We start from the raw sequence: 144,179 nt of genomic DNA, 5'->3' as shown, positions 1-144,179 counted from the left end.
TATATATTACTAGGCCCACTTTTCAAAATTAAAACAAAAAGATTCCAGTAGAGAGGAACTCTTAGGATACTTTACTGAACCTAATTTCTACTCACCATGTCCAATTCATTAACTTGCATTTCCTACCATCAGTCCTGTCTACCTGCCACATGCAATTTTCCATACATTGGCTAGAATGGTCCATTTTTAAAGCATATTTTTTAATTTGTCCTTTGTGACTATCTTGCTTAAAATATTTTGGTGACTTATCATTGCTCTCAGAATAAAACAACAGTTTATCAGAAGCCCTAAGATGCATTGATGGTCTGGTAACTGCCCACTTTTGTGATCTCACCTCCTTCTACTTCTTAGCTCATTCACTATATTACAGCCACACTGGTGCCCTATACAACTTTCAAACATGCTATGCTGATTCTCACTTTTTCCCTCAGCTTTCCCCAGAATGTATTCTCCAGATGGCCCCTAGGTTGCTCCTTCTTATTATTTGGGCCTCAGTTCAAATATACTGGATCTTGAGAGCAATGATTTCCTCTGTCCTCCTAGTTAACTAACCATCCTCAACAGTTAGAATATTTTTGCATTTTGATTGAATGGATGAATATACAATTAATAGATGGTTAAATCACAAAGGACATAAAGAAGCTGTAAATCACACTCAATTATGTTTGGTACCTGAGTCTGTTTTATTTCTAATGCATTACATTTATCTGTGTGGCTTTTTCAAAAGTCAGGTTTATTGAGTCATAATTTACACAAGTAAAATTTGCCTTTTTAAAGTATACAGTTCATTGAGTTTTGACAAATGTATATAGTTGTGCACTCACAATCACACTCAAGATACAGAATAGTCCCATCACTCTAAAAACTTCCCCCATGCCCCTTTGAAATCAACTTACTCCCTCCACTCCAACTCTTGAAATGATTGAATCTCTGTCCTTATAGTTTTGCCTTTTCCAGAAGATGTCATAAATAGAACCACATAGAATATGGCCTTTGTATCTATTTTCTTTCATCTAGCAAAACATTTTAAGATTTAGCCATCTTGTTTGCATCAGTAATTTTCCCCTTTTCATTGCTAAGTAGTATATAATTATATGAATATACCACAATTTGTACCTTGGCAATTGATGAATATTAGCATTATTTTCAAGTTTTAGCTATTATGATTAAAACTACTTTGAACATTCAAGTCCTTGTGTGGACTGAGTTTTCTCTTGGATAAATATCTAGGATTGAGATTGACTGTAAGATATATGTATGTTTGACTTTCTGAGAAACTGTCAAATTTTTTTTCAGAGTGACTGCTATTTCACATCCCACCAGCAATATTTAAGGATTCTTGTTTTTCTTCTTCACCAGTATTGATAATTTGAACCTTTCTAATAGGTATATTTCATCATCTTTTAAATTTTCATTTCCTTATTGTCTAATAATGTTGAGCATTTTTTACGTGCTGGAGACTCCATATGTATTTTTTGGTGAACAGTCAATGTATTTTGTCTACTTTTATTTCTGTTGGTTTCTTGTTGCTGAGTTTTAAGAGATCTGTATCAGATATGTTTTGCAAATATTTTCACCCAGTCTTTGTCTTTTCATTTTCTTAATGGTGCTATTCAAAGATCAGAATTCTTAAATTATGGTGAAGCCTAATTTCTCATAATTGTTCATCTACCAGGTTTCAGTGATTTATAATCCAAAATATTTATTGACCACCTAGTAATACTAAGTCATATAATTCTATTGATGTTCACTGAACACATATCCTGCATTCAGTTCTGCCAGGAAGTTGAATTATGGTAGTCAGTCATTATGCTTGCAGAGAAAACAGGGAAGGCTTCAGAACATTTTTATTTCTCCCTGAATCCAAGAGGCAGTTGAAATTTGTAAACTCTCCAATAATTACTCTTACCTATATTTTTAAACTACTTTTTAGATGTTAATACATTTAAATTAACAGTAAATACATTAAATGAAGGCAATTTAGTAGAAAATTACCATTTGTTCAGGCTTCTTCCAATCTTCTTTTGAGAATTTTTTTGAAAGGATCTTAGGATTTTGCTCAACTTGAGATTGGATTAGACTAGTTTAGGACTTTGGATCATGGAAACTATGTCCTGGATTAGAGAAGACTCAAGACTTATAAAACAAAAAATAAAGCAAGCAAGCAAATGACAACAACAAAATAAGTTATTGGGAGTGTGAAAGAAGATAAAGAGCATAACTGCTTTTGGAAATAAGAGATAAAGTTTATTATATAAAACAAAATGAACAATTCAAGGGAAGAGATGTAGAACGAATTCTTAAGACAGCAAACCTCAGGAGATTTCTTATTTATAATTGATTTAAAAGTTAATTACTTTTTGAAGTAATAATAATGACATATTTGGTGGATATAGCACATTATAAGTGAAAAGAATTATAGCAGTGTCATAGGAGACAGTAAAGAAGAATCAAGAATACTTTTTAAATAAAATACCTATACTGTATGTTAAGTAATATAGTGTTATTTGAAAGTGAAATTAGATTAGTATAAAATGTATAGTGTAACTACTAGGGTAACCAATATTTTTTAAGTGTAATAGATATGGAAAAGGAGAGATAAAATGGAATTATATAAAATGCTCAAGTAAAATCAGAAGGCAGTAAATCAGGGTAAAAACAAAGAACAAATGGAATAATCACTAAAAGTGACAAACATGGTAGATATTAATGCAAATATATCAATAATCACTTAAAATGTGAATCATCTAAAAGCACCAATGAGACTCAGATTTTCGGAGTGAATAAAAAAAATAAGATTCAGTTACATGTTGTCTACAAAAAAACCACTTTAACTATAAAGACACTGATGATATGTTCAAAGTAAAGGGGTGAATGGCAGTTGCAGTCTGTGGCACTCACAAAGAGGAATGACAGCAGTAAGTGAAAAGTGAATTTGGCACCTTCAACTGAAATACTCAGGTTTTTTCTTTTTTTTCTTTTTTGATACAGAGTTTTGTTCTTGTTGCCCAGGCTGGAGTGCAATGCCATGATCTGTGCTCACTGCAACCTCTGCTCCCATTGGGACTGACTAGGAGGTGCTCCCCCCAGGGAGAGCAAGCAAAGAAAATCAGGGTGGGGTGATGGCCTGCCCTGGAGCAGCACGGAGCCAAAAGAACTCCTAGCCCCAGCCAAGGGAGGCAGTGAGTGACTGTGATTCTCCCTGGGAAACCATGCTTCTCCCATGGATCTTTGCAATCTATGGATCTGGAGACCCTCCCCTGAGTGCACGCTACCTGCACCTTGGGTCCTATGCACAGAGCTGTGAGCAGCCACTCAGGCACACACACAGAGACCCAGGAGTTTTATATACCCTGGCACCAGGATCCCCAGCGAGGCGGCAGATCCATCTGTACATTTCCCTAGGAAGGGGGCTGAATCCAGGGAGCCAAGCAATGTCATTCCACAGGCTCCACTTTCATGGTACCTAATAAGTTAGGACCCACTGGCTTAGAGTTCCAGCCAGCCGGTGGCAGCAGGTTGAGTCTGCCTGAGTTGGTGGGGGAGCTTCTGGAGGGAGGGGCAGCTGAAATGTCTGTGGTTTCATTGACTCAGCATACTAGCCTGCTGCTTCTGGAGAGTTCAGGCAGTCCAGAAAAGGAGGGCCCTCCCCAATTGCAGAACGCCTGCTTTGCCAGATTTGACCCAGACTTCCTTTTAAAGCGGGTCCCCAGTCAGTTCCTCTTTACTGGGTGGGGCCTCCCTGCAGGGGGTCTTCAATCACTCCAGTCAGGCTTATATGGACAGAACTCTGATCTTGCCTTGGGAAGCAGCAACTGGGGCAGGGATGGCTGCCATCTCTGTCGTTCAGTTTACTCGACTGTTCCAGCCTTCTGGCTCTGGAGAATCTGGGCTGTCCAGACAAGGCAGGGTTCCCCCAAATACAGCATACATGTTACACTAAAAAACAGTCAGACAGCTTTTGTTAGGGTCCCTGATCCCATTCCTTCAGACTGGGTGACATCTCCCAACAGGGGTGTTTCCAGACACCACCCAAAGTAGTGTTCAGGCCAGCAACAGGTCGTATCCACTGGAACAGAGCTTCCAGAGGAAGGAGTAGGCTGTCATCTTTGTTGTTTCACAGCCTTCACTGGTGATACCTCCAGGTACAAGAAAAGCTGAGGCCACTAGGGTTTGGAGCGGACCCCCAGAAAACTACAGTCACCACATGGTTGCTAATAGTCAGTGACCTATTAGAAAACAAACATCAACAAAGAAGACCCCACAAAGACCATATTCAATTGTTAGCAACCTCAAAGATTGAAGGTAGATAAGCCCACAAAGATTAGAAAAAATTAGTGCAAAAATGCTGAAAACTCAAAATGCCAGAGTGCCTAATCTCCTCTAAATGACTGTAACACCTCTCCAGCAAGGGCACAGAACTGGGCTGAGACTGAGATGGCTGAATTGACAGAAATAGGTTTCAGAAGGTGGGTAATAACAAACTTTGCTGAACCAAAGGAACATGTTGTAATCCAATACAAAGAAGCTAAGAATCATGATAAAACATTAGAGGAACTGATATTCAGAACAGCAAGTTTGGAGAGGAACATAACTGACCTAATGGAGCTGAAAAACACAACAAGAGAACTTCACAATGCAATCACAAGTATGAATAGCAGAATAGACTAAATGAAGGAAAGAATCTCAGAGCTTGAAGACTATCGTTCTTAAATAAGACAGGCAGACAAGAATAGAGGAAAAAGAATAAATAATGATGAACAAAACCTCTGAGAAATATGGTATTATGTGAAAAGACCAAACCTATGACTGTTTGGGGTACCTGAAAGTGATGGGGAACCAAGCTGGAAAACGTACTTCAGGATATCATCCAGGAGAACTTTCTTAACCTGGAAAGTCAAGCCAACATTCAAATTCAGGAAATTCAAAGAACCCCAGTAAGATACTCCATGAGAAGATCAGCACCAGGGCACAGAATCATCAGATTCTCCAAGGCCATAATGAAAGAAAAAATGTTAAGGGAAGCCAGAGAGAAATGCCAGGTCACCTACAAAGGGAAACCCATCAGACTAATAGTGGATTTCTCAATGGAAACCCTACAGGCCAGAAGAGATTAAGAATGTGAAATATTGACCCCCAAAGAAAAGAATTTTCAAGCCAGAATTTTATATCTGGCCAAACTAAGCTTCATAAGCAAAGGAGAAATAAATCCTTTCCAGACAAGCAAGTGCTGAGGGAATTCAGGCATAACTTGTAAGAGCTTCTAAAGGAAGTACTAAATATGGAAAGGAAAAACCATTACCAGCCACTACAAAAACACACTGAATTACACAGACCAGTGACAGTATGAAGCAACTACAAAAACGAGTCTGCAAAATAACCAGCTAGCATCATGATGACAGCATCAAATTCACACATAACAATATTAACCTTAAATGTAAATAGGATAAATGCCTCAATTAAAAGACACAGAATGGCAAGCTGGATAAAGCGTAAAGACCCATCAGTGTGCTGTATTCAAGAGACCTCTCTCACATGTGAAGACACACATAGGCTGAAAATAAAGGGATGGAGGAAAATTTAACCAAGCAAATGAAAAACAAGGAAAGCAGGGATTGCAGTTCTGGTTCCTGATAAAACAAAGTTTAAGCCAACAAAGATTTAAAAAGACAAATAAGGGCATTACACAATGGTAAAAGGTTCAATTCAACAAGAACAGCTAACTATCTGAACTGTATATGCACTCAGTACAGGAGCAGCCAGATTCATAAAGTTCTTAGAGACCTACAAAGAACTTAGACTCCCACACAGCAATAGTGGGAAACTTTGATCACCCAACTGACCATATTAGACAAATCATTGAGATAGAAAATTAACAAAGACATTCAGGACCTGAACTCAGCTCTGGATCAAGTGGATCTGACAGATATCTATAGAACTCTTCACTCAGAAACAACATAATGTACATTATTCTCATTGCCACATGGCACTTACTCTAAAATTGATCATATAATCAGAAGTAAAACACTCTCAGCAAATGTAGAAGAACTAAAATCATAACAATCTGTAAGACCACAGTGCAATCAAATTAGAACTCAAGATAAAGAAATTCATTCAAAACCACACAACTACATGCACATCGAACAACCTTCTACTGAATGAGTCCTGGGAAAATAATGAAATTAAGATAAAAATCAAGAAGTTATTTGAAACTAATAGGAACCAAAAGACAATGTAACAGAATCTCTTTGATGCAGATAAAGTGGTTTTGAGAAGGAAATTTATAGCACTAAATGCCCACATCAAAAATCTAAAAAGATCTCAAGTTAACAACCTAACATCACAACTAAAAGAACTAGAGAACCGAGAGCAAACAAAAACCAAAGCTAACAGAAGAGAAGAAATAACCAAGATTAGAACTGAAGGAGATAGAGACACAAAAAACCCTTCAAAAAATCAAAGAATCCAGGAGTTGGTTTATTAAAAAAATAAATAAATTAGATAGACTGCTAGCTTAGACTAACAAAGAAAGCATGAGAGAAGACTGAAATAAACACAATCAGAAATAAGGGAGATATCACCACAGACCCCACAGAAATACAAACAATGATTGGAGAATACTACAAACACATCTATGAACATAAACTAAAAAATGTAGAAGAAATGGATAAATTCCTAGACACATACACTGTCCCAAGACTGAACCAGGAAGAAATCAAATAGACCAATAATGAGTTCTAAAACTGAGGCAGTAACAAATAGCCTACCAACCAAAAAAAAAAAAAAAAAAAAAAAAAGCCCAGGACCAAATAGATGCACAGCTGAATTCTACCAGAGGCACAAAGAATAGCTGGTACCATTTCTACTGAAACTATTCCAAATAACTGAGAAGGAAAGACTCCCCCACTAACTCATTCTATGAGGCCAGCAGAGATACCTGACAGAGATACAACAACAAAAAAGAAAACTTCAAGCCAATATCCCTGATGAAAATTGAACCAAAAATTATCAGTGAAATACTGGCAAACTGAATGCAGCAGCACATCAAAAAATTTATCCATCATGATCAAGTTGACTTCATTTTCAGGATACAAGGTTGATTCAACATATGCAAATCCATAAATTTGATTCATCTCATAAACAGAACTAAAGACAAAAACCACCTGATTATCTCAATAGATGCAGAAAAGGCCTTCAATAAAATTCAACATCACTTCATGTTAAAAACTCTCAATAAACTAGGTATTGAGGAGACATACCTCAAAATAATAAGAGCCATGTATGGCAAACCCATAGCCAGTATCATACAGAATGGGCCAAAGCTGGAAGCATTCCCCTTGAAAACTGGCACAAGACAAGGATGCCCTCTCTCACCACTCCTATTAAACACAGTATTGGAAGTTCTGTCCAAGACAGCCAGGCAAGAGAAAGAAATAAAAGGCATCCAAACAGGAAGAAAGTCAAATTATCCCTGTTTGCAGATGGCATGATATCATATCTAGAAAACCCCATCATATCTGCCCAAAAGCTTCTTAAGCTGATAAGCAACCTCAGCAAAGTGTCAGGACAAAAAATCAATATGCAAAAATTGCTAGCATTTCTATACACCTACAATAGGCAAGTAGAAATCCAAATCATGAATGAAGTCCAATTCACAATTGCTACAAAGAGAATAAAATACTTAGGAATACAGCTAACAAGGGAAGTGAAGGACATCTTTCAGGAAAACTACAAAACACTGCTCAAAGAAATCAGTGATGACACAAACAAATGAAAATATATTACATGCTTATGGTTAGGAAGAATCGATATTGTGATAATAGCCATATTGCCCAAAGCAATTTATAGATTCAGTACTATTACCATTAAACTACTACTGATGTACTTTCTAATACTTCACAGAATTAGAAAAAAATATTTTAAAATTCATATGAAACTTAAAAAGAGCCCTAATAGCCAAGGGAATCCTAAATAAAAAGGAAAAAACTGGAGATGTTATGCTCCCTGACTTTAAACTATACTACAAAGCTACAGTAACCAAAACAGCACATACTGGTACAAGAACAGACACACAGACCAGTGAAACAGAATAGAGAACTCAGAAATAACCACTCACACCTGTAACCATCTGGTCTTTGACAAACCTGACCAAAAAAAGCAATGGCAAAAGGATTCCCTATTTAATAAATGGTTTTGAGATATCTGGCTAGCCATATGCAGAAGATTAAAACTAGACCCCTTCTTTACACCATATACAAAAATTAACTCAAGATGGATTAAAGACAAATGTGAAACCCCAAACTATAAAATCCCTGGAAGAAAATCTAGGCAATATGACTCAGAATATAGGTGCAGGCAAAGATTTCATGACAAAAATGACAAAAGCAATTGCAACAAAAGGAAAAATCGACAAATGGGATCTAATTAAACTAAAGAGGTTCTGCACAGCAACAGAAACTATCAGAAGAATGAGCAGATAACCTACAGAATAAGAGACCTTTTTTTGCAATCTATCCATCTGACACAGGTCTGATATTGAGAGTCTACAAGGAACTTAAATTGACAGGAACAAAACAACCCCATTAAAAAGCGGGCAAAGGATGTGAACAGACACTTCTCAAAAGAAGACATACTTGTGGACAACAAACATGAAAAAAACATCACTGATCATTTAAAAAATGCAAATCAAAATCACAATGAGATGCCATCTTATGCCAGTCAGAATGGCAGTTATTAAAAAGTCAAAAAAAAACAGCAGATGCTGGTGAGGTTGCAGAGAAAAAGGAAGGCTTTTACGCCATTGGTGGGAGTTCAACCCATTGTGGAAGACAGTGTGGCAATTCCTCAAAGATCTAGTGGCAGAAATACAATTTGACCCAGCAATCCCATTACTGGGTATATACCCAAAGGAATATAAATCATTTTATTATAAAGATGCATGCATATGTTCATTACAGCACTATTCACAATAACAAAGACTTGGAATCAACCCAAATGTCCATCAGTGATAGACTGGATAAAGAAAATGTGGTACATGTACCCCATGGAATACTATGCAGCCATAAAATAGAATGAGATCATGTCCTTTGCAGGGACATGGATGGAGCTTTCGGATGCCACTATCCTCAGCAAATTAATGTGGAACAGAAAACCAAAAACTGCACGTTCTCACTTATAAGTAGGAGCTCAATGACGAGAACACCTGGACAAATGAGGAGGAAGCGGGGGATGCGGGGAACAACACATACTGGGGCCTGTCATGGGGCCAGGGAGGCAGAGCATTAGGAAGAATAGTTTATAGATGCTGGGCTTAATACATAGGTGATGGGATAATCTGAGCAGCAAACCACCATGGCACACATTTACCTTTGTAACAAACCTGCACATCCTGCTCATGTACTCTTGAACTTAAAAGTTGAAGATCTAAAAAAACATAAAGGGGTGTAGAAAGATATATCATGTGAAAGATATACCATGCTGGCCAGGCACAGTGGCTCACTCCTGTAATCCCAGCACTTTGGGCAGCGATGGCAGGCAGATCACGAGATCAGGAGATCGAGACCATCCTGGCTAACGTGGTGAAACCCTGTCTCTACTGAAAATACAAAAAAATTAGCCAGACGTGGTGGCGGGCACCTCTAGTCCCAGCTACTCTAGAGGCTGAGGCAGGAGAATGGAGTGAACCCAGGAGGCAGGGCTTGCAGTGAGCAGAGATCATGCCACCACACTCCAGCCTGGGCGACAGAGTGAGACTCTGTCTCAAAAAAAAAAAAAAAAAAAAAAAAAAAAAAAAAAGTGTGTGTGTGTGTGTGTGTGTGTGTGTGTGTGTGTATGTGTGTATATATATATATATAGATATCATGCTAAGGCTAAGTTTAAAGAAAAAGCCAGAGTAGCTACATTAATTTCAGACAAAGCAAACTTCTGAACCAGAAAAATTAGCAGAAATAAAGAGGGGCGTTGCATAATGATAAAGGGACCAACTTTCCAAGAACTATGGGAAATAGTTCTAAACATGTATGCATCTAACAGAGAATCTAAATATGTAAAGCAAAAGCTGACAGATTGGTGAGGAGTAACAGAAAAATTTGTTATTATAGCTGGAGATTTCATAACTCCTTTTTCAGTAACTGATAGCTTAAGCAGTCAGAAAAACAGTAAGGATATAGTTAACCTGAACAGTGCTATCATACAACTTTATCAAATTGACATGTATAGACTGTTCCATCTAACAACAAAATACACATTTTTCTCAAGCTTTCAGGGAACCTTCACCCAGTAGACCCAATCTAGGCATAAAGCACACAATTAAAGTATTTTAAAAGTAGAAATGATACCAAATTCTCAGAAAATGAAATTAATCTATAAATTAATACCACAAATTATCATTATCAGGGAATTGCAAGTTAAAACAATAGTAACTTATTACTATATATCTATTATTAATAGAATGGCAAACATCCAAATAACTGATAAAGCCAAATATGGTAGAGGACACAAAGCAAAAGGAAGTACTCATTGCTGCTAGGAATGCGAAATGGCACAGCCATTTTGAAAGACAGTTTGGCATTTTCTCATAAAGCGAATCATTATTATAATATACAATCTAGTGTCTCACTCCTTGGTATTTACCTGACTAGAAAACATATGTTCACAAAGAAACTTGTATATAAATGTGTATAGAAACAGTCATGTGCCCCAAACTGGAAACAACCAAAATATCTTTAATATAATAGATGAATGAACAAACTGAAATACCCATAGAATGTAATAGCATTCAGTAATTTTAAAAATAAGCTATCCTTCCCCAAAACGCCACATGGAGGAAACTTAAATGCACATTGCTAAGTAAAAGAAGCCAATTTGAAAAGACTGCATGTTCCGTGATTTCAATTATTTGGCAATCTGGAAAAGGCAAAATTTCAGTTTGCTGAGGATAGTATCTTCCAGCTCCATCCAAGTCCCTGCAGTTACAAGATCAGTGGTTTTCTCAGTTCAGCAGTGCACGGTCTAGTGTTGAATAGGTGAAGCACAAGAGATTTTATAGAGTGATAAAACCACCAATACTGTTGTCAAAATCCACAGAAATTTATAGTACAAGAAGTGAAACTTTATATGTGCAGCATAAAATAAATCATTTAGAAGGCTCAGGATCCTAGGATTAAATGCAGAAAGTGACAAAAGAATCTAACGGTATTACAAGTGTAATCAACAACCTCACTGGGATAAACATTAGTGAGGTTGGAGAAACAATATCCCTGGAGGTAGTGGGAGAATAGGTGCTGACCTAAATAAATTTGAAAATGAGTGAAACCTGTAAGAGTAAAGGCAAATGAAACTGTGCATAAGCACTGTACTCTAGTTGATAAATTGTTTTCCATAGGGATAGATGTTAACAATTTTGATACCAGTATATAAATGTATCCTAGAATTGATTTCAGTAAATGAGTTCTAGGTGGTAGGAGCTAAACCTAGCTCCTACAGTTTACCAATAAGCAAAAGAAGCAGGCTAGAATGAACTGTGTTAGAATAAGAATTGGAGCATTCAGTATGAACTCATGTTTAGCTTAATAGAGATACAGTGGTTATAGAAATATGTATATGTATATATGTATATGCATATATGTGCCACTTATACACCAAATGCTCAGATCCTGGTTTATAATACTATTCTCCAATGAAAGGACCAGTAATTCTTCCGGAAATAGCAAATTCATGTACTATTCATGTACAGGAAATATATTAATGAGTCTGGAACATCTAGTAGGGACAGAAAGAAAGAAGAAAGAGGGAGGAGGAGGAAGGAGGAGGAGGAAGAAAGAGGAGAAGGAAGAAGGAAGGAGAAGAAAGAAGCAAGAACAAGGAGAAGGACCAGGAGGAGGAGGAGGAGGAGGAGGAGGAGAAGAAACATAATTTTGGGGGTACGTAAAAAAGACATTTAAGTCAACTGAATGAGCTCTCCATGGCAAAATCTGGAATGGTTTGAGCAACAAAATAAAGTGGTATTGAAATATAGCCCAGAATATAAGAACATTCATAACTTATACTAATATAAATAAATGATAGTATAAATAAATAAATAACAGGTAAAAGTAGGTACATCTACGTAGAGTAATTGTACACAGGGCTTTATATCTGTGTTCACAGAATTTTCTCTTCTATAAGTCTGTGAATGTCTGTAGAACAGGAACAGTGTTTTATTGATCAGAGATCAATTGTGTGACTTGGGCTGAACAAATACCTGGCAATTAGTAGGTGCCCAGAAAATATTGGTTCAGCCCAAGTCACACAATTTATACTTGAGATTTTTTTTTGTTACTTTTTACCTAATGTCCTTTCTAATGTTCACATTGAAATTAAGGAAAATAACTATTTATCTTCTTAAAATAGCCTGAAATGCTTTAGCTTTTCTCATAGTTAATATTTTTTCTAATCATAAATACCATCATCTCCACAGCCTCCATGGAAAGGTATCAAAAGTAGAGAGCATCCTGCTAGATTGTAACATGTGACTTAAGCTCCTGTGCATTTGTTTTTAATCTTTATCTTTTCTCCAGCTGTGTATTTATCAAGTTTCCCAAACATGCGATCTGAGGGCTATGTTTGATTACATTTGGGTTTTCTAGGCACATGAACATGGTGGCTATTTGGAAAGACTGACTTTGCAGGGGAAAAAGAGCACTGGTCTATGAGTCTGGAATTAAAATTCTCTTCCTGACTTTGTTCCTAAGCTAGCCTTGGGACCTCGGTGAGTTGCTGCACCTGTCACAGTCTGGGTTTCCTCATTTGCAGGGACAATAAGGACTAAAAGATCTCTGAGTTTCCTTCTTCCTTTACAGTTGATGGTACAATGTGGGCTCATTTCTGCAATCCAGTTGAGTTCTCAAACTCGTAAGTTTGTGAATAAGACTGCAGTTTGGAATTTGGGCTTCTCAATCCAGGGAAAGAAGTCTCTCTTGGTTTGGGTAGGATGATAGGCATGACATTTTCTCTAGAGAGAGTTTTCCCTTTGGTTTTAGAACGTTGGGTGGTATGTCTTGCCCATGAAAAAGGAGAAAATAGGATGAATGATAATTTGTTAGTTGGAACAGCTTCCCACAAGAAATGAAAAAGAAGTAAAAGGCAGAATAAATGACTAACCTTTGCCTTGCCCAGCAGAAAAGCTGGTGAAATTTAGAAATATAGTCATGTTTCTATTCACTCAGGCTCTCTACCTGAACCAACAACCATTCGTGAAACTTTCCACATTAAACTTTCAGTTCCAGTAAAGTTCATAGCAGTCTTTAAAACTGCACCCGGAGGTGACAACATAACATTCCTTTGGATCTGATGCATAGAGGCTTAGAGTGTGAGGGCTGAAAAGGGTTTTTGAGGGCAAAGGGACATATAAGTGTGTTTTACCATGTGCATAACACTTAACTTACATGAATGGTCCTGGCTGGATGCTTTTTATGCATTATTTCTAATCCTTCTCAGAATCCAGCAAAACAGGTGGTTCACAAAGGAGAAAACTGAGGCTCAAGCAAGGTAAATAACTTACCCAGTTTTACTCAACTCCAAGAGGCTGGTTTGAGTTTTTAACCCAAGTCTGTCTGACTCCCCTTCCTCAACTGTGTTCTCACATTATTAACTCCTAGTCTTGCTTCAATCCTGCCTCTGGGAAGCCTTCCTTGACCCTCCTAGAGAATATAAATTACAGGAATTCACCTTTCTGTAATTGCTTTGTGGTGTGGTTCACACAGGGTTTTATATCTGTGTTCACTTAATTTTCTCTTCTGTAAGTCTGTGAATGTCTGTTGAACATGGACAGTGTTTTATTGGTCTCTGAATCCTAGTACCTGGCAATTGGTAGGTGCCCAGAAAACATTTGTTCAGCCCAAGTCACACAATTCATTGGACACAGAGCCAGAACTAAATCCAGACCTCTTGACTCCTGGTCCAGAATTCTTTCACCACCACATTATTACTTTTAGATTTTTAATCGCATCCAACTTCCAGCTTATTCTCCCCATAAAACCTCCTTGTTCCCTCACCCCAAACCCTGCACATGATTCCTGTGAGCAGTGGAAATGTTTTCATCACAATTATGAAGGCTTGAACTTACTGTGGACTTACTGTGGACCCAGCGCAGGCTCACTATGTGAATCTTCTTTTCTCCTGACAGTGCTCCCAGGTGAATGCTGCTATCCATCCCCTTTTACAATGTGGAAACTGAGGAATTGAGATAGTAACTGCATCAAGATCTCACAACTGGGGTAAAAATCCATGCAATATGGCCCTAGATGAACATAATCTGAAAGACTGGGCTCCACGTCTAAAGGTTGGGACAGAGAGCGAGTCTCCTTGCTCAGGTTTTATCTCTTGTTAGATGCCAAATATAATTTTCTTTTATGAAATAGCTGAGATGTCTTGATCCTTAAGGAACATAAGTAACACCAGGTTCCAAGGGTGATTTAATTGCAGTCACCCACTCCTTTTAATCCCTGCAAACTTGTACCCAGAGCTTTGAAACAGGTTGCCGAGCACTTCCCATATTGAATCTGTGCATACTCTGGTTTCTTACAAGGTCATGTGAAGGATAAGATTCAGAGCATTCCAGGGAGATTATGCTCCAACTGCAAAAACCTGAAAAAGCAATTGATAAAGGCTTAGCTGCATTACTCTGAAGACTTTGGTATTGTGGGGTAATCATACATAGCAACCCTCACAAGGTTCTGAGGCTTATCTCATTTTATGTGCCCTTTTTTCCTTGGAGAGTCTAAATCTCTCCTGGAGATTAAAATATAATGACACAATGACTTGAGACAGAAAAGCATCGAAAATCATACTTTGAGGTATTATAGGATATATGTAACATTATGCACAAATATGAAAGGGGATTTGAATTCAGCAAACAACTCCAGGTGCATCATATGTTTCTATTTGTGTAAAATTTTAAATTTTTAAACAATAAGACCGCAGTGGGGCAGGGTGAGGAAGGATCCATGGAGCCTCTCCAGGCTCTTCTTCCTTCATGGGAGAAGCTTCCCTCAAAGGAGGAGCTGCAAGAGATGAAAGGGAAGAGGCCTGGAGAGCTCACACCAGCTCTCCAAGCAATTGAGCCTCCCTGGAGCTGTAAAGCAGGAAACTCAGCTTCTGGGTGAGGCCCTGATCCTTTAAAAGCCCACACACCAACTCCATGGGGCAGATCCATCTCTCAGCTGATTGAGGAATGTCATCCAGTGCTAGGTCATATTTACATGTTTATTTTCTCTCTCACCTCTAATCTCCATAAAGCAAGTTTCATGAAGCAAGGAACAGATATCTCTAGTTCAATGCTGTATTCCTAGTTTTGGAACAATGCCAGACTGGAAAGGAAGAACAGGAGAGTGGTGGAGAGGTAGGTTGGTTTATAGTCAATACCATAATGCATATGTGTGTACACATGCACATGTATGCACACAGAGATACATATATACTTATGTAGGAAGCTATATGTTTTGATGAGAAAAGTGTAAATTTAAAACATTTAATTGAGCAGTTTTCAATAAATATTTCAGAGTTTTTATTATGGCCTAACCTAATGTATTTGGAGTGGAGTTTGTAGCACATCACATGTTTTTAACCCAACAGATTTGATATTAGAAGAACCCACATAACTCAGAGACGATGTACACCAGGCAATGGAAGAAAGCAGCCTAAATGGAATGAGGCTGAGTGAGCAACAGGCCATCTGCTGTTGCAGCCGCTTTTCCTCCCACACATGGGAACAGCACCACTTTTCTTTGGAAAAAGCACCTTTCTTCTGGCTTCAGGCTGTGATTTGGGGATAGTTGTCCTCAAATGACAGGCTTATGGGTAGTTTCAGGTCTAAGGTTTGGCGCATGGTTACTCAGGCTCGATCAAGGGAGAATGTGATCCAGCCTTCCCAATGACCATCAGCCCCTAATCTCTGGCTCCCTGATGGCTGGATTATAGACTAGGGGCTTTTGATGTCCTTCTCTCCCAATTGGGGAAGAAGTCTCTTGAGAATAAAGCCAACATAGGGAAAATAGAACTGTGGGCTGGTGGGAAATAGCCATCCAATGACACAGAGAGAATACCCAGACCCAGACTAGGAAGCCCTACTTCTGCCCCCTGGGTCAGGGGTTTAAGGAGTTGTGGATGCATTGTAGTTTCTTGCAACCAAAAGAGTGCTAAGGACAACCCTGTTCACACACATACTTTGGAAGAAAAAGGGAAGATGTTTTCCATGCATAATAACTGCAATGGCTATGCATTCTTACCCTGAACTTAATCTTTTTGTCCTACAGTTCCCAGAAGTGCACTTGTCTACCCATGTGTTCTCAATTTCATTTCATTTCATAACATGCAATCACAGGACACACATTTATAGCCACACATTTCTTTTTGCTCTGCAACAGAAATATAACTGGGGATGATGACAATCGTCTTCAGAGGTTCTGTTCTGATTAGGTAAGAACAGAGCATTCTAAAGTTGGCCCAACCCAGACCACAACTTTGCACAGCCATTTACCCCATTGCGCCTAAATTTTTAAATTTATTTTTGGGTAACAGTATTAGCTACATTTGATTAGAAGTGATAATTATAACTGTCTTAGTCTGTTTGGACTGCCATAATAAAATAGCATAGAATGAGAGGCTTAAACAACAGAGATTTATTTCTCGGTTCTAGAGGCTGCGAAGTCCGAGATCAAGGTGCCAGCCAGTTCATTTCTTGGTGAGGGCCCTCTTACTGGCTTGCAGGTTTCTTTCTAGATCTTCACATGACTTTTCTTAGGTGTTTGCACATGGAGAGAGATCTCTCTCTTCTTCTCCTTATAAGGGCACTAATTCCATCGTGAAGATCCCACCCCGATGACTTAATCTTACCATAATTACCTGCCAAAGCCTCATCTCTAACTATCATTATATTGGAAGTTACAGCTTCAACATACAAATTTTGAGGAGGGACACAGACATTCAGTACATAGCAATGACATGTAATGACATGTAATGATATGAGTTTTCTTTGCAAAAGTGACCATGTGATAATTTGCAATTCTGCTAGAGACAGATCCTGGGACTAGTTGCAGGTATAATGCACAAAATTTCTGACTGTTTTAATAAGCCAGTTGCTAATAGGTAAACATATATGCTACTTAATTGACTGAGGCAATCATGAGTATATTCCCATAATCAGGAGATTCTCATTTAGATGTCATACAGTTTTATTTGCATCACAAAATTTTAAGTCAATATTCTGCTGTGCTTTCTACTTTGAAAAATGTCATATTACAGCCTGTTGGTTGAGAAATATTTTCAAGGGTCTGTGAAAAGCTAGGTGGGAAAATGGTTTATAAACTTGTGGGCCTCTCCACCATGCCCTCTCTGGTCTTGTAGCACTTTAAGGGTAGTGAGTGTCATCTTGGGGTGACATGTTATTTCCAGTGTGTCCATTCAGTGTTGTTCAACCATCCTGAGGCCTCAGGCTGGGAGACACCATCCCACAGTGAAAACGCTCGCCTTTGTTGTAACCCTTTGGGAATTTGTATTGATTGAACAGCATATTTGGGAGAGAGAAAAGCAGATTACATACCAGTTTGTCATGCTTGATATACTTGAAAAGTGAGAAAAATGCTGACCTGGGAGACTGGTGACCCTTGAAACTAAATACATGTGTGTGTCAGATACACTGTGAACTGCACATTGCACTGGGGATTCAACACATCTGGCGATGAGAATGGTACTCAGCAGGATGACCCAGCTGTGAAGAGGCGGTAAAAAGCATAATTGAGCTTGTTTATAAACATTGCTTGCTAACGCAGCTTTTGGCAACACTGGAGATGACATTCTCCCCTAAAGTCTGCCTCCTCTTCATATTTCTTCTTTCTTGTTTTGGCAACTATTGAAATTGAGGTACATGTTCTGAGATTAATGTCAGCTAGCAGTATTCAATATCATTTCTCTTCTCTGAGACGATACTGTTTTAGGAAACCTGTGGCTTCCGAGCTCATAGCCTAATCTGAATTTCCCTATGTTGAGGAAAAAGACTTAAGGCAATACCAGTGAAACAAAGAATTACAGATTTGAATGGCAGATTAAGCCTCTTGTAATTTTCATTCTCCAAAATAGAAACATTGCTTATACCATCTATTTGCTATATGCGTTTCTGCTTTTAAAATCTATTTCTGTGGTAGATATCCTGCAATGCCACTGGGGAAAACAAACCACCAACTATTTGGGGGAATTTTTGTTGACATGAAGCCAATTACAATAATTCTGTGAGAGGTGACATGATGGAGAAGACAGACCAAGGAGTCTCTAGTTGAACATGCCTCTGTACCCCAGTTCTGCCACTTCTGGTATGACATTGACAAGTTGTATGGCAGTGATAAACTTCAGCTTTTTCAGCTGTAAAATGGTGCAGCAATACTTATCTCAAACAGCTGTTGCAAGGATGAAATGAAGTGACATATAGAAAATGCCAAGCACAGTTGCTGCGCAATTAATGCTGTGACCACTCCCGCCTTTCAAAGTAGAGGGATTGACCACCACTGGGCAATGTGTTGTGACTTCCTTATTTGTTTTCCTTAATTCCAAAAAAACAAATTAAAGTCAATTGATAAAGAAAAAACTTGAGTTTCAGTGTGCACTTTGTGACTTAGATATTGAAGGGAACATATGCTTCTTGTCTCTCTCAAGTGAAAGTGAACAAGTGTCATAGAGGCAAGCACAAAACAGGTCAAGGCATGAGGTTGTGACGTTTCATGTGAGCATAGCATGTCCATGGTAGTTTAATACAATACTATCAAAATAACACATCTCTCCCCTTAGTCAATTATTTTAAAGATACCGTTTCATGACAACATGGCTGAATCTTAATAGCTACCATGGAAAAAGACCCTACTAACTCATGACTCAACAAAAGTTGAACTCCATTTTTTACCAAATGATCTCTCCTGTGCGATTACCACTGAATACCTATATAAGATGCTTTAATCTTCAGTCCAACTCCTCCCTACCCCCTTCTTTGATACATCACATTTGTTAAGCTATAATAGTTTGGCCAAAGGTAACCTCGTTTTAAGAGGGTAAATAACAGTAATGACCTGATGAGAACACTGGGATGCATTTATATTGGAGAGCAATTTTCAAACAGACTGGAGAAAATGCTATATAACAGAAACCTCCCTGAATATTTTCCTCCAGTCTAAGCAGTGAAAATCTCATTATCAGGAGGGGACTCTCTGTGTATATGCTCTCTGCCTCAGTCTCAGATAACTTTGATTTTCCTCTTAAATGTTGTATAAATATTGATGGCACTTATAAATTTCTATGTGGCGGCGAATTATATTTAATACATTTTTCATTACATTTGTTATCTTGCTACCATGGTGAAACAATTTTCTTGAAATTAAGTACCATAAAATATTTGAGAATATGTTGCAGCTGAGCAATTGAGAAAGACAGATGTGATAAAATTAAGGAGGGTGAATAAGCACACATGCGCACTGATTTAGAAAACACTCGTTTCTTCAATGAATAAACGCACTTAATGCAAGGCTTTATTTAGCTACCTCTTCACTTTCTATTTCTACCAAATGTGGGAGTCACTAATTATTGCTCTTAATGCAATAACCACAACCAGGCAACACTTAAATGACTGTATTCTGAATAAGCTGTATTAAGCCCCAGCCATGACTTTTCCTTTTGTTACTGATTGGTAGTAAATTATTGGAGTGTTGACAAACTAAAGTAGCAAGTTCCTTTGGCATTATATGAAGACCATCTAATTCACTGTTGGAGAAGAAAAGACAAATTAAGTACCACTTACTCAACACCTAGCATGTGCCAGGCATGGCACAAAGCCCTTTGAAACCATTGTTTCCTTTAGTCATCATCAACAGAATCCCAGGAACCAGGTATTATTTCCCCAGTAAGAGAAAACAGAGGCTCAGAAACATCAAGAAACTCCCCCAAATATCTATGATTTGGACCCTGGTTCATTGGAGCCCAAACTTCATGGCCTTTGCCAAAATTATTATTGAGCCATCAGCAAAGGTGGATGTGGGATAGAGATTTCACTGTCACAGACTTGCATACCTGGTAAGATGTGGGGACAATTTGTAATTTGAGAGAAAACAATTTTCATTTAGAAATAGTACCATGATTACATAGCTTTGATGAGTTGTAAATACAGATCTTGATATTAAATTTGATTGCCCCATCTTAAGGTAGCAAGCTCTTTGGATGTCACCCTAAGAAAGCTGTCATGGCCAGGCTGTTGCAAGCAGCCTTCTGGAAAGGAAAGTAAATGTGCATGTGAGAACTAGAGATTGGCCCTTCAATTGAGAAGCTTGAATGAATAAATAAGGACAGGCTGCCCTTGACCGCACCTGGACACCCAGGGAAATTTATACTGTGGAAGTTGAAGGCACAGTTGCAGATGTGTGGTACTGCTATGCTGAGAGCCACCACCCAGGAGGGTCTACTTCCCAGCTCTAAGGCATGAGCCCCTGGAGAGGCCAGATGGTAAGATATTGGGAAAACACACTTAATAAAGATGGATTTGGGGATTTGTATAGGAAGCACCAAGTACGTGGTCACCTTGGTGGAGAAAGTGATTAGAATGCAATGGTGGGGAGAAAGACTATTGCTAACCAAGCAACAGCAGCTTCAGAGCCCCAGCTGCCATGAAGGCCATGCTGCCTCAAGTGGAAGTGGTGGCAGACCTCATGAGGACAAAGAGCATGAGTGGACCTAGGCCAGTAGTGCAGGAGAAGCAAGGATACAGAGGGACAATCACTGATTATTGCAGCAAGAAGGTCTCAAGAGCACGAGAGAGAGAGAGAGAGAGAGAGAGAGAGAGAGAGAGAGAGAGAGAGAGAGAGAGAGAGAGAGAGGAGAGAATACCATATTGGACTTCACAGGGAACATGCCAGCTTTGGGAAAAAGCAGAGAGAGGATTAACAGGGTTTGGTTACCTTCTTGGGGTTAGGTTTTTCCAATTTTATTTTAAAACTCTTCACAATGGATTATTATTATTCCAGGGGAAATTAAGACCAGGAGAATTAGTCTAGTCTACTAGGTCTAACAAAGGTCCCATACCTGACCCTCCAGTGTGTCACCCACAAGAATCCCAAGATTTCATGCAGATTCACTTTTTTCTCGCCTTTATAATTTTGATGTATAAAAATATGAAAAGATTAATTGGTGATTATAGAGATTTGAGTAATAATACATTAATATTTATTGAGTGCGTCCTGTATGTCAGGCATTGTTCTAAGTAGCTTATGTCTATGACATTATTTAATACCTACAATAATGTTGCAAGATGAGGATGGCCATTATTCCCATCTTTCAGATGGATGGGGGAGTCACTAATTATTGAAGTTCAGAGTGGATCAGAGTAGTGAATTTACTTGCCCAAGTTCATGCAGCTGGTACATGGGAGGTGCCAGCCTAAGTATTGAGGCAGTATAAATCTTAAAAGTAGCACTGTACTGCTTTTATCATCTCCCCATGTCCATGCATGTGGATCTTTGGAAAGGAGCCATGTACACAGGAACCAGTGTTGGAAATGGCTCTAACTATATCTTCCTGTTCTTGGGAGAGGTTATGTTAAGTGAGTAAGTCCTAGTAGCTCTCCAGGAGGATCTCTTACTAAAAGCTTTTTATTTCAAGTTTCACCTTTGCTATGTCATAGCCTGGAGGTTTGCCTCTCTCTCCTCTCTCCCATTTAAGCTCAAAGAGTTTCTTGGGGTTGACATCCCACTGACAGGCTCAGTTACCACAGGATCATCTGTTTGCAAAATCATAGCCCATGGAAGATGCCCCTGTGTGAACCAGGAGAAGGAGAATAAGGCAATAGGCAGATGGTGTCAGTCCATTTTGTGTTCCTAGAATACCCGAGGCCAGGCATGGTGGCTCATGCCTATAATCCCAGCACTTTGGTAGGCCAAGGCAGGTGGATCACCTGAGGTCAAGAGTTTGAGACCAGCCTGGCCAACATGGTGAAACCTTGTCTCTACTAAAAAAAATACAAAAATTAGCTGGACGTGTTGGCAGGTGCCTGTAGTCCCAGCTACTTGGGAGGCTGAGGCAGGAGAATTGCTTGAACCCAGGAGGCAGAGGTTGCAGTGACCCCAGATCGCACCATTGCACTCCAGCCTGGGAGACAGAGCAAGACTTCATCTCACAAAAAAAAAAAAAAAAAAAAAAAAAAAGGAATACGTGAAGCTGGGTAATATATAAAGAAGAGAGGTTTATTTGGCTCACGATTCTGCAGGCTATACAAGCATGGTGCCAGTATCTGCTTGCCCTCTGGTGAGGCCTCAGGAAGCTTTTACTCATGCAGAAGGTGAAGAGGGAGCAGCTGTTACATGGCAAGAAAGGGAGAAAAAGGAGGAAATACTAGGACCTTTTAAACAGCCAGCTCTCGTGGGAACTCATAGAATGAGGACTCACTCATTACAGCAAGGACACCACCAAGACATTGATAAGGATCAGCCCCCCTGACCCAAACACCTCCCACCAGGCCCACTTCCAACACTGGAGGTCAGATTTCAACATGAGATTGGGAAACATCCAATGGTACAAACATCCAAGCCATATCACAGACTTAGCAAGCAAGGCCAGTGAATCCAAATAGGGGGCCCTCCATCACCCAAGATTGTGGTACAGGAAGCCAGAGAGGAAAATACAAAAGCCATGCCCTTGGATGGATTCCAAGATTAAAACAGAAAAGCACGCAAAACAGAATCTTAACCTATCAGCAGAAAGAGAGTTTGAGGGTAGAAGTGGGGGCACATGAACAGTGGGAGCTAAAGGACAGAGTTAAAATGGGGCAGTTACTGAGAGGCAGCCCAGGGGAAAAGTGGGCAGGGAATAACAGGGGGAGTAGACCTGGATGGGTGCAGTAGATACAACTCTGGGGTAGGAAGGCACTTACTGTGGGCTCCCAGCAAGGGTCTGTGAGTCATCTTGGGTCAGTCACAGGGACTCATTTAGAATGAGCAGCCCAGATGCCAAGGCCCCTTCTGGAGCTACTCGTGGACATCCACTGTGTGTTAGGCCCTGAGCCTATAGTCCGTATCCTGTATCCTCACTGTCCTTGGAGGTAGGTTCTCTGGTCCCAATTCTGCAGGAAGTGAACTGAGGCTCAGAGAGTCCACATGAGGTACCCAGATTCACTCAACCAGTCATCACGCTGGCATTCACCATGTCCTGGCAGCATTCAACCACTCTTGGGAAAGATGTTGGCCCTTCTTATACTTTGGTAATAAAATATTGACCTAAACATTGTATTCCTTAGAAATCCAGCTGTATTAATCATAAAAAGTAACTCTTACATATGTTCTAATTTGATGTTTCTCAAACTATCTTATTAATGAAAATCCATTTCTGGGCCTCAAACCAGATCCACTATCTCAAAGTCTCTAGGGAGGGAGAGTCCTAGAAAGATAAAAATGGAACTCTTCAATTGTATAATCTCAACCATATGAAATTGCCAGTACATAGCTGTTTATGATCTATGAAAACAACAATTTTACATGGTCTAATCTAATTTATACTTCAAATCCTAAATGATTCTTATCATCAGAGAAATTTGAGAAAACCTTTTAAATGCTTTGCCATGTTCCTCAAAGCTAATATCCACCATGCTTCAGTATTACAAAAGAGCAAGTATTACAAATAACCTGAAGTCTCACTCCTAATTATCTCCTAATTCAGTTATAAAAATCAATCTGTGGATGGGCATGGTGGCTCACACCTGTAATCCCAGCACTTTGGGAGGCCGAGGCGGGTGGACCACCTGAGGTCAGGAGATTGAGACCACTCTGGCCAACATGGTGAAACCCCATCTCTACTGAAAATACACAAATTAGCTGGGCATGGTGGCGGGCACCTGTAATCCTAGCTACTTGGGAGGCTGAGGCAGGAGAATCGCTTGAACCTGGGAGGTGGAGGTTGCAGTGAGCCAAGATAATGCCACTGCACTCCAGCCTGGGAGACAGAACGAGACTTTGTCTCAAAAAAACAAAAAAATCAATGCATTAGTGCATTTAAAAAATAGGCATTGGAGACCTACTGTGTATCAAACACTAGACTAAACCAAGGGTACAGTGGGTTTAACCATGCTTTTAGCTATAATTCCTGAGCTCAGGATGTGAACTCAGAGCGATTAAGCCATGATTACACAATACACCAAGTGGTATAGGGCACAGAGAAAAGAACAATGTATATGTTTGAAAATGCACTCCCAGAAGTGTCATGTTCTTCTTCAACTGAGAGATGACCAGCTTTGAAGGTTTTATGTGCAGGGTTTTTTGTTGTTGTTGTTGTTGTTTTTTAGATTAGGATCACATTGCAAGGATGAACCACTGCCAAGGTAAAGCAGGCTATAAGAGAGAGGCTTCCAGTGTACGGTTTAGAAGACCATAGTGTCATGGACCCCTGGATGTTCAGCTGTCTTCTTCTCTCTGCTGTCTTCTTCTCACTGCTAGAGAAATGTGGGCAATAGCATGACTGATTTACTAGCATTAGCACTTTATATGCATCTGGAAATCTTGGACTTAAGAACAACTGATACTAGTGTGAGACTCTGAAACACAAGGTTATTGTCTGGGAGGAATTGTGCAGGTGTCTAAAGAGTTAAAAGAGGCTGAGATTGAAATTCCATTCTCTTTCATAATTCCTGGATTTATTTTTAAAATAGTTAAGAAGCAGAAGTTTTGCCCTAGTATCAGTCTTCAGGGAAGAGATTAGTTTGCAAAGTTAGTGGAACTTCCCATTCACCTTTCTCCCCTTGCAAGGATCCTAAGGTCTCACCCAGCTTAAGATTTTCAGCATGATGAAAATCCATTCCACTGGATGGGCAGGTAATGCAACCTCTTTTTTACAACAACAGCCTTCTTTCTTTGAGGCATTTCAGTCTGGCCATTCAGGTGCATAAAGTATGCAGAAGCAGGTGGGTAGGATTTCAAGCTTCAGTGGCTGCTTGGCTCTAATCCCTCGAGGTAGATATTTAATTAAGCTGAGAAAGTCAGTGTACCATCCATCAGGCAGCATATTCTAGCACAGACCACTTACGATCTGGGACATCGCATATCAAAGTATAAAATGAGTTTTAATATGAAGTGAAATGACATAAATGGAAAGTGGACCAACTGCTGACTCAGCAACTTCTTCAGATGACAAAAAGGCTACTTTAAAAAATTTGCTCAAAAACAACAAGTGGCTCCCATTATAGATATCAAGCACTGTAATGGAATTGGAGTCCCTGACTGACCCTGCTGTTGCAACGCCATACACCAGCAAAGTTTGCTAGTCAGAGGAGGTGTGTGCCCTGGAGACATGGCCAGCTCAGAAGACTCACAAAAGCTTGGCTTGCTGTATGAGTTGACTTGCATTGTGGTGCTTGTTGAATAATGATCAGAATCTGACTCATGCAAGAAAGAAAGGGTGCATTTTGAACGACTCTGATTTGTAAGTTCTGGGAGGTGATAATAGAATAACAGTTTTATTCAGCCTTCTGCAGAACACACTGGAAATGCAAAGATCATGTGGACCAGGGGCCTGTTCCTCACGAGTGTTTACAGTCTAATGACAGAGAAAAGCCTGAGTCCCATAGAGGATGCTTTAAGGGAAAAGACAACTGATGAAAGATGTGTGAGTGTTTTAGACCTCAGTGGCAACAGAGTTCAGGAAGGGGAGTAATGACTTAAGGCTACGGAAATCTATAAAGACTTGGGAATGAGGTACAAATTGAATTAGGAAGAAAAGAGGAGAGGACACAGTGAATGAAGGCAAGAAAGCAGAGGTAAGGGCCAGGCACAGTGGCTCACGCCTGTAATCCCAGCACTTTAGAAGGCTGAGGTGGGAGGATCACCTGAGGTTGGGAGTTCAAGACCAGCCTGGCCAACATGCTGAAACCCCGCCTCTACTAAAAATACAAAAATTAGCTGGGCGTGGTGATGTGTGCTTGTAGTCCCAGCTACTCAGGAGACTGAGGCAGGAGAATGGCTTGAACTCAGGAGGCGGAGGTTGTAGTGAGCCGAGATCAAGCCACTGCATTCCTGTCTGGGTGACAGAACAGGACTCCGTCTCAAAGAAAAAGAAAAGAAAAGAAAAAAAGAGAAAAGTAGAGGTATGATGGGGCAGGGGTGGGATAGAATTTGCTGGTATAAAAAATTACTTTTGGAAAGTTGTAGAAGATAGGACTGGAAGGGTTCACCAGGAATAGTTTGTGAGTGTCTACAAATGGAAGGCTACGGAATTTAAGCTCTAAACTCTCTGTAATGGGTAGCCATCGGATTTTCTAGCAGGGTGTTAAAAAAAGAATTTGCAGCTGTGTGCAGGATAGGCTGAGGGCACAGGACAAATTATTCATCTCACAGGCATCATTGAGAGCTTATAGTGTTAGATGCTTGGATTGCAAATATGACCCACACCAGGTCTCTCTCTAGAAGACCTCACAGAACAATAAGGGAAATACGCAATGCATATGGACAGTTTCAACGCCCTTGCATGGACTTGAAGAATGAACCAGAAGGAGAAGCTAGTAAGAGATCACTGTAGTCCAGGTAATATGAAATTTGGATTTGAACTAAGCTGTGGAAACAGGACGAGGACTCACAGCAGTGACTCAGAGTCAGAGATGACATTTCAGAAGGTCGGGAGGGAGAGGTCAGGACTGAAGAGAGTTTGGAAGGTCACCTGGGGAGAGGTGAACAAAGTGTGAGGGGCAGAGGGGCAAAGGGCAGCTGCAGGGGCCCAAGGTAGGAGGTGGAGAGATGGGCAGGGAGGAGTGGGGAGGTACAAGCACAGGGATCATGGAGAGAGCTCAGGAGCTGGGAGTGGTCAGAGCTGACAGCCATGCCCTTCTGTCCTGGGGCCCCTGTCACCCCTGTGCTCCTCCCAGGAGCTGGGCTGGCTCAGGGGGAGGGAGAGAAGTACTCACTTTCATTAGTTTCTTTGCCACATTAAAAGAACACTGGCGGCCGGTCGCAGTGGCTCACACCTGTAATCCCAGCACTTTGGGAGGCCGAGGCAGGTGGATCACGAGGTCAGGAGTTCGAGACCAGCCTGGCCAACATGTTGAAACCCCGTCTCTACTAAAAATACAAAAATTAGCCGGGCGTGGTGGTGGATGCCTGTAATCCCAGCTACTCAGGAGACTGAGTCAGGAGAATCACTTGAACCCGAGAGGCGGAGGTTGCAGTGAGCCAACATCGTGCCATTGCATTCCAGCCTGGGTGACAGAGTGAGACTGCAACTCAAAAAAAAAAAAAAAAAAAAAAGAACACTGGCTGGGTGCAGAGAGGGTCACTGCTGTTCACTGCTGTCCAACAGAGCAGCCCTACACTTTCCTTATCCTCAGAACCTACCTGTTTGCCTTTATATCCTGTGACTTTTTAGCACTCAACGGCTGCATCCTCTAAACTCTCTCCGAGCATGCCCAGCCCCAGGCCTGCCTCCTACCCCATGCCTATCCCACTTCCCACCACATCCCTTCCACTCCCCACTGTGTACATCCACCCCTCCTCCGCCATCCACACCTACCTCCTAACCCCACCTCCCCCTAACTCACTGGCAGCCTCCTGTCTGTAGAAATGCTATGCCTAGTTTTTTCACTTGACTTTTGAATGCAGCATGGGGCACAAAAAAGTACCCTTGAATTTGAAATATGACGATCTAGGTTTAGATCCTGATATAGCCTCTTATGGCCAAAATCTCTTTGAGTCTTGTTTTTCTTACCTGAAGAAATGAATATTCATAAAGATAAAATGAAAAAATCTTGTGCAGATGCCTGTTACTGTATATTATTTGGGCCATCCTAGGTGCTCGCTCAGAATTAAGGACCTTTCTTGCTGCTTTTCCTGCTAGAGTCTTGAAGTGAGCATACAAAAGACATTCCACACTTATTGAATTAATCCTCCCTCCTGCCTCTATTAGAAATTAAACATTTTAAGGGCAGGGTCCTCTCTGGGTCTGGCATGTAGAATCTTGTGCATGCCATCTACTAGTTAAATATTTCTTAAATAAATGAGCCATGTGGTCAGGAAAGCGAGGAAACTCCTACATGACAGCTAACTGTGATTTTACACTGTGGGTGTCTGGAGAAGAATGGAGTTTGACAACTCTCTGTCTCTTCCCTAGAATGGGTGATAGACCCCAATTCTCTCCATTGTTTCCCAACAAGTCCTTGCTTAAAATTTAAGGAACTGTTGACATGGCCTCAGCAGTGCAGGACCAAGCCATCATTCACAGGCACATATGCCACTTCTTTGGAACCTGTGAAGTGTGTGCCCAAAAAATTATCTGTATATTTTGCATAGTGACAAAAGCAGCACATTCTAATCTCCTACAGTGAATTAAATTCCACCAGCAAAACAAATGCCTTATGACAGGAGATTGATAGGTATTTTCTCTGACAGCCTCTGGCACAGAAATCTGCCCTCAATCGAGTCTGGAAAGATAGCTGGAAGAAGAGTTGAATTAGACAGCCAGCTCTCTCCCCACGCTGCACTGTGCAACGTCTAAGCACGCAGCAATATAAACGACATAACATTCAGTTGACCTTTTGCTTATCTATAAATGCAGAATGAGCTGTGTGGACCCTGATCCACCAAGGAACAATTTTAGGAAAATGTATTTCCTTTCACTACCCATAAAAATAAATTGCTCCTCACAAAGGAGAGACCAAAAATATACTTTCTTCCCCTAATAAGATTATTATGAAAGGGATGTTTTCTCTGAACAATCATTACTGAGTTGCGTGCTGTCAATTTTTCATCACTGTGTTACCACTCTCAGCTTGGCTGGAGCTCGAGAGAGATGGCAGGCAAGGGCCTGGCCTTTCCTGTTGTTTTATTTGGGTGATACTGTGACAGGGTCAAATGTTTTTAATGTGGGTGGACTAAACTTATCATTGGCCCCCAGTGTTCTCCTCTATTCCAGGCAAAAGATGACGGGAATTGTAGCTCAATGCTTGGGCATAATGTACTTATACACACAGGCATATATATACACACACACACAGTTGATGGCAATCCATGCATTGCTGGCTTTCAAAGGGGTGAAGTTCCACCATTGTGCTAAGGAAAGCTGTGTCCCCTCCAGCTTCGATAGTTTTCAGTGACTTTTACTTTAGTCTCTGTGACACTTAGCTCCATGGGAGACTGGTCAGAGGAGCTGTGCTAAATGCTCTTCCAAGCCCCTTTGCAGCCAACAATGAAATTAACTACAATGTATTCTGTATCTGCTTTGGGCCAGGAAGGCAGCTAGTTGCTTTATAGAAAACTCCATCTTTAAGCTTCACCCCAGGTTGCTGTCCCTTTTGAAGAAATTGAGGTTTGGACAAGTGAGCCAACTGGGCTAGGATCCCATTGTTAAGGAAGAGCAGAGGTGGAAGAGTGTGTCTTCTCTAGCTTAGGGGGAACAGAACGCATTGGTGAGGAGTCACAGGAGGAGGGAGACCTGCAAGAGGGCGGGCAGGCTGTGTGAGGTGTTCTAGGTACCGAAGCCAAGAGGCAACCGGATTTTCTGGGTGAAGTGGGGCAATCTTGTCGAATAGTACTTTAAATGCACTTGAGTCTTCAGGAGAAGTTAAACTGAGTCATTCTCAGGAATAGGCTGTCGTGAGCGGAACCGTAGAATTACCATTAATATAAGCCAAGAAAGTTAAGGAACAAAATGTATCCTAAAAATTGGTTTTTAAAAATAACTTGTATTATTTTGTTTTACTATTTTTCAATTTTTATTTTTAATTACCTGATGACCAGTTAATGTATTGTATATTTCAAAATTTGTAAAAGTCAATTTTTAATGGTTTACTCATTTTTGACTGCATATATATGTGTATACTTAAGAATTAAAAAGTTTCTAAGCAAGAAGCATATAAAAATTACCCACAATTTTAACCATGTGGAGGTTAACAATCTATATTTTAAGTTACATCTTTATAGTTTTGAATTAAATAGCTGTGTTTTGACTATACAAAATGTATTTTTTTGAAAATCTAGTAAAGTTTTTTTAATAACCTGAGTCAATTTTGGTAAATTATAATTTCTTCAACTATTATTGGCATATGCATATAATTGGTAAGAATATTATCTCCTGGTATTTTACAAATATCTCTTATAGTTATATCCCTGTTTTTGTCTTCATATTGTGTGTAAGTGTGTATATGCGCATTTATGTACCTCTCTTAGATCTTGTTATTCTTAGTTGTGTACTCAAGGAACTCTGGTTTCCTATTTAAAGACCTCATTTGAAAACAGAAGGATAATTTTTGCTACTTAGTTGGTCTTGATTTTCTATCGCTTATCAGTTAGCTGAGCTAGGAAATATTTCTAAGATAAAATACTTCATAAGTTCGTACTAATGCTTCAATTCAAATTCAGAACCACAGATGTTTTTCTTAACTTTGTCAACAGACCAAGGTTCACCCACACTGAACATCCCCTCTATCGAAGAAACCAGTATCGTTTCTCATTTCTTTTATCCAAAGAAGTGCACTCAACAGTCTCAAAATTATAATATTAATACCACCACTGGCAGTGTTTTCTGAAAACAGGTTAAATTTTTTTTTTCCTGGTTCCTAGGGAATATCCCACTAAGAATGAATAGTCAAACAATCAAATTTCCTTCTGGGCCGGGCGCAATGGCTCACGCCTGTAATGCTAGCACTTTAGGAGGCCGAGGCGGGAGGATCACCTGAGCTCAGGAGTTCAAGACCAGCCTGGCCAACATGGTGAAACCCCATCACTACTAAAAATGCAAAAAAAAAAAAAACAAAAAAAAAAACCATAAGTGGGTGTGGTGGTGGGCACCTGTAATCCCATCTACTTGGGAGGCTGAGGCAGGAAAATCACTGAAACCTGGAGGTGGAGGTTGCAGTGAGCTGAGATTGTGCCACTGTACTCCAGCCTGGGCAACAGAGCAAGACTCCATCTCAAAGAAAAAAAAATTCTTTCTGAGCAATTGTACTACCAAACTGATACCCAATTTTGCTGTCCATTTTCATAACTATACAAAATATTAAATGATTCTAAAGTCAAATTTACAAAACAAGGTACATTCAGAGACATCTAGCTTTTTTCCCTGTGTCCTTCACTTGTTTCTCTACCTTTCAAGGTAGTAATTTTTTTATCCTTTCATTATTTTATGTTGGATATAAAAATGTTTTCGTTAATGTAAGAAAATATGTATTTATATTTTAGGTTTACTATAGAAAAATAATTTTTGAACTATGTTAATATAAGAAAATATGTCTATGTGTATATTTTTATTATTTCCTTTCTTAGATGGATAGTTTTATACTATAATGTTTTCCTTTACCTTGTTTTTCCATTTAACAATATGTTTCAGAGGTTATTTCCTCCAAGGGCCTACAGGCAGTCCTTATTCCTTTTCCTGATGGCATAGTAGTCCATTTGCAATTGTGGCATGGTTTTATTGCCTAAGATGTGATTGGAAAGCATCTCCACTGGACTGTCATGGAGGGCTTTCCACATTCCTCAGCTGAGCATACAGGGTCCCCATAATCTGCACTCTGCAACCCCTCCAATCTGAAGTTCTCTATAAACTTTATCACCTTATACTCCAGTGTCATCTATGTAGTTGCTGTTAAAAATACAGGTGCTAGAAAAATTCTATGTGAGTGAGCAGTGGCTACACATACTAATATTTTCCGAAACGCATTGAATACACTTAAAATGTGTACATTATATTGCATGTAAATTATACTTACTCTCTCATTTTATATATATATATATACATACACACACACACACACACACACACATATATATATATATATATATGTATTTTTTTTTTTTTTTTTTTTTTTTTTTTTTTTTTTTTTGAGACGGAGTCTCGCTCTGTCGCCCAGGCTGGAGTGCAGTGGCCGGATCTCAGCTCACTGCAAGCTCCGCCTCCCGGGTTCACGCCATTCTCCTGCCTCAGCCTCCCGAGTAGCTGGGACTACAGGCGCCCGCCAGGTCGCCCGGCTAGTTTTTTGTATTTTTAGTAGAGACGGGGTTTCACCGTGTGAGCCAGGATGGTCTTGATCTCCTGACCTCGTGATCCGCCCGTCTCGGCCTCCCAAAGTGCTGGGATTACAGGCTTGAGCCACCGCGCCCGGCCATATATATATGTATTTTTAATTGAGATGGAATCTCACACTATCACCAAGCTGGAGTGCAGTTGCATGATCTCAGCTCACTGCAACTTCTGCCTCCTGGGTTCAAGTGATATATATATATATATATATGTATTTTTAATTGAGATGGAATCTCACACTGTCACCAAGCTGGAGTGCAGTGGCATGATCTCAGCTCACTGCAACTTCTGCCTCCTGGGTTCAAGTGATTCTCCTGCCTCAGCCTCCCAAGTAGCTGGGATTACAGGTGCCCGCCACCATGGCCAGCTAATGTTTTGTATTTTTAGTAGAGACAGGATTTCACCATGTTGGCCAGGCTGGTCTCAAACTCCTGATCTCGTGATTTGCCTGCCTCAGCCTCCCAAAGTGCTGGGATTACAGGCGTGAACCACCGCGCCCGGCCATAACTATGTATATTTATACAGTCATGACCATAAACCAGTCAAGTCAGAGCCCTATCCGAGGTCTACTGTGTGAGAATTTCTACTGAAAATCTACATTACTAAGCAAGACCCACAGGAGACACATTTTCATTTTAAAATTTGAGACCACAAACTACTTGTATTTCTTCAAACTCTCAAGCTGGGTGTGTTTCTATGCCTGCTGATTCTGCTATTTGCTAGAATGTCTTTGAATACCTGAAGAATGCTATGCATCTTCAAGATGTTGTTCAGGTATCACATCCTCTGCTTTTTCCTTCTTCTGGTTTAATTTAACATGAACTCTACCCTCCTTTGATTTTTACTGTGAGTATAAAATTATGATACTTCCATTTACAAATATATATATAAATATATACATACACACACATATACTATATGTATATTTAGAAAGTATATATAATGCTTGCTCTAACACATTTATTTCTGTATTTCCCTTTATCAAACTAAAAACCACTTTCAGAACAGAGACTGTGCCTGATTTGACATTTCTTCAAGGTTTTGTTGGGACCAAAACACACAGTAGGTGTTTGATAAGTTGTTCCTAAATGAATGGCCTTGGTGAAGGAATAGTGGGGGAGGAAGGTAGATATATAGATTAGGAATATATTTTGGAAGGTCATAAATATTAAACTAAAAAGCTGATTTTTAATTTATTGGTTATCATGTAAAGAATGCTTATTGTGTACTATGAACTGTGCTAAACACAGTGTGACTTTTATTGCATTAAATCCTATGTGGTGGGTGGTTTTTATTTCAAAGATGACAATATGACACTTAAAGAGGTCAAGCCACTTGTCCAAAGTCATTGTGCTTCCAGTCAAACCCTGGTCTGACTGACCTCATAGAACGCAGCTCACTGCAAGCTCCGCCTCCTGGGTTCACACCATTCTCCTGCCGCAGCCTCTGGAATAGCTGGGACTACGGGCGCCCGCCAGCACGCCTGGCTAGTTTTTTGTATTTTTTCTAGTAGAGACAGGGTTTCAGCATGTTAGCCAGGATGGTCTCGATCTCCTGACCTTGTAATCCACCAGCCTCGGCCTCCCAAAGTGCTGGGATTACAGGCGTGAGCCACCGTGCCCGGCCAAGAATGCATTCTTTAATAATGTTAGTGCCTCTCAGATTGTTAAAGTTTAAGGATATTGAATATTTTTCTTGCAGAAGTAGAGATGTTTGGGGTTTCTAAGGTGGTACCCAATAAATAACAGAATACCCATCTTCACGTCTAAGTTCAACACAAATTGAAAAAAAAACTAAACCAAGAAGGCATATTGGAAATTTAGACAAATCACCTTTCTTCCTAATAACAATTGCATCAGAGAATACAGTTTTGTGTGAGAGACAGGTGGGTGGGCTGGTAAGGACCAGCATCAGTTGGACTTAGCCTGGTCTCCACAGTGCTGGACCAGCACAGGCATCCCCTGCAGAGGCAGAACACACCTCAAAGGTTCCCTGGAGAGTAGCTTGCTTCCACGGGAGAGGAAATTGGGACTGAGCCATGTAAACCTGGTGAGTCTTCCCAAAGGTACCAATCAAGAAAGTCACTCTGTGTACCCGCAAAAGTGTAGTAAAGGGGTGAAGACAGCTTGAGTGTTTAGAGGGTCCCTTCTTTCCGGAGATCCAGAGAAACAGGAAAAATGATCAAGCTCTCCCCTAGAGATGCAAGCAATGATGACGGTGCCGCCTGAGCCAGGGGGCAGCTGGCGGGTATTGGAGTACTGCAAAGTTATATCTGCCAGATTTGGCAGCCAAGTGGGCACTGGGGGAAGGAAGAAAATAGGAACCACTCATGACTTGCAAGCAAGGGTCTGTGTGACAGCAAATGTGGTCTACCATGTTTAGCCCAATTGTGGGGAGAAACATATTCTGTGGAAGAAATGATGGGTTTCATTTTTTCAATTAGCCTTGGAAAGGCCTGGAAAGAAGCATTGTCTAGTCATTTTAAAAGATGCTCTTTTATGACTTAGAGTTTATAAATGGACAAATGAAACATTAGCAAGCTTGAATAAAGTGTTCATCACCTTCAGATTATGCAAAAATAAGCATAGATCTATGACCAAAGCAACAGGCTAAATTTTAAGATTAATATTTATAGAAGGCATATATCACTTACTCTTTGCTTAGAGTGTGTGAAATCTTACTGGAAAGTGAAAGGAAGTCTTCCTTGTCAACATTTGCCTCCTGTCCCTAGACTTATCATTACCCGTGTTAATATCCTTCCCTTCTGTTTCACAGCTTGAATCCTCTTTGCTTTCTGGATTAACACAGCTAAATTTTTCAAACTTTAATTGCATCTAGGTAGTATGTATTCCTAGTTTGAGTTTTTTATTGCAAACATTTGAGATTAAGACTATGTAAATCGAGTTAACCAATTATAAATTTTAAGTCTTAAAATTTTTAGGCCTCGTTTTAATGTTCTATTTAAATATTAAATATATAAACATCTAGACCTTTTTTGCTAGCACTATTGATTCTTGAGTGTGCATTTAATGAGAGAGGGCAAATCACAATTCCCATTAACTAGAAGGAGATAGTATAGTATGCAAACTGAAGGCATTGGCTTTGGGATTGGAAAAGCCTACATCTTAGAAAAGAGTATTTTTGAAACGGTAAAATGGAGCTGTAATATTCAGGTGAAATAATGCATGCAAAAATATTTATTATGGTGTTTATCCCCTAATGATTTAAATGTTAATGCTATTTTATTGAAGATGGCATTTCTTAAATATGATTTTTTTCCTTTAGTTTCTTCAAAGTATAAAGGTAATTGTGCTACAAAAACTCACCCCAAAAAAATCTGAAGTCAAGCAGGCTCATACATGAGGAGTTAATTTGTTGTCGCTTGTTTGCTCTGATTAGACTTACTTTAAGGGCTGTAAAGTCACCCAGAAGCATATGTAAGTTGGCCCAGTCACCTTGGAGATTAGGACTTCTCCAAAGTTGGCTTTTTTTCCCCAAGAGTAAGATATTTTCCTGTTATAGTTCAAGGATTTAATACCACTTCTACTTGGACGATGCCTGCAGTGACCACCCAAGCCTAGGTTCTGCTTTTTTCTGCTTTCATTAATCAGTCTGCAGGCTCTTTTAATGTCCTGGTTTTCTAATCAGTCTCCCTGGACCTAGGAGAAGGTCTGAGTCTAAATTATTTACTGCTGTTTCCCAGTGTCTGGCAGAGATCCTGGCACTTACCAGAAACCTAAAACTTGGATGAATGAATGATGATAGGTAGCTTCAAGTTTTCTATTTGAAAATAAATAGTATTTTCCAAATAAATTCTGGGAGCACTGTAATAATATCCTATCATAAAGAGAATTCATAAAGCATTTTAGTACAAATTAATAGTTTAATCATTGAGTTATTAAATATTTAATTAATCACTAATCAATGTTTATAATACATTTACAAGATGCAGTTTTTCAATTTTTATTCTCTTTAATATGCAAAACCATGGTTTGATGCAGTGCTTGCTATTTAGTCCACTATTTTGCAGGTGAGTGCTTCCTAGATGCAACATATTATGCTAAGCTTTACAAGAGTTTGACATTCTCTTAGCCAACATGCATGCAGTAAAGCCTAATATAAGGCAGTTGTGCAGAGAATATTAAGGATCTCAGACTCACATCTTTGAGCCTAAAGGAAAGATTAATTTAGATTACAGGGTGAAAGAAAGACTGTATGTATCCTGTTGGATTCTCTTCTCTTCTAAGTAAGTGACAGCATTGGGTTTGATGCTGAAGTACAAAGATGAATAAGACATAGTCTGCTCCTGCAGAGATCACTTTCCAGAGGGTAATGGAAATATGCAAACAAAGGCATGCTGTGTCCCAGGTGAGATACGAAGTAGAGTTGGAAGCTCAATCCACTCATCAAGAACAGGCTAAGTCCCGGAGGACAGTGGGATAGATAGCCACGCATTTCCCATCGGACTTTGAGGAGGGGCAAATTCCCTGGTAGAGCAGAAACAAAGACATCTCTAGCAAGGCATCTATTCTAAGAACATCCAGAATGTCAGCAGGCCTGGAGGGTAGAATGGCTGGACAAGTGGCAGGGAGGGCCCCTGTAGGGAGAGGCAGGACCAGATCATGGGGACCAATGTAAGGAACCAGAGAATGGATGAGTGCACTCAGATTTCGGGGGAGGGTTAAATTTTCATCAAGGGTGAGGGCTTTGGCACATGAGGTGTGCAGTTGGGGGTATTAGTCTGGAGCTCCTGAGAAGTGCAAGCTTCATAGAAGTCTTGTGGCAGAAGGAATCAAGGCTTTCCAGACCGACTGTACTAAAACAGGGGAAGGAGTGGCGGAGGAGCTATGGTGTAGATGACCCAGGTACACAATCTGCCAGGTGACGAGAGTCAACTCTGGAAACACCTAAGGGCTTCATCCCGAGCATCTTGGATGTCCGACTTAGCAGCTTACCTTTGAGAGTGGAGGCCTTCATGTTAGTCAATACAATTTAAGAAATCTCACTTGGTTTATTTTATAGAACACATAAGAGCAAACAATATGTCTAGTGCTTTCCAAATCAATGTCAGGTAAAGATAAGAGAGCAAATGGTGTGTGTGTGTGTGTGTGTGTGTGTGTGCTATTCAAGAGACTTTCTAACCCCTGTGAATAGGAAGCAGGGATGAACCCTATCTCTAAACCCATGAAGCATCTAACACATCATTATTCACTATAGTAACCATGCTGCACGTTAGCTCTTTAGAATTTATTCATGGTTTAACTGAAAGCCTGTGCCCAACAACATCCCTTTTCCCCTGCCCCTCAGTACCTGCCAATTATCATTCTATGCTCTTTCTCTAAGTTAAACGTTTTTAGGTTCTACATATTCATGAGATCATGCAATATTTGTCTTTCTGTGCCTGGCTTATTTCACTTAGCATAATGCCCTCTAAGTTCATCTATGTTGTTGCAAATACTTGAAATTTGCTAAAAGGAATCAACTTCTAGTGTTCTTCACACACACACACAAACACATACACACACATGGTATGTCAGATGATATGCTAATTCATTTGACTGTGGGAGTTATTACACAATGTATACTTATATTAAAATACCACGTTGCTGGGAAAAATTAAAAGACACATAAAAAAGTAAGGAAGGATATTCTGCAAAACCTAGAAGGGAAGAATTTATTCCTTACTGAAAACTTGCCACACAGGAAAGATAAAATGGAGACAAAATAAAAGAAGCTTTTTTTCAAAAAGAATACTAGTAAAAATTGTTTCAAAAGTTCTATCGCTTAAGAGCATAAATCTCTGTTTTGTTTTTTCAAAACAGGAATGCCCTCTGTTTCACTCAAGTTGCAACCTATTTGTTCCTCAATCATCAGGTTTTATTTGTTTTTCTGCTCATTAATCAACACAAGGCACCTAGAAGTCAAGTGTGACTACTTTACCCTCTTGGTGTGTCTCTGGAATTCTCACATTTCAATTTGTGACTTTATTTGCATTTTTAGGAAAACACTTACAGGGCTTTGAAAAGATTACAAGTACCAGTGGGTAAACAAAGACATTGCAAACTCTTCGTCCTGCCATGCTTCTCCTAGTGCTCACTAACACACATCATTCCATGACATGGGCCATATTAATTCCTAACGTGGATTCGGAGTGACCCCAGCACGATGTGGATAACCTTACTGACCTCCGCTGTTACGTTGTCATTTTTTTTTTTTTTTTTATTAAAGCCGTGTTTCATAAAACGTGTGAACATAGTATTACAGGGAGAGAAAACCAACCGATTTCCTGGTATTTCATAGTATTTTGCACAGTGCTGTAAGGAAATTAATTGGCCACTTGTAATACCGTAAGGCACTCCCTGAAGCAAACCTCCACTATGTGCAGTCTCTGCACAAGCCCCTCGCCAAGCACTCCACATCTGGTTCATTTTAAAGTGTATTGTGCGTGTTAGCATAGGATGAGCGAGCAGGGACCATGGCTTACTGAAATATTAGAGCTCTAAGGTGCCGCTGTATTGCCCAGTTATCAACAGCTCTGTAGTACAAGAGAAACAACCAGGAAATTGAGTTAATATTTATTACTCAATCCCGTAACTCGCATGACCTTTAGCACAAATATGGACCCCACAGCTTAATCCCCAGAAAATCAAAATTCAAGATTGACTTGGTGTTACTACGACTATGATTTGTATATTTATACATGCAGTATACATAGGCCTAATATATATCAGAGCTAAAACTCAAGTGGCAATCAGTGGACACAGTAGGAAAGAATAGCTAGCAAATTTGCACATGTGGTTTTGATTAAAACTTCTATTTCCAAATATAATTGTTTCCTTAAATGATAGTCACAGTGACTTAATGTGCTTATCAGTAGCTATAACTTTTTTTTAGTAAAAATGTTGGAATTTCTGTAAGTATATTCAGAAGTATAAAATCTTGAATACTAAGGTATTTTTGAGTGCTAACGCTGCCATGTATGAGAACTTATTTATAATAAATGTTGATAATATACTTGTAAATAAAACAAGACATACATATATTTTAATTTTTTTCCAATGTGGCCAAATACCAGCATTAAAAATTCATATCATAATTTATTTAGACAGATTTCATATAACTGGGTAAAAGAAATTTCTAATACCATGAAGGCAAAGATAGGGAAGCATAGTATTTCATAATTATATACATTAGTACAACCTTTATGCAGGACAGTTCGAGACTATGTTTCAAATGCTTTAACTCTGGAAATACTTTCTCAGCAATTCTCTTTTTTTGAACTATAGCTTAAAAATAAGGAGTGGGAATGAAGTTTCAGATGTGTAAGAATTAATAATAGCCATTTGTTGGATATTTTTAAAAATATTTTTCTCATGTGAATTTTTAGGCTATCACAAACATCCTTGAAGGAGCCTGAACATATCCTGGATTTAGAATTGATAGCTCTTCCCATGTTTAAGGCTTTTAAAAATATGCTATCAAATTACCCTTCATAACTTGTTGTGTCCAGTTACAACCCTGCCAGCAGTTATTATAAAAGTGATTTTCCTAAACATCTAATGGTCACTTTCATTTTAGAACTTTTACAACTGTATCTATCCATTCCTCTGGGATTTGCATTTAAGGGTTATCTTCTGGTGTATAATCTACAAAATTATTCCGCCTGGTTGAGTTTTTAAAAGGTAAGGTACCATACCTCCTAATTAGGTTTTAATAAAACAGGATTAATCCCAGCACTGTGGGAGGCCATGGCTGGCAGATCACGAGGTCAGGAGATCAAGACCTGGCTAACAAGGTGAAACCCAGTCTCTAATAAAAATACAAAAACCATTAGCCAGGTGTGGGGGCGGGCACCTGTAGTCCCAGCTACTCGGGAGGCTGAAGCAGGAGAATGACATGAACCCGGGAGGCAGAGCTTGCAGCGAGCCGAGATTGCGCCACTGCGCTCCAGCCTGGGCAGCAGAGCAAGACTCCGTCTCAAAAAACAAACAAACAAACAAAAAAAGACAAAACAGGATCATGGTAGAGAACAAAAGAATAACCTATTTGGTAAAAATGTAAACACAACATAAATGTACACCAGTATGGATTTGCTAAATACACATACACACACACACACACACACACACACACACACACACACACACACACACACTGATTATATATTAGTAAAGTTTTTTTCTGGTTGGTTTACAGTCGTTTTATACTTTTTTTGTTCTCTAATTAAAAATGTACTTGCATGATGTTTTTAATCAGAAAAATAAAGGTCTTCCATTATAAAAAATAGTATAATCTGAAATTACTTTAGGTAACTATTTTAGACTGTGGATAAGTGGTGGGTTTTCATTTAGTCATTTAAGAAATACTTGAGCTTGTAATTGTGGATTGTCAAAGGAAGACTCAGAGACAGAAACATTTGTAAAGGAAATGAGTATAAGGGAGTCAGTCTCCAGAAGGACTGGATTACCAAATTTTAAAAAATGCAATCAGAAATTAAAGGAGAAAAAAGCAAAAATACCAAGGTTGCCAAGTAACATTTGTCTGTTTAAGGCAAAAACAACAGCTGTCTAACTCTATTATATTTACAAATGTCAAGACATACTTTCAGACATCAGCACAGCAAAGATCAAGAATATAAATTATTTTGTAAAGGAGTTCAGATGTGCGGGAATGAGTGAAGCTTTCATTATTTGAGGTTCATACCAAGTTAGGATGAACCTGCTGTACTTGTCTTATCTCAGGTACAAAGCTTATGGTCTAGGGTTTGTGAGGGTCTTAGTCATATTAGAAGTGGTATAAGTACCATTTTTCACTTCTATAATTCCCTCTCCTAGTCAATATCCTGCCATCAAATGTGGATTTGGCTACATAAGCTGCTAATAAATTTTCTGATTTTTGTGTCATTAATTTTTGTTTTAAAAAGTTTATCTTTGTAGGTGTCATAAGAAATATTAATACTTAAATACATTATTTGTATAATTAACAAAAGTAGGGACACGTGATGTTAAACTGAAACATTAATTTCTGACTGGAAATTTTTAAAGACCCTGGGTTTGTAATTTACTTTTATGTGTTGGAAGTATCTTACTGTCCTTATTAGCTCTATTGAGATTAAGAACCAAGAACCATCTTAGAAACCTCTGTAGGGTGCACCTGCCATACACATGTAAACTCATAGGATGTCCTTTCTGATTGTTTATTTTCTGGGCTTGCAAGTAATGACATTCTTTCTCTTCTTAAGTAAATTTCATAAGCCTAGAGCTAGTATCAGACCACTTTTACTGGGAGGACTTGGTAGATATCATTTTTACTTGTGAAGCATATTCCTTATTTTTTAATAGCAAGTGTGTACAGCCTAATTAAATGAGCTTTTGGGCTTGTTTATATTTTATAAATCACAAGTACCCAATTGTATATTCTGATAGGAAAGAGAATAAATTGTTACAGGTTACACTCAGTTGGGTTGTCTCAATGGAACCTCCAGGAATAACTAAAAAAGGAAGACTCAGAGAAAGAAACATTAAGACATCAGTATGAGTAAGAGAGAAAGACTGCTGAAGGACTGAAAGCCTCCATCCCCAACTAAAAAAAACAAGTAGTTAAAAAAAACAAAAATTCCCAAGGTCATTAAATTTATATTAGTCTGTTCATAGTGGAAAAACAGCAACTATCTTACATGATGATTGTAACTGACTTAATGGGAAATATTCAAAAGTGTATTATTTATGGGAACAGAGCCAGTCAGTGTGACCCTTTTATTTTTGGTTTATCTCAGAGTCCTCAGAGTGCAACTTGTTTTTTAAATTTTTTTCCCTAACTGTGACATGTGAAGTGTTTAGTAATATTAGAAACAGGATGAAGTATCAGTATTTTCTTCTAAAGTAAAAAATGATTGCCCTGAGTTCCTTAGAGTAAATACATGATATGCATCTTAGACATGGCGTGTAGACTTTAAGCACAAATCACACATACTTTTCTTCATTTGCACTGCTGGGAACATTTTTCTATCTCAGTACTAACTGTGTAATCTCTTGAAATGTACCTTACTGCTAGACATGAAAAATGCCTTTCAAACCTCCCAGGATTTATGCCAAACTTAAATTGTTAGTTGAGGTAAGTTTAGAGTTGGAGCAAAAGGTTTATTCCTTGCCTTTTTAGAGAAAATCTGCCTAAAGAACAGTCCTTCCTTTTTATTTTTGTTGCCTTAGCTGATGTGACCCAATAAACAACATAGTACGGTGGTGAAGAGAACCAAGTGCATGAGGGGATGGCTGGGTTTTCCCTTGAGGGAAGACCCTGGCAGGGTCCGGCTCTGCATTCAGGGGGTCTTGCCTTCCTTTGACTAGTGCCACAGAGGCTGAAGAACCCTCTCACACTATGGTGTAACCTGCCCTTCGTATCCTATTCTCCACAAATGAACTTCCATCAGTATATAGGTTAAGGTCAGGATTAGCTAAGGGGACTTCTAAGAGATCCTCTTGGGCAGCATAATTCTGGACTATAATTTGGTGGCAGTCATGCTTGATTGGTTCCCCATCCTCTGGGAGAAAAGTAGCAGGGTTGAGGGTCACGCCTGTGTATATTTGAAGCACCAGTCCCTCAAGGAGTAGTGCCTGGTATCTAAGTAGGCGGTTGTCTGATAGCCATAAACTTCCTTTGGCACCTAGTATGCCATTTACATCATTAGTAGTCCACACAGTGAGATCCTTTCCTTGTATTATCTTGATAGCCTCTGACACTAAGATAGCCACCGCCACAACTACCCGTAAACAGTGAGGCCAGCCTTTTGCTACTACATCAATTTCCTTACTTAGATATGCCACTGGTTGTGGGGTTCTCCCACGAATCTGAGTAAGGACTCCAAGAGCTATACCTGCTCTCTCTGTGACATATAGAGAGAAGTTTTGTCCTGTGGGAAGGTTTAAAGCTGGAGCTTGTACTAGGGCCTGCTTTAAAGTTTTTACTGCTGTTTCTGCCTCTGGTTCCCATTCTACTAGATGAGTATTTGTCCTCTGGGTTTCCTTGATTAGAGTATAGAGGGGCCTGGCTATCTTGCTGTATCCGGGGATCCATAGTCAGCAAAAGCTGGTAATTCCAAAGAACCCCGCAACTGTTTTAATGTCTCAGGGTGAGGATAAGCCAGTATAGGCTATATTGATTCCTTGCTGAGGGCCCTGGTCCCTCTGGGCTAAGATTAGGCTTAGATATTTGACCTGCTATAGGCAAAGCTGGGCCTTGGACCTAGACATCTTGTACCCTTGATTAGCTAGAAAGTTCAAGAGATCTAGAGTAGCCTGCTGGCATGAGGCTTCTAAACTGGTAGCCAAAAGTAAATTATCCACGTACTGAAGGACCAGAGTGCCTGGACTTGAGAAGTGGCCTAGATCTTGGGCCAGTGCCTGACCAAACAGATGAGGGCTATCCCTAAACCCTTGGGGCAAGACTGTTCATGTAAGTTGGGATGTGTGGCCTGTGGGATCCTCAAAGACAAAGAGAAACTGGGAATCAGAGTGCAGGAGGATACCGAAAAAGGCATCCTTGAGGTCCAGAACAGTGAACCATCCTGCTTCCTCTGGTATTTGAGAAAGATATAGGGTTTGGGTACAACTGGATATAGAGGAACTACTGACTCATTGATGAGTCTAAGATCTTGCACTAGTCTCCACTGACCATTTGGTCTTTCTACTCCTAGAATTGGGGCGTTGCAGGGACTGCCGCATTTCCTTACTAAGCCTTGAGCTTTTAAATGTTTAACAATATCCTATAATCCTTTATGAGCTTCAGGCCTTAAGGGATATTGCCTTTGACAAGGAAAAGTATTGGGATCTTTTAACCTGATTTGGACTGGGTGGGCATTTTGTGCCCTTCCAAATTGTCCTTCCAATGCCCAGACTTCAGGGTTGATTCCCTCCTCAAGTAGGGACAACAAGTGGGTAACTTATTCCCCATTTTCATGTAGATAATAGCTCCAACTTTGGCTAATACGTCCCTCACTAATAAGGGTGTGGGACTTTCAGGCATAACAAGAAAGGCATGTGAAAAGAGCAAAGTCTCCCAATTACAACTGAGGAGGTGGTAGAAATACTGGTTACAGGCTGTCCCAGGATTCCTCAGATGGTAACAGATGAGGACAGTTGTCCAGGACAGAGATTAACACTGGGAAGGCTGCACCAGTGTCCACAAGGAAGTCAATGTCCTGGCCCTCGATGGTTAAATGTACCCGGGGCTCAGTGAGGGTGATGACATGAGCTGGCGCTTGCCCTGGGCACCCTCTGCCCTGTTGTTGGATCATCTGGTTGGGGTCTTTTGACCCAGAGAACCTTCATCCTCTGGGGCAGTGCGCCTTCCAGTGATTGTCTCAGCATAGTGGACATGGACAAGGGGGCAGCTTGTTTCTCATTGGACAATCTTTTTAAAAGTGTCCTAGTAAATCACACTGATAACAAGCCCTACTGGGTGATTGGCCTGCTCCATTTTCTGTCCTCGCTGAACCACCAAGGTTGGTTTGTCTGAGGGCCATGACTAAGGCTGTGGCCTTTCTCTGATCTCTCTTTTCCTTTTGGGCCTGTTCCTCTTGGTCCCTATTATAGAACACCAAGGTTGCCAGGTTTAATAATGCCTCTAAATTTTGTTCAGAGCCCAGGGCTTGCTTTTGGAGCTTTCTCCTGATATCTGCAGCTGATTGGGTAATAAACATATCTTTTAGAATCAATTGACCCTCGATTTGGGTGATTTGGGTGACAGGGGAGTATTTTTTTTAAGGCCTCCCGTAGCCACTCGAGGAAGGCAGAAGGATTTTCTTCCTTTCCCTGAGTTATGGTGGACATCATTGAATAATTCATGGGCTTTCTTCTAATTCTCCTTAGTCCTTCTAGAACACAGGTCAACAGATGTTTATGACTCTAGTCCCCATGATCTGAGTCAAGGTCCCAGTGGGGATCCATACTGGGGACGGCTTGGTGACTGGTAGGGAATTTGTCCATTTTTCCGGCTGTCATTCTATCATTTACTTGACTAAGATACCAGGTATCTCCAAACTCTCAGGCTGCAGCCAAAGCCACATTCTTTTCATTAAAGGCCAGAGTTTGATCTAACAATAGCATGACATCTCTCCAAGTGAGGTCGAAGGTTTGCCCTAGACCTTGTAGGACATCTATGTACCTATCAGGATCATCTGAAAACTTCCCCAGGTCTGCCTTGATCTGCTTTAAATCAGAGAGGGAGAAGGGGACATGTACCTGGGTTGGGCCCAATTTCCCTCCCCCTACAGCTTGAAGGGGACATAACCGAAAGCCTGGGAGGTTTTGTGGTCCTTCGGAGATTTCTTTGCTTATTTCCTTCTGGGCAGGGGAGATTAGAGGAGGATTATCATTAATAGGAAAGGGAGTTATAGGGAGGCTAGGATATGGGGGTAAGCTGAGAGGTCCTCCTGTGGGATGTAAATTGCAAACTTTGCACAGTTGTGTATTCTTCTTCAATGAAAAGAAAGCTTGGACATCAGGTGTTTCACTCCATTTGCCTTCCCTCTTACGGAAAAGGTCAAGCTGCAGGATAGTATTATAATTTGTACTTCCCTCAGGTAGCCATTTTTCCTCATGAGGGAGAGAATATTGTGGCCAAGACATAGTGCGAAAAAAGAGAGCCACTTCTTTTTCAGGGTTTGTGGGTCAAATTGGTCCCAATGGCTTAGGATGCATTTCAAGGGTGAGCCTGTTGATGCCTGTTTCCCATCTGAAAGATAAAACTGCTCACGGTTTTGGTTTGTTTTGTTTCTCCCCGCCCAGGAACCTGCAATGGTCCCTGGACCCTGCTGATCAGAATAGTTGTGCTCACCAATGCAGTAGCAGAAACACTAGCTTTCTTTCCAGAATGCATGGAGGATCGAGGAAGGTCAGATTTAGTGGCCCTTACTGACGCATTCTTGAAAACCTGCACCCTTGCCTGTCCTCCTAGACCACAAGGAGGACCAAGAAAAATCGGATTTAATAGCCCTTACCGACGCATTCTCAAAAACCTGTTAGAGTCCTAAGCATTCTCCTGTTAGTATTGGGTCTTTACCCCTGTCCTATAAAGATGTTATGCCCCAAAAATGAAGTGGAGGGCCATACCCTGAGGGAGGGAAGGGATCTCCAGGGTTGGAATAGTGACACCTTTTGTCCTCACTTATATGAATAGGAAAGATAAAATTTCTGAGGCTCCCCGTATCCTAGCTTCAGGAATAGCTTTTGTCTGAGGAGGGATCCTAAAATTCCAGGTAGTCCCCGCTACGAAGGGGCTTTGGGCAAAAATTATGTCTTTCCGATTGGTGAGCCAGGGTGTCTAAAGAAGGTAACAGAGTCCTGGAGTTTATACCAGAAGTCATTCTTATAGGAGAAACTAGAAAAGTGTCAGAGGCAGGGAGTGGTTTATACAAGCGGGGCTAGCCTCACAGAACAGAGGCCAGAGGAACTTTGTTTGGCAGGCATTAGGACCCAGGGGTAGGGGTCAGGATAAATAGGATAGATGGGTTAGTCTCACTTGGGTGACATGCCTTTGAGAGTTCTGCTCATGGCCGCAGGGTCAACCAACTTGTCAGGACCCCAGAGCTGCATGGCTTTCTTCTCTGTCGACCCTCAGCTCAGCCCAGGAGTAAAGGAAAAGCGGAAACTGATTTCAGGCAAACCAACGCTCCCAACTCCAAAGAGTCGGGGGTTGTTAAAGAGCCCTTTCCCAGAAAGCCTGACACCCGTGTCTTTAGTCTGGCAGCTGTGCTAGATACTGGCCAACAGGTGTCCAGTATTTAGCCCTCGAATTCTAAGGAAAAACGGGACAGAATAGCAAGCAAAAGGGGTCCACTGGTGCTCACCACTTGGCAATAGTCGATGTCCCACTGCTTGGCGATAGGCAAAAGTCTCACTGAATGGTGATAGGAGAAAGTCCCATCTGGGTCACCAAAATGTGTCTGGAATTGGTGGGCTCTTGGTCTCGCTGACTTCAAGAATGAAGCCATGGACACTTGCGGTGAGTGTTACAGTTCTTAAAGATGGTGTGTCCGGAGTTTGTTCCTTCAGATGTTCAGATATGTCTGCAGTTTCTTCCTTCTGCTTGGTTCGTGGTCTCTCTGACTTACAGAAGTGAAGCTGCAGACCTTTGCAGTGAGTGTTACAGCTCATAAAGGTGGCATGGACCCAAAGAGTGAGCAGCAGCAAGATTTATTGTAAAGAGCGAAAGCACAAAGCTTCCAGTGTGGAAAAAGACCCCAGCGGGTTGCCACTGCTGGCTCAGGCAGCTTGCTTTTATTCCCTTATCGGACACCACCCATATTCTGCTGATTGGTCCATTTTACAGAGAGCTGATTGGTCCATTTTGATGACAGAGTGCTGATTGGTGCATTTACAATCCCTGAGCTAGACACAGAGTGCCACACAGAAAAGTTCTCCAAGTCCCCACTAGTTTAACTAGATACAGAGTACTGATTGGTGTATTTACAATCCCTGAGCTAGACACAGAGTGCCAGACAGAAAAGTTCTCAAAGTCCCTACTAGGTTAGCTGGATACAGAGTACTGATTGGTGTATTTACAATCCCTTAGCTAGACATAAAGGTTCTCCAAGTACCCACTAGACCCAGGAGTCCAGCTGGCTTCACCTAGTGGATCCCGCACCAGGGCCGCAGGTGGAGCTGCCCTCCAGTCGGGCGCAGTGTGCCTGCACTCCTCAGCCCTTGGGCGGTTGTTGGGACCAGGCACCGGGCACTTGTTGGGGAGGCTCCGGCTATGCAGGAGCGGGGTGGGGGGGCGGAGGGGGGCAGGCGGAGGCTTCGGCATGGCGGGCTTGAAGTCCCAGACCCTGCCCCACTGGGAGGCACCTGAGGCCTGGTGAGAATTCAAGTGCAGCGCTGGTGGGCTGGCACTGCTGGGGGACCTGGGGCACCCTCTGCAGCTGCCGACACGGGTGCTAAGCCCCTCACTGCCTGGGGGGGCAGCACTGGCCAGCCACTCCCAGTGTGGGGCCCGCCGAGCCCACACCCACCCGGAGCTCGTGCTGGCCCGCGAGCACCACGCACAGCCCCGGTTCCCACCTGCGCCTCTCCCTCCACACCTCTCCGCAAGCAGAGGGAGCTGGCTCCAGCCTCAGCCAGCCCAGAGAAGGGCTCCCACAGTGCAGTGGTGGGCTGAAGCACCGAGGCCAAAGAGGTGCTGAGAGCAAGCAAGGGTCGCCAGCATGTTGTCACCTCTCAAAACGATTACCTCAGCCTCTCTCCAGGTCTACTTTTGGACACTTGTAATACTCAATCTTCAAGGGTTTCTTTAGTGTTCCTACCCTTTCTCCTGGGGTGATCCAAGTTCCTGAGCATCATCAAAGAGAGCTGGTGTGTTTTTACCCAGTCTTCATTTCTGGCTCTCAACCTTTATCTGGCTTTTGTCAGATGATGTGGAGTTGGGCATTGTATAAGCAACCTTGTCTCACAGCAGATTTTCTTGCTACTGCCTTTGGTTGCAAGGTCTCTGTGCTCTATGGTCTTGTTCCAACTCTAGTTCCCTTCCAGTCCATAGCCTGCTTAGCCCTTCTGTGTCTTTCTTGGGGTCCCAGTAAAGTTGGATGATTTTTTTCTCTATTATAGAGAAACAAGCAGGACATTATGTTGCCATTTCAAGATGACCAGCCCAAGAAACTTCCTTAGTCATTCTTACATTTCCACTGGGTACCCTGTTGGAGGTAGAACCATTGCCTTTCTGGAAGTTGCTCTGCCTCCACTGACAGCCCATGTGCAGGGAAATAAATAAGGCCCTTCCCTCCTATTCTTGAATTCTAGAGGATAAACCAGCACAGTCCATTTAGAACCATTGCCCCCTTCCCTCTCTGTCTGACTCTGGCTCTCCCACTGAGTGTCATCAAGGGCTTTCACCAATGTAGAGAAACTTTTCTAACATACCATTCCTCTGATTCATTCATTTGGGTGTAACAAGTTACTTTGTTCCAGTTTTGCTGGCTTGGCTCCTGATACAAAAAGGTCAGCCTTAGAAGCCCCAAGAAAACCCATTTCTCCCTCAACAAAGCTAAGTGTTTGCAAACAAATGCTCATCTCCGATTATTTTCTTTATCTTGTGTCAACTCATTCTCTTGACAACAAACAACTGAAAAAGATCTCTGACTGGTTAAACAGGAGAGGATAAATGAATGCATTTGTAAACCATAAATAAAGCCCTCTGGAAGAGGCTCCTGAGGTAAATATTAGGGTCACTAGGTCTAAGGAGCAGCTGTAGAAGAGGTAAATAAAACTATAAGGACTTCAGAGGGCAGGGTAAACTTCATACTTGGAAGCAAAGGAACAAATCAAGGACACCAGCCCTTAAGAGAACACCTAACTTATCCCCCAAATATAATGCTGTGTCTGGAATTGGTGGGTTTTTAGTCTCACTGACCTCAAGAATGAAGCCATGGACCCTCCTGGTGAGTGTTACAGTTCTTAAAGATGGTGTGTCCTGAGTTTGTTCTTTCAGATGTTCAGATGTGTCCACAGTTTCTTCCTACTGGTGAGTTCATGGTCTTGCTGACTTCAGGAGCGAAGCCGCGGACCTTCGCAGTGAGTGTTACAGCTCATCAAGGCGGCGTGGACCCAAAGAGCGAGCAACAGCAAGATTTATTGTAAAGAGCCAAAGAACAAGCCTTCCATGGCCCGGAAGGGGACCGGAGCAGGTTGCCGCTGGCAGAGTTAGGCAGCCTGCTTTTATTCCCTTATCTGACCCCACCCAGATCCTGCTGATTGGCCCATTTTACAGAGAGCTGATTGGTTCGTTTTGACAGAGTGCTGATTGATGCGTTTACAATCCCTGAGCTAGACAGAGTGCCACACAGAAAAGTCCTCCAAGTCCCCACCAGGTTAGCTAGATACAGAGTACTGATTGGTGTATTTACAAACCTTGAGCTAGACACAGAGTGCTGATTGGTGTGTTTACAATCCCTGAGCTAGACACAGAGTGCCACACAGAAAAGTTCTCCAAGTCCCCACTAGGTTAGCTAGATACAGAGTGCTGATTGGTGTATTTACAAACCTTGAGCTAGATACAGAGTACTGATTGGTGTATTTACAATCTCTTAGAGCTAGACATAAAGGTTCGTCAAGTCCCCACTAGACTCAGGAGCCCCGCTGGCTTCACTTAGTGGATCCCGCACTCGGGCTGTAGGCAGGGTTGCCCACCAGTCCCAAGCAGCACCTGCACTCCTCAGCCCTTGGGTGGTGGATGGGACCGGGCACCACGGAACAGGGGGCTGCACCAGTTGGGGAGGCTCAGCCGCGTGCGAACCCACTGCAGGGTGGCGGGGGGGCTTGAGGGGGTCTGGGACATGGCAGGCTGTAGGTCCTGAGCCCTGCCCCGCGTGGTGGCAGCTGAGGCCCGGTGAGAATTCGAGCACAGCACCGGCCTGCTAGCACTGCTGGGTGACCCAGCGCACCCTCTGCATCTGCTGACCCTGGTGCTAAACCCCTCACTGCCCGGGCCGGGGGCACTGGCCGGCCACTAAGATTGCGGGGGCCGAGCCCGCGCCCACTGGAACTTGCGCTGGCCTGTAATCGCCTCGCACAGTCCTAGTTCCGTGCGTGCCTCTCCCTGCACACTTCCCTGCAAGCAGAGGGAGCCGGCTCAGGCCTCTGCCAGCTCAGAGAGGGGCTCCCACAGTGCCACGGTGGGCTGAAGGGCTCCTCAAGCACCACCAGAGTGGACTCCGAGGCCAAGGAGGCGCCGAGAGCGAGGGCTGCTTGCATGTTGTTACCTCTCAATACTTTTCAGGCCATACAAAATAATAAGGGGTGCTTCATAAACATCTCATTGCAGTGATCACTAACCTTCATATGCTAATTTGAAGCAAAACCTACTACATTCTAAAGAACTTTGAAAATGTTAGCTTTTGGCTAGGATTATGGCGGCAACATGGCCTAAGATCTCTGAAACTTTTGCACTTTTTGAAGAAATAATATGGAATGAGTTGGCAGTCAGAAAAAAAACAGCTGCAAAATCAGATAAAGGAATCCTCAGAGCTAATGCTAGAATTCCATGCTGTGGGTTCATAGCATTGCTCTTTCTACTCCTCCCCACCAGTCATTAGCTGAGGAATTTTCAAGAAAACAATTAATTTAGACCCCAAAGCTAATTGGAATCAATACTTAATGTTTCTTCTGAACTCTCCAAATTAATTATAAAATGATGTATATTCACATTGATGCTAGACTATATAGATTTCTATCTAAAATTTACCTCCAGGGGCACCTTTTCAACAAGGAGTCAGCTGTGTGTAGTTTGTCATGTCATCTCTTTCACCATCCACGGTTCTTAGTTTTCTCCCCTTGAAATTTTGTGTCAAGGGCAATGTTAATATCAGGGCGATGAATTAGCTGTACTTGAGATAAAGAGAGCAGCTTGGAGACACAGGCCAGCAAGCACCAGGGGGGTTACCATGAGGTTGAAGGCAGTGAGTGCAGAGGGAAGATACTTGCCTCTACAAGGTGCTGCAGTTCCAAGCTGCATCCTTCTCTGGCAGTATTAGCTGGGGAGCCTCCCTCAAATCCGCAAAAGGCAAGACATCATCAAGTGTGAACTGAAGTCAATGGCTTTGGTTCTGTCCCCTCAGTGAGGCATGTGGCTTCCAAGCTGCAGAAGACCTCTCCTTGTCCTCTGAGTGCCTTCGTATGTGTTGCTCCAGAACTTTCACTTGGCGATCATAAAATGCTTTTTAGATGTAATGTTAGCAAGACAATGGATACACAAGAGGCACACAACACCCATGCAGTTAAAGGCCTTCGCTTGCTTTTTCAATACAGGAACATTACAGTAACTTTGGTTGTCTCTAAGTCTGTTCTTATTTTGCACTACTCGCCCCATGGACAAGTAGTAATGCAGAGAAGAAATAAAGAAGGATAAAATGTCACAGTGGGGTTTTCTTATAGGAAAATAGGAATTTGAAGTTGAGATAAATAAAGTATTTGCCTTTTCAGACACAGCTAAGTAGCTGGAAGCTTCTGAAACATTGGACTGAAGGGGTTGAGAATAGTGGGGAGCACAAGAAAAAAGACGTCTGACAACAGGGCTCTGTTACTTTGGGCAGACAGTCTCCCTAGCAATCATTCCTCACTACTGAGAATTGAAGAGGCATCTTTTCCCCACCTTCAGTTCCATAGTCCATCATCTCTCAGGTTTGCATTCTTTAATGCAACAAAAGTTATTGCTCAAGTACATATGCCAGACCTCAGAGAAGCACAAATAAGAGATCATCCCCACCTTCAGGATGAGCATAATAAGGAGCCCTCTGGCATTGTCAGAGGAGAGGTGAACTTGGTTAGATGGGCACATTGGGAACAGATTCATAGTTGTTATAGAGAGACTGGTACTGGGTGTGAGGCTGGCCCAGTCATCACAACCAGAGTAATAAACAGGCACAGGAATATGTGACTTGTATCAAGGTGGAGCCTGGGGGCTGGGAATACAGGTAAGACCAGCAACCTGGGATCCCTTGGTGAACAGTAGGGTTCCTGAGCATGAGTGAAGGCAGCCTGGAATTTGGCTTCAAAGAGACCATGTGTAGGAATCCCAGCTCTGCCTCTGACTAGCAAACCAAATTTGAACTAGAATATGCAAGGATTTAGGAGAGGAGAAGAAACTGTGACGTATTGGAAGATTCTGGAAAACAAAAAGTAGAGAGCAGCTGAACTCAAGGTATCTCTCTAATAGGCCCTTGTTTTCACCTCTCAGACTTGCTTTCTCCACAATGGGGAAAAGGTGGGGACGGCAGTTTCAGTTCCTTCTTCCTGTCTGCCAGCAGTAGCCTGAGATTTGCTTTGCAATATATTGCCTGAGATTTGTTCTTTCTGACCCCAAGTTCAAAATCCCAGGAATTGCTCTGATCTGAGTAAATGCCCATTCTTGGGACAATCAAGAATATCCCATTCATATAAAAAGGCTAGAGTAGAGGAAGGATCATTTCCCAGAAAAGTCTTCTGCACAAACAAAACCATAATGTTGACAAATAGTCATGGCCAATGGCAATTTGATGGTCCAGGGCCCTGGATGACTCCTCTGCAGGAGCATCTTCAGGGTTCTAGGAAAGCCACAGGGGCAAGAAGTTAAAAATGTTGAGTGACTCCTTTATGCCACGTACTTTACACATTATTTCACTGAATTCTTGGAGGTAAGTAGTATTACTCACATTTTATACGTGAAGTAATTGAGAAACTCAGAGGGGCTCATTGACTTGTAGCAATCACATAGTGGGTAGGTTCACCTGGCTCCAAATTTTAGGCTCTGCATGTCCAGAGGCCAAGGGTCTTCCCTATGTGTTGTATTCGCCTCATTTGATTTTATTAAGGCAGTATTTGTTAGCATAGCTCTGAATTAAAAGAAAAATAAGAGGCTGTAAATGTGGTTCTACCCCTCCCTCTTCTCTGCAGTAGGAGTCAGCCTTTCTTACCATCTGAAAAATAAAAGAGAGCAGTGCTTCCCTTGCTCCATTTCTTACAGGTTTTGGAATTTTAACTTTGCTCATTCACAAAATCAAACACTTGTCATGTTCTCAAATGATGAAACTTATGTTAAGTCCATGACCTTAGTAATAGGAAGGTGGGGAGGGAACTGGAGTCAGACTGATGGGGTCTCCTCTGCCACACTGCAGCTCTGGAGCCGTGGACTGTGCATGGAATGTCTCTGAACCTCAGGTTTCTAATTAACAGAATGGGAATAAACTAAACATCATGCATTGTTGTGCATTTTTATTCAGAGACCTATAAATTACTTTTTGTATAATGTTAAGTTTTGCTAAGTTCTATTTATGTAGCATTAAATAGGCCTGGCAGTGTTGCAAATGATATGAAGCACAATTTAAAGTGAAACCAGTCTGTGAGGTGTGATGGTAGGTGGCCTCATTGGTTTTCAGTGGACGTTCTGTATGCAAAATATTTTCATGCACTGTTGCTAGGAAAACCAAAGAGTAAATCTGAAATAAATGGTACAGAACCAGGAATGCAAAGGTCATTGTTGGCTGTTTGGGGAAGGGAAGTTAAGGATTAGAAACGGTCATCCAGAGAGGATTGCCAAATTGACACCTGTGAATGTTTCCAGGAGCTAAACAATTACACTAGGCTAGTGTCCCTTTAAAATGGTACCTGTGATATCCGAGTGGAATAAAGAACAACATGGCCAGGCAGACAATTTAATTTTACCAAGACTGACCTTGCTTTGGAAAGACATGGAAATGTTTTATCCAAACAAAATATCATTTAAATTGCCAAGACATTAGAAGAATAACTACACGCCGATTTTAAGGAGACAGGTTGCAGTGGTGAAAATTATTTTCTGAATATAGCTTTTTGTTGTTGTTGCTTTACTTGCCAACTTGGAAATCCAGGATCCTGGGGTTAATTTCCAGGAGGGAAAATCAGAGAGAAGGGTAGTATAGAATAAAATGGAGTCCACAGGGTTTGAATTCAGACACACTGCCTGTGAATTTAGCTGGGCTCCTGGGTTCCTAGTTTGTGACATGGGGTGAGTCCAAGCTTCAATGTTTTGTAGCTAAAAATAAAGATACAAATGGCAATCTTTGGTGCTGACTAAATAGGATAACATAGCAAAAGAGCACATTTATGAAGCATTTATTGTTGCCAGGTATGATTTTAAGCACTTGACATGTACTGTTTTTGACCCTTATAACAACCTTTGCAACTCGTTATAGGTGAGGAAAAAGAAAGGTAACTTCCTGAGGTCACAAAGCTAGGGAACAAAGGGTGGCTACATAAACCGACACAGCCTGCTGCAATGTCCTCTACACGTCCTTTCTGAGGCACATTCATCAAAGGGATGAATAGGGACCCAAACAGCACCGAGTATGCATTTGATGGTTGTCTTCCTGAAAGATTACCTGTAAATGACCCATGTGAAGTGTTTAGCTGTGCCTGGCCCATAGAAGGCACACACACCGAAAAGGAGGCAATGGAAAGTTCCTTTCTCTCACAATAAAAAGGAATAATCTTTAAACACCTAGAAGTTCTTTCTCAGTCTTGGAAAAGGCCTTCCAACAGGCCAGCAAGAGGAAACCATAAATCCTCCACGTTGAGCAAGAAACGTCTACTGCATAAAGGTAAATTCAATCTCAACTTTGAAGTATAAAAAGTGAAGTCAACGTAAGCCAACGACAAGGGATCCCTGAGAGCAGCAAGCAGGGAACTTGAGCGGCAGGGCAAGGGACAGGCACAAAGACAGCCACAGCTCAGCTGCAGCCAGGGAGGCCGCTGACCGGAGTCAGATCAGATCCGGCTGTTGGTGATATCGCGTCTCCAAGAGACAAAGTCAGGCGGCCACCGGAACCCACGAGTGGCTGCACATCTGGAAAGCGGAACCCCGGGATGAATTATGCATGGATTACCTCGCACTTGCAGAGGAATGTCTGTTTATTCACAGTAGAGGAGCAGAAAGAAGGAAACCTGTTTCACACCTGGCATTTAATTTAGAAGGGATTGCTTCTCCAGCTGAAGGAAAAGCCATCTGAACTGCGCAGCCCTGGCTCTACACTGGGGTTCCTGCAGCCAGCACGTTATGTGCCTTATGAAACCTGGAGCCTTATTTTTCAACGCACTACAGACAGTGTGTGTGCGCACACGGTGGTGGGGGTGGTGAGTGTCCAAATGTGTGTGCATGTAGCCACTTCTATGGGTGTAAGCACCGGACATGGCTAACATGGTGGAGACCCAAAGCATATCTGGCCCAATCTCTAAGTGCCCCCCAACCCCTTTTCGGCTTAGCTCCATAAAAGTCCCGAGGGACAAGGCCAGTGGCTCACGCCTGTAATCCCAGCAGTTTGGGAGGCCGAGGCGGGCGGATCACGAAGTCGGGAGATGGAGACCATCCTGGCCAACATGGTGAAACCCCGTCTCTATTAAAGATAGAAAAATTAGCTGGGTGTGGTGGCATGTGCCTGTAGTTCCAGCTACTGGGAAGTCTGAGGCAGGAGAATTGCTTGAACCCAGGAGGCGGAGGTTGCAGTGAGCCGAGATTGTACCACTGCACTCCAGCCTGGGGACAGAGTGTGACTCTGTCTCAAAAAAAAAAAAAAAAAAAAAAAGTCATGAGAAACGATGGTGCAGTGTTGAGCTACACGTTACACGTCCCCGGGGAGCTCCCCCAACTGCACCTTTCATTGTATGTGGAATTTATCCTACTCTTTGGTTTGTTAAGTGTGAAAAGTCCACAAAGAAACCAATCCATTCTACTAGCTCTGAAGCAACAGATTACTGCGTAAGGCAGTGAAGTATCTCACTGAGCACTGCTTTGGGGATTGTGGAATTAAGTTCGTCCTGCTACAGAACCCTTTTGTCCTCCGATCAAGACCCACCTCTTTGTAAGCAAAATGGAAATGTCCCTTGGTGTATGTAGTGTTCTGTGTTTTCAGGTTGGTTATTCTTTTGTTTTTCAAAATTATTTGACACATTGTAATTGTACATATTTATGGGGTTAAATCTGAGGTTTCCATACATATCTATGTTGTATAATGGTCCAATCAGGATAGTTAGTGTATCTGTGACCTCATACATTTATCATTTCTTTGTGGTCAGGATATTTGGAAGCCTCTCTTCTAGCTATTTTGTAATATAGTAAAGATACTTTTAATTAAACTGTATAGCTGTTTGCTGCACTAATATTCTCTGAGGGAGGCAGGACACTTTTATATCATGTGAAAAGGGATTTTCCAGAGCAAGAAAGTGCGGAAAGTAGTTTATTGAATAAAGATTCTACATTGCAAAAGAATGATTAAAGTATTGGTCTCAAATCAGTGCTTTCTCTTATACCTACAGAGAGTATCCAGAACAAAATGAAATAAAACAAAAATAAAAAGGAGAAACTCTTTTTATTTACTCATGGGACAGGCACTGGCTAAGTTAACAGTTCAGCTTTCTTGTATGACCCTCTTTAGGGTATATCCCTCAATGGGTAATCGATTTAGCAAATACTGAAGTCTGCAATAGTCTTACAGACCTGTTTGCACTCTCCTTTGGTACGCCTTTCCTTGTACTGTTTATAATATATATATATATATAATAATTATGGGTGTAAATATATCCATATTTATATTTATTTATGATATACCATGTGATGTTTTGACAAATGCATAATTAAATCAAGCTAATTAACATATCACCTCACTTATCTTTTTTTGTGGTAAGAACAAAATCTATTCTTTTAGCAATTTTAAAATGTACATTTTTATTAACCATAGTCACTATGCAAAGCAGTCGATCACTAAAACTTATTCCTCCTGCCTAACATGCTTTCAGCTGACAAAACTTACTTTTGTCGCAATGGCTAAGAATGTATTCTTATAAATAAAATACTCTGTGGTAGCTACTATCTTCTACGGTGCGAGGTGTGGTATCATTTTTATCAGTAGGAAACTGCTCTTTTTTAAAAAAATCACTCTTCCAGGTGTAGAGATGGGTGGAGGCACAAGAAAGGAGAGATTGCATTCCCAAAATATTTGCTTCTGTATTGCTGAATGGTGAGATTCAAATGAAAAATCCCTTGTTTAGCAAAATTCACAGTTGAGCCCCTGTGGATGCACAGAAAGTCCACAGGAGGTATGGAGGTAAAATGCTCTAGTAGATAGCCTAGGGAGATTGAGTTTCTCGAGGAAGCTGAAAGAAGCAGTGCAGTCCTGCGGAAAGAGGTTGGAGAGAGATGGACAAGTGCCTGGAGGCTACAGAGAAACATACATGCACTCTCATCATGCAGAGTGGTCAATGCACTTGTAAATAACAAAGTCGGATGTCTTGTTCTAGGCCATTTGCTTTTTCTGCTACATGAACTCCAAATTGTCATTACAAATCTCTGTACCATGACAGTGTTGTTTTGGGGAAAACAAGGAAAAGGGCCAAATTTCTTGTTGGGTTATCATGCAGCAGGTATGGCAATAAATGTGCAAGTTCCTGAGGAGGGAGGCATAAACCAGGGTAGGTCATTGGACTTTCCAGAGAATGTAGGATAGCCAGTTTGGGACAATGTTATTTTCTTCTCATTGGAGAGAGTGATTCTGTTTTGATCACGTGCCAGAACCACTCTTGAGAGGTGACTGTTAAATATTCAGGAATTTTGCAAGGTGGTTGTCAAGACACTAGTAGCTGGAAATTGGGTATGATGGGAGGATTTGCATCCAAGGTATCAGCAAACACTTCAAATCAGGATTTCAGGTTGCCAGTACACCACTGATCTATGTTCTAGCAACAGCAACTCAGTTGCAGCTCTCAATTAGACCACCCCCATTCTTTGATGCCTCCATTTATACACGATGCTCTTTCTGCCTGCAATATCATCTCTGACATTGTGTTCTAGAAACTGTCTATGGCTAATAAAAGAGGTAAGACTCCCTTGGAGCAGGCCTCCCTCTGTGGTCCCAGTGTCCTGGATGTATCTGGACTGTGACACTGAGTCTGTTGCTTATAGTTTTCTGTTTTCCTACTCATAGCCCTTCTAAACTGTCATCAACTTGAGGTCAGGATATGAATCTCTCTTTGTGTGTCTCCACTATCAAACTTACTGCCTGGCATTGTGCCAGACTCTCAAAATATATGTGTTGAATGAACAAATGAATGAAAGAACAGCTGCTGTGACTATATAGTGGGCATGAGAGAGACATATGCTGTGCATGACTCACAATCTAGTGGTTCCAGAGGTGGAGGAAAAAATCAGTAACAAAATAAACAAAACTGGTAGGGTGCGGTGGCTCACGCCTGTAATCCCAGCACTTTGGGAGGCCGAGGCGGGCGGATCACCTGAGGTCAGGAGTTTGAGACCAGTTTGACTAACATGGCGAATCCCTGTCTCTACTAAAAGTACAAAAAGAATTATCAGGGCGTGGTGGCACACACCTGTGATCCCAGCTACCCGGTAGGCTGAGGCAGGAGAATTGCTTAAACCCAGGAGGTGGAGGTTGCAGTGAGCCGAGATCGCGCTGTTGCACTCCAGCCAAGAGCGAAACTCCATCTCAAAAAATAAAAATTAAAAAAAAAAAAAATTAACAAAACCAACAACTTTGGGACTAATACATTTGCAACAAAACCTTACTTAGCAGAAATTATTCCATCTGTTGGTCTAATTTATTCTGAGCACCAAGGAATGAAAATAGTTTACCCAAAAAAGGTCTGAGGAAGCCCATATCTATGTTATTTATTCCAAGAGAAACCCTGGGTTCCTCTTCTTCAAGATCCATCACTCTCCACACATTTTTGACAGCCTCTGTTTTGCAGCTTTTAAAGCCACAGTAGTTTAAAGAGAAGATTAGAGAGAGGAGACTGTTACATACAGGTAGATACATTGATAGCAAAGAGAAAGTATGACTGTCAGCTTGGCAGGAGGAAAGAGAGAGAAAAAATACAAAAACAAAAACAAGAAGCAGACCTGAGAACTCTTTCCTCATCTAAAGCAATTTTTGAAACTGTAAAAGTCTCCTAAACAAATTGTCCTGGAACCTTGAGTTTTAGAAGCACTTTGTGGAAAAGAAAAGAATTTGGCTGGGCATGGTGGCTCACGCCTGTAATCCCAGCACTTTGGGAGGCCGAGATGGGCGGATCACTTGAGGTCAGGAGTTCAAGACCAGCCTGGCCAATATGGTGAAACACTCTCTATTAAAAATACAAAAATTAGCTGGGTGTGGTGGCAGGCACCCGTAGTCCCAGCTACTTGGGAGGCTGAGGCAGGAGAATGACTTGAACCCGGGAGGCGGAGGTTGCAGTGAGCCCAGATCGCGCTACTGCACTCTAGCCTGGGCAACACAGAGAGACTCCATCTCAAAAAAGAAAAACAAAACATGAACAAAACCTAGCCAGTCATGGTGGCACATGCCTGTAATCCCAGCTACTCAGGAGGCTGAGGCAGGAGAATTGCTTCAAACCAGGAGGTGGAGGTTGCATTGAGCTGAGATCGCACCACTGCACTCCAGCCTGGGTGACAGAGCGAGACTCCATCTCAAAAAAAAGAAAGGTAGGTAGGTAGGTAGGTAGGTAGGTAGTAGGAAGGAAGGAAGGAAGGAAGGAAGGAAGGGAGGGAGGGAGGGAGGGAGGGAGGGAGGGAGGGAGGGAGGGAGAAAGGAAAGAAAAAAATGTGATCAGAATACCTACATATATGTTTCTGCTCTGTTGCTCATTCCCTGTGTGACCTTAGGCAAGTCACTTAACCTCTCTGAGTCACAATTTCTTTTTCTAAAACAAATGGAGCTTGCAAGTCCCTCCTCAAAGTGTTTTTGTAAGATGAAATCCATACAGTTAAAGTAAAAAAGTAAAATATATTTTCAAATGTATTTAATTTTTTAAAATACATAAACTGAGGCAGAAAAAGATGGGAATACATCTCTTCTGGCTCTCTTACAGTTGACTCTTGAACAACTCAGGGATTAAGGTGCTGATTCCCCTTACAGTTCAAAATCCATGTATAACTTTTGACTTCCCAAAAACTTAACTAGTAATAGCGTGCTGTTGACCAGAAGCCTTACTGATAATGTAAACAGTTGATTAACACATATTTTTGTGTTGCATGTACTTTATACTGTATTCTTTTTTTGAGACAGCCTTGCTCTGTTGCCTAGGCTGGAGTGCAATGGTGTGATCTTGACTCACTGCAATCTCTGCATCCCAGGTTCAAGTGCTTCTCATGCCTCAGCCTCCCGAGTAGCTGAGATTACTGGCACATGCCACCATGCCTGGCTAATTTTTGTATTTTTAGTAGAGACGGGGTTTCACCACATTGGCCAGGCTGATCTCAAACTCCTAACCCTCAGGTGATCCATCTGCCTTGGCCTCCCAAAGTTCTAGAATTACAGGTGTGAGCCACCACGCCCGGCCTATATACTGTATTCTTAAAATTAAAGTAAGCTAGATGAAAGAAAATGTTATTAGAAAAATCATAAGAGAATATGTATTTACAATTTATTAAGTGGAAGTGGATCATCATAAAAGTCTTCATCTTCATCATCTTCATATTGAGTAGACTGAGGAAGAGGAGGGAGAGGAAGGGTTGGTTTTGCTGTTTCACAGAGGTGGAGGAAAATTTGCATATAAGCAGACCCACACAGTTCAAACCCACGCTGTTCAAGAGTTAACTACACCTGTCTTGTTCACTAGAAAATGTGGTTCAGAGAATTAGAGCTGGAAAGATGCCTGGACGCCCACCTGATTATATTATCCATTCTACAGATGAGAATACAGGCCAGTGTACAAATCCTCCCAACAGAATGAAGAGGTGGTTGCATTTTTTAAAATTTTTAAAATTTTAATTTTATTATGTTATTTTATTTTTATTGTATTATGTTATTTTTACTTCATTTCCTTTCTGTGAGCCAGGTCAGAAAGAATAAATTTGTAAAGAACACTCATTACTAAGTTCCAATAAAGAAAGAAAGAAAATGTATTGTCTTGGCAGAATCCTTAAAGACCATCTGGTTGCGATTTGGCATAGGGGGTCTGACAGGAGCTCCAATCCAGTTGCTTGATCCTGGAATCATGGATTGTAGTTTTCGTGAGCCAATCACCTTTCATTATCTATCTGCTCTGTATGGCCAGAGATTAGACTTGGTCCTTCCATATATTTCCTCCAATGTTAATCTCTCAGCATCTTTGTTATTATAATCTCAGTTTTTTTTTTCTTGTTTCCTCCCGCCCCCGCCCCAAAGGAGGAAAGTGAGGCTTAGAGAATTTTTACAAGACTTACCCAAAGGCACTTAAACAGTTAGTAGCAGGGATGGGCCACAACTGCTAGAACAAGACTAAAATCAATTAATTTCATGTCAAAGAAAATCAATTACTAAAGACTTTCTATTTGCTAGGTCCTACTCTGTGCTAGTCCAGTAGTCATTCTGCCCCAATTGTTTTCAAATCACATCTCCCCATCACCAGCAAGCTTAGTGAAAAACAACAATCTTGGGATGAAATGATAATTGCTGCAATTTTTTAGACCTAAGCATATGGAAGGTGACTTGAAAAGGCTGTCATGTGCCTTACTGCAGAATAGACTGGCTCAATCCTAAAGAACAGTTCTCCATCTTCTTAGGCAAAGAGAAATCTCCAAATACAAATGTTCATAGTACTAAAAAATGACTTAGAATATTACCTATATTGTTAGAATGTAAAAGAAAAAAATTCATCCTTCTAAATAGATTGATTGCTTTATTGCAAGAGATACTTTCATTACAAATTACCTGCAGCCTGCCCTACAAGAGTCATTTCTCAGTCTATTTCTAGATGCATTCAGCAACATGACAATTCTTGTCTCTGGTTACTTCCATACTCATTTGAATTTGCTTATTCTTGTCTCTGCATGGAATTCTCTCAATTTCCAACTTCAAGAAAAGAACTTCTTTAAGTTTCTACTAAAATGCCCCTTCCTCTATGTAGTTCTTCTCAACGCTCCATGTTTCAGGAGAGGAAGGGTAACATTTATAGATCTCCAACTACATACAGGAGCTATGGTAGGAACATGACATGCTGTCAACACATTTAATTCTTCCAAAATCCTAACTGGTACATATTACAAGCATGGAGGGAAAAGGAAGAAATGTTTTAACTAATGTTTAGAACCAAAAATATTTTAATTACAAAAGTTTGGACTTACTAACGTAAAGACATATTCTTTTCTGGGAGTGATGGGGCATCTGTATAATAGATTTAAACAAGCTGCTGAAGTCTCTTTGTTCTATCTTGCACTGTTTATGGAGTATTCTCTTTAATGCTGGGGGAGCTGAATACTCAGAGGAAATTAAGACAAGCTCTGCTGTGTATATTTCAGGGATGAATTTATCTTCTGTGTTGAAATATACAAATCTCCTAATATTATGTTCATAAACCTATTTCAAAGCTCTTCATTCTTATAAAATCCAAAGAAATACCAGTTGGCAGGTGAAATTCTAAAACTGAACAGAGTACACTTTGAATGTATCAGAGAGCTATCAAACACTGTTTCACAATGGGATTTTGTGGGGCAGATTAGAAAATGGTGAGTACAGAAGAGACAATTCTTATTTCTCTTAGAAGGCTTAGAAAGGCGAGAAGAGCAGAACAGGTTGGTTCATTAACTTGCTAACCTTGGAAATGCATGTTTCTTAATAGGGCTGTCTCTGTTGGAGAAGATCATCTAAAAGAACCAAGTTCAGAGCTTGAAAAAGAGGGAACACTGTTTCCAGGCTAAGCATTTCTCAGTTCTCCCATGAGTTCATGCAGGGGAGTATCTCCCTTTATTCATTTCAGAGCAAGAACACTCAGCAATGACGGGGAGCATGGGCTGTGCTCTCAAGTCCCACCCAACATGGTAGAAGTTTACACAATGTAATGCAGGGTAGTCACTCCTGAGCCAAAGGCAAAATGGGGAAAAAAAGATATCTTCTTCTCCAAACAGAGACATGAAATATTTTGGGGATTGTGAGCCTCTGCCATAAAGCCTACTCTTAAGGCAGATGATGGAAAGGCAAAGATTTCTTATTTTAAGGGCTTCTATTTGAGTGTAGTTTTTGCTGAGTTCCAAGCAATTCATATGACCACAATCCCTCCATGTGCCCAGAACCCAATCTGCAGAGTACTTGAGATGGTGAGTGGTCTGGATTTACTTAGTCTAGAACAGGGCTTCTCAGACTTTTTACCAGGAGTTAAAACTCACATTAAGGGAAAGAGACAAAGTGATCTGATTCATATATATGTTTAGTATTTTGTAATAAACCAGCATTTGTTCTCAGGTCTTATTAAAAAGTATAATTTTCAGAATGGGTAAACCTCAACAATTTGAAAGACTACAAAGCCTCTGAGTTAGCGTTCAAGTTCCGCAAATTCTATAAAACCAATTATTTTCATTAAACATCCCCTGTATGAAGTTCGATCTAATCTGAGAGGGTTGGGAATCAATTGATTTTCACAGTATTCCAGAGTTTTGCTGAAATCCTTGCTGTGATTCATTTAAGGGACCTAAAAAATTTCAAAAATTCAAAATTATTTCTCAAATTTCATCACTAATATCCAATTTTGATTTAACATTTGATTCTATTACTTAACCAAAAATTTTTAGTGATATGGACACCATGAACTGGAAGGGGATTACTATGGTCTAAATATGTCCTCAAAATACATATATTGAAACATAATCACCAATTTGTTAGTATTAAGTGATGGTAAGTATTGGGAGGCAATTAGCACCCTCATAAAAGAGGCGTGAGGGAGCTATGGGCCCCTTCCTCACTTTTCCATGTAGAGACACAGCATTCGTCCCCTCCAGAGGATCCAGTGACAAAGTGCCCTCTTGAAATCAAAGACCAGGTCCTCATCAGACATAAAACCTTCTGGTACCTTGATCTTGGACTCTCCGGTCTCCAGAACTTGAGAAATACATTTCTATTCTTTATTAGTTACCCAGTTTATGGTATTTTGCTATAGCAGCACAAAGATAGATATAAACTGCAAAGAGCATAGTTGTTAAGGCATTTTCCTAGAGAGAGGGACCAAGATGGCAGACTGGAAGTGGCTCATGTTCGCAGCTCTTATGCTCTTACCAAGAGGAAACAAAAGAGCTAGTGAACAGTGACCCTGCAGGCCGATCATCTGAGAAACCACATCATGATCCATGAAGGCAATAGGGGAACCCAGAGAACACAGAGAAGAGAAGCTGGGCACCAGCCTATTTGTGTTCAGCACACTGCCAGGAGAACCTCTTCAACACAGGAAATGGTGAGTTAGTGAGAGCCTCCTGGGGGATTCATGCTCTCCACAGCAACCTGTACAAGACTGGAAATGGGAGAATACCCCTGCCCCTCAACCCCCACAACTCCACTGTGCTTCTAGACTGAGACAGAGAGCTTCCTGGATATTTTGCAGGGACAAGTCCTGAGTCCAGGAGGACATCTACAAGCCTTTGGACCTTGAACAGGCCAGCATGGACACCACAGCCCCAGTAGAGGCTGCAGTCACAGTGCCTGGGGGAAGTAAGATTGCTTCATCCCTCTTGCTGGATGGGGCTCAGTGCCAGCTTTTGGCTCAGTGGTCCTGCTTCTTTCTGAACTCAGCTGCTAGGTGCAGCCCCCTGTTTTACCAGGAAACACCCAGGCAGCAGGGCAGGTGACACTGCTTACCCCCACTGCTGGAAGCCAGGTGGGCAATGCCTGCTAGAGTTTCCAGCTCAGCAATCCCTCCTCTGTCTAAACTCAGCCAGTGGGCACAGCCTCCTTTTGTCCTGGGAAGCACCTGGATGGCAGGGCAGGTGACCCCACCCACACCTGCTGCTGGTAGCCAGAAGGGTAATACCTGCTAGAGCTTCCAACTTAATGGTCCCACTTCTGTCTGAACTTATCCAGTGGGCACAGCCTCTTGTTATCCTGGGAAACACCCAGACGGCAGGGTGGGTGAGACTCTACCAACCCCCACCTCTTCTAGTTGGACAAGTCACACCTGCTAAAGATTCCAGCCCAGCAGCCCTGCATTTACGTGAATTTGCTGAAGGGCACAGCCTCCTGTTTCCCCAGAAACACCTGGATGGCAGGGCAGGCAACTTCAGTCAACCCTGTTTCTTGTAGCCAGACGGGACCCACCTGCTACAGCTTCCTGCCCAGTAGTCCCACCACTGCCTGAGCTCTGCGTGCTGGCACAATCTTGTGTTTCTCTGGGAAGCACTTGGACAGAAGTTTAGGGCTAACCCAACAAGGATACAGGTTATCTGCCAACTGCAGCCCTTGCCTGAGAGAGCCACATGGACCAGAAGAGCCAACAAAAGAAACGCAGGCACAAAGATAGTAATTGGAGAGGACTCCTTAAAGACACAGTAGTGGAGTAGAATCGAAGCCAGTCAACTGAACCTACCCTACACCACAATATAACCTCAAAGGGCATCGAAAAATATAAAAACAAACAACAAAAAAAGCAAAGGAGAGCAGCAACTTTGAATATTGAAGGAACACCAGCCCATACAGATGAGAGGAAACCAGTACAGGAACTCTGGCAACTAAAGAATCCAGAGTGTCTTATTACCTCCAAACAACTGCACTGGTTCCCAAGCAACAGTTCTTAACCAGGCTGGAATAACTGAAATGTCAGAAATAGAATTCTGAATATGGATGGGAATGAAATCATCAACAGGAGAAAGTTGAAACCCAATCTGAAGGATCTAAGAAATACAATAAAACAATACTGGAGGAAAAAAGACAAAGTGACCATTTTAAGAAAGAACAAAACTGATTTGTTAGAGCTGAAAAACTCACTTCAAGAATTTCATAATACAATTGGAAGCATTAGCAGCAGAATGGACCAAGCTGAGGAAAGACTGGTTCTCCAAAATAACTGAATCAGAAAAAAAAAAATAAAGAAAAAACAAAGAAGAATGAACAAAACTCCAAGGAATATGAGATTATGTAAAGAGACCAAATATGTGACTCACTGGCATCCCTCAAAGAGGAGGAGAGAAAGCAAGTCACTTGAAAAATGTATTTGAGGATATCCATCCATGAAAATTTAGCTAACCTTACTGGAGAGGCCAACATTCAAATCCAGAAAATGCAGAAAACCCCTGTGAGATACTATGCAAGATGATCATTCACCAGATACCTAGTCATCAGATTCTCCAAGATTGAAATGAAAGAAAAAGTACGAAAGACAGCTAGAGAGAAGGGACAGGTCACCTACAAAGAGAACTCTATCAGGCTACCGGTGGAGGATCTTTCAGCAGAAACCCTACAGGCCAGAAGTCTGGGGGGACTATATTCAGCATTATTAAGGAAAAGACATTTCAACCAAGAATTTCATATCCAGCCAAACTAAGCTTCATAAGCAAAGAAGAAATAAGATGCTTTTTCAGACAAGAAAATGCTAAGGGAATTTGTTTCCACCACACCTGCCTTATAAGTGATCCTTAAGGGAGTGCTAAATATGGAAAGGAAAGATATTTTCTATATTTCCATTTCATTATTGGCCACCACAAAACACACTTAAGTACCTATACCATTGACACTATAAAGCAGTCAAACAACCAGATCTGCAAAATGACTAGCTAATAACATGATGACAAAATCAAACCCACACATGTCAATATTAAGCTTCAATATAAATGGACTAAATGCCCCAATTAGAAGGTACAGAGTGGCAAGTGGAATAAAGAAGTAAGACCCAACTGCATGCTGTCTACAAGAGACCCATCTTACACTCAGTAACATCCACAGGCTAAAAGTAAAGGGATGGAGAAAAATCTACCAAGCGAACAGAAAACAAAAAGGCTAAGGTTGCTATTCTAACTTCAGACAGACTTTAAACTGACAAAGATTTAAAAAAGTCAAAGAAGGACATTACATAATGATAAAGGGTTCAATTCAACAAGCAGAACTAACTATCCTAAATATATATTCACTCACCACAGGAGCACCTAGATTTGTAAAACAAATTCTTAGGAACCTATGAAGAGACTAAGATAACCAGACAATAATAGCAGGAGACTTCAATACCACACATACAGTATTAAATCATTTAGGGCAGAAAATTAACAAAGATATTCAGAATCTGAAATTGATGTTTGACCAAACGGGCCTAACAGACATCTACAGAACTCTTCACCCCAAAACAACAGAATGTATATTCTTCTCATTTGCACATGACATATACTGTATAATTAACCACACAATCGGCCATAAAACAATCCTCAGCAAATTAAAAAAAAAAAATGAAATTATACTAAACACATGCTCAGACCACAGTGCAATAAAAATAGAAATCAATAGTAAGGAAATGGCTCAAAACCAGAGGATTACGTGGAAATTAAACATGCTCCTGAATGATTTTTGGGTAAACAATTAAGGCAGAAATCAAGAAATTCTTTGAAACTAATGAGAATAAAGATACAACATACCAGAATTTATGAGACATGGCTAAAACAGTGTTAAGAGGAAAGTTTACAGCACTACACACCAAAATAAAAGTTAGAAATATCTCAAATTAACAATCTGACATCACACCTAGAGGAACCAGAGAAACAAGAGCAAACCAACCTAAAAGCTAGAAGATAATAACAAAAATCAGAGCTGACCTGAATGAGAGATGTGAAAAACTATACAAAATATTAATAAATTCAAGAGTTTGTTATTGAAAAAATAAATAAGATTGATAGATCACTAGCCAGACTAATAAAGTAAAAAAAGAAAGAAAAGCCAAATAAACACAATCAGAAATGCCAATGGGGACGTTACCACCCACCCAAAAGAGATACAAAAACCCTCAAAACTCCTATGAGGACCTCTACAAACAAAAGCTAGAAAATCTAGAATAAATAGATAAATTCCTGGAAACATACAACCTCCTAAGATTGAACCAGGAAGAAGTCCTTGAACAGAATAGTTTCAAAATTGAATCTGTAATAAAAAGTCTACCAATCAGAAAAGCCCAGGACCAGACAGATTCACAGCTGAATTCTACCAGATTTGTAAAGAGCTGGTAACATTCCTACTAAAATTATTCCCCATCTGCACCCCGCACCCCTCCAATGCCTGCAAAAAAAACAAAAAAATAGAGTGGGAGAGAGGGACTCCTCTCTTACTGAGGCCAGCATCATCCTGATACCAAAACCTGGCAGAGACATAACAAAAAAAGAAAACTTTGGGCCAATATTTTTGATGAACATATATGCAAAAGTCTTGAACAAAATACTAGTAAACTGAATTCAGCAGCACATCAGAAAGCTAATCCACTATGATCAAGTAGGCTTTATTTCTGGGATGCAAAGTTGGCTTCATATACATATGCAAATCAATGAAATGTTATTTACCACATAAACAGAACTTAAAAACCACAGGATCATATCAATAGATGCAGAAAAGGCTTTCAATAAAATGCAACATCCTTTCATGTTAACAACCCTCAACGAACTAAGCACTGAAGTAACATAACTCAAAATAATAAGAGCTGTCTATGACAAACCCACAGCTAACATCATACTGAATGGACAAAAGTTGGAAGCATTCCCTTTGAGAAATGGAATAAGAAAAGGATGGTCACTCTCATCACTCTTATTCAACATAGTACTGGAAGTCCTAGCCAGAGAAATCAGGCAAGAGAAAGAAATAAAAAGCATCCAGATAAAAAGGGAGGAAGTCAAACTATCTCTGTTTGCAGACAATATGATTCTATTCTTAGAAAACCCTATTGTCTCTGCCCAAAAGCTCCTAGATCTGATAAACTATTTTAGTAAACGTCAGGATATAAAATCAATGCACAAAAACCAGTAGCATTTCTATACATCAACTACAGTCAAGTAGAGAGCCCAATCAAGAATACAATCCCATTTATAATAGAAGAAGAATAAATACCTACTAATACATCTAATCAGGGAGGTAAAAGACCTCTACAATGAGAAATACAAAACACTATTCAAAGAAAGTGGAGACAACACAAACAAATGGAAAAACATTCCGTGCTCATGAATAGGAAGAAACAATATTTTTTAAAATAACTATACTGCCCAAAGCAATTTACAGATTTAATGCTATTCCTATCCCACTACCAATGACATTCTTCACAGAATTAGAAAAAGAAAACTATTTAAAAATTCATATGGAATCAAAAAGAGCTCAAATAGCCAAGGCAATCCTAAGCAAAAAGAACAAAGCTGGAGACATCATGTTACCTGATTTCAAACTGTATTACAGGACTACAGTAGCTAAAACAGCACGGTACTGGTACAAAAACAGACATATAGACAAATGGAAAAGAATAGAAAGCCCAGAAATAAAGCCACACACCTACAACCATCTGATCTTCAACAAAGTCAACAAAACAAACAATGGGGAAAGTACTCCCTATTCAACAAATGGTGCTGGGATAACTGGCTAGCCATATGCAGAGGATTGAAACTTGACCCCTTCCTTATACCACATAAAAAAAAATCAACTCAAGACAGATTAAAGACTTACATGTAAAACCTAAAACTATAAAAACTCAGAACGTAACCCAGGAAATATCTCTCTGTGAATAGGACTTGGCAAAGAATATATGACAAAGATGCCAAATGCAATTGCAACAAACCAAAACAAAATTTGCCACAAAAACAAAAATTGATAAATGGGGCCTAATTAAACCAAAAAGCCTCTGCACAGCAAAAGAAACTATCAACAGAGAAAACAGCCCATGGAATGGGACAAAATATTTGTAAACTGTGTATCCAACAAAGGTCTAATATCCAGAATCTATAAGGAATTTAAACAAATGTGCAAGTAAAAACAACCCCATTAAAAATGGGCAAAGGGCATGAATAGACACTTGTAAAAGAAGACATACCTGTAGCCAACAAGCATACGAAAAACTCTCAACATAACTAATCATTAGAGAAATGGAAATCAAAACCACAATGAGACACCATCTCACACCCGTTGGGAATGCTATTATTAAAAAATCAAAAAATAACAGATGCTGGTGAGGTTGTGAAGAAAAGGAAATGCTTAAACTATGCTGGTGGGAATACAAATTAGTTCAACCATTGCATAAGACAGTGTGGTGTTTCCTCAAAGATCTAGAAGCAGAAATAACATTCAACCCAGCAATGGGATTGCTGGGTACATACCAAAAGGAATTTAAATCTTTCCACCATGAAGACACATGCAAGCAAATGTTCGTTGCAGCACTATTCACAGTAGCAAAGCTATGGAATCAACCTGAATGCCCATTAATGGTAGACTGGATAAAGAAAATGTGGTACATATATACTATAGAATATTATATAGCCATAAAAAATAATGAGATCTTATCCTTGGCAGGAACGTAGATGGAGCTGGAGAGTATAATCCTGAATGAACTAATGTAGGAACAGAAAACCAAATACCGCATGTTCTCACTTATAAGTGGGAGCCAAACAATGAGAACACATGAACACAAAGAGGGGAAAAACAGACACTGAGGCCCACTTGAGGATAGAGGGTAGGAAGAGGGAAAGGATCAAAAGTCCACCTCTCAAGTGCTATGCTGGTTACCTGAGTGGTGAAGTAATCTGTATGTCAAACTCCCGTGACACATAATTTTCCTATATGACAAACCTGCACATGTACCCATGAACCTACTTTTTAAGAAAATTTCCTTCATATATGCTAAATATACAGATGGCTATCTTGTAAGACTCACCTGTGCAGATTGTGTTCTGATGTAATTGGTCTGGAAATAATCTTAGCCACCTTTATAGTTTAGCAGTGACTTAGATGATTTTAATGTGCAGTGGTTGAAATCACTGGCCTAACATATTATTTCACAAAAGAAGTCATTCTTTGTATTTTTATACATTTGCTGAGCATTTACTGTACCTGTCCCATACCTGGTAGAGCTAGGCTTTGGAGATAAAATGATTAATAAGACTTACTTTTTGCCCTAGAGGACCTCATAGTCTATTAGCAGTAATTTCAAAATTCCAGCTTTTGTTCCTATTGTTCAGTCAGAAGCATGACCTTTATGTTATGGAATCTTAGGCTGTTTGAGTTTTCATTTCGTTAATGGCCTGTGTGTGAAAGTTAAGCATATTCACCTGTTTTATTGAATGGCCATGGGAAACAGTTTATACTTATGGTTGTGGTGAAAAAAAGAAAAGGCATTCATCTTAGCTTTCTGCTTCCTATGATGACCCGAGGCTTTCATTTTAATAAGGAATTCCTCTCTTGGCAGAGAAAGAAAACAGATGGTATATCTTTAAGTACATAATGTATGCTTCCTCCACATTATTTTTGGAGAGCATAAAGTATGATTAAGGGAAGTGAACTCATGCTGTGAAAAACAGGCACTACAGTTGAGGTGCCTGGGATAGCTTCCATATGCACCAAGGTGATGGGTTTTCCTGATCCCCACTGCTATCTTCATCCTGTAGGATTTGTAAGGAGAACCATTGCTCAAAGAGACCATATGATTCTAGTCAGTGAGTGACCGGTTTGTATGACACGCAAGGGCTCTCCAAGAACACTGTAATTACAGATTAGATATCACTAACATAGTTTTAGGTAATTCTGGCAAACTCATTAGCAAAGTCTTATACAATATAAGCTACTTAGGAAGTAATCCTCACATTCTTTCTCATGCTCACTCTGAACACAAGGTTATTGTTGTTCCATACGTTGACTTAAAAATACCTTTTCACAGAATATAGAGGAGAGCATCTTTAGAGCATATGTGGCAATTATAATCAATCTTTTCCAAAAGGTATCTGAATTTTCAGGAAAATACCATATGTAATTTCAACAAATATTCAGTACAATATGAGGTGGGATTCTTTGGCACCTAAGAAGAAAAATACTCAGATTTGCATAAACAATAATGACTGCTTTTGGCTCACAAGATTGGAGAGTCGGAAGAGTCGCCACTAAGTTAGACCTAATCTAATGGTCTTGGCCTGTTTCTCTGTGCTTCTCTGGACAGCATCTTCCTCCCTGTACTGATGTTAGTCTCAAGCTTAGCACGAAGGCTGCGGCATTTCCAGTTTATACTTGTGCGTTTGGATGTTCAGGGCATGAGATAAAGACCAAATTCTGGAAAATCTCTCAGACAAGTGAAAAAAAACATTCCCAACAAATGTCTCCTTGCCTCCTGCCTGACCGCTACTCCTTCCCCTTAGACCACATGGAATTCCGTGAACTTTTCTTTTGTTTCAAAGACTGAAAACTGAAGTTCATTCTCAACCCTTTGTCACTGCATTAAGAAAAGATTTATTGCATTTATGGGCTACTTTTTCACAGAGGAAATAGTGTACCTGTCAATTGATGAATGTCTAGCCAACTTTTCAGGCAGTCGCACAAGCTCCCTGAAGAATGATCTTCCTGCTTTTTCTGATTGGTGTTCCCAGATCTCACCTCCAGAAGGCTACAGCAGAAAAGAAATCAGAGCCTAGTTTTGCTGATCAAGAAACAACTAACCTTTATGTCTCTATCCAGTTTCATTATTTGTATCAGATTTAGAGTTTTTATAGAACAAGGAAGTGTCCATGGGCTGTTGGTTTATCTGAACTTATGACTTTGCCTCTGATCAGGAAGCTGGGGTTTCGGAAAGTTAACTCTTAGCTGAGTTTTAAGAGCAAAAGTCTTCCACCTGTTAAGCCTTGATTACCATCATGAGCAAATGTGTACACCTAGGAATGGGCCAGCATCTAGTATTGCATATAAGTGACATGCTTCATCTCAGACAGTAGCCTTTTTCCCATCTGTGCTCTTTGAACTGTCCGCACTGGCCCCATCACATGGGTTCACTGAATAAGGACATGGGGTCTGAAAAGCCATGATAGATGTCAGGCCAGAAAGGCTACAGATTCTGTGTGTGTTCAACTGCATCTGCTAAGTGCTTACCACAGGCTGCTCACAACACTACAAAGTGTTATGAAGAATATGGTTTTGTTTTTTGCTTTTTTGGGATGGAGTCTTGCTCTGTCGCCCGTGCTAAGGTGCAGTCCCCTATCTTGGCTCACTGCAACCTCCACCTCCCAGGTTCAAGAGATTCTCCTGCCTCAGCCTCCTGAGTAGCTAGGATTACAGGCACATGCCACCACGCCCAGCTAATTTTTGTATTTTTAGTAAAGACAGGGTTTCACCATATTGGTCAGGCTGGTCTCAAACTCCTGACCTCATGATCCACCTGCTTCAGAGCTCCCAAAGTGCTGGGACTACAGGCATGAGCCACCGCACCCAGCCTAGAATATGTTTTTAAAATTTAGAGGACATTGTATAACTGAGGAAAAGTTATGATTTTTGAACTATCTTCTTTGAAATTGAGGTATAATTTATAGTGAAATATACAATAAGAGTGCAATATATTTATGTATAGAGTAATATGTACTTTATTGTGATATACTTTGACAAATGCATACATGCGTGTCGATGACACCCCAAACAAGATATGAAACAATTCTATCAACCCAGAAAGTTCCCTCAAGCCTCCTTCCAGTCCATCCCTCTTACATAGGCAACTACTCTTCCAATTTCTATCAATGTAAAGGAGATGTGTCTATTCCTCAATTTCAGAAAGAATGGAATTTTACAGTGTGCACTCTTGTGTCTGACTTCTTTCACCCAGCATAATAGTTTTGAGACTCATCCGTAACATTGCATGCATCAGTACTTTGTTTTGTATTATGGAATAGTATTCTGTGGTATGATTTTACCACGATGTGTTTATGCATTCTCCTGCTAGTGGGCATTTGGGTAGGTTTTTGTTAGAGCACATCAGACTATTGCCCCCGGGTATTGAAACTGCCATGTGTCTCTCTTGCCTAACAAGAGCTCATCCTCTGAAATTGATTAAGACTTCCTTTAATCTCCACTCTTTAATAGCACTGTACATAACTGAGATTTTTTTCCTCATCCTGTTTCTTGTTGCTACCATGGAAGTACAGTCTTTTGGATCTTTTCTATCTATAAGTTAAAGTCCTCCTTAACTATTGTCTTCAGAAGGTGTGTCTGTGCCTGCATAGTTGTGTGTTTCCAGGAATTAGCTAAAAGAACCTATATCTGTGTGTGCATAGTTCTGTATATTTTCCAAAACTTAAAGAGAGGAAACTGAACAAAGTTCCCGAAAAAAAAAAAGGGAAGGCTATATATGTCCACATTACAGTGGTGTAGAAAGCTTAACCCTAGAACATAAACATTCTCCTGGGAGGTGCTGCTGGACTTGAAGGGCTTATATATTTATCTTGGCCAACCCTTTGCACATTTTATTACAACATACTGAATAATTCACAATTGGAGAGATGTATTTTGGGGGCATTTTAGTGTCCCAGATTCCCTGATTGGGAGAGTAAAATGAATCTTTTTAAAAAGCCTCTCTGGATAGGGGCTAAAACTTTTCTAAAGAGGGTAAGGGATCTCACAGGTAAACTTTGAGTATCATGGTTCTCTGGCAGTGGGAGTTTGAGGTAGATTTCAAGATAGAGAAGCAATGCTCATGGTGAGTGGGGATGAATGTAAGCAGGTGTCTAATCAAATGCTTAAGTGCCTTCCCTCAGTCTTTTCAGTTATTCTAGTCTTACAATAAATTATATAAACTGCACACGTTTGGGGTAAGTGGTACATTGGGATCTTTGGGCTAGTGGAAAGGTTCTAAGGAACAAGGATGCTGAGAAACATGAGTGACAGTTCATGGGTGAGACTGAGGTAAAGGTGCAGAGAAGCCCACCATATAGAGCAGGCAGTCAGCAAAGCAGGAAGGAAAAATGAGACAATCCCCTTCCCCAGATGTATAAGGAAAGTGACACTAGAGAGATGGAAATGCTAATACTGAGGTTAACACATATTAGGGGAGTTTATTTCAAAAACTTTTGATTTTTCTTTTTTGGAAGAAAAACTCACCAGAACACCTATAGTCTTAGTTATAATTATCCACGCTTTAATCCTCAATGAGTGTGAAGTATATTTTTATACTTTTTTTTTTTTTTTTTAAAAAGACGGAGTCTCACTGTCACCCAGGCTAGAGTGCAGTGGTATAATCTCGGCTCACTGCAACCTCCACCTCCCGGGTTCAAGCGATTCTCCTGCCTCAGCCTCCCGAGTAGCTGGGACTACAGGCACCTGCCACCATGCCCAGCTAAGTTTTGTATTTTTAGTAGAGACAGGGTTTCACCATGTTGGCCGGGATGGTCTATCTCTTGATCTTGTGATCCACCCACCTCAGCCTCCCAAAGTATACATTTTTTAAAGATTTTTTTTTTAACCTGCTTTTGAAATAGAGAAAAAGATTTAATTATTTGACTCCAGGCCCTAGGTTTTGAAAGAGAAGAGAGATCGAGGGAAGTGGGGACAGCAGGTGGCCTATCTGAAGACACTTTTCACTGTATTGCCAGTGTCTGCTATGATGCCAAGTACAGGGTATCTGTGAGTAAATACATGGAGGACTTGCCCAAAGTCACATAGTGAGAAATGGAGAATTTATTCTCTGCTGATTCTGTTGAAGATGTAGATTTTATTTCTGTATAACTGATCTAACCTTTCTCATGTTCCTCTGAGTCCCAGTTGGGGTGGGCTTGGGGCAGAGGGAGGGGTAGTGGTGGTGAGAAGCACTAACTTAGTCAATGTATTTCAACTTCTTCTGGTTAAACAGTGTCATTAAGATAACCCAGTCTCCCTTCAGATAATTACTCAGCCTTTTACATTTCCCCCTCTTTCCATTGCTCTACTGAAGATGACCTGAGGGTGCATGATGGGGCTCACTTGACCTCCTGGGAGTGATGAGAAGGATGTCCTTGCTCCAATGCATGGGCCCCTATGCTGTCTTCTGGGCCTACTAGTTTCCAATACGTTGTCCCTTATCTGCCCCATCAAGATATTCTTCTGTCATCCGCTGCTGTGCACATCCCATGTGGAAGAAGGGCCAGGACTGCTTTACGTTATATTTGCCCTGTCCCTATGCTCTGGATTTAATATACTGTAGTGGCTGTAGAGACTCATACAACACACAGCTCCAATGAACCAATATAATCAGCAATGTGCCTTCTATTACACAAACCAACCACTCACATCAGTCAAAAACATATGAAGGCCAAGATTTTTCATAGTCACTTGGCGCTGTCCCGCTCTTCCACAATTCACAGGGCTAATTGGACCCTGGAATAGACAGGAACTATGAGACTCTGAAGCACTATGACTAGAATATTCAGACCCTTACTAGTCCCCACCCCTTCCAGGATTTTGGCCCAGAGACACCCATGAGGACATCTCTTTTTGAAATGAAAGGTCTACACATATTTATTACTGAACGCAGACAACCAACGTGTTCATAACAGATCCAGAGAGAAAAAGTATACTCCCAATAAAACAGGTCCCACTCTTCAGATAGTGGTATTTTCAGCTTGATATGGTAATGTGATTGTGACCTTCAGACAGAATAAATCATGTCATCTCGTGTGCAATCCCTTATAGACCCAGCTTGGTTCTTCTCTAATGTCTCCTTTTGGAGTTGTACCTGATTTTATTACCAGTTTTCATCCAAATCCACTGGGGAATGGGATGATTTTGCTTGTTTCTTGGCCAGGAATCACTTAATCCTGAAAGTCTTGTGAGAAGACATGGTGAGAAGCGGAGTCAAGCACACACCACGATGGTGGAGAAAGGAAGAGAGGGTGTCTCTGTTTTACATATTCAGTGATCAGCAGGGTCAGATTTTCTACCTGTTTCTTCCAGTCTATTGAGAGATGCTCTTTCCTTACAGTGGAGGCCTCATGTTCTCTCCTCTATAAGTGAAAAATTTGAGTGCTTCAGACTAGCTCACATGAAACCAAGGGACAGCCAGAGACTAGGGATATGCTCCCATCTAAATGTAATAGTTGAATAGTTTTCAAAATGTTATCCTCATTACAAAATAGTCATGCTTTTCCTCTTCATAGAGGAAGACAAACACTGCTATGTTTATTTCCCATTTAAATCCCATTGGTTAAAAAAAAAAATCCTTAAGAAAAACATTTTCAAATACTGTGAATCAGACTCAAGCTCAAATCAAATACACTTGCATTTATAAGGGGCAGAGGTTTCTCTTTAAGGCTGTTGCTAGATAATACAAAAAAAAATGGCTAATAAAGTTGACTTTATGGAAGGTCCCAGGAATATTCATTGGGCTTTAGTACAATGCCTACGTAGCTCTTCTCAAAGCTAACATTGTTTCGTGAGTCTGCGCTTCAGCTGTAAGCTAATTCCTTTCTTTCTTTCATATGTTAGCAAGTGGTTCCATGCATGCTAACCATTCAAATGGATGGGTAATCTTTCCAAATGGTGACAGCATCCCCAGGGACAACACCACAGGGAAGGTTATTGATGGGAATGATTAGAAATTACTCATGCCAGCTTCAGAGAGGCCTACCAGCTGCTAACAGCAGTAAACCATTAGTTTTAAGTATTACTGGTTGATTTTAAATCTGAGATCCTTTTCATGTGATGTAAACTCCTGCAAATGGAGATTGCCTTGTTCCATTAATTCTAACCTGCCGAAAAGGAATATGTGCAGAGATAAAAACCAGAGACATATAGGTACTAGAAAAGTATTTCTATATATAATTTCAGTCTAAACTATTGACTTAATGACTAATTTCCAAAGTATTGACAGACCAATGTACTCATGGCCCTAATATTGAGGCACATGTGTTAAATCTTCAAGGTTAAAAAAGTAACAGTCCCTCCAAATTAGAGTCAACTCAAAGTGATGGTTATTTTACATTAATAATCACTGCTGCTGCTCTTAGCCAATGGTTTCCACCTTGGCTATATATGGGAATCATCTGGGAGGCTTTTAAAAAATATAGATGCCTGGTTCTACTCCAAGAGGATTGATTTAATTGTCCTAGGGTATGCCCTAAGCAGCGGGGGGGGGGGGGGGGGGAGAGTTGTAAAAGTTCTCCAGGTGATTCTCATTTGCAGCCATGGTTGAGAATTGCTGTTCCAAGCAGCAAGAGGACAAGGGCTTGAATAGTTGGGTGTAGGACGTGAGAGAAAAGATGCTTGGTTGTCAAATTTCTGTACCCATTGCAGAACAAAAGGATGTGGTCTTAGTCCTAAGTAGGGTAACCCACCCACCCGGTTTGCCCTGAACCATCCTGGTTTTAACGCTCAAAGTCCCATATCCTGGGCAGAATGGGATGACTGGCCTCCCTAGTCATAAGGCCTGCAAAGAAGAGGAGGGAGACAACTTTGATCTAGAAGCAGAGTTAACTGGTGGAAACAGAAAGAATGGTCTGTTGACAGGAGGGGTCCAAAGCTAATCTGGCATGGACCAGCCAATATCAATGTCAAACGAGTCAAGGCCAAAGGGAAAGCCTTGGCAGCAAGGCATGTTGACAATACCAGCTCTTGTTAGCACATGTCTTAGCTTTGGATCCAACATAGCAGTCCCAACTGGTCTGAGAGATGTCAGAATGGAATCAGGTCCATCTGCTCCCCCAAGGTTATCACTTGTTGCTGTCTCCTTTGAACCCACCTCTCCAGGCTGACTAATCTTCCTGAAGAATCACACTCCCTCCTAGCCCCAGTGATGCCATTCCGTTGCCCTCCTTTAGGCTTGCTCCATGCTATGCTGTTGCTTTTTCTTCCCACTCTCCACTCTCTAGGGGATGAGTCCTCTTCTTTAAAGATTTCCCAACCACTTTTATTCATTACTGACAACCCCAGCAGACTTAAGACTTTTTTTTTTGAAATGCCACCGACTATGAAATTTTAGTAACACAGGTGTGCTTTATATCTGCTTACGTAATGCAGCACTTTGGAGAGCCACAAGTTATTATAACGTAATTATGATTTTTTGCTGCCACACCCACCCATGAAATAATTTTTGCCCTCTTGTGGGGCGGTGTCACCCCCATGGAGAATGCAGAAACCAGTGTCATTCTCCCAGAGTTTTCCATCTCCTTTCTATCTTATTCACACTGTACCCTATAGAGACTGCTAGCATAACATCTATAATATTTAGTAACTCATAGTTCAAATTACTGACCCCGTTTTTAAGGCAGAGAGCAGTTCTAATTGTGTATATGGGGCGTATACTTGTCTTTTAGACACTGGTGCCAGTCATATGTTAGGTCCTCAAACATTTGGTTGGAAGAATGACTGTGTGGCCCACATTTTCCCAGTCTTCACCATCTGTAATAAGACTCTCCACTTCTACATACACCTAAGGCAAGTCTTCTGGACTTTGTGGCCTTATCAGGGTAGCCCTCAGGGAATATCTGACATTTTCTTAGAAACAAGTTTTTCTGGGTGAGCGCAGTGGCTCACACCTGTCATCCTAGCACTTTGGGAGGCCAAGGTGGGTGGATCACTTCAGCCCAAGAGTTCAAGACCAGCCTGGCCAACATGGTGAGACTCTGTCTCTAGTAAAAATACAAAAATTAGCTGGGCATGGTAGTGGGTGCTGGTAATCCCAGCTACTTGGAAGCTGAGGTTCAAGAATTGCTTGAACCCAGGAGGCAGAGGTTGCAGTGGGCCGAGATCGCACCACTGCACTCCAGCCAGGGCGACAGAGCAAGACTGTCTAAAACAAACAAGTTTTCCAACTTCTTCAACTAGTTTCAGTCCTCCTGCATGTTTATCTCAGTTGCCTGGTTTTCTGTGGCATGTTTTCTAAACTGCAGTAGTGTCATTTACAATTCCATAGAAGTGTCAACTTCATCTCTCCAGCAATTTCCTTTGTTTTAGGAAAAGCAGCAGAGCAGATTTTTTGGTTTTATAAATCCATAGCCAGTAACCACCCTTTGTGCTGGGGCCACCGTGTGCTGGCCAATGGATTCCAGCCATCCCAATCTCCATGCCCATTAATATAGGGAGATTATAGGTTATACGGAAAGGCAGAGCAAATGTAAATAGCGGTGCTATTACCTTATGATAGAATGAGTTCAAGGCCCAGAACACTTCCTTGTTCTAGAGACACTGCTATTGGATTTAAGGCCCACATGGATAACCTAGGACAATCACTCTATCTCGGGATCCTTAATTACATCTGCAAGACCCTTGCAGACCCTTTATTTTCCAAATAAAGTCACATTTATAAGTTCCACAAATGAGGACTTGGACATACATTTTTTGATGGTCATCATTCAACCCATGACGGGAATCGAAGCCAAGATTTTAAGAGTAGAAAAAACTGTATCGACAGAGCAAAATTTTAGATGCCCGGATAGCCCAACTTCTGCAATATAGTGAAAGGAACCAGTTTTTGTGCCCAGCCTCCGTTATTAACCTCAGTAGGGAAGGCAACAGGTTCGAGAGGTAGAAGAAGAGACCCAGAGCCCCCCTCCCCCCAGAGGGGGAAAGAGAGGGGGTGAGAAAGAGAGGGAGAAAAGAGAGAGGAAATGTTACATGGGGTTTTACTAGGGGCTTACATACAGGGGAGAGGGTCCAGGGTGGCAGGCTGGAACGAAGAACCACTTTACTTACAGAAATGGCAGTAGTCTGGACAATATATCCACAGTCCTATAGTCCAGTGACAGGAGATGAACAAGAGAAACACACAGCCCTGCGGTCTTGGGTTGGGGAGGAAAACTGCAACTGCTTGTAGGCAGCCTGCAGCTTATATAGCATTTTCACGTAACAGTCTCCCCTTAACGACCTCCACCGGGCAACATTCATTTAATCCAAAACTCAGGGCCTTAATCCCTTGTATGGCCCGTGTTCCATTGGTTGGGCCTGGGGCTTAATGTTACTCATAGACAAGAAATGAATCTCTGGGTTGGCCACTCCCAGATCCCCTAACTCAGAAAACACATTCAGGTGTGTCTGCCATGGGGTTCATTCTAAGGTTACGCTGGAGTTATTGCTATCAGGTGTGTTTACCCTACACCAGCATGAATGTCAAGGACACTGTGCACAATGTGACTCACCTGAAAGTCTTCAAGGATCATGGGAGCAGGCTGGGTGTGTGTAGGAGGGAGGGGGAAGCATGGTACATATGTCAATCAAGGTCTCAGCAGGAAACTGATGGTGCATTCAAAAGCATGATGAGAGAGTGTCCAGTGAAGAGACTTTTTGCAGAGGTGTAGGCAGGAATAAAGTCTAGCACAGGGTTTGACTGTAGACTGTCAGTGATTAAGCCACAGTTTTACACTCCCCAGTCTTATCTTATTGGCAGACGATCTCACTGGGTGTGGGGAGGAAAACCAAGTTAGGCAAGAGCAGAACAAGCTCTATCAACGAGGCCTGACTTGAGATGCCTGGATAGCCCAGCTATCAGCCAGTCAACAAGGGATAGTGAGGAACCCCAGGGCTATCAACAGAAGAAAGCTGTTACTAAACTAGGGCTATAAGTCCAAGGTGAAGGAGCTGCCATCCCTAAGGCTAAACAGAATCAGATGAGCATAATTAGAGGAACAGAGGAAGCATGACTCAGGAAAAGCCTAAGGGGATTAAGAACCTTCACACACACACACGCACACAGCCCTCTCCTTTCTCCCTCTGTCTCCTCCTCTCTCTCTCTTTCTTCTCTCTCCCCCCCACTCCGTTCTCTCCTCTCTCTTCTCTCTCTTCACTCTCTTCTCTCTCCTCGCTCCCTCTTTCTCACCCCCTCTCTCTTCCCCCTCTCTTTCCCCTGCTCTGCTCTTTCTCTCTCCCTTCTCTTTTCTCTCCCGTCTCTTCTCTCTCCTTTTTCTCTTTCCTCTTTCTCGTTCCTCTCTTCCTCACCCCCTCTCTCCTCTCTCTCACAACCCCTCCCTGTTGTCTCTTTCTCTCTCTCCCCACCCACCCAATCTCTCTCTCCTCCTATCCTCCAATACCCCATAGGCACTTCATTCTGGCTGCTATTAGCTAAAATCTAGAGAGTAGAGAGCAAGTAGCCCTCCTGGGGCACCGAGCAGGGCAGAGAACAGATCGTGAGGGAACATGGAGAACAACAAACCTGAGGGAAAGGTGTGATTCTAGGAAATCTATCCAAGTAGACTGCTCCAGATTGCTTTGGTTTGAATACTAAAGGTTACATGACATATTTGCAGTCACAGCTGGTGAGATCTGGAGGTTGAAGTTAAATTGTTTTAATGGATTCCAATCCAGACTCCAGGATCCAGGAGGTGAGAGATCACACCTGCCTTGCTCACTGCAACACTCCATTCCTGGGCACAGTTCCAGAATACAGTCGGCACTGAAAACAACATTGACTGAATGAATCAAGTCCATCCTTGCAGTTTTGTGCTTTGGGTAAAGATGAGAGACTCTTTGTGCCTGACTCCTTCTTCTATTGAGAAGAGTTTGCTCACCCTCTAATATAAATTTACCTTGGGCTGTTCCTACTCCTTGGGTTTCCTGACATATAAAGACAAGCCTGTAGCCTAGGCTCAAGCTGAGATACACAAAGACAATAAATTATTTCATGGGCCACATTCCCAGGAGGAGTTCAGGATCAGGGCTACTAGCTGACTGAGTTGAGTTTCAGGGCTTGGTTTCAGCCCTAAGATGGGAGCAGGGATTCAGGGGCCTGTGTGTAAAAGACTGGTCAAATGGAGACCAGAAAGGAATTAGAAGTCTTTGCTCACACAGATGCCCTTATTCACTTAACATTACTTTATTGGGCATCAGTCTTGCACCAGACACCGTGTCAAATGCCTGGGATGTAAAACCAAGTAAAACACATTCTTTCCCTTTCATTGCTTACATTGTTGTTAGGGAGGCAGGGAAAAGTTTATGAATACATTTTGCAATGAGCTTTTTTTGTAGAGGCCAAAGTTGCCATAGACAGGAGGGAATGCTAATCACTGCCAGGGTCGAAGTGTGAAAAGACAGGAAAGCTTAAAAAATGCAGTGATCCCTGAGGTCTGTCTCAGAGCATGAGGGCAAGTTTTCCAAGACAGGGGTGGGGAAGTCAGCTGGACAGAGAAAATGGTACATGGAAAGACACAGTGATGAAGAAGAGGATGTTGCTTTCAGAAAACTGCATGTCTTAGTTGAGCTACTGCAGACTGGGTGGCTTAAACACAAACATTCATTTCTCACAGTTCTGGAGACTGGAAATCTGAGATCAGGGTACCAGTGTGGTTGGGTTTTGGTGAGCTCCCTCTTCCTAGTTTACAGATGGATATCTTCTTGCTGTGTCCTCCCATGATAAAGAGTGTCTCTTCTTATAAGGGCACCAATCCCACTCATGAGAGATTTATTTTTATGACCTAATCACCTCCCAAAGGTCACACCTCCAAATACCATCACACTGGGGATAAGAGTTTCAACATATGAATTTGGGGGATGCAAACATTTTGTTCATAGGACTGTAAGAACTTCTCTATGGGCCAAAAGGGCTAATCAGGGTTCTTAAATGCCACACACAGGAGCCTGGACTTTGTTGCACATGTAGAGTTTGGCTGAAGCAAGGAGAAGGTGAGGCCATGGTATTCTGCAGGCTCCAACATGCTCAGGTTGGAAGTGCCTACAGGCCTTGGCTAATGCCAGCTTCTCCACATGCTATACAATAATAGCCTAGTGTTTCTCATAGTGGGCATATAGCCCAAGAGTCCAGTCTCTTGTGGGGACATTAGCCTTGACCAGAGCTGAACTTTTTATATCCCACTAATCAAAATCACCTATATGGTTTGCAAGGTGATAAGAGTCTCTCCCACTATTTAGCTGTTTAGATTCATGCCATTCAGAGGCATGCTCTAGGAGAGCTATAGGCTAATAAGGAGGATACCAGGCTAAGCTGCTAGGGAAAATCTCCTTTCTCATTTCGAATGTTTATAAAAGCTGAATTTAAAAAGAGAGCTCAGTGTTTTGAGATGTTTAACCCTCTGCCTCCCACCAAGAAGGCAATACCCAAAAGCAAAATAAGGACAAGTAATTCAAAGTCAATGGTGCAGGGGACTTGAAGCCACTTGGCAGACTCATGGGGGAACCAGGGAATGGCACAGGCTCCAACGGCTGGGGGCTAGGGTCACACTGCTGCCCACAGAAGGCACTCCTGTCCTTGGCAAAGGAAGCTACTGTCTTCCAAGGCCCAGTGTGGAAAAAAAGTTGGCCTGGCCACTTTCATAAGTAGGTGTGAGTTCTGAATCCAGGCTTCTAATGTGATATGGTGACATCAAGCCAAAAAGAAAATAGGCTGGGTGTGGTGGCTCATGCCTGTAATCCCAGCACTTTGGGAGGCCAAGGCAGGTGGATGAAGAATTCAGGAGATCGAGACCAGCCTGGCCAACATGGTAAAACCCCGTCTCTACTAAAAATACAAAAATTAGCTTGGCATGGTGGTGCAAGCCTGTAATACCAGCTACTCGGGAGGCTGAGGTAGGAGAATCGCTTGAACCTGGAATGCAGAGGTTGCAGTGAGCCAACATAATACCACACACTCTAGCCTGGGCAACAAGAGCAAAACTCTGTCTAAAAAAAAATAGAAAAAAAAAAAAATTAAAACAAAAGCTCCTGATTTAATGAAACCCATAGATCCCCCAGCTTAGGCAAATTCAAAACTGCCTGCCAGTAATTCTGACACAACTCTCGTTCAATAGTCTAATATGACAGGCGAGATTTGAAGATCAATAACTATCAACTTAGAATCACAAAACCTGCAACAAAATGAGAAAAATAATGACATCTTTAGACAATAAGATGCAATTTCTGAAAGAAGAAAATTTAACATAGAAGACTGGCATACAAAAATAAAAAGAAAAAAATTGTTGTTAACTGTAAACTAGCATTGATTGACTATAAAAACTAAAATGACTTTTGAGAGAGGTAAACAGGTGGGGCTAAAATAATGGTGAGCAATAACATGGAAAATGTGTAAGATCTGAATCTTATATGTTGCTGCGAGAGATATACTTGATGCAAAATAACAGACAGTTGAAAATACAGTTGTAGGAAACTATATATTATACAAACACTAATAAAAATCTGATATAGCAATAATATTAGAGAAAATCTATTCAAGATAAAGAGCATCAAGAGATATAAATAGGAATACTCTATAAAAGTGATGCTTATCCCCAGAGATACATAGAAAATGTGAAATTGCATGCCCAAAAATACAGCAATAGGTATTGAAATAAAAGCCTTACAGAATTAAAAGGTGAAATTGACAGATCTGCAGTCCCAAAAGAACATTTCAGTTCACACCTCTCAGAAGCTGAAAGATGAAAAACACAAAAAATTAGTAGGATAGTAAGAAATTTGAACGACACTTTTGCCAACTGTGTTCTGTATGTCTGTGTGTGTTTGTGCACATGTATATAATTGCAGTATACATGAACACATATGTATATATGTAATATGTTATACATATTATATATACCACACACATATGTTAAGATACAAACATATTTTACCTAAATATACATATCTATACATAACCATTGCACAGGCACAATTTATACACATACATCTTAATCAACAAATAGAAACCATTATATTCAAGTCCATATGTAACTTTTAAAATAAATATTGACCACATATTAGACCATAAAAAATTTTTGATAAACTGAAAGTGCTAATATACACATTATATGCGCTGATCACAATTCTGTTAAATTAAACATGAACAATAGAGTCATAGTTAAAATACTTTACAAACAGAAAGACACATCCAGCCACACACAAATCCCAAGGGAAATACTCTAGAAAGGTGTAAGAAAATATGAAAGTCTAAATAGTTTTAAAATAGAAAATTTCTTAAGACAAAAAGATCCCAAGACACAAATGAAAAGGTAAATAAGTTAAATAAATCAAATGAAAGGCATCTCTAGCAAAACAAAAACAAAGGAAAGAAGAGAAAGAAAGAAATACATTATAATCAAATTTAAAAGACCAGTCTGGGAGAATGTACTTACAACACATGTAGCAGATTCAAGATTCGTATCCACACTATAGAAAGAAATTTTATACATCCATCAGAAAAGGAGAAGGAGTCTGGGCATGCTGGCTCATGCCTGTAATCCCAGCACTTTGGGAGGCTGACGCTGGTGGATTAACTGCGGTCAGGAGTTCGAGACCAGCCTGGCCAAGATGGTGAAACCCCGTCTCTATTGAAAATACAAAAATTAGCTGGATGTGATGGTGCATGCCTGTAATCCCAGCAACTTGGAGGCTGAGGCAGGAGAATTGTTTGAACTTGGGAGGTGGAGGTTGTAGTGAGCTGAGATCTTGCCACTGCACTCCAACCTGAGTGACAGAGCGAGACTCTGTCTAAAAAAATTAAAACTAAAATTAAAAAAAAGAAAAGGAGAAATAAAGTGATATTATAATTTGTTCATTGGGATAAATGTGTATATTAAAACATTTTTTAAAAACTTCATGATACTTTTAGGAAGGAAAATAGAAAAACGAGTTATGGGAGGAATAAATTTCAACTTTATACTTAATCTCCTATTTCTTTAATAGAAAGTGCTTGAAATAAAAATTGGCAAAATGTTAATATTTGTTAATTTTGGTACACAAGTAAATTTTACATATTTTGTACTTTTTGTATTTTATTAAGTAATTCAGAATTTTAAGATTGTCAAGGAAACTATAAATGCACTAATTAAGTGGTTAATATTTGTGTATGTGTGTGTATGTTTCTTTATTGCTAGATTGCATGCCAGTATTTTTTCCAAAGCAAGATTGGCACATGATCCCTCAAATACATGAACATTTCCATTTTAATTGACTAAATTGCTCCTAACAAGTTAACATGTTAATGTGTGCTTTATTTTTCTTCAGTTACAGGCAATAAATTACTGTTATGTTTTTACCATGTGCAATGCACAACCATAAGAAAATCAGGACGTGGAATTTCATAGTGGGCATATGTAAAATTGAAGAAAAAGGACAAATACAAAAAATAACTAGGGCACAAATCATCAAGACAGAGTAACCAATACCCCACTTTTTTCAAAAGAAAATATTACTAGTGTGACAGGATTGCAAAATAAGTTCATTCCTTAAGTAAAATTGTGAAGGAGAGGAAGTGTGCATTGCCATTTGTGCAAATAAGGCACATTGGGTAGTAAGTAACAGAACACACGCCTCAAATTGGCTTCAAATAGTGATGAAGCCACTCTGTGATTATTTACATCACAGAGGAGCAGACAGTAGAGTGGCTGGTCAGAGCTTTCCTGATACCGTCATGCTTTTTAGAGGCCTCTGCTCTGTCAGCCTGGGAGCCATCCTCACCCTCAGGCTGGTAGACTCCAGTCTCTTAGGTCAGAATTGGATTAGAGACCCATTCCTGAACCAGTCATATACAGGGGGAGAAACTGCTATGATTGGTTTAGACATAGAGACTGGAATGGATGCTGGTGAATCCCATTATTTCTGCCATGCTCTTCCTGGGGTTGTTTTTCTCCCCTAGTTTTCCTTGTATTTACGCTCTTTCATTTGCTCAAGGCCTTGTTTTTCTTCTTGCTATTAAAATTGAGGCGCAAATTCCCATGCCAGTTTATATTCACATTTTCATTTGTGTCTTGTCAACAAAAGCATATTTGGAAAATACATTAATGGATTTCCAGCTTCAGTTACTGAGGTAGAACTGAGCAGTACTAGATAGTGAGGTTTGAAGTTATCTGATTTTCCTCCCATTCTTCCTTCCTCTGTCATTCTCTTGTAAGTAATATCATTGCAGAAAATTTGAGAAATACATATGCAAAGGAAAAGTAGAATTGCCCATAATGTCACCACTCAGAGAGAGGCGCTTTATATTTCAATCTGTGTTCTTACAGTGAATTAAAACTTGGGAAATTCTGTATAAAACTTATTTAGAGAATTATGTTTGATGATGATGAAAAAAGCCAAACTCTGTAAAATATTTAAAGAGGTTTTACTGAGCCAATATGACTGACCATGGCTTGGGGTACCATCTCAAGAGATCCTGAGAAAATGTGCCTGCAATGGTTAGGTTACAACTTGGTTTTATACATTTTAGGGAAACTGAAGTTACAGGCAAAGACATAAATTAATACATGTAAGGTATACATTGGTTCAACCTGGAAAGTGCAATTTGGCAATTGGCAGGGGTGGGGCTTACAGGTCATAGATTTCAAAGATTTTCTGATTGGTAATTGCTTGAAAGAGTCAAGCTTTGTCAAAAACGTTGAATTCAGTAGAAAGAAATGCTTGAGTTAAGATGGGGAAGGTTGTAGAAGCCACAGGTCTTGTTATGTAGATGAAACTTCTAAAGAGTAGCAGGCTTCAGAGAGAAAGGATGGTAAATGCCTTTCTTTGGACATTAAAAGGTTTTGGAATCTCAGTTAAATCTCTTCTGGATCCAGTAAAGACCTAGAAAGAGGAGATTCTGTACAGAGGTTAATTTCTGCCACAAGAGAGGGCTTTGCAGGGCCATTTAAAAATATATTAGAGAGGCCGGGCGAGGTGGCTCATGCCTGTAATCCCAGCACTTTGGGAGGCCCAGTGGGTGAATCATGAGGTCAGGATCTCGAGACCAGCCTGGCCAACATGGTGAAACCCCATCTCTATTAAAAATACAAAAAATGAACTGGGCGTGGTGGTGGGTGCCTGTAATCCCAGCTACTTGGAGGCTGAGCCAGGAGACTTACTTGAACCTGGGAGGCAGAGGTTGCAGTGAGCCAAGATTTTGCCACTGTACTCCAGCCTGGGAAACAGTGCAAGACTCTTGTCTAAAAAAAGAAAGAAAGAAAGAAAGAAAGAAAGAAAGAAAGAAAGAAAGAAAGAAAGAAAGAAAGAAAGAAAGAAAGAAAGAAAGAAAGAAAGAAAAGAAAAATAAATATATGTCAGAGAACCGTATTTTGGGGTAAAATATTTTGATTTCCTTCAGGGCATGCTATGTGTCATGTGATGCTATACCAGATTCAGGTTAGAATTTGGTATCTTGTTGCCACAAAGAGTCTGTTTTAGCAGTTATATGATGTCTATTTTAATGTTAAAGCTGGTCAGCTGTGCCTAAATTCCAAAAGCGAGGGGGTGTAATGAGGTATGTCTGAGCTCTTTTCCCATCATGGTCAGTAATTCAGTTTTTCAGATTCTCCTTGGCCTAGAGGGGTCCATTCAGTCTTTTGGGGGATGTAGGATTTTATTTTTGGTTTACAATGTATATTGGTTTTCTACACACTCTTGTAGAACTAGAGAAGGGAATTGAAGCTTCTCCTAAATGCTCGATTTGATATTTTCTTCCTGCCTCCCATGCCTTCCACACCTGCTTTGAGAAACATGTTGGTGCCTATCTGGTGAGACAGCACTAAATTCTGCGTGAACAAACATCTAGACTACAAGGGATTAGGGTTTGCTCCATAGTCTGGCTTTATTTCAACCCTGAAGTCTTAAATTGGAAGAGCAACCAGGGCTCACAGGCACTGACTCCCCTTAGAGACTCACGCAGAACTTTTGCTCCTGAAACCCAGAGACAAAGAGAGGTGTGACTGGGAAACAATGCTTCCCCTGACAAGAGTCATGATGGAAACTCTTAAGTCATGAGCTTCATTCTTTGGGCTAATAGCACCCCGATTCTGCCAAAGCCGAATCTTTCTTCAAAGCAGAAGATCCAGAATCTGTGAGCTGTGAAAGTGACACTGAAAAATTACTTACTGTGAGTTGAACATTTGGCTGCCACATAGATTTTAATCCTTTCACACTGTTCTCCCCCACCACCATCTTTGCCATCATTTACCAAGGGAGGAAGCCAGTGTTGCTATGCTTGGCCTTGCTAACATCTCTCCTTGCAACCATTGTTCTGAATGTGTAGATTGAAGTTAAAGGCAGTCAGCTCCAACTGCTAGTGGTTCCCAGGAAGACTGACCCCTTCATTACACATCCCTGCAATTGTCATCTGTAGAATGATTTAAAACTCCCCTTCTCACTTCTTCTCACTTTGGATTGTTTTCCCAGAAAGCTACTTCTTGATACTGAATGAATCTTAAATAATCTCTAATGAGTGGAAAAGATTAAACAGATTTCATCATGGTCAGAGTTGCCAATGCTTGGGTAGATATGCCCTGAATTCCCTGCCTTGTTCCAGGCAGATGCCATGACGCTTATGCCAGCAACGGCATCTAATGGGTAGAAATTGTAGTTACATAAAGTCACTTAGCCATGGACTTGATTTCTTGTTCACTGACTTTGTAGATAATGGATATCTTTCTTAGTCTCCTTTAGCTGTTGTATTAGGGTTCTCTAGAGGGACAAGACTAATAGCATAGATGTATATTTGAAAGGGCGCTTATTAAGGAGTATTGACTCACATGATCACAAGGTGAAGTCCTACAATAGGCCATCTGCAAGCTGAGGAGCAAGGAAGCCAGTTCGAATCCCAAAACCTCAAAAGTAGGGAAGCCAACAGTGTGGCCTTTAGTCTGTGGCTGAAGGTCCACGAGCCCATGGCAAACCGCTGGTATAAATACAAGAGTCCACAAGCTGAAGAACTTAGAGTCCAATGTTTGAGGGTAGGAAGCATCCAGCATGGGTGAAAGATGAAGGCTGGAAGACTCAACCAATCTAGTCCTTCCATGTTCTTCTGCTTCCTTTATTCTTGCTGTGCTGGCAGCTGATTAGATGGTGCCCACTCAGCTTGAGAGTGGGTCTGCCTCTCCCAGTCCACTGACTCAAATGTTAATCTCCTTTGTCAGCACCCTCACAGACACACCCAGGAGCAATATTTTGTATCCTTCAATCCAATCAAGTTGACACTCAGTATTAATTATCACAACCATTATTCTGTGATCTATAAAATGCCAGTCAGAATACTTAGCAAATAGATTTGTGTGAAGTTTAAATAAAATGACAAAATTAAATACCCACAATTGTAGAGCCTAGTATGAGGTTAGTAAATATTAGTTTCCCCACCACCTATCTCTCTGTGACTCAATGTCCATAGCTGAAATCCACAAAGAGAGGGCAAAAGCTTGTAATGTTAACATAGTTCACAAATTAATGGGTTAGGGGGCTAAGATAAGACAAATCTTAAATTTTTTCTTGCTCCAAGATTTAAAAATTGTTCATTCAACAGACTTAAAATACAGCAGAAATACACCAGTAACACTCAAAGATAGAAACAGTGGGTGGATGTTGCCTCTGTGGCCATTGAAAGAGAAGCCAGGTTTTCTAGAATATAGTTCTGTGAGGTGTCACAACAGGAGGTTCTTAATTTTACAGCCCATGAAAGCATAAAAAGTGACCAGAAACATCAGCAAAATTCTGAAAACAGTATCTCATTGCTGTTTCTGTTTGGAGACATGTAGATGTTGACAACAAAAATATCAATGAAAGTAGAAGCCTCTCAGCTCCATCACACGGCCAAGACTCACTGGAAGTGAGGGGAACCTTTGAGGTTGGCCTTAAAGTCACACAGGGTTGGGTATAATACTAAGTAAGAGTAGGTCAACACTGGTTTAATAAAACCTCAGAGAAGGGTAGAAATCCACATGTCAAGTCTCCTCCATGCTGCCTTCAGACTGTTGCTAAGTGAAGATTACTAAGACTAATATTAAATAAGAATAGGTTTAGGGTAAAGCTCTGAACATTAAGTAAAAGCAAGATTGGTCTTTTCTAGAACCAGCTTTTGGGTTTATCAATTTGCCCCTATGGTTTTTCTGTCTTCAGTTTCATATATTTTTTGCTCCAAATTTATTATTTCTTTTTTTTTTTTTTTTTATACTTTAAGTTCTAGGGTACATGTGCATAACGTGCAGGTTTGTTACATATGTATACTTATGCCATGTTGGTGTGCTGCACCCATCAACTCGTCAGCACCCATCAATTCATCATTTCTATCATGTATAACTCCCCAATGCAATCCCTCCCTCCTCCCCCCTCCCCCCTCCCCATGATAGGCCCCAGTGCGTGATGTTCCCCTTCCTGAGTCCAAGTGATCTCATTGTTCAGTTCCCACCTATGAGTGAGAACATGCGGTGTTTGGTTTTCTGTTCTTGTGATAGTTTGCTAAGAATGATGGTTTCCAGCTGCATCCATGTCCCTACAAAGGACGCAAACTCATCCTTTTTTATGGCTGCATAGTATTCCATGGTGTATATGTGCCACATTTTCTTAATCCAGTCTGTCACAGATGGACATTTGGGTTGATTCCAAGTCTTTGCTATTGTGAATAGTGCCGCAATAAACATACGTGTACATGTGTCTTTGTAGTAGAATAATTTATAATCCTTTGGGTATATACCCAGTAGTGGGATGGCTGGGTCATATGGTACATCTAGTTCTAGATCCTTGAGGAATTGCCATACTGTTTTCCATAATGGTTGAACTAGTTTACAATCCCACCAACAGTGTAAAAGTGTTCCTATTTCTCCACATCCTCTCCAGCACCTGTTGTTTCCTGACTTCTTAATGATTGCCATTCTAACTGGTGTGAGATGGTATCTCATTGTGGTTTTGATTTGCATTTCTCTGATGGCGAGTGATGATGAGCATTTTTTCATGTGTCTGTTGGCTGTATGAATATCTTCTTTTGAGAAATGTCTGTTCATATCCTTTCCCCACTTTTTGATGGGGTTGTTTGTTTTTTTCTCGTATATTTGTTTGAGTTCTTTGTAGATTCTGGATATTAGCCCTTTGTCAGATGAGTAGGTTGCAAAAATTTTCTCCCATTCTGTAGGTTGCCTGTTCACTCTGATGGTAGTTTCTTTTGCTGTGCAAAAGCTCTTTAGTTTAATTAGATCCCATTTGTCAATTTTGGCTTTTGCTGCCGTTGCTTTTGGTGTTTTAGACATGAAGTCCTTGCCCATGCCTATGTCCTGAATGGTACTACCTAGATTTTCTTCTAGGGTTTTTATGGTATTAGGTCTAACATTTAAGTCTCTAATCCATCTTGAATTAATCTTCGTATAAGGGGTAAGGAAAGGATCCAGTTTCAGCTTTCTACTTATGGCTAGCCAGTTTTCCCAGCACCATTAATTAAATAGGGAATCCTTTCCCCATTTCTTGTTTCTCTCAGGTTTGTCAAAGATCAGATGGCTGTAGATGTGCGGTATTGTTTCTGAGGACTCTGTTCTGTTCCATTGGTCTATATCTCTGTTTTGGTACCAGTACCATGCTGTTTTGGTTACTGTAGCCTTGTAGTATAGTTTGAAGTCAGGTAGCGTGACGCCTCCAGCTTTGTCCTTTTGACTTAGGATTGTCTTGGCAATGCGGCCTCTTTTTTGGTTCCATATGAACTTTAAAGCAGTTTTTTCCAATTCTGTGAAGAAACTCATTGGTAGCTTGATGGGGATGGCATTGAATCTATAAATAACCTTGGGGAGTATGGCCATTTTCACAATATTGATTCTTCCTATCCATGAGCATGGTATGTTCTTCCATTTGTTTGTGTCCTCTTTGATTTCACTGAGCAGTGGTTTGTAGTTCTCCTTGAAGAGGTCCTTTACATCCCTTGTAAGCTGGATTCCTAGGTATTTTATTCTCTTTGAAGCAATTGTGAATGGAAGTTCATTCCTGATTTGGCTCTGTGCTTGTCTGTTGCTGGTGTATAAGAATGCTTGTGATTTTTGCACATTAATTTTGTATCCTGAGACTTTGCTGAAGTTGCTTATCAGCTTAAGGAGATTTTGGGCTGAGATGATGGGGTTTTCTAAATATACAATCATGTCATCTGCAAACAGGGACAATTTGACTTCTTCTTTTCCTAACTGGATACCCTTGATTTCTTTCTCTTGCCTGATTGCCCTAGCCAGAACTTCCAACACTATGTTGAATAGGAGTGGTGAGAGAGGGCATCCCTGTCTTGTGCCAGTTTTCAAAGGGAATTTTTCCAGTTTTTGCCCATTCAGTATGATATTAGCTGTGGGTTTGTCATAAATAGCTCTTATTATTTTGAGGTACGTTCCATCAATACCGAATTTATTGAGCGTTTTTAGCATGAAGGGCTGTTGAATTTTGTCAAAAGCCTTTTCTGCATCTATTGAGACAATCATGTGGTTCTTGTCTTTGGTTCTGTTTATATGCTGGATTACGTTTATTGATTTGCGAATGTTGAACCAGCCTTGCATCCCAGGGATGAAGCCCACTTGATCATGGTGGATAAGCTTTTTGATGTGCTGCTGAATCTGGTTTGCCAGTATTTTATTGAGAATTTTTGCATCAATGTTCATCAGGGATATTGGTCTAAAATTCTCTTTTTTTGTTGTGTCTCTGCCAGGCTTTGGTATCAGGATGATGTTGGCCTCATAAAATGAGTTAGGGAGGATTCCCTCTTTTTCTATTGATTGGAATAGTTTCAGAAGGAATGGTACCAGCTCCTCCTTGTACCTCTGGTAGAATTCAGCTGTGAATCCATCTGGTCCTGGACTTTTTTTGGTTGGTAGGCTATTAATTGTTGCCTCAATTTCAGAGCCTGCTATTGGTCTATTCAGGGATTCAACTTCTTCCTGGTTTAGCCTTGGAAGAGTGTAAGTGTCCAGGAAATTATCCATTTCTTCTAGATTTTCTTTTTTTTTTTTTTTTTTTATTTTCTTTTTTTTTTTTTTTATTATTATACTTTAAGTTCTAGGGTACATGTGCATAACGTGCAGGTTTGTTACATATGTAAACTTATGCCATGTTGGTGTGCTGCACCCATCAACTCGTCAGCACCCATCAATTCATCATTTATATCATGTATAACTCCCCAATGCAATCCCTCCCTCCTCCCCCCTCCCCCCTCCCCATGATAGACCCCAGTGTGTGATGTTCCCCTTCCCGAGTCCAAGTGATCTCATTGTTCAGTTCCCACCTATGAGTGAGAACATGCGGTGTTTGGTTTTCTCTTCTTGTGATAGTTTGCTAAGAATGATGGTTTCCAGCTGCATCCATGTCCCTACAAAGGACGCAAACTCATCCTTTTTTATGGCTGCATAGTATTCCATGGTGTATATGTGCCACATTTTCTTAATCCAGTCTGTCACAGATGGACATTTGGGTTGATTCCAAGTCTTTGCTATTGTGAATAGTGCCGCAATAAACATACGTGTACATGTGTCTTTGTAGTAGACTAATTTATAATCCTTTGGGTATATACCCAGTAGTGGGATGGCTGGGTCATATGGTACATCTAGTTCTAGATCCTTGAGGAATTGCCATACTGTTTTCCATAATGGTTGAACTAGTTTACAATCCCACCAACAGTGTAAAAGTGTTCCTATTTCTCCACATCCTCTCCAACACCTGTTGTTTCCTGACTTCTTAATGATTGCCATTCTAACTGGTGTGAGATGGTATCTCATTGTGGTTTTGATTTGCATTTCTCTGATGGCCAGTGATGATGAGCATTTTTTCATGTGTCTGTTGGCTGTATGAATATCTTCTTTTGAGAAATGTCTGTTCATATCCTTTCCCCACTTTTTGATGGGGTTGTTTGTTTTTTTCTCGTATATTTGTTTGAGTTCTTTGTAGATTCTGGATATTAGCCCTTTGTCAGATGAGTAGGTTGCAAAAATTTTCTCCCATTCTGTAGGTTGCCTGTTCACTCTGATGGTAGTTTCTTTTGCTGTGCAAAAGCTCTTTAGTTTAATTAGATCCCATTTGTCAATTTTGGCTTTTGCTGCCGTTGCTTTTGGTGTTTTAGACATGAAGTCCTTGCCCATGCCTATGTCCTGAATGGTACTACCTAGATTTTCTTCTAGGGTTTTTATGGTATTAGGTCTAACATTTAAGTCTCTAATCCATCTTGAATTAATCTTCGTATAAGGAGTAAGGAAAGGATCCAGTTTCAGCTTTCTACTTATGGCTAGCCAATTTTCCCAGCACCATTTATTAAATAGGGAATCCTTTCCCCATTTCTTGTTTCTCTCAGGTTTGTCAAAGATCAGATGGCTGTAGATGTGCGGTATTATTTCTGAGGACTCTGTTCTGTTCCATTGGTCTATATCTCTGTTTTGGTACCAGTACCATGCTGTTTTGGTTACTGTAGCCTTGTAGTATAGTTTGAAGTCAGGTAGCGTGACGCCTCCAGCTTTGTCCTTTTGACTTAGGATTGTCTTGGCAATACGGGCTCTTTTTTGGTTCCATATGAACTTTAAAGCAGCTTTTTCCAATTCTGTGAAGAAAGTCATTGGTAGCTTGATGGGGATGGCATTGAATCTATAAATAACCTTGGGGAGTATGGCCATTTTCACGATATTGATTCTTCCTATCCATGAGCATGGTATGTTCTTCCATTTGTTTGTGTCCTCTTTGATTTCACTGAGCAGTGGTTTGTAGTTCTCCTTGAAGAGGTCCTTTACATCCCTTGTAAGCTGGATTCCTAGGTATTTTATTCTCTTTGAAGCAATTGTGAATGGAAGTTCATTCCTGATTTGGCTCTCTGCTTGTCTGTTGCTGGTGTATAAGAATGCTTGTGATTTTTGCACATTAATTTTGTATCCTGAGACTTTGCTGAAGTTGCTTATCAGCTTAAGGAGATTTTGGGCTGAGACTGATGGGGTTTTCTAAATATACAATCATGTCATCTGCAAACAGGGACAATTTGACTTCTTCTTTTCCTAACTGGATACCCTTGATTTCTTTCTCTTGCCTGATTGCCCTAGCCAGAACTTCCAACACTATGTTGAATAGGAGTGGTGAGAGAGGGCATCCCTGTCTTGTGCCAGTTTTCAAAGGGAATTTTTCCAGTTTTTGCCCATTCAGTATGATATTAGCTGTGGGTTTGTCATAAATAGCTCTTATTATTTTGAGGTACGTTCCATCAATACCGAATTTATTGAGCGTTTTTAGCATGAAGGGCTGTTGAATTTTGTCAAAAGCCTTTTCTGCATCTATTGAGACAATCATGTGGTTCTTGTCTTTGGTTCTGTTTATATGCTGGATTACGTTTATTGATTTGCGAATGTTGAACCAGCCTTGCATCCCAGGGATGAAGCCCACTTGATCATGGTGGATAAGCTTTTTGATGTGCTGCTGAATCCGGTTTGCCAGTATTTTATTGAGGATTTTTGCATCAATGTTCATCAGGGATATTGGTCTAAAATTCTCTTTTTTTGTTGTGTCTCTGCCAGGCTTTGGTATCAGGATGATGTTGGCCTCATAAAATGAGTTAGGGAGGATTCCCTCTTTTTCTATTGATTGGAATAGTTTCAGAAGGAATGGTACCAGCTCCTCCTTGTACCTCTGGTAGAATTCAGCTGTGAATCCATCTGGTCCTGGACTTTTTTTGGTGGGTAGGCTATTAATTGTTGCCTCAATTTCAGAGCCTACTATTGGTCTATTCAGGGATTCAACTTCTTCCTGGTTTAGCCTTGGGAGAGTGTAAGTGTCCAGGAAATTATCCATTTCTTCTAGATTTTCTAGTTGATTTGCGTAGAGGCGTTTATAGTATTCTCTGATGGTAGTTTGTATTTCTGTGGGGTCAGTGGTGATATCCCCTTTATCATTTTTTATTGCATCTATTTGATTCCTCTCTCTTTTCTTCTTTATTAGCCTTGCTAGCGGTCTGTCAATTTTGTTGATCTTTTCAAAAAACCAACTCCTGGATTCATTGATTTTTTGGAGGGTTTTTTGTGTCTCTATCTCCTTCAGTTCTGCTCTGATCTTAGTTATTTCTTGCCTTCTGCTAGCTTTTGAATGTGATTGCTCTTTTCTCTCTAGTTCTTTTAATTGTGATGTTAGAGTGTCAATTTTAGATCTTTCCTGCTTTCTCTTGTGGGCATTTAGTGCTATAAATTTCCCTCTACACACTGCTTTAAATGTGTCCCAGAGATTCTGGTATGTTGTATCTTTGTTCTCATTGGTTTCAAAGAACATCTTTATTTCCGCTTTCATTTCGTTATGTACCCAGTAGTCATTCAGGAGCAGGTTGTTCAGTTTCCATGTAGTTGAGCAGTTTTGATTGAGTTTCTTAGTCCTGAGTTCTAGTTTGATTGCACTGTGGTCTGAGAGACAGTTTGTTATAATTTCTGTTCTTGTACATTTGCTGAGGAGTGCTTTACTTCCAATTATGTGGTCACTTTTGGAATAAGTGTGATGTGGTGCTGAGAAGAATGTATATTCTGTTGATTTGGGGTGGAGAGTTCTATAGATGTCTATTAGGTCCGCTTGGTGCAGAGATGAGTTCAATTCCTGGATATCCTTGTTAACTTTCTGTCTCGTTGATCTGTCTAATGTTGACAGCGGAGTGTTGAAGTCTCCCATTATTATTGTATGGGAGTCTAAGTCTCTTTGTAAGTCTCTAAGGACTTGCTTTATGAATCTGGGTGCTCCTGTATTGGGTGCATATATATTTAGTAGAGTTAGCTCTTCCTGTTGAATTGATCCCTTTACCATTATGTAATGGCCTTCTTTGTCTCTTTTGATCTTTGATGGTTTAAAGTCTGTTTTATCAGAGACTAGGATTGCAACCCCTGCTTTTTTTTGTTCTCCATTTGCTTGGTAGATCTTCCTCCATCCCTTTATTTTGAGCCTATGTATGTCTTTGCATGTGAGATGGGTCTCCTGAATACAGCAGACTGATGGGTCTCGACTCTTTATCCAGTTTGCCAGTCTGTGTCTTTTAATTGGAGCATTTAGTCCATTAACATTTAAGGTTAATATTGTTATGTGTGAACTTGATCCTGCCATTATGATATTAACTGGTTATTTTGCTCGTTAGTTGATGCAGTTTCTTCCTAGCCTCGATGGTCTTTACATTTTGGCATGTTTTTGCGATGGCTGGTACCGGTTGTTCCTTTCCATGTTTAGGGCTTCCTTCAGGGTCTCTTGTAAGGCAGGCCTGGTGGTGACAAAATCTCTAAGCATTTGCTTTTCTGTAAAGGATTTTATTTCTCCTTCACTGATGAAACTTAGTTTGGCTGGATATGAAATTCTGGGTTTAAAATTCTTTTCTTTAAGAACGTTGAATATTGGCCCCCACTCTCTTCTGGCTTGTAGAGTTTCTGCCGAGAGATCTGCTGTTAGTCTGATGGGCTTCCCTTTGTGGGTAACCCGACCTTTCTCTCTGGCTGCCCTTAAGATTTTTTCCTTCATTTCAACTTTGGTGAATCTGGCAATTATGTGTCTTGGAGTTGCTCTTCTGGAGGAGTATCTTTGTGGTGGTCTCTGTATTTCCTGAATTTGAATGTTGGCCTGCCCTACTAGGTTGGGGAAGTTCTCCTGGATGATATCCTGAAGAGTGTTTTCCAACTTGGTTCCATTTTCCCCCTCACTTTCAGGCACCCCAATCAGACGTAGATTTGGTCTTTTTACGTAATCCCATACTTCTTGCAGGCTTTGCTCATTTCTTTTTCTTCTTTTTCCTTTTGGTTTCTCTTCTCGCTTCATTTCATTCATTTGATCTTCAATCGCTGATACTCTTTCTTCCAGTTGATCGAGTCGGTTACTGAAGCTTGTGCATTTGTCACGTATTTCTCGTGTCATGGTTTTCATCTCTGTCATTTCGTTTATGATCTTCTCTGCATTAATTAGTCTAGCTGTCAATTCTTCCACTCTTTTTTCAAGATTTTTAGTTTCTTTGCGCTGGGTACGTAATTCCTCCTTTAGCTCTGATAAGTTTGATGGACTGAAGCCTTCTTCTCTCCTCTCGTCCAAGTCATTCTCTGACCAGCTTTGATCCGTTGCTGGCGATGGGCTGCGCTCCTTTGCAGGGGGAGATGCGCTCTTATTTTTTGAATTTCCAGCTTTTCTGCCCTGCTTCTTCCCCATCTTTGTGGTTTTATCTGTCTCTGGTCTTTGATGGTGGTGACGTACTGATGGGGTTTTGGTATAGGTGTCCTTCCTGTTTGATAGTTTTCCTTCTGACAGTCAGAGGGACTGTCTGTTGGTCTGTTGGAGATTGCTTGAGGTCCACTCCAGACCCTGTTTGCCTGGGTATCAGCAGCAGAGGTTGCCGAAGATAGAATATTGCTGAACAGCGAGTGTACCTGTCTGATTCTTCCTTTGGAAGTTTCCTCTCAGGGGTGTACTCCACCCTGTGAGGTGTGGGGTGTCAGACTGCCCCTAGTGGGGGATTTCTCCCAGCTAGGCTACTCAGGGGTCAGGGACACACCTGAGAAGGCAGTCTGTCCGTTCTCAGATCTCAACCTCCGCGTTGGGAGATCCGCGGCTCTCCCCAAAGCTGTCAGACAGAGTCGTTCGCGTCTGCACCGGCTCCAGCTACTTCCCCTGTTGGTCTTCAGCTGTGCGCTGTACCCAAAGGTGGAGACTACAGAGACAGGCAGGCTTCCTTGAGCTGCTGTGAGCTCCACCCAGTTCGAGCTTCCCAGCGGCTTTGTTTACCTACTTAAGCCTCAGCAATGGCGGGCGCCTCTCCCCCAGCCTCGCTGCTGCCTTGCAGATAGATCGCGGCAGACTGCTGTGTTAGCAGTGAGGGAGGCTTCGTGGGTGTGGGACCCTCCCGGCCAGGTGTGGGATATATTCTCCTGGTGTGCCTGTATGCTTACAGCGCAGTATTGGGGTGGGAGTTACCCGATTTTCCAGGTGTTGTGTGTCTCAGTTCCCCTGGCTAGGAAAACAGATCCCCTTCCCCCTTGCGCTTCCAGGTGAGGCGATGCCTCGCCCTGCTTCAGCTCTCGCTGGTCAGGCTGCAGCAGCTGACCAGCACCGATTGTCCGGCACTCCCTAGTGAGATGACCCCAGTACCTCAGTTGCAAATGCAGAAATCACCGGTCTTCTGTGTCGCTCGCGCTGGGAGTTGGAGACTGGAGCTGTTCCTATTCGGCCATCTTGCTCCACCCCCCCTATTTCTTTTATTCTACTTCTTTTAGGTTCAAATTGCTCTCTAGTTTTTTTGGCTGGAAGCTTGGATTATTGATTTAAGATTCTTCTTTTCTAATATATGCATTTAATGTTTTAAATTTCCCTTTTTTGCTGCATCCCACAGATTTTAATAGGTTGTGTTTCCATTTTCATTAAGTCAAAACATCTTAAAATTTCTCTTCAGACTTCTTTGACTATATTATTTGGGCAGGTTTTCAAATATTTGGATATTTTACAGCTATATTTCTAGTATTGATTTTTAGTTTAATTCCATTGTGGTCTGAAAACATGCTTTGTATGACTTCTGCTATTTAAAATGTGCTAAGGTGTGGTCTATCTTGTAGAATGTTCCATATGAGCTTGAGAACAATGTGTATTCTGCTGTTTTGGGGTTCAGATTAAGTTAATTGACAGTGATGTTCAGTTCAACTATATTCTGACTAATGTTCTATGTGCTTGATCTATTAATTACTGCATTAGGGATGCTTAAGTCTCTGACTACAATAGTGGATTTTTGTATTTCACCTTGCATTTCTGTCAATTTTGCCTCACATATTTTGATGCTCTGTTGTTAGAAACATACATATTAAGGGCCATTATTATATTTTCTTGGAGAATTGGCTTATTATTGATGGCTTTGTTATTTAATGTTCCTCTTCATCCCTGAAATTTTTTTTTCTCTGAACTCCACTTTGTTTGAAATTAATATAGCTACCCCAACCTTCTTTTGATTGTTGTTAGAATGGTATATATTTTTCCATCTCTCTCTCTCTCTCTCTCTCTCTCTCTCTCTCTCTCTCTCTCTCTCTCTCTCTCTCTCTCTCTCTATCTCTCTCTCCCCTATCTGTATCTTTACATTTAAAGTGGGTTTCTTTCTTTTCTCTTTTAAGACAGGGTCTTGCTCGTTGCCCAGGCTGGAGTGCAGTGGTATGATCTTGACTCACTGCAACCTCTGCCTCCTGGGTTCAAGTGATCCTCCTTCCTCAGTCTCCTGAGTAGCTGGGACTACAAGCATGCACCACCATGCTAGGCTAATTTTTGTATTTTTAAGTAGACACAGGGTTTTGCCATGTTGGCCAGCCTTAAAGTGGGTTTCTCATGGATAAGGTATAGTTGGGTCTTGTATTTTTATATTTGGATTAATATCTACTATGTTTGTAACTGTTTTCTATTCATTGTATTTTCCTTTATTCTCTGCCTTTTATGATTTTATTTATTTGGTTATGTATTTTTAGGTCTTTCTTTTTTTTTTTTTTTAAAGGCAGAGTCTCACTCTGTCGCTCAAACTGGAATACAGTGGTGTGATCATAGCTCATTGTAACCTCAAATTCCTGGGCTCCAATGATCCTCCAACCTCAGTCTCCTGAGTAGTTTGGACTACAGGTGTGCACCACTGTACCCAGCTAACTTTTTGTAGATAATGGGGTTTTGCTATGTTGCCCAAGCTGGTTTCAAATTCCTGGTCTCAAGTGATTCTCCAGCCTTGGCTTCTGAAAGTGCTGGAATTACAGGTGTGAGCCAACATGCCTAGGCTCTGGTTTTAATTAGACATTCTATATGATTCCATTTTATCTCCTCTTTTAACATATACATTTCACTTCTTTCAAAAAATTTACTTGTCCTAGAGCTTGAAATATGTATTTTTAATTAATCTAAGCCCATTTAAAAATAACGTTATATTGCTTCATTTAAAGTATAGTCACCTTATAACAAAGTATTCCCAATTCCATCTCTTATAACCTCATTATCATTCATTTTCCTTATCTGTATGTTATAATATCCTAATAAATTGCTACTACTATACTTTATGCAAAACATTATATTTTATATATATTAAGAACAAGAAAAATAAAGGACTTGATTCTATAACAGATTCATTTATTCCTCCTCCAATATTCTTTCTTTTTTTATATAGATATGAGTACCTTATGTATGTCATTTTTCTTCTTCCTGAAAAACATCTTTTAATTTTTCTTTCAGGTTTGTTGTCAATAAATTTTCTCAGTTTTTGTTTTCCTATTTATCCCTCACTTATGAAGGATAATTTTCCTGGATACAAAATTCTAAGTTGGTAAATTTTGTGATTGAACATTAAGTATTTCACCCCATTCTCTTCTTTTGTACCTGATTTCTGATGAGAATTCTGCTGTAACTCTTATCCTTTTTTTCTCTATAGATAAGGCTTTTTTTCTCCTTGTCTTCTTTCAATATGTCCTCTTTGTCTTTGGTTTGCTGCTGTTTAAATATGATATGGCTAACTGTAGGTGTTTTGTTGTTTTGTCTTATTTTGTTTGTTTGTTTGTCTGGTACTTTTTTGTCGGGCTTTGTGTTTGAGCTCCCTGCATCTGTGGTTTAGTATTTGTCATTAATTTGGGAAAGTTCCTGGCCATTATTACTTCAAACAATTACTTACTGTTTTGCTCTGTTCTCACTTTCCTATCTTCTAGTATGCTGAATTTGCATGTGTACAATTCTTGAATGTTTTTTTCATTTTTAAAATATTGATACTCATTTTTCTCCCTATGCTTTTGTTTGAGGAGCTTGTATTGACTGCAGTCAAGCTCACAGATTCTTTCTTTACTTTGCCCAGTTTACTGGTAAGTCCATTAAAGGTATTGCCCATTTCTGTTGTACACATTTTTATTTCTAGTATTTAAAAAAATTCTTGCTTAGAGTTTCTATCACTCAGTTTATATTATTCACTTTTTTTTCACTTTATCTACTTTTCCTATTGGAAACCTTATCATGTAAATCACAATTTAAATTTTTCTTCTCTGATAATACTAGCATTTTTGTCATATTGAATGTAGTAATGTTGATTGATTCTTTTCCTCTTCGAATTGTGTTATCTCTTACACTTCAACATGATTTGTAAGTTCTTATAAAAAGCTGAACACCACATACTGCATAATGGAAACTGAGATAAGTATGATTTTAATGTATGGTTTTAGGTTAGTTTGGGTCGGCATTGGGTGACGTTTAGTGTTTGATATAGGTATGGTGCCGGAGATTTCAAATCCCTCTAATGTCCTTATTTTTGTCTCCCTTGTTGACTATGAGTGCCTTGAGGACTGCTACTCAGAGAGGGCTTTTCTGAATCTTGCAGCTCTTTCGGGTTTAATCCACTATTAAACTGGAACCCCGTTGATATGGTAGTAAGATGCTGGGGAGGGAAAGTATTCTATAATTGTATTATTAAAACTCATTATTTTAATAGGAAGAGCTCTACATGTTAGTATGGAGTAAATAAAAATAAAATTAATTATGGAATAAAGTAAAATAAAAACAAGATGTGTAAGAGTATATAGGGCAGGCTAACTTTTGTTTAAAAAATATAGGTACATTTTAGAAATATGCTTATATTTTCAAACAAATTAATGAAAGGATAAACATAAACCAAAGTAAAATGATCTCCTCCCTGGGGAGACAGAGAACAAAATAGAAAAGGAGAGTGGTAATGAAACCTTAGTGAATATATTTTATTAGATAATTTGGTATTAGATAAATATATACTTTGAAAAAGTTATTTTGATAAAAAGGGAAAAAAGTAATCTCTAAACTTAAGAGCAAGTGTACATAAATGAACAAAATATCTATATCAAATGATTGCATAATCACACAGAGAAAATAATTATTTCAAGTGACTTTAAACACCATATTCCAACTGAGCACCTCTAGTAAGATGTATTCTAAAGGAAAAGTACTCACAATAATTTTTAAGCTTTTTTAGTATTATTATTGTTAGTAATATTTGCATTCTTAGTTTGAAACTATTATATTTATGCTATAAGTTGATACAAATAAGTAATTTTGAATATATTAGAAACAGAATTTTTGTGTAGGAAAAAAATAAAAGTTTAAAATCATAGTCATTTAGTAATCGTAATATTGAAGTGGAATCATCAATATAAATTATGACTATTTTTTCTCTTAAAAATATATATATATTTTTCTCTTCACTGAAAAGGCCTAGAAGTGAAGACACGCAGAAGCAATATGTAGCCAGCTTGTGGTCCTAAATGCCATTTCCTACCAGGAAAGAACCAGTCTTTGGAGAAATGTATCATTTCACACCTGGGTTAGGAAATGTCTGAGAAGGAGCAGACATTTTGTGGGTCAGAAAGCAAAGGAGCTGTCAAAGAGAAATCATGCAATGGTATCAAAAGGACACAGAAGAATACAGTTGATAAAAGATGGTACAGACCCATTTCTTCCCACTCTTCCCTGCTAAGTATAACTGTAACCCCTGAAAATTACTCAAGAGACAACCAAAGGAGAACTCTAAACACTAGTGGAAGAAGATGAACTGATGTGGGACTCTAAGAGCAACATAGTGGCAGGGTGACACTCATGCCTCCTTTCAAAAGAACAAGGACACCTAGACCCAGTATTTTCCTACCTCAACAGAGCAACAGATGGAAGCCCAGGTAGGCTCAGTCCTCTCCTGGATCCATCAGTAGCCCCTCTGCATCAGGTGAGCCCAACACTACATTTGAGAAGGAACCAATTTGGAGATCTATCAACAAGCAGTCAGGAATCACTCTCCTTCCTCAAGCACCACCAGCAAGAACCAGTGGGAGCCCAAGAAACACCAGACATGTCAAGTAGTCCAATGTAACACCACAAAGTCTCTGAAAATTAAACTGCTATTGGAACCATAGCCCAAAATTTGGCCAAGACTTATGTATGTGATAAATCTGAACAGGGTGACTGCCATTTAAAATAAAAGATTTAAAGAGGACCCCAGAATCTCTTAACATACTAGACAAAATGTTGAGGATACAGTAGAAAATTACTCATCACACCAAGAACCAAGGAAATGACAACTCGAATGAGAAAGAAAATCATCTGACACTGCACTGAGTTCAATGTTGGAATTATCTGACAAGGATTTTAAATTATATTTGATAATTGAAGCAAAAATTATAACATAATACTTAAGGTAATGATATTTAAGAGTGAAGAAGATGGCTTCCTAAACAGAATGAAGTTTCCATACTATATTTGAAGTCATAAAATGTTGATACTGGTAGATTATTACATATATATTTTGTAATGCCCAGAGCAACCACTACAGAAAGTATACACAAAAATACACCCCTAATGCTATAAATAAGTCAAGATGGAATTCTAAAAAAAAAAGTTCAAGCAACCAACAGAATGGCAATAACAAGAAATAGAAAAAAAAAACCAGAAAATGAGCTATAAAATGGCAGTTTTGAATACTAATATATCATTAAGTTCTTTAGATGTAAGTGGTCTAAATACACCAATCAAAAGACAGAGTTTAACAAAGTGGATTTAGAAAATCTTGACTCAATTATATGAAAGAGGCATAACAATCAAATGCAATATGTAGAACTGTTGATTTTGATCTGAACAGGCTAGCTGTAAACAGATATCTTTGGCGTTAATTAGGAGAATGTGAATGTAGATGGTTAATCAGATAATATGAAAATTATTTTTTTATTTTTTATAGTTGTGCTTATGACTCATAGTCATGTTTTTAAAAATGTTATTAACGTCTGGGCATGGTGGCTCATGCCTGTACTCCCAGCACTTTGGGAGGCCGAGGCAGATGGATCACTTGAGGTCAGGAGTTTGAGACCAGCCTGGCCAACTTGGTGAAATCCCATCTCTACCAAAAATATATAAAAAAATTAGCCAGGTGCGGTGGCATGCTCCTGTAATCCCAGCTACTCGGGAGACTGAGGCAGGATAATCGCTTGAACCTGGCAGGCAGAGGTTGCAGTGAGCTGAGATTGTGCCATTGCACTCCAGCCTGGGTGACAGAGTGAGACTCCACGTTAAAAAAAATAAAAATAAAAAGTTATTATTTGTTTATTGAATTATGGAAGGACAAAATTATAGGCTGTCTGGCATTTTAAAAAATGCTCCAGGAAAACAAAAGATGTGAGAATGACTTGGCAAGATGGCTGACTAGAAACAGCTGTGGTCAGAAGCTCCCACCGAGAAGAATAAAAAGGGGAAGTGAATCCTGCACCAGCAATGGAGGCAACTGCCGGAGTGGGAGAGACTGAGCAATGTGGACCCAGGAGGAATTCCCCACAGTGAAGCACAGCCACAGTGGAAGATCGTGGCCAGACTGCCTCTTTAGGCTGGACCCCCGATCCATCCCTCCTCATGGGGTAGGGCCTCCCTGTGGGAATTTCAAGGTCCCAAATCTACAAGGAACTTAAATGAGTTTACAGGAGCAAAACAAACAACCCCACTAAAAAGTGGGCAAAGGACATGAACAGTCACTTCTCAAAAGAAGACCTACATGCGACCAACAAACATTTGAAAAAAAGCTCAACGTTACTGATCATTAGAGAAATGCAAATCAAAACCACATTGAGATACCATCTCATGTCAGTCAGAATCAACTATTAAAAAGTCAAGAAACAACAGATGCTGGTGAGGTTGCAGAGAAAAAGGAAGGTTTTTACACTGTTGATGGAAGAGTATATTAGTTTAACCCATTGTGGAAGGCAGTGTGGCAATTCCTCAAAAATCTAGAGGTGAAAATACCACTTGATCTAACAATCCCATTATTGGGTATATACCCAACGGAATATAAATCATTCTATTATAAAGATACATGAATGCATATGCTCATTGCAGAACTATTTACAATAGCAAAGACAGGGAATCAACCTAAATGCCCATCAGTGATAGACTGGATAAAGAAAATGTGGTACATATACAGTATGGAATATGATGCAGCCATAAAAAGGAATGAAATCATGTCCTTTGCACAGACATGGATGGAGCTCAAAGCCATTATCCTCAGCAAACTAATGCAGGATCAGAAAACCAAACACTGCATGTTCTCACTTATAAGTGGAAACTGAACAATTAGAACACATGGACGCGGAGTGGGGAACAAGACACACTGGGGCCTGTTGGTGAGGTTGGGGGAGGGAGAGCATCAAGAAAAATAGCTAATGCATGTGGGACTTACTACCTAGGTGATGGGCTGATAGGTGCAGCAAACCCCCATGGCACACGTTTACCTATGCAACAAACCTGCATGTCCTGCACATGTACCCCAGAACTGGGCATGATGGCATGCACCTGTGGTCCCAGCTCCTCAGGGGGCTGAGGCAGGAGAATCGCTTGAACTCGGGAGGTGGAAGTTGTAGTGAGCTGAGTTTGCACCGTTGCACTCCAAGGCTGGGTGACAGAGGGAGACTCCATCTTAAAAAAAGAAAGAAAGAAAAAGAGAGAAGGAAGAAAGAAGGAAAGAAAAGAGAGAAAGAGAGAAAGAGAAAGAAAGAAAGAAAAGAAAGAAAGAGAAAGAAAAAGAAAGAAAGAAAAAGAAAGAAAGAAAGAAAGAAAGAAAGAAAGAAAGAAAGAGAAAGAGAGAAAGAAAGAGAAAGAAAGAAAGAAAGAAAGAAAGAAAGAAAGAAAGAAAGAAAGAAAGAAAGAAAGAAAGAAAGAAAGAAAGAAAGAAAGAAAGAAGGAGAAGAAAGAGAGGGAGGGAGGGAGAAAGGGAGGAAGGGAGGAGAAAAAAGGATATAAGCAAAGGGATAAATTGATGGAGATACAGGATACATGAAAATAATGTTTTTAGTTGAAATAAATACTAGAGACTCATAACAGGTATTGCTCTTAAAATTCATATGTTTAAGTATGTTAAGTAACATTGTTACTTTTCTTTTTTGAATGACAGCAATTATTATTTGGGTCTTAAGTGTTTGACTTTAAAAATTTTTGTTTTTATATTTCCTTTTTTAATAAACTCAGTGAAAACTTTTTAAACTTTAAAAGAAACCATCTATACTCTCAAACCTGCTCTCTTGGTCACAAAGCTTCATCTGTTTTGTTTCTGTTTTGGGCTGATTTGAACGAACTGATGAACTTGACCAAACACAGCAGAGAATTGCTCAATCCCCTTTTACTTTCTTGCTAATTAAATTTTGTATGTTTGCTGTGGAAAAGGGAGGTGGGAAGATTTTAGAACTCCAATTAATTGCAGATGCTGAATCACACCAGCTGAAAGCTGGCAAGCCACCCCATAATTTACATAGTGCATTGGCTGAACAGCTGTGGCTGGGAATGGGTGGGGATGGGTGGGGTGCAAGCCCCTTGACCCCAGTGCTGGTGTCGTAGTGCTTGCCATAACAGACATTTGTGAAAACCTTTCACCCTCCCTATTGCTGTCTTCACTTTTCCTGGCCTCTGTATATTCCTCTGATGCACTTCTTATGGTCCTTAAGCCTCCTTGGTTATTTTGCAATTCAATAACTTTGTTGTAGGTGTGGTTCAAAATTAAAGAGTAGAGACAGAAAGACAAGGATGGATCAAGTTGTTTTTTGTTGTTGTTGCTGTTGTTCTTTGTAATCCTTTAAATACTTTTTTTTTTTAACCTAAATAATTGTCAGAATCTTCAGAAAGGCAAAGTCTCCTGGTTGCTCCCAAGGTTGGCAATCAGAATGGCTCATCTTATTCATTCTCCAAACACTGGGGCCACCCAGAATTTATTATTTTCTCCTTGTTTTGGATGTGTGTATGTGTGTGTGTTGGGGTGTGAGTATTCAAGCACATGTGCTTGATGCTAAAACACACACATGGCCTTGGCCTTAAACGTTCAGCTGTGTCTGCTCCACCCCCTGACATTAAAATAAACTGTCTTTTGGAATAAGATTCTATCCCCTAGACTCCTGGTTGAAGAGGATTTTAAGCTTGTGAACTCTGCTTACCGTAAGCACTGAAAAAAATTAGGAACAATCAAATCAACCAGGTATTCATCGTTCTCAGTGTCATGTTAAATTTTTAAATCTAGAAAGTGAATGTTGCTAAAGTCTGGGTCGTGGAGACCAGTCTCAGAGGTGAGCGTGCAGTTGTGCATGAACAGTGCTTGCTTGGAGCTTTGTCAAGTATAATTCATAGAGAGGGAGGTATGTGAGACCCGCCATGAGCAGTATGTCAATTTCAGTTAAATGATGCCTAGAATGTGCCTTTACATGTGTTTTCTCATTTAATCTTCATAATCATTCTGTAGATAGGTGAGTAAGACACAGAGATGCGAGGCAGTTTGTCTAGGGTCCCCTAGTTATTGCATTGATTCATTCATTTATTCACTCATTAATGCATTTATCTTTTACTATGATCTTATTTTATACTAGCCACTGTATGACATGTCTGGGATATAGGTTAGGTTAGAAAAATAAGCATGACTCTTCCTCTCACGCAGTCATACACTAGAGGAGAAGAGTGGTTTAAATCAAACATATAAATAATCACATCAATAATTGAGTAACAACAGATTGAGGTAAACGCCATGAAGGAAAGGAATGCTGATCTTGAAGAGCACATCACATAGGGAACATGACTTGGACTCCTGGGGTCTTTAAGGAGGTGATGGTGAACCTGAGATGTGAAAGATGACAAGAGTCAGCCAGTGGACTGAGTAGGGGAAGAGCATTCCAGACAGAAAGGTCAGCACACAGAAAAAACCTGAGAGGCTGTATTTTTAAAAACTACAAGGTTAGGGATGCTGAAGTTAGAGACCAACTTGGAGTGTGACTCAAGAAGAGAATAGAGAAAGAGAGAAGTTTCAGATCATTCAGGGAAGAAATGGGAAATTGCTATGAAGATCTTGCTATTGTCAATCAAACAGACAATGGCTTGGAGATATGAGTTAATATTATTTGCAGTTTGTGTAAGAGTAGATGATAGCATTAACTGGGTTATTGGCAGGACAGATGGAGATGTCTGGATAGATTTCAAGATTGCTTAGGAGACAAAATCAATCCCACTTGGTGATAATTTGAGTATCAGAGTTGAAGGAAATGAAAATAACTAGGATGATTTCTGGCCTGCTTACCTATGCAGTTGAATAAATTTAAGAGGGCTGGCTTGGGGTGCAGAGAGATTCAAAGTTTGGTCCTGGGTTGATTGTGGCAGGATCGATGTGGTTAATATGGCTTGTAGGCCTCCAAAAAGAGATTTTGAATGGCCAACTGGGTACAACTTCTCTGAAGTTCAGAGAAGAGCCTTTGCGTGAAAGATTGTTTGAGAGTCATCAGCATTTAGGTAGTAGCTATGGGTGGAGATTATCTTGCTCGAGACAGTGGTAATGACAAAAGACAAGACCTGGGACATCATGTTGAGAAATTCTATCAGGTGGGTTGGGGCAGGAGGGTGAGCTTGCCGAAGCTACTGAGAAAAAGAAACCCAAGGATGAAAGGAGTTAAAAAAAGAATGTAGGATTCTGGAAGCCAAGGAAGATATTTCCAGAAGGAGCATGAACAGTGTCATATGCCTTGGGTCAGGTAAGCTGAGGACTGAAGGGGTCCCATTATGTCTGTAATATGGTTCTTAGACTGTCAACTGGAACCTTCTACCTGACTTTTAAACATTAAGACTCTTCTTTTGAGAGAAAATGTTTGCACCCCACGTCTCCCTCTATGGCCCACTCTAATTTTCTCTCTCTGTCTTTGCACAAACTTCTTGAAAATATTTTCTGTGTGCTCACCCTCTCTCTCCATTTCCCCTCTTTCTTCTGAGTCTTCCGCCTGCTCAAACCTACTTCTTCTCCATTCCCATGCCTACACACTTCTCCTGTTTCCAGTATGCCCTTTGCATTTTGTATCATGGTGATGTGATATGGTTTGGCTGTGTACCCACTCAAAATCTCATGTCAAATTGTAATCCCCAGCCAGGCATGGTGGCTCAAGCCTGTAATCCCAACACTTTGGGGGGCCGAAGTGGGCGAATCACCTGAAGTCAGGAGTTTGAGACTAGCCTGCGAACATGGTGAAACTCTGTCTCTACTAAAAATACAAAAATTAGCCAGGCATGGTGGTGCATGCCTGTAGTCCCATGTACTCGGGAGGCTGAGGCGGAAGAATCGCTTGAACCTGGGAGGCGGAGGTTGCAGTGAGCTATCGTGCCACTGCACTCCAGCCTGGGCAACAGAGCAAGACTCCATCTCAAAAATAATAATAATAATAATAATAATAATAATAATAATAATAATCCCCATAATTCCCATTATCCCTACATGTCAAGGGAGAGACCAGGTGGCGATGGTTGAGTCATGGGGGCTGTTTCTGCATTCTGTTCTCATGATAGTGAGTTCTCCCAAGATCTAATGGTTTGATAAGTGTTTGGTAGTCCCTCTTGTATTCATTCTCTTTCTTGCTGCCTTGTGAAGAAGGTGCCTTGCTTCCCCTTTGCTTTCTGCTGTGACTGAGGCCTACCCAGCATACCGAACTGTGAGTCAATTAAACCTCTTTTCTTTATAAATTACTGAGTTTCAGGCAGTTGGGGTTTTTAAAATTTTATTTCTATAGGTATTTGGGGAACAGGTGCTATTTGGTTACATGAGTAAGTTCTTTAGTGGTGATTTGTGAAATATTTGTGTACCCATCTCCTGAGGAGTATATATACTGAACCCAATTGGTGGTCTTTTATCTCTTACCCGCTTCCCACCCTTTCCTTCTGAGTCCCCAAAGTCCATTGTATCATTCTTATGCCTTTGCATCCTCATAGCTTAGCTCCCACATATCAGTGAGAACATATGATGTTTGGTTTTCCATTCCTGAGTTACTTCACTTAGAGTAATAGTCTCTAATCCTATCCAGGTTGCTATGAATGCTGTTAATTTATTCCTTTTTATGACTGAGTAGTGTTCCATTGCGCATATATCTACATACATATCTCACAGTTTCTTTATCCATTCATTGATTGATGGGCATTTGGGTTGGTTCCACATTTTTGCAATTGTGAATTATGCTCCTATAAACATGCATGAGCAAGTATTTTTTTTTTTTTTTTTTTTTTTTTTTTTTTTGTATAATGATGTCTTTTCCTCTGGGTTGATCCAGTGGGATTGCTGGATCAAATGGTAGTTGTACTTTTAGTTCTTTGAGGAATCTCCACACTGTTTTCCATAGTGGTTGTACTAGTTTACATTCCCACCAGCAGTGTAAAAGTGCTCCGTTTTCATCGCATCCATACCAACATCTATTTTTTCTCTATTTTTTAATTATGGCCATTCTTGCAGGAGTAAGGTGGTATCACATTGTGGTTTTGATTTGCATTTCCCTGAAAATGGACTAATGCATGATGTTTGCATAGTAATATTTCGATTCACATATTTAAATTTATAAATATTTTTATTTTTACATCTGCTTTCGATGTCCTATATAAAAAGCTTCTCATGCCCAAAATTTATAAAAATTTCACTATTTTTATTATTTTATGCTTTTATATTTTATATTTAATTCATCAGTAATTACTTTTAGTATCAAGTATGAGGTAAAGATTTAACTTTCTTTGACTCTAGATTGCTAGATAGTTGTTTCAGAAGCATATACTAAATGCCTTCCTCATCAATTGGAAATGGGATCTTTATTGCTCTTCCTTTGGAATTCTTGGAATGAACTACTCAAAGCTCTTCTTTTCATCCACAGTCTCATAGACTGGCAAATCAATAAGAATTGGGAAGACAAAACTCTAGAATAGTGAAAAAAAATCAACAATCTTGAACACAATCTTCAGAACACACAAAACATTGCACTCCTGGTGTTTTATTGTATCAACAAAAATAATAATAAGAGGGAAAAATGGCCTAAAAATAAATCATTTCCTATAGCAATAACAAGAGCAAGGCACACATACACACACACACACACACACACACACACACACACACACACACACACACCCCAATGTGCTAATATTATTATTAACCCTGGTAGACAATACTTTTTGTGAAGTAGATGTTTTTTCATTGGTTTTTTGATTTGCTTGAAACCTGATTCCATCACATGGGATACTCAATATCCCAAAGAGCTTATCAAGTTGTTACTTTCAACTTACCTGAAATGAATTCCAAATCACTGACTTTAATGTTGCTAGACCAAAATTTCTGGCCTTGTCTTTATTAGATTGAGAGTAACTTAAGGTCAGTCAGCTCCCTATCTGCTTGCAGTGTGATCTCTGATGCACAGAGCTCAGTGCCAGGAAATACTATGCTGCAATGATTCGTTCCCTTTTATTGACTACATAGTCGTAGACTGGACTCTATATTAGGAAGATGAACAACAGGTATTTTGTGCCATTTAGGCAAGTACAGTTTATAGTGGAAATAAGGCAAATAAACATACAATTAAAATAAATAAGATAATTTCTACATAAATTTAGAAATTAGGGCTGGGCACAGTGGCTCGTGCCTGTAATCTCAGCACTTTGGGAGGCTGAAATGGGCAGATTACTTGAGGTCAGGAGTTCGAGACCAGCCTGGCCAATATGGTGAAACCCTCTCTCTACTCAAAATACACAAATTAACCAGGTATGCTGGTGACTGTCTGTAGTCCCAGCTACTCCTGGGGCAGGAGAATCGCTTGTACCTGGGAGGTAGAGGTTGCAGTGAGCTAAGATTGCACCATTGCACTCCAGCCTGGGTGTCACAGTGAGACTCTGTCTTAAAAACAAAATTAGAAATTAGTATATGTATGTCAAGTACTCTGTGAACAAAAGAGAGGCAGTCTCTCTCTTTCGACAAATGTAAACTGTATATGGCAGAGAAGCAAGAATCTTCTGGCTAGAGAAGGAAGAAATGTGTACATGGTACAGAGACGACAACATGAAAAGAGACATGGAAGCTCCATAGGGTGCTGGCTGCTTGAGGAAGGAGCTGTGGCTTATGGTGGCTGGAAGAGCCTGAGAGGAGCAGGGCAACTGCACATGGAGAGATGCAGGTGGCATCGCCTTGTAGGACTCTCTGTACTAGTCTAAAGAGTTTAGTCTTTGTCTTAGAGAGCTGTAGGAACGCTCAGACAAAGGGAAGGTGTAATCAGAACTATGGTTTGGATAGATCATGCAGACAGCGTCAAGAAGGATATGTAGGAAAAGGAATTGGTGGGGGACTGGAAAGAAGAATTGGTGGGGTACATTCTGCAACAATACAAGGGTGGAAGCTTCAATTTAAACAGAATCCAAATACTTCTTACCTACTCTATGTCTGATCCTAGGCACCTTGACTGTTGCCTTCAGTATTGTACCAGACTCTTAATTTGGATTCCTACTTAGGTCCTTGTGTCCCCACAAGCTATTCTTAAGGCAGCAGCCCCAGTGGTCTTCTTGAAATCTAAGCCAGAGTCAGTTCATGTCACTGCCCATCTCAAAACTTTCCAGTGTTCCCATTTTGATTACAGCAAAAGATATGGTCCATACAATGGCCCACAAATCCCTACATGGTCTGGCCCATTGACCTCTCTGTTTTATCTCCCAGGACTCTCTCCAATTGTCACTTGGCTCCAGACATGGTGGCACCCCCTCCCTCCCTCCAACATGCAAGGACATTCTTGCCTTAGGCCTTTGAAATAGCTGTTTCTTTAGCCTGGGGTGTTTTTCCCCTACATATCTGTATAGTGAACTCTTATCTTCTGTAAGTCTTTGTTCAAATGTCACATTGGCCACCATATTTGAATTGCCACCTACTTCAGCACTCCTATTCTTCCTTATCCAGCTCCACTTTTTCTTTAGTCCCTCACAGCACTTACCACCTTCTCCCATAGTAAAATAATTTACCGATTATTAAGTATATTGTCCCATTGTCACTGCTGAAATGTAGACTCCATGAAAGCAGGTGTTTGGGTTTCGTTTCCTGATGGATTCCAACTATCTTAGAGAGTGGCTGAACATGGTATAGATTCAATAAATATTCATCAATGAAAGAATAAGTTGCCAAATTCATAGCAAAAATGGGTTAAATTCTATAAATACATTGAAGATATCAGGGGCTGTAGTAGATACCTGCTGAGACAGAGAGGGTGATAAAGACAGGGAGAGGAGGAGAAAGTAACTCCTGTTACATGGCTGAAGGTATTACTCTTCAAAGCATGGAATACGAGGAAAAATACATGCAAGCTAGAAAAGAAAAAGACCACTATTTACATGATCAACGTGTTTACTTTGAGAATAGGAGGCATTTGGTGGGATTTTGCTGAGAATCTTCAAATTATGTTATTGATAAGGCTCTAGGCTTATTAATCACAAATGGACCTCTGCCATGACTCTATCTTCTGAATTATTTATGTATGTATCCTTGGATGTCAAATAAACCCATGGTAGTAACATTTGTTTTAATATTTCCTAAGGCAAAACATTACTAAGCATTTTTTAAAATCAAGGCCTGAGGTTGATTGAAGTTAGAAAAAAAGTCTAAATATAGATATTTAAAAAGAATTGCATTTTTGTAACGACATTTTAAAGCACAGAAAAGCTGTGAATACTTTGTTTCAATCAGACCAAATTCACTGTTATAACAAATAAACTGAAAATTCATTAGGTAAAATCTTTCCAGGCATCCAGGCCTTGCAGTGTTTCTCTCCCTTAGTTTCATTTCATTGGAAGGAATTCTGGTAGGCTTAGAAGTCATATGAACTAACCAGGGGAGGGATGGAATCGACCTTCATTGCCTGGTGGTTACTCTCTGTGTATTGTGACATGCACATACATGCAAATAGAGAAAACCTCCATTTAATTCCTTAAGCAATTGTAACAGGCAGGCATCATTTTCATTTAAGATTGAAGATTGGGACTCAAAGATTTGCATAACTTGGGGAAGATCACACCATATGAAGGAAACATATTCAAGCCCAGCCTAAACTTGAGTTCTCCCACAGCCAGCTGCCTCTCACATGAGGTCAAATTACCTGACATACATAGAGTGAGTTTGGAAACTTAATAAAAACTCTCCTTCTCTCTACCTAAGTCCCTGGCATTCAGCTCTGAACAAGTCCTTTGAGGGTAAGAGGTACTGATATTAAGAATACTTACTAAGATACCACACCAATGCTTCCATTGTCAGCTCACAGTGCACACACATTCACGGAGTTTATCAGACTCTGTCCAGCCTGGGATACTCTGAGCCTCTAAGAGAGCAGGGAAATCAGATGGCAAAGTTGGAGTAGGAGACCAAATCACCCATCCTCATTCGTCATACTGATTACCTTGCCTGTAGCTAAACCTGTCTTTAATCTTAAAATTAAATATTTTTAAAAAGCGTTTCTTCCTGTGGAATTGTGTTTTAGAAATTCTGATTTTCTTTTCCAATTTCTCTTGGAGATCAAATTTGAAGAAAATGTTATTGAATACTTACATGTTAATTTGCTACAGGTAATTACAAAAGAGAATATGATGACATAAATATATTTGTGTTTCTATTGTCATAAAACTCACCTTTCAGTTCTATTTAGTAAAAGCTTACTCTGTATATGGACCCATGCAGGTATAGGACATGGTATCTGGTTTCTCACGAGCAACAGATGAACAGGTAACTTTGAGGCAGGGAGGATGTGGTTATGCAAAGAAAGATGATAAAGAAGAAATAGGAGAGCTAGAAGACAAACAGCCATGCATAGTATGTGATAAAAAAAAAAAAAAGCTAAGTGAGCACATGGACAAAGTGCTAAAGCTCTAAGAGAGGGGAAATCCTTTTATTTCATGGTAGTGAAGAATTTACCACCTCATAATAGTTTTGTGACCTTATGAAAAGAGCTCGGGCTCTCTCAGTTCTGGTTTCCCCATCTGTAAAATTGCAATGACAACAGTTTACCTCTGAGGATACTTGTGAAGGTGAGGTGATGAGCTAAAGAGCTAAGGAATCAATTAGTGGCGTTTATTATCATCATTATTGTTATTCAATGAGGAGATGATATATTTGAGATAAGCCTTCCTAGACAGAATATTTGAGGAAGTTTAGGAGAATAGGGAACATCTATGTGGGTATGGGATGGTGGGGGGTGGAAAAAAATGGTGAACAGGTGGCATGTGCATTGTATGATCGGGAAAGGAGAGATGGGAAAGGAGCTGTCAGGTTATGTCCTGGTTCCTGATGCTGGGTAGTGTGTGGTTAGGAGGGGATAAGAGTCCAGGGCTAGTTTGGGGGCAATAGTTATATTATTTCTCACATGGCTTCTCAATTAACTTAGGATATTTTTCCTAAAGTGTTATCTCTGTCAGGAAAAATTGTGGGAAGAGTTTGAAATGGATAAAATTACTAGGTGTCCTGTTTAGCTGCCTTTCCATGTTGCCTAATTCTATAGGGATCTGTACTTCTTTTGAGCCATTTTATAAATCTGTAATGTGTAGAAAGCTTATGAGAATGCAAATGACTTTTTCCTAGGAATGCAAATAAACTTTGTCCAGTAGAATCAAATGCATTATTGCCCAGTAACTATTGACATCTTCTGTGTTTATTTATTTCAGCATTTCTGATTGCACGGATGCATGTGTTGTTTGAATTCTCCCTCATACTGATCGTAAATCTTAGTGGTTCACTCATTACTTAAAGAAAATCTTTACATATATCCATTTTATATTTGTTAAGAGTCATATTTTATTGGGAGATCGAGGCAGGAGGACCATGAGGTCAGGAGATCGAGACAATCCTGGCCAACATGGTGAAACCCCATCTCTACTAAAAATACAAAAATTAGCTAGGCGTGGTGGCATATGCCTGTAATCTTGGTTACTTGGGAGGATGAGGCAGGAGAATTGCTTGAACCAGGGAGTCAGAGGTTGCAGTGAGCCAAGATCAGGGCACTGCACTTCAGCCTGGTGCCAGTGCACTCCAGCCTGGCAACAGAGCCAGACTCTGTCTCAAAAAAAAAAAAAAAAAAAAAAGAGTCATATTAACACCTCAAGGGCATTTTGCTGAGCATAATTCCTTTCTGGAAGGTCACATGCATTCTGGCAGGGTGTGTCAAGAGGGGTAAAGAGGGGAATAGATGAGAAATAGTCTGTTATGCTAATAGTCCCTATTGCCAAATCTTGCCAAATTGTCTTACCACCATTCCCACCCCCAAGCTGAAAAAATAAGGGTTTTGAATTAAGATCTAGAGCTTTTTAATTTTTTTTTTCCTCAAAGTATGCTCTGCAGAAGAACAACACCATATATGCTGGGAACTTGTTGAAAGGCAGAATCTTAAGATTCATTCCAGACCTACTATACTTTAATCTGTATTTTAATGACACTCTCATGTGATATGCACCCATTAAAGTTTAAAAAGTGCTGATCTAGAACAAAACAGTGAGACCCTACAACTCTCAGTTCACCACCTCTCTGCTTCCTCGTACCTGGCTAAGACAGAGGTTCAGAGTCCATGCAGTGGCAATAAGAAAAGCCACAAGCCATGAGAGCTTAATTTTTTCTTTTATTAAATAAAGGAATCAGCATAATTGTAAGTCTCCAAAGGTTGAAACAGTTCAAGTTGAATGAGCATAGAGACAGAAGATAATGGGATATATATATAGTATTCTAGCTTAATGATGGGGATACATTCTGAGAAATGCGTCAGGCAATTTCATAGTGTTGTGAACATCATAGAGTGTACTCACACAGATCTAGATGGCATAGCCTACTCCATACCTAGGCTGCATGGAATAGCCAATTACTCCTAGGCTACAAACCTGTTCAGCCTGTTACTGTATTAAAGACTGTAGGCAATTGTAACACAATGGTACTTGTGTATCTAAACATAGAAAGGTACAGTAAAAGTACCGTATAACATATAAAAAAATGGCATACTTGTATAGGGCGCTTATCATGAATGGAGCTTGCAGGATTGGAAGTTGCCCTGGGTGAATCAGTGAGTCGTGAGTGAATGTGAAGACCTAGGACATTACTTTGCATTACTGTACACTTTGGAAACACTGTTCACTTAGGCCACACTACCTTTATAACTTTTTTCTTTATTTAATAATAAGTTAGCCTTAGCTTACTGTAACACTTTAACTTTATAAACTTTTTAATTTTAAAAAACTTTTTGATTCTTCTGTAATAACACTTAAAACATAAACACATTGTACAGCTGTACAAAATTAGATTCTTTTGTATATCCTTATTCTAAAGCTTTGTTTCTATTTTTAAATGTCTTTTTTTACTGTTTAAAGTTTTTGTTAAAAATGAAGACATAGACACACAATAGCCTAGGCCCACACAGGGTCAGGATCATCAGTATCACTCTCTCGTCCCACCTCTTGTCTCATTGGAAAGTCTTCGGGGCAAAAACACACACGGAGCTGTCATCCGCTATGATAACAGTGCCTTCTTCTGGAACACCTCCTGAAGGACCTGTCTGAGGCTGCTTCAAAATAATTTTTTTATAAGTATACTCTAAAATAATGATGAAAAATATAGTATAGTATGTATTTCATAAATTAGTAACATAGTCATTTACTCTTATTATTAAGTATTACGTACTGAACATAATTGTGTGCACTATAATTTTTTACAATTGGCAGCGCAGTAGGTTTGTTTACACCAGCATGACCACAAACACGTGAGTAATGCATTGAGCTGTGACACAGCAATGACTATGATGTCACTGTATGAGAGGAATTTTGTGGCTTTGTTTTAATCTTATGGGACCACCATTGTATGTGCAGTCCATTGTTGACTACAACATTGTTACGCAGAACATGATTTTGTGTGTGTGTTTGTGTGTGTGAATCCAATGAGGATATTCTGCAGCTACCCTGCTATATCCTAGCAGAACCCTTTCCTGCAGGAGCATGCTGCAGACTGTTCTCATTGGTTTGATTGTTCTCAACACCAACAGCTTTGCCACTCATCTTTGGACTCTTCCACTCTTTTGGATTTGAGATATTGACTACATCTCCTCGATGCTCTCCAAGAACTTTTTTTTGCCACGAACTCTTTGACACTTGTGTTGCTGGAGGACTTGAATAGGCTACCTTTACCCTGGCAGACCCATACTCTGGCACTAATCAGTTCTACCCTTCGAAATGGGGAAGATAATCATGGTCTCTGGGGCTACAGCTCATATGCAAGGGCATTGGTGGAAATTGGCTATGGTTCCCACAGATGAGCACACAGTATATATTTCATTTACATGAACGAGTGGTCTTTTCAAATAAAACTCTTTTTTTTTTTTTTTTCCGGCTGGAGTGCAGTGGCACGATCTTGGCTCAGTGCAACCTCTGCCTCCTGGGTTTAAGCGATTCTCCTGCCTCAGCCTCCCAAGTAGCTGGGACTACAGGCACGTGCCACCATGCCCAGTTAATTTTTGTATTTTTAGTAGAGATGGGGTTTCACCATGTTGGCCAGGATGGCCTCTATCTCTTGACCTCGTGATCCACCCTCTTCGGCCTCCCAAAGTGCTGGAATTATAGGTGTGAGCCACCGTGCCTGGCCTAAAACTCTTTGACTTTTCACACACAAGGGTACAATCAATATGCTATCATGGGTGAGTTTAACCAAGTGTCCTTTAACATTACCTTAGACTCCAGGGTTTCTCAACCTTGGTAATATTAATTCCTAGGGCAGAACATTTCCTTTTGTGGAAGGGCTGTGCTGAACATTGTATAATATTTGTCAGCAGTCCTGGCCTGCACCCACTACATACAAGTACCCTCCTCCCTGATGTGACAACTAAAAATGCCACCAGACATTTGCCAAATGTCCCTGGGGGGTGAGGTAGAGGGAGGACAAAATCACCCTTGGTTGAGACACTTATCTCTGTGTGCCAGGTTGCTATTATTTGCAATCCTAACCCTGGAGACAAGAAAAATCTCCCAACATCTGACCTGGAGGCTCACAGAAAAAAAGTGCTTGTCAGTAACCATTACACTTCTATTTGGGATTCCTGGGTGCATAGCAAAATAGAAAGTCATCAGTTTTGTTTTGCTTTACTGATGTGTGCTTTAGGGGAAAAGCAAAGTGATCTGGTTGTGCTTGAATGAGATAGTGGTATTTTCATAACACAATTAGAACGGGGAACATTGCATGCAATTAGGTTGAAGGATGCCTTCTTTAACATGCACTTGGCATAACAGAGCCAGCAGGTTGCAAATTATGGAATGTAGATTTTCATTATCGGGTCTGCATAATGTATAGCTTGCACTTAACAACCCAGGTCTGAGGGTGGGTAGGAAGTATGTCAATTTTTTGATGTGGTAACTAAGGTTTAACACTTTCTACCTCTAGTTTTTTATTGCTGTTTCCTTAATTTAAGCACATCTGCCGCTGTATTTGCATTTTCTTCAGTAGCTCTTTTTTCTAGTATATTACCATCATGGTCGCTGCCATGGACTATCAGCATCCTATGGAAAATCATTTTAGAATCCTCCCAATGCTGGAGAGAGCAGAGATGTGAAGCCTGGCCATACCCAATCCAGGCATGCCCAATGAGATGACTGGGAAGACCATGGCGTCAGTTTTTTCACTGGACAAAATGGGAGGAGGGGCAGTCAATGCTCATTTTCCAGTTCCTGCCTGACCCTCTCTGACCCTTTACTTTTTAAATCATTCATCAAATGACCATTTTAAAGTTTTTAAAAATTTTCAGTTCATCATTTCTATCATTTTTCATCGTATTTCACTGGGGCCTTATTCTTGCCAGGAAACTCTCTGCCCTAGTTCAAATCCTAGCTTACCACTTACGACAGTAGTCCCCCCGTTATCTGCGGTTTCACTTTCTGTAGTTTCAGTTACTCAGTCAACAACAGTCTGAAAATATCAAAAGAAAAATTTCAGAAAGAAATAATTCATACGTTTTCAATTACGCACTGTTCTGAGTAGTGTGATGAAATCTCTCTCTGTCCGTCTCTATCCCGCCTGAGAGGTGATGTATCCATGTGTCCAGCGTATCTGAGCTGTAGACACTACCTACACATTAGTCACTTAGCAGCCGTCTCAGTTATCAGAACGGCGGCCATTGTATTGCACCAGTGCTTGTATTCAATTATTTAACTCAACTATTCTATTTTATTATTGATTGTTGTTAATCTCTTCCTGTGGCTAATTTATAAATTACACTTTATTATGAGGTATCCATATACAGGAAAAAACACAATATACATAGGATTCAGTACTAGCTGTGGTTTCTGGCATCCATTGCAGTGGAGGTGCTTGGAATGCATCCTCATGGACTACTGTAGCTGGAAAACTTACTAAACTTCTCATCAGGGGTCATAGTCAAAATAGATAAAATTGTTGAGGCTCAACCAGTTCAAGCAAAGGTTCAACCAGTTCAAGAAGATGGCAGCACAGCCCAGGAGCAGGTACTGGGAGTTCCTGCTGTACCAGGCGCTCAGCTTTGAGTCACTGGATCATGTGAAAGCAGGGAGGGGAACAGGCGAAGTTGGGAGCAGTCAAAGGAGGTGACCCAGAGGAGGATTTGGAGTAGCCAGAGCACAGGAGAGTGCTTGGGAGAATCAGGGTAGCAGATTTATCACAGGTGTGGAAGCCACAGCTTGATTAAGTTCCAAGCCTGATTAAGTCTCACCTGCCTCGTACAAAATGGAAATTCAAATAGTGTTTACTTGATAGGGTTATTATGGTGCTTACCTGAGATTTTGCAAGTAAAGCACATAGCACAGGGCCTGACGCAGCATAAGTGCTCAATAAATATTAGCCGATATTATTATCATTACCTGATTGTGTCTTCCATATTTCTTTTGGTGCTTCTTCATTGCTTTATCCTATCCACATGTCTATTCTGTGTATTTCTGGTTCTATTTCCCCATTTCTCTATTGTTTTTGTTTAAAGTTTTCTCATGTCTCTAATGTTGTTTCCGCCCTTTTATGTTTCTCTATTTTATTTCTTCTTTCCTGTTAGTATTTTTCATGCATTTCTCCCAAATTTGTGTGGGAATGAATATGTGAATGGAATGGGAATATGAGGCCAAAAGCAATTTTCAAAATAATGGATGCCTGCAAGTGAAAATGAAGGGAGGGGTATATTTCACTGGCACCATAACTAGGATTCACAGACTTTCTGCTGAATTTTGAGGTTATGGAAAACCCATGTGCCTGTATGATAGAGTTCTATCCATAGGAAGAGGAGACCTAGAGGAGAGTATTTGGGGTGTTGTGTCAGGGCCAGAGACTGAGCTATGGGCAAATAATATAGTATGTTCCCAGACTTGAGTCAGACCCCAAGAGGAAGGAAGAGCGAGGTGAAAGCTGAGAAAGTAATTTGTGCAATGGACTCTGTAAGTAAGATCAGAGACAAGGAGTAAAATGCCTGAGCTCAAATGACGATAAGCAACCCCAAACTAGAGACAGGATCCTTCTCCCCACTTCGAGCAGATCCCAGCATGAATCCTGCAGTGTGGTGATGGCAAAAGTCAGTGCTGGACCCCTGGGACTCCTGGAGCTTCTCACATCTCTGAGAGTACCAGCAGCAGGTATTCTGATCAAAGCAGAGGTGTTCTCATGGGGGAATGGTTTGGCCAAATGTATCTACAGTGGCCTGTGGGAGTGGGCATAGCATGTGAAGACCAGAATAAAGACTTTGTAAGAGAAGTGGTTGTTAGCTGTCAATGATGCTCAAAATAACTGAAATTCATGGCAAGTTAGAGCCATGTGGAGTGATGCAAAGATTCTGAGGGTACCCGTGGAAGCTACAGTCTAGCAGAGTGGGTTTTAAGCACTGAAGTTATCTCATTTGTGTCTACAGGCTGGGCTATAGTTTGGCTGTTTGACCCCCTCAAACCTCATGTTGAAATTTGATTCCAGTGTTGGAGGGGGGCCTAATTCAAGGCATCTGGGTCCTAGGAGCAGATCCCCATTAACAGATGAATGCCCTTTCTGAGGGGGAGGGAGTGATTGAGTTCTCACCATGTTAGTTGCCATGAGAGACAGCTGTGAAAAAGAGCTTGGCACTATTTTTCCCTCTCTTGCTTCCTCTCTCACCTTGTGATCTCTGCACAGCCAGCTCCCCTCTGCCATTTGCCATGAGTGGAAGCAGCCTGAGGCTTCACCTGATGCAGATGCCAGTGCCATGCTTCTAGTAGAGCCCACAGAACCATGAGCCAAACAAACTTTTCTTATTGTTTTTCTTCCCAACTTTTGTTTTAGTTGGGAAATAAAGGCCCAGTGGAGTGTTTTTTCCACTATGTCGTGACAATGGGCCATGAACTTGCCTCGTCTTCCTAATAGTTATCTACTACTTAATGTCTGAAGAAACATACGTATTAGCTTGACTAATATTACACTTATATTGTTAAGAAACATGTACTCAGGGGCTACACATGCAGGTTTGTTACATGGGTAAATTGCATACCATAGGAGTTTGGTATACAGATTATTTTGTCCTCCAGGAAATAAGCATAGCATTCATAGGTAGTTTTTTGATCCACACCCTCCTCCTATCCTCCACCCTCAAGCAGGCTTTGGTGTCTGTTGTTCCCTTCTTTGTGTACATGTGTACTCCGTGTTTAGCTTCCACTTACAAGTGAGAACATGAGGTATTTGTTTTTTTTGTTCCTGCATGAATTTTCTTAGGATAATGGCATTCAGCTCCATCCACATTGCTCCGAGAGACATGATCTCATTCTTTCTTATGGTGGCAAAGTATTCCATGGTGTATATGTACCATGTTTTCTTTATTTAGTCCACTGTTGATAGGCATGTAGGTCGATTCCATGTTTTTGCTGTTGTGAATAGTGCTGAGATAAACATACATGCCCATGTGTCTTTATGGTAGAACAATTAATATTACTTTGGGTCTATACCCAGTAACAGAATTGCTGGGTCAAAAAGCAGTTCTATTTTAAGTTCTTTGAGAAATCTCCTAACTGCTTTCCACAATGGCTGAACTAATTTACATCCCCACTAGCAGTGTATAAGCATTTCCTTTTCTCTGCAATAAACCCCTTGTCTTTATAAATTACCCAGCCTCAGACATTCCTTCATGGCAATTCAAAACAGACAAAGGCATGGTGGTTATCTGAAGTTACAGAGGCAGATACAAAAAGGAAAATCATGGTAATTACTACTTCTAACCTCACCCCTGACTCCACCTTTCAGAAATTAGGATTAAGTATGTCTGGGGCAAGGCCCAGGAATCTGAACTTTTAACAAGTACCTCATCCTCCCTTTCTGTTCCTATTCTAGATCCTTAGAATATACACAAAGTTTTCACGGACCACACATTATTAAACACTGGCTTAGAGCAAGGTGAAATGCTTCCAGAGGAGGAACCACTATTCTGAGGAAGCTTGGAAGTAAAAGTATCAATATTTATTACTATATTTTGGGGGGATAGAGACAGAACTTACAATTGATTGAATTCCACATATGGCCACTTTTTTGGGAAAATTTAATATTTCCCTAAAGTTCTTTGTTTACCCATAAATCGTGAACTTTTCTTGACTTTGACTGGGTATGGAGTAGATTGATGGAATTGACTGATATTTTTGAGTGTGTAGTTTGTGGTTTTATGAAGTATTTTAATATTGTCTATACACTTTTGCAAAGTATATGCAATTGCTAAAACTTCAACATTATCTTTTTCTTTTGATGAAACAGAAAACATCACCCATTTGCATCTGTTTCTTCAGTCACCAGATAGTAGATGACTGGTAGGAAGATGAGACAAGTTTGTGGTCCAGTGTCATGGATAGTGGAGACAACGCTGGGCCAGAAGCGGTAAAACCTGAATCCAAGACTCAGCTCTGCCACTTGCTAAATGGGACTTTGAATAAACCATTTATCTGCACTTAAGTTCCTTACCAACAAAATGAGGGAAGTGGCCTACATGCCTAGATATCAACATTTCATGTCACATAGAGATCTAGTGTCACAAGACTCCAAGTCATCCTTTATTGCCTTTAAGGTAAGGGCTATTAAAAAATAATCAGCTATTAGAGTGCTCAATCCCAATCTTCAATTACATAAAGAAAAGCAACACCATACACCTCTTGGCCTGCCCATTTCAGGACAGGGTGGAGGAGGCAGAAGGAAGTGGGAGTTGCCCTGGGGAGGGAGAGAGACTATCTCTTCCAGCTGCTCTTATGATGAGGAAATAATTACTTAATGGCTAGGCAATTTGTGAAGCAGCTGCTGGTGGTTTAGGGACCCAGCTGTTCCAAAAAATAAAAAGAATTGGATTTTCTCTGTCCATATCCTTCCCATAGCAGACGAATTAAATATGTAGTTTCAAAATAAATGATTAATTCCTACTGAGAAATTTTCTTTAGAGTCCCTGGTTGAGTAAGAGTCTAAAGGATTGGTTAAGTTTCAATGCTCACATTTGAAAACATATCTTAAAAGTATGAGAATTTGAGAGAAATCTAAGCTCATTGGAAATGTCTACCCAATGTTGCTATAATTGATAGTCATTATTTTTAATCCCTGAGGTAAAATAAAATCCAACAATAACATTCCAGAACAACTCTTTCTTTTTTTCTGGCCATGGAGTATGGAACAAAAGCAGCTTCCATTCTTTGATGGGATTGGCAGGCAAGCAGGGTACCTGGACAGCTAGGGAGAAGGTGACAATGAGATGGAAATTAGATGCTCACTCAGTAAATATCTGTGAGCAGGTAAATGGACTAGGGATTTTGTGGGTTTTTTTATGTCATCCTCAGAGGCATGAGAGAAGAAGGTCTCAGTCTATCCATCGTGCAGATGAAAAACCCAAAGCCCACATGACTTACTCACCTAAGCTTTCCCAGTGGTGATGTGTGGAATCACGTTGAAAAGTTAGAAAATTGGTTAAAGGAAACACATTTGGAGTCTGGCTGTTTGAATCCTGGATCTGCCATTGTCTGATGTTGGACAAGTGACTTAGCCATCGGGGGCTTCCTTTCCACTCAGCACAGTTGTCCAGCAGACTATGAGCTCAGATTCAGTGACAGATGAATTATTGATTCTGTCTGACTTGAAAGTCTTTGCTCATGTACTACAGTTTGCTACACTGAAAGTAACACAGGTTTGCAGAAAAAAAAATAAAACAATCAACGCCACATCGGGCTGCAGAAAACCCATTATATACCACAAAACAGCATGTATTAGATTGGCTAACATTACATTTATGTTGTTCAGAAAGAAACAGGAATCAAGAGGGATGTAATTCTGACTCTTTTCATGGGGTGGTCATCAAACAGCCTTTACTCACCTTTTCACTCTGAGTATTAACTTCTGAGTTGTCAGTGGTCTGAGCAGGACCTGGGCAGCATGTTGCATTTTCAGCAGTTGCAGGACATCTTTCCATAAATTTCCCCTGGAAGGAAGGAAATAATAACCTAATCTCATCATCTGCTGATTGAACAAGATCTGCTATATTACAGATCTGCTTAGCTGAGGAGCAGCTCTCCTGGCCTGCTTTCCTCCAGCTGTCTAAATATTACTTAGTTCCAAAACCTATCTTACTCCTACTTCCTCCAACAAATCCCATCTCAAGGCCTGCAGGCCACACTGACCTCTTTCTCCTTTCCAGAGTCCCAAAGTTCCTCGCATCTGTACCACACATTTCAGAACTTGTTTTGATGATTTTATATCATCCTCTGGCTCATTTTAAACTAACATTTGTTCCTTGAGAATGAAGATCATACTGGCAATCTCTTTGTCCCCCATAGATTTCAGCATGGTGAAGGAAAAGTAGCAGAAGACTGAATGCATACTCAGTTTTCAAGCTCTGGATTTAATCTTTCCATAGCTGGAATTGCCTCTTCCTCAAAAGCCTTATTTTTTTCTTTAATTGGGGCAACACAAAGTCATGATGGTATCATTGACAGAGAACTGGGGGGTTAGGTTCTCATCTTGGTCCTAGCGATTACTCTATGCTTAACCTCAACTTCTTTATCTGTATATTGGGAACAATAATTCTTGCTCCACTGGTTGTGTTGAAACTGAATTATATAATTCATAAATTAAAACACCAATTTCTGGTAAGTGCTAAATGCCATTTTCTTATGTTGTTCTTTCCTATAATGCCCAGTTTGATACAAACCAGGTTCCCTTGTCAGTCTTGCAGAAGGTATTCTCAAGAAGAATTTAAATCTTTGGTTTATCAGCATGTTTGCAAAGCTGTGTTGATAATCTAGAGCTGAGTCTTTTAGCAAGTTTTAACAATATCTCAATTGCTATGACATAGGTCTCATAATAAAATGTGAATGTAAATGTGACAGAAGTCAATGTTAGGACTTTTAGGAAGGGATGTAGACACTCAACATTCCTCTTTATTAAGGAGGATGACATAGCACAGCTTGCCACCTATGAGCTAACCTTATCTTGAATGGGAATAACTTGCATGGGCCAGAAAAACCAGGTAAGTGGTTGGGTAAAACACGCCAGTAGTTCACAATTAAACATGTATTTGGAGAAGAGTCCTTATGCAGTGGGACTGTGTAAAAGTAGCACTTCTCAAACATTAACCTGCATCAGAATCAGCTGAAAGTTGGTAAAATGCAGATTTTTTTTTGTCTCTACCCCTAAAAATTCTGATTTAGTATGTCTAAGATGGGCCCTAGAACTTGCATTTCTAGCAAGTTCCCAGGTGATGCTGATGTAGCTGGTTCCTCAGCTACTTGGAATGTGAATCACTGATCTCAACCTCATATATTTAGCCTTCAATGGATTCATCATTTGTTGTTTTCTAAAACCGGTATCTTCTGGAAATATCCAGAACACAGTATAGGAACTACTGCTTAACTAGAAAAGTAATTTATGAAGCTTAAGGAACTTAAGGGGCTCTCAGGACTAAGTTACCATAATAAAATGTCTATCTCTACAATGAAAGAAGAGACTTTTAAGTACTTGAAAATAAAAATCTTATATTTTAGACTTTTTGTGTGATAGTCCTTCCCCCTTGCAACAGACTAGTCAGAAAAACAGTGATTGCCATCTCCCTTCTCTCAGAATAGCATTCTTGCCTACAGACTCTGCGGACATGTTTCAACAACTGGATTAGACCTCTTTCAATATCAAATCCATACCTGGTCAATTTCAAGTTGTTCCTGTCCCTTGGGGGTGGTTTGCCATTTCCTGCTAATGATTTAATTCCTGCTTTCTTCTTATCCTCAATAGCTCATGGCATGGACATTCTTGTGTGTCTTGCCCACATCATGACCCTACTATCCATATGGGTAACCTCCACACTTTGTGTTTCCTGCTTTCATATCACATGAGACTCTCAAGGACAGAGTTTCAGGATGGGTAAAGCTAAGAAGTAACAATAGAAAAGGTGGTGAAAATTGGGTAGGAGAATAGCACAAGGGTTGAAAGAAGAACACATTTATTTTCGAGTGGGGAGTGATTTGTGAAGAAAGACCTGAATCAAGAAGTCTTTCAGAATTCTGGTTTTACTAGTTTCCCAAATTGACTTATTAACATTTACATTAAAGCCAGAGAGAAAAGAAAGGAAGTCATTAAAGATAAAATTGTCACAGGAAGATCCTATCCAATGGAAATGGCCATCTCTTATTGATCACTTACCATAGGCTGGGTATATAGGGCAAGAGTCCTTAAGATTAGCTGCATAGCAGAAACACCAGGGGAACTTTTACAAATCCTGATGCCAGGGCTAACTGCAGACCAATACAGGTGGAATCCAACATATTTAAAGCTACATAAGTCATTCAATGTGCAGTTAATTTTGAGAGCCACTTTCAATGGTGCTAGAGCCAGCTCTTATTAGCTCACATAAGCCAATTATTAAATTTTCAGGAATTCTGTAAGCGAAACACATTGACCACAGAGGGAATATTTACACCATGGAAATTTACGAATGCTGCAAATCAGTTTTTTATCTCTCTGGAGAACTAGTTTTTAAACTTTTACAAACACACTGGTGACCCTAAGGGGTAACCATATAGCTTGCTATTTAAACCTGGGTAATTTTAAGACACGTAGAGGGGTACAACACATACTGGAGCCTGTCAGAGGGTGAGGGGTGGGAGGAGGGAGAGGATCAGGAAGAATAACTAATGGGTACTAGGCTTAATACCTGAGTGATGAAATAATCTGTGTAACAACACCCCATGACAACACAAGTTTACCTGTGTAACAAACCTGCACGTGTACCCCTGAACTTAAAATAAAAGTTAAAAAAAGGAAAAGCACAAAAAAAGAACAGAAAGAAGACATTGTTAATAATTATGCCAGGACAATTAGCTTGAATCAGAAATTATGATCTCTTTAAGTATATAAGTAGTTAATACAATGCCTGTGAAAGACAGTTATGATAATGTCCATTTAATGATTAGTCAACAGTGTCTTGGGGAATTTAAGTAAGTTTCTCAAATTTCTTTCACACAAATTAGAATTAAAGGAATCATAATTGAAGTGAATCTGACTACAATAAGCCTACTACTTGTGACAGCCATGGGAAGATACCATTGGTTGCTGAGGAGCAGAAATAAGCAGAGACCCGTTGTGTAGTAGGTTATCATTCATTTCAGGTACTTTATGGAGTAGCAATGGCCCAAAATAGTGAGTTTACGTAGGATTCATTTGAACATATTTCTGATGACTGTATAATAAGTTAGAAACTTAGAATGTAAAGATGCAGTCATAAGGCAGAAAAAGCAGAGAATAAATGTTCCACTGAATTGTCTTCTGTGTAACTATGTTCTGTGTGGGATGAAAAATCTATTAATACTTGATGTTTAAGAGAGAACTCGAGAATCACCTGGCTGTTAGGCATTTGTGCTCCAGGTTGGCTGAGAGGTGAGACACAGAGGGAGAGGGAAAGGGAAGGAGGGAGAAAGAAAAGGAAAGGAAATGGGAGAGAGTGAGAGAGAGATGGTGACTGAAATGAGACAGATGGATGATCGTGTTATCTTGTTACCTTTCTTTTATCACTGACTATTCTACCAAACACAAGGCATATTTAAAACTATCTCCACTCTATACAGTCTCATTCCACACTTCTTTCCCAATTCTCAGCAGTTGAACTTGCCTCCTACTTTAGATTAAAAGTAGAAGCTGTTAGATTGGAAGTATTGATCCTAAATCTACATGCACATCCACTTACACATAACACATTCCATCTTCCTTCTCCCTATTATACTGGCAGAGCTATTTCTCCTCCTGCCTAAAGTCATCTTTTCCTTCTGGCCCTTGAATTTTCCCATCCTCCACATCCACATACTGTCAGGATCTCTCTAGTACATTTCTCTCATTCTCCCTCATTTGGATCTACTCCATTGGCCTTTGTCATTGTTTGTTTGCCTTTGAAAACATTTTATTAGAGCTCATAATTTTATGGTCAGGAATTCTGTGGTCAGAAATTCAAGCTCCTTTTGGTTGGCCACGTCTTCTTTTCCACCTCTTTTGACTAAGGTCGCTCCATGGAATTCAGCAGGCAGATGGTCAGGCTGGGAGGTCTGCCATGGCTCTGCTCACATGGCTGATGTCTCAATGGGGATGGCCTTAGCTGGGGTCACTGGCCAGGGTACCTACAGATGGCCTCATCAAGCATGGTGGCACTTGGGTAGCCCTGCTTCTATTTAAATTTTTTTATTTTTATGATTTTTATCAATATATAGTATTTGTATGTATTATAGGGTACATGCAGTATTTTGATACATGCATACAATGTGTAATGATCAATCGGGGTTTTTAGGCTAGCCATCACCTCAAACATTTACCATTTCTTTGTGTTAAGAACACTTCAAGTCTTCTAGCTATTTTTTTTTTTTTTCCCAAGTCTGTGTCCTTTATTCCACTTGGTAGGCGTACTCAAGAACCATATGCTGAGTCCTGTCTCAGGTTGATGGAGGGTTCCCTGGGCCCAAGGCACACAACTACCTGGGCTCTGCTCTCCAGACAGATGACAGGAGGGATAGACAGTGGAGAGAAGCTGAGCCTTGTGACAGAGTCCCCCAGCATGATGGGGAATGGAAAGTTGGAAGAAGTAGGACTATGAAGGAGGAGACAGGGAGGGGCTCAGAGGCATTTGGGGCAGGTTGGGCATTTTGAAGTGAGAGGCATTTCCATGCAGTCCCCCATATCCACTGACAGCCGCACCTAGGCTTCAGGTGGAGGTAAGGCTGCTGTTTCCCAACGGGCCTTCTGGAAGCCCCTTTCCTTCTGCTGTGGCTAGAGCTGTGACCAAGAATGGGAACAGGAGGCTGCTAAAGTCTGGAGAAGCAGGAATCATTTGTCAGAAGAACACAGAAGCCACCTGCTGGGAGTTCTGTCTTTTTAGAGATGTGCTGTTTGGGGTTTAGAAATGAGATGGAAGGAAGTGGAAGGCAGAGGGCAAGGGCAGCGCAAGGATGGAGGCTGGGGGCCATGTGCAGTAGGGCCAGAAAAGTGTTTAGTGGAATTGTGGGTAGGAGGCTGAGATGCCGCTGGGCCCTGTCCCCACCAAAGATGGAAGAACTGAGGTGGAGGCAACTGGCCACTTGCCTAGGAGAGAACTCAGGCACCAAGTTAAAAAGACTCCCATGAAGAACAGCCACCTTCTACCCACTGCAGTCTTGGATGGTTTTCCCATGCAGAAATCAGTGGCCAGGGAGGCAGGGCCTGCCTACTGCTGGGATATCAGGGCAAGTGCCCAGTCCAAGAAAGCCACTGTGATGTCTGTAGGCAGAGCCAGGTCCAGTGGACAGCTTCACTGAGCTGTGTCTTCATGCAGTCCCAGGTCACCTCACCTCTGCATGCCTCCTAGCAGTGCTCGTGGGCGCTGGCCAGGGCCTCAAGCAAGAGGTGCCACAATGGCAGCAGCACATCCTGGTAGAAAAGCAGGGGCAGCTCTCTCAGATAGCGGAGCAGCTGATTCAGGCAGTCAGGGAGCTGGATCTGTAGCCTCTGAGAGAGGCTGGTGAGGCTGTCACCAAACCAGGCAAGGTGAGAGGCACAGTGGGCAGAAAAGAAGCTGACTGTGGCATTGATGTAAGCCCAGGCCAGCTGCAAGCTGGGCTGCACCATGGTGAGCAGGTGGGAGCCCCAGACAGGCAGTGTCTTCTCCAGTCAGCTATAACCTTGCAGTCTGTAGGAGTAGAGCTTGGCACATGCTTGTTGGCTGGCAGGTAAGAAACCAGATGTTCGAAGCAACCGGCCAGTAAGGGAGGCCTGGAAGGAGCTGTGTGACAGGAGGTCATGGCACAGGAAGCCTACAGCGAAGACCAGCAGCAACAGGAGGAGCCGCGTCCAGGGCAGCCGAGGACCCTGAGCTTGCTGCAACAGGCCCTTGCAGGCCATGTCACAGGTGACAACATCTTGGTTGTTACCGTTGCCCTTCCTCAGCAGCTCCTGGTTGGTAAGCTTGAGGGACTGAATGGTTTCTTGCAAAGACTTCTGTACCTTCTTGGGAATCTGCTCCCAGGAGCTGAGCAAGTGCTCCAGCAGCAGGCTGGACTGTGACAGGTGCTTAGGGTACAGCTGCCTCCAGACACTGGCGCTGAGGGGGTCCACTGTCAGGCACTCGGTCAGACTGCTCAGGAGCTCTTTCTTCATCTCAGGGGGACACCTAGGGGTGGCTCTGGACAGGAAAGAAGGGAAGTAGGTATGTGGGGTGGAATCCGGCTTTGCTCCAAATCCCAGCACCTTCAGTTGGGGGTAGAGCTGACATAGCTGCTCCTGCAGGCTGGGTGTCAGGGAGTTGTTCGGCATATAGGCAAAGTCTAGAAGTGGGAAGAAGTCCTTGGGGCCAATCATGCCGAAGCCCTTGGTAAGGCTGGGATGCATCAGGAGCAGCGGATCCAGGTATGTAATGGCAAAGGGAGACAGAGACTTGATGCCCAGCACAGGCAGCAGGATCCCCAGTCACACTTTCAGTCCCTCCGTGAGGTTGGCAAAACCCGCTTGACCCAGGGCCCACATAATGGTCGGACACTTTGCTGGTGGGCTCTGGTGGGACCTCAGTAGTTCCAGGAACTTGCCTAGGTTTGCCGTGGCAATCTTGGGCTTGTCTTGCAGGATGGCCTGGATACAGAAGCGGTAACCATGTAGTGACTCCCCTGGTGTCTTATCCAGCTCCTGCAGCATGGTGAACAGACAGTGGTCAAAAAAGAGCTCCAGAGACCCTGCTGCCTTCGCCAGCAGCCCTCGGATGATCCCACGCAGCTCCCGGCTCACCAGGCTCTAGGGATAATCATGAGTATGCTGGCTCAGCGTGGGTTCACTTAGAGGAGCTTGTAGCTTGTAGTTGAGATAGCTGGCCAGGTCCTTCAACCATATGGATGGGTTTCCAGAGAACATGCTCTGACTCTTGTCCAGTTCCTTCTGCAGGGCTGCCACATCCAGAGCTTTCAGTGCTTCCTCCAGGCTGCGGAATCTGGTTTTGGTTGGGAAGAGTTGCCACCTTCTTTGGCTACTTCTTGTTCCCTGGTTTCTTAGGCTCCACAGCAGGGGGTGGGACCTGCTCCTTATTCTGCTGCTTCATGATATTCTCAAAGCCCCGCTCATAAAGGGTGCTTGTGGTGTGGACTGGAGGAGTCAGGTCGTATTTCCACACTCCGTTTGCTTCCCCGAGCGCCGGGCGGTTCTCGCCGCCTCTGCCGCTGGCGCCGGCCCCAGGCCGCCGGCCCTTCTTCCCCACCTACCAGTGCCCCACGCCTGCGGTCTTGGCCGCCATGGCTCGGAGCCCTCCCGCCTGGGCTTCTTCCCCGGCTTTCCCCCTTCTAGCTATTTTAAAATATAAAATATATTGTTAACTAGAGTCACTCTGCTGTGCTATTGAATACTAGAACTTACCCCTTGCATCAAATTGTATTTTTGTACCCATTAACAAACCTTGCTTCATCCCTCTCGCCACATCCATCTCTCCTACCACAGGCTCTGGTAACCATCATTTTCCTCTCTACCTCCATGAGATCAAATTTTTAGCTCCCACATTATGAGTAAGGACATGTGATATTTGGCTTTCTGTGCCTGGCTTATTTCACTTAACATAGTAACCTCCAGTTCCATCTATGTTGCTGCAAATAACAAGATTTAGTCTTTTTAATGGATGAATAGTATTGCATTGTGCGTACAACTCACATTTTCTTTATCTGTTCATCCGTGGATGGACACAGGCTGATTCCCTATCTTGACTATTGCAAATAGAGCTGCAATAAACATGGAAGTGCAGACATCCCTGTAATATACTGATTTCCTTTCCTTTGGATGAATTCCCAGTGATGGGATTACTGCATTTTGTGGTAGTTCTATTTTTTCATTTCTTGAAGAAACTCTATACGGTTTTCCAATGGCTGTACTGATTTATATTACCACCAACAGTGTACAAGAGTGCCCTTTTCTCTGCATCCTTGCCAACATTTGTTATTTTTGCCCATAGGCTTTTAAGTATTCTTAAATCTCTCCTCAGAAAAAAAAAAGAAAGAAAAGAAAAATCTCACTCCACTTCACACCTGTTTCTTCTTTCATTCGCAGCCAAATATCTTGAAAGAGCTACTTATTCTTGCTAATTTCATTTCTGTATCTCCCACTCAATCCTCAATACCTTCTCATCTGACTTTGCTCCCTTCTTGCCCTTATCACTCCACTGAAACAGCTCTTGAAAAGGTCATCAAAACCTGCATTTACACGACCTCTGTCTGATTGATACTTTTTGTTCCTAACTTGATTAAATTCACTAGAATTTGACATCCCTGATCACTTTCTCTCTTTGGTTTCTGGTTTCCATGACTTAACACTCCTGGTTTTCCTCCTAAATTAGTAATTGCTCCTCCTCAATGTCATTTGAAAATTTGCCCTCTTCTACACAACCACCAAATGCTGCTCAAAACACGGCCTGTGCCCTCTTCTCTCTGCTCTCTCACCCCAGTTAGCCAACCTGGAGCACAGAAACCTAACACCCAGGTGATTCTTGAGTTCTCTCTTTTTCAGCTGTGGTACTACTGATGCTGTGGGATGGACAATTTCTTGTTATGAAGTGGGGTTCATGATGGTAGCTGTCCTGTGCATTGTAGGTTGTTTAGCAGAACCCCTGACCTCTATCTGATAGAGACACTCCCCTCTCACTCCTCCAAATTGTGACAACTAAATAATGTCTACACACATTGTCAAATGTTCCACGGGACATTTGAATCACCCTTAGTTAAGAACCACTGTTCCGCTCATTTTAGGTGAGCTCATTTACACTCATGGCTTTAATTTTCCCCGTCATACAAATAATTAATAAATAACATCTCCATCTCTGAAACCTCTTAGGGGCACCAGATACATGTAACCATTTCCCTCTTGATATATTAATCATAGAAGACTCAAAGGCGTTTCAAACTGAATGTGGCCAAGAATAAATTTGTCATCTTCCTCCCCTTCCCCAAAACCTAGTACTCTTGTAGTGTCCTTTTTCTCAGTAGGTAGATTTACCATCCATCCACTTATACAAGCTGTCAGCTGAGAATCCATCTCCAACCCCTCGTTTCTAATGTTGCAAATCAAACCGTCACTGAGTTTTACTTTTTAGTCTTGAGATATAAAAGTTTTCTTAAACATTGAAGTAAAAGTTATACCTATAAAGGGAAACTGATACATTTAACTTCATAAAAAATAAAAACTTTTAAGGTCAAAACACAGCAAAAATAAGTAAAAATGATATATGAAATAAATAACAAATAAATCACAAGAAGACAAAGTGAACAAATAGAAAAGAAGGCAAAGGTGAGGAGCAGGCCTTTCTCAAAAGAGTGTCGTGAATGGTGATGAACACAGGAAAACAAAATGTTCATTTTTATTAGTAATCAGAGAAATAGAAAAGAAAATCATATATAACTAAAGCATTATTGTTTGATTTGCATTTGGAATTACTCCCATCCCAATTTATCTTCCTTTGCTCTTTACCTCTTCTATCACCCCATGTCTTTCAACAGGATTACCTTTTTTTACTGTCAGAGGCTCCTCTCTTAATTGTCTAGTACAGTCTGCTGCAGTCTTATATTATTGTTTGTCTGAAAATGTCTTTATTTCAACTTCATTTTTAAGCTGCATTTTCCTAGATCTAGTAATTTAGCAATTATTTTCTTTTGTTTCCTTGAAAATGTCATCCCATTGTTTTCCAGCTATTGTTGCTTTCGAGATATCAGTTGTAATTCTATGGTTTCAGTAAAAGTAATGTCTTTTTTAAAAAAAAATTCTGCTGCATTTAAGATTTTTCTCTTTGACTTGATATTCAGTAGTTTCACTCTGATGTATTTAGCTGAATATCTATTTTTATTTATCCTATTGGGTACCACTGAGTTTCTTCAATCTGTAGGTTGAAGCTTTTGCCTTGTTAAGGAAAACTCTGAGTTGTTATGTCTTCAAATATTGCCTCATTTTTAACTTTCTGTTCTTCTGGGACCACAATGTTTCAAGTTAAGGCTAGATCTCATGGAATCTACTATATCTTTTCGTTCTACTCTAATTTTTCCACCTTTGTGTCCTTTTTAAGCTATATTCTACATAATTTCTTCTGAGTTATCTTCTAGTTTAAAATTTTCCTTATGGCTACATGTAATCTAATGTAAAACCTACTCTTTGAGTAATTGATTTTGATTATTGTTCCTTAGAAGTTTAGCTTCATCCTTTAGTTTATAATATGCTACATTATATTTTATCATTTCTTGTTCCCTGTTACATTTTCAAGCTTATCTTTGTTTCTCTACACGTAGTACCGTCACTTATTTTAAAGACTGATCACACAAAATCTAAATATTTTGTGGGTCAGCTTCTCTTTTTTGTTGGTTCTTGGTTATGATGTCTTTGGTTTCTCTGTTACCTGGAAATCTTTAACGCTGTATAGTTATTTGTAGAAATAATTTGAATATCTTTGAGTAAATACCTTACTTAAGGGAAGATTTGGATTTGCTTCTGAGAAACTCCTAGGGAAGTACTAGCTCAGATATACCTTAAAACAAATTCAAGGCTGGAGGATCACTGGGAGATCTACAGATGAAACTTGGCTATAATTCCTCCCAAGGACTGGGCCTTCTCTCATTCATTCTTATCCTGACTACGTTGCCTTCAACCTTCCTATTGCTCAATTTCCGCATCTGTAAAATAGGCAAAATAATACCTAGCTTGCTGATTTGTTGTACAAATTAAAGGTGGCAAGCATTGATACAGGAAAGTGATTTTTTCAGACTATTGTGGATAAATATCAACAGATGTAATGAACTAATTGACTTGAATGTGTTTGATAATACAGGATGCTGTATCTCTTCTAATTTTGTATTTCGTTGCTGCTTTAAATTTACTGAGAAACTACTCTTTTCATAGCTTTGACCCTTCTGTACACATATTTGTCATCTTGAGCAACCAGTATTGATTGATCTCTGCTGTGAGAGAGATGGTCCTTTAAGGAAACTTCATAAATACTTGATTTTGATGTTTGTATTTTTAAAATGTTGCAGTATTCATGGTAACTAACCAATTTTAAGATATGAATACTATGCCAAGTATTTACTTTTTCTAACATTTAGTACTTGGAGTGGACAGAATCTATTTTAAGAAAAGGTTTATCAGTCTTAGTTGTTCCTCTTTGGCCTGAGGAGAGTGGAACAGGAGTTACACAAATAGAGATGATTGCCTCTCTATCCTGACAAAGTGTGATAAAGACCACCTAAGTGTTGTATGCAAGAAAGCGTGGGATGGCTGGGATGAGTGAACTATATATCCCAGGTTTTACTTAGGCCTCAACATCCAATGGTAACCCTGTCAACTATTTGCTCTCTCTGATCATTTGCAAGTATTGGGATGATAACACTATTTGGGGGTTAATTAAAATCATACAGTATTTATCTTTTGTGACTGGTTTATTTCATTGGTATAATATCCTCAAGCTTCATCCATGTAGTAGTATATGACAAAATGTCCTTCCTTTTTAGAGCTGAATATTTCATTGAATGCATATGTCCTATTTGGCTTATCTATTCATCTGTTGATGGGCACTTGAGTTGCTTTCATGTTTTAGGTTTTGTGAATAAAGCTGTTACGACTGTTGGTGTACAAATATATTGCTGAGACGTTACTTTCAATTCTTTTGGTTATATACTTAGGAGTGGAATTGCCGAATCATATGGTAATTCTATTTTTTAATTTTTTGAGGAACTTCCACACTATTGCTCTAACTTCTATTATTTCTTTCCTTCTGCTAGCTTTAGGTTTAGTTTATTCTTTTTATGGTACCTTAAAGTATGAAGCTAAGTTATTAACTTGGAATCATCCTTTTTAAAATTGATACATAATATTTTACATGTTTACGGGGTATATGTGGGTAAATTTGTTACATGCATAGAATGTGTAATGATCGAGTCAGTGTATTGGGAGTGTCCATCACCTTGAGTATTTATCATTTTTCTGTGTTGGGATCATTTCGAGCCCTCTATTCTTGCTACTTTAAAATATACAATGCACTGTTGCTAACTATAGTCACCCTTCTCTGCTATCAAACATTAGAGTTTATTTATTTTAACTGTATGTTTATACTTATTAAATAATTTCTCTTCATACTCCCTCCCACCCTCACACTTCCCATCCTCTGGTGTCTAGCATTTTATTAATCACTTTCATGAGTTCTTGTTTTGTTTGTTTGTTTGTTTGCTTGTTTGTTTGAGATAGAGTCTCTCTCTGTCACCCAGGCTGGAGTGCAATGTCAAGATCTCGGCTCACTGCAACCTCTGCCTCCTGGGTTCAAGCGATTATCCTGCCTCAGTCTCCCAAGTAGCGAGGGTTACAGGCATGTGCCACCATGCCTGGGTCATTTTGTATTTTTAGTAGAGATGGGGTTTCACCATGTTGGTCAGGCTGGTCTTGAATTCCTAACCTCAAGTGATTCACTCACCTCGGCCTCCCAAAGTGCTAGGATTACAGGCATGAGCCACTGTACCTAGTTGAGTTCTACTTTTTCAGCTCCCACATATGACAACATATGGTATTTGTCTTTCCTGTCCCTGGCTCTTTTCATTTAACATAATGACCTCAAGTTTCATCTATATTGCTGAAAATAATATAATTGCATTCTTTTTTATGGCTAAATAGTATTCCATTGTGTGTGTGTATATATCTATAAATAACAACATTTATGTTGTTCCTCTACATGGGTCATATTTCCCTATTTCATTTTATGCCTTATTTTTGTTGTTGCTGTTAAAAATTGGGCATTTGAAAAAGCAGACACCTCTCCCCATCTTTGCAAACTGATGTGGAAGACTGTTACTACTTAGTAGGCCCACCTACCCTTGACATTAGCCTGGGTTGAAGTCTTAATGTCTTTTCAGATCTTTTCGGGGTATGCATTCTGTCTGGTGGTCCTCTGTGTGTGTGTGTCTCTGTGTGTTTCCTGGCTTCTTTTAAGTGTCTTAATTTCCCAAAATATCTCACTCCAGCCTTTTCTAGGGGGTCCTAAATTTCAAGGATTACAGGCATTCCTTGGCCTGTAATCTCCTAACTCTAGCTGTTCAATGGTCTGAAGTGCCTCTGTGGTTTTTATATACTACAGTGAGTACCACTGCCTTCTATAAACTGGAGCTTCCTAGTCCACCCTCTCGCTGACATCACACTAAATATTCACTTTTGTATCTAAATTTATATTTCAAAATTTGCATCCCTTTTCGAAAAGTAGGTTCTACACCAAAGTGCGTGAGCATTAGGTCTCTGAATCTGAATCCACTTCTGGAAGTGGGAAGAAAGAAGTTTTAACTGTGAAACAAGTTTGAATTTTCGTTATTTAAGTAGATATATAAATTGCAAAAACAAGTCATTTATATCTAAAAGTGATAAAATATTTTATTTTTATTTTTTGTTTTATGAAATCAACCCACCTATCCAAAGTAACAGAAATAATCTATTCAGAGTCATGGAAAAAACAGAGTGGGCTGCTGGAATTGGAAAGAAACAAGTATGTGTGTGATCTATCTATCTATCTATCTATCTATCTATCTATCTATCTATCTATCACCTATCTATTGTCTATCATTTACTTCATGGCTTAGTGTATGCTCATATATGTCTTTTAAAGGGGGAAATAATAATATTTAATCTGAGATCCTATTTATAATTTTGACAAATGTTTGTGGACACTGGTTTTATAGTAAAATAGACTTGAATTTATCCTAGGTCTGTTTTTGTTCACTCGGAAAAGTTGCTTATCCTCTAAATAACCTTGGTTTTCTCTATCTGTAAAATGACATCATAGAACATGTTTTAGGGTTGTGATAAGAACAAAATGAGCTAATTCAAGCAAGGGTTTTAGCATAATGCCTGACATGTAGAAAACACTAGCATTCAAAAAGGAGTCATTATCATCATTTTTACTATTACTTATGAATACATATTGGGAGAAGCAGGTAGTCTGGTACGCTTACATTATCATTGGATAAATTGAGGCCAAAAGTTTAAATATTTTGTTCATAATGACTTAGGAATTGATGACTATACCTTTAGCTTGTAAAATGTAGAAATTATTAACATCTTTGCCTTTCCATCAGTTCATTAAGAACTACAAATTATAAATGTTTCTGGACTCTGAGCTGAGTATGCAGCATCTTATGAAAACATCAGGCAGCTGGGGTTGGATTTGGTATTTTTTCTAAGAATTTAGTCCCTTTATTGCTCAAATTACTGGAAAATCAATGACTGTGCCAAACAAATTGTTTTCTTTCTCTAGACAAAAAGCAGATCAGCAAGTTTTCATATTGCACTATTTTCAATGGCTGGAGCATCAACATTTTACAACAAGAAAAAAATTAAAATTCTTCAACATTTGGAAAAGAAGTGCTTGTAAAACTTTTCACATCCATTCACCATCTGGAAAAGCAAGGTTTTACAGTGAGGCCTGACGATGTCTAGCGTCACCATGCATCTTGGAAAGTTATTTAAGTTATTTCCTCTATAGGACACCATGGTGTTCACCTTTCTACAACTTTACACTTGCTGAGGACATATTGTGGAAAATTAAGAGAAATATATATGGATGGCCAAGGCTGTATGTAGATGGCCAAGCGTTTTTACTGGGGAATGTTTTCAGAACAAAATGAGTTGCAGGTTCAAGAGTAAAACCCAACAAATCTTGGCTCTTTTTTTCTCTACTAAATTCCAAATCAAAAGTATTTATGGAGTGCTTTAAATGTGCCAAGCACTGGGCTAGAGATTCATAATTTTGGTGGGAATCTGTGTATTCTCACTCTTTTAACGTGGAAACCTTGCCTGTGAAAGGTCCTCCCAGATCTTATCCTACTTTTTCAAAGCTTGGCCAGTGCAACATGTCTTCTCCCCATGTACATGGGTCTCTGTACATGCAGCAAAGCGGCCCTTAGACATAGGCTGAAATAGTGCTTAATTTTCCCCATATACGAATGAGATAAAGTCTACTACATGTAGCCAGACTTCGATAGGGAGAACACCCAAAAACACTTAAATTAAAACTACACTTTCATTTTTGTAAGCCAAATAATTCTAGAGGAAATTGTGTTAATTATTATTATTTTTTTTTTTTCAGTTTGCACGTTGGAGTTTTGACTTCAATATGTAAGTGCATGAAAACGAATGCAGTGCAGCTTTCCTCATACGCTCCGCAGTGATGTGAATTGACTGCGTGGCTAGCTGGTCACCTGATAAAGGGCACACAGAGATTCTTGTAGTTAATTAGGGACTACTCTGAGATTGAACACAGGCTTTTCTTTCTCTCAGATATATAGGTAAGACTTGAATTTCAATTTCCTGTATAGTGAATATGGTTTCTGTTGTCATGATTGAGCTTTTTTCATTTTAAATACTGAGAGCTTCTTTTGAGTTTGTGGGACACACGCTTTTGGGTAAAGACTGCTTTCTCAAGGCATATATGTTCAGGCCGTGATGCAGAGGTATCATCTGGGAGGTGCTCCATGAAAGTTTGCTACTAAACTTCACCCATCCTCATCTGAGAGGCCACATCTCTTCCCCTGACTCTGGGGATCATGACACTTTATTCATCAGCTACTATTTTTTTTTTTCTTTTTTTTGAGATGGAGTCTCACTCTGTCTCCCAGGCGGGAGTGCAGCGACACAATTTTGGCTCACTGCAACTTCTGCCTCCCACATTCAAGCGATTCTTCTAACTCAGACACCCAAGTAGCTGGGATTATAGGCGCACGCCACCACACCCAGCTAATTTTTGTATTTTTTTTTTTTTTTAGTAGAGATGAGGTTTCACCATGTTGACCAGGCTAGTCTCGAACTCCTGCCCTCAGGTGATCCACTCTCCTTGGCCTCCCAAAGTGCTGGGATTACAGGCGTGAGCCACTAAGCCCGGCCACATCAGCTACTACTTAACGAACAGTTTTCCCTGGACAAGAGTGAAATTCAAAGAAATCCAACAGATTCCAACTTAGTCCTAGAGAGAGAAAAGTCCACATGTTAAACAGAAAGCTGAACCACATAGAATTCAACCTTTGGTGCTGCTAGTGTTGACAAGGAAGGATA

The 144,179-nt window shown here is 40.5% G+C and overlaps 1 pseudogene across 1 annotated transcript; it reads right to left on the bottom strand.

Moving 5' to 3' along the window:
- Positions 1-133,320: 133,320 nt before the first annotated feature.
- Positions 133,321-135,369, bottom strand: LOC104668673 (annotated as a pseudogene). The gene has a single exon (XR_004057544.1). The product of XR_004057544.1 is annotated as a transmembrane protein 214 pseudogene (transcript).
- Between the last annotated feature and the right edge of the window lie 8,810 nt (positions 135,370-144,179).

Source organism: Rhinopithecus roxellana, chromosome 5, assembly GCF_007565055.1.
Source record: "Rhinopithecus roxellana isolate Shanxi Qingling chromosome 5, ASM756505v1, whole genome shotgun sequence".
Lineage (NCBI taxonomy): Eukaryota > Metazoa > Chordata > Mammalia > Primates > Cercopithecidae > Rhinopithecus > Rhinopithecus roxellana.
The sequence above is the reverse complement of the archived record's forward strand: the minus strand, read 5'-3'. Positions and strand labels throughout refer to the sequence as shown.